Genomic DNA, 144179 nt, shown 5'->3' with positions numbered 1-144179 from the left:
TTTAAGACGAATATTGCATTTTAGTATGGTCCACAAAATTCCCATGCTCTTGGAGTATCCTCTAATGTCTTGTTTCTTTTTTGACATAATGTAAGATGTTTTAATGTTTTAGTCATACGAACATCATAGTAGCTGTGCAAGCACGGCGACGGTCTGGTAACTACTGAAGCGAATCTATTTCTAACAGGCCGCGGGAAAATATTCTGAATGGTTGTTTGAGAAGCATTACTTTCAAAGTTAATTTCCTTTTACGCAAGATGAACGCTGTGCACGAATGTCCGATGAATTACTTGAATCACAGAGAGTTTGACTCTCATTCTAAAATCAAATCTTTGAGGACGACCATTTAGAATATTTTCGAGCCCAGAAGATCAGACATTTATGTCGCTGTTAAAAATTTTACTGGCTCATTTGTGTGATGTATCTTGAAGCGTAACACGCGCAAAAAATATCGACATTATGTGTAAAAGCGTAGCTTCTCTTTGCAGCTTATTAATCTTACAGACCAATATTATACATCTACATGGTTACTCTGCAATTCACACGTAAGTGCCAGGCAGAGGCAACACTATGTATATTAAGTTAAACCATGACCTTTTCCTATTTGTGTGTTCGCACTACTTAACAGTGATGTTGCTATTGGCTGACTACATCAAGTGTCCTATGCTGTGAATATCCTCTGTCATCGGCTGGCGAGATCGCGTGACATGAGCTGCAACTGGCTTAAAAAAACGCATCGTAATCTCGAATTCGAATTTATACTTTCGTTACACGAAAATATGCAATGTACATGTTGCTGCACATCAAACTTTTCAAAACGTGTTTCTTCCCCCGAGTTTTCTAAAGTGCAGGGAAATTCAACGCCGGTATATAAAACCACAACCATTGAAAGAATTAATAAGTTTTACAGTTCCGAGGAAGAGTATAGTGTTACTTAACATGGAAAAAGTGTATTTTCATTCGGGAGAAAGTGCATTTTTAACCTGGAAATCCTCGAAAAATCCGGGATTTTTTTTTTCCTCGTCCACGTATACACCCTGAAAAAGGCATTGCTCTTGTCCTCAATAAACTCAACCAATTGGAAATTAAAAATCCCACAAAATCTATATTACATGTAAGTAAAGCTTCAGGCAAACCCAAGGTAATTAAAGGACCTTTAAATTAAACAGGAAATGGTCTTGCCGCAGTGGCTACACCGGTTCCTGTGAAATCACCAAAGTTAAGTGCTGTCGGGCGTGGTCGGCACTTGGACGGGTGACCATCCTGGCCGCCATGCGCTGTTGCCATTTTTCAGGGTGCACTCAGCCTCGTGATGCTAATTGAGGAGCTACTCTTCCAAATAGTAACGGCTTCGGTCAAGCATACCATCATAATGACCGGGAGAGCGGTGTACTGACCCCACGACCCTCCTATCCGCATCTTCCACTGAGGATGACATGGCGGTCAGATAATCCCGGTAGGCCAGTCCTGGCCTGATGACGGAGTGCTTTTTAAATTAAACATATTATGTAATGTAGGTATTAAAATATTTATTTATGACAAAAGTAACAAAGCTAAAACTGCAGATATTTATATATTATTAAATTATGTAATTAATTATATTATTAATACAATATTCTTATATTACTACATTATTCTTTGTTTATATTTATTTTTGTGATGCTATGGGATTTAGCAATAACTTTAGGTCATAAGTTAGTGTAATTTAATAAATGTGACCCTAACATAAAGAATTACATTTAGCCTTCTATGCCTTACGTGATGTCCATTAATTACATGAGGCACTTTTTTTGAAAATTCGAACCTCCCCCCTCCCCCCTTGTTGGGATCTGGTGAGATGTGGAGGGAGTGACACCCTCCCCCCCCCCTTCTTCTCCCAATCATGTCTTGTTTATGCTATAATTGGTAAATAATTAACTTTATTTGATATGTTCTTTTTTTGCTTCAGACTACTAAAAATACCTATTATGTTCCTCGGAATTAATTTTATAAAGCAACAAGTTATTTGTTATTGTAATGGATACTCTTGTGGCATTTGACAGCATTCAAGACAGTTTATTTATTTATTTCATGGTCCGTAGTGCTCGTATTGTGATCACGTCACATGAGATGTGGAACGAGTCAAACATACAAAACAACAGACATACAAAAAGATAGAAAATAGTCTTCATTAAATATATAAAAAATGTTCTACATAACTGCATATAGTTAATACAAAGTTTAGAGGAATTCCAGATATTGTACACATAACAGCAGATTTCTTTGAGTGTTTATGTTAGAACTTTTAGTTTAACAAGTATATTTAGAAACGACACAACACATATATGTCACAGAGTAAGTTGACATGTGAACACGTTAGCGTTCAGATAAGCACTGAGTCTCAGTCTAGCGGCCGCTGCTCGGCTGGCCGCTTAGGTGGCGCCGCTGCTGCATGGCTGGCAGGCAGACAGCGCCGCACGTAGAGGACGTGCGTAATTGCGCGGCGGCACTTTAAATGATTGGCGAGTCACAACACTTTTCCCCCCTTTGAAATTGTTGCACTGGTCTTGATGGATGTGTCCTGGAGATGGCTGACGTCCATAGGCGTTGTGTGACTCGACGTAAAGTCTCGAGGAGGAGGCTTCCCGTACGGACGGAAGTGTCCCCGATGATAACGGGTCGAGATGACTAGAGACGTAGGTGTCGAATCTGCTGGGGCCCCACGCACCAATCTGCCCGTTGCGGCAAGTCCAGTTGATATGACAGGAGACATGGGCGATGCGTCAGCGTCTGTTGGAGGAGGAGGCGAGTAGATGTACTCTGCCACTGGTTGGTCCTCCGGTTCCCGCATGGGCACGTCGTCTGGTGGCATCCATTCTGGTGCTGGCATCGCGATGACGGGTAGAGGGCGGCGTTGTGAGTATGGAGATGTGCCAAGATCCCGAGCATCAGGGAGAGTCAAGGGTGGTGTGGCGGCATTCGGAACAGGTGTTGCTGGCACCCGAGGCCGAAGCTGGTCCGAATGACGCACTGCCACACCTGTGTCCGTCTGGATTTCATACAGGCGTCTGCCACGGTGTCTTAAGATGCGGCCCGGGCTCCATTTTGGCCGCCTGCCATATCCCCGTACCCAGACGAGGTCGTCGGCGGTGAACCGGCCAAGTGACGGCACCCGCGGCCGGGAGGTGGGAGGCCGCAGAAGATGAAGTAGAGTGCGGGGCTGTCGGCCATGTAAGAGCTCAGCCGGGCTGTGATCACCCATGGGGGTGAAACGGTAAGACGCCAGGAACTGGAGAAGCGCCTCATCAGCAGCAGAAGAAGTCAGAAGTTTCCGCATTTGAGCCTTAAACGTGCAGACCAGTCGTTCAGCCTCACTGTTGGATTGTGGATGGAACGGCGGGGCCGTGACATGCATAACACCGTGACGAGCACAAAAATCCGCAAAGTCAGAAGAGGCAAATTGCGGACCATTATCAGTAACAAGTGTAGAGGGGAGGCCTTCCAAAGAAAAAATGCGGGCAAGAGCACTGGTGGTGGCCGCGGTGGTGGGTGACGTGCAACGGACAATGAAAGGAAAGTTAGAGTAGGCGTCAATTACGAGGAGCCAATAAGTACCTAAAAAAGGTCCCGCAAAATCAGCATGAATGCGCTCCCAGGGCTTCTCAGGCGAAGGCCACGGTGACAAAGATGACTTCGGGGCAGCGGCCTATGACGCACAAGGGCCGCAGGCAGCGACCATGTGTACGATTTCAGAGTCGATGCCAGGCCAGTACACATGACGGCGCGCCAGAGATTTGGTGCGCGACACGCCCCAGTGCCCCTGGTGAAGGAGGCGCAAGACCGAAGCACGCAAAGATGCGGGGACCACAACACACGGCGAAACATTGTCAGTGGAGAGGAGGATAACACCGTCCCTAGCCGTGAGGCGGTAGCGCAAAGGGTAGTAGTTTCGCAACGGATCAGAAGTCTTAGTGGACGGGCGATCAGGCCAACCCGTCTGAATACAGCGTAAAACCCGGGAGAGGGTAGGGTCAGAACCCGTAGCAGCCGCCAGCCTGTCCCCAGTGATGGGGAACCCGTCCACAACCCGCTGCTCGGCAACATCCAGGTGGAAACACAAAAGTTCGTCCCTATCGAATGCCTGATCAGGGCCCATGGGGAGGGGAGACAAAGCATCAGCATTCGCATGTTGAGCCGTTGGCCGGAAATGAATCTCATAGTTGAAACGGGACAAGTAAAGAGCCCAACGCTGGAGGCGGTGTGCAGCCTTGTCGGGAAGTGACGTTGATGGGTGAAACAAGGAAACAAGTGGTTTGTGATCCGTAACAAGATGAAATTTTGTGCCATAGAGAAAAACACCAAACTTATGAAGAGCATAAATGATGGCCAAAGCTTCTTTCTCAATCTGAGAATACTTTTGTTGGGCATCCGTGAGCGTTTTGGAGGCATAAGCAATGGGTTGTTCCGAACCGTCAGAAAAACGGTGCGCAAGGACTGCCCCAACCCCATATTGAGAGGCGTCTGTAGCAAGGACAAGATGTTGGCCAGGTCGATAAGTAGCTAGGCACGGGGCCTGTATCAGCATAGTCTTCAATTTCTGGAAAGCCGCGTCACATGACGCGGACCAGTGAAAAGGCACGTTTTTATGCAACAGGCGATGCAACGGCAGAGCCACCGACGCTGCAGACGGTAAAAACTTGTGATAGTAGGCGATTTTCCCCAAGAAGGCCTGCAGTTCCTTAACAGACTTAGGGCGAGGAAGGGCATCGATCGCAGCGACAGTTTGTTGAAGTGGACGAATACCATCCCTAGAGAGTTGAAACCCCAAGTACGTGATAGATGCCTGAAAAAATTGTGATTTCTGAAGATTACACTTAAGACCTGCAGTCTGTAAGACATTAAAAAGTGTGTGGAGATTTTGAAGATGTTCGTCAGTGGTGGAGCCCGTGACAACAATGTCGTCCATGTAGTTGATACACCCAGGAACAGGGAGCAATAATTGTTCCAAGAATCGCTGAAAGAGAGCAGGGGCGCTAGCAACCCCGAATGGCAAACGTTGGTATTGATAGAGGCCGAAAGGCGTGTTAAGAACCAGAAACTGCCGGGAAGCAGCGTCGAGAGGAAGTTGATGATAAGCTTCTGACAGGTCAATTTTAGAAAAATACTGCCCTCCAGCGAGTTTAGTGAACAGTTCTTCAGGACGGGGCATAGGGTAAGTGTCGATGAGGCATTGAGCATTTACCGTGGCTTTGAAGTCGCCACAGAGACGAATAGAACCATTGGGCTTGGCAACTACAACGACAGGAGAGGACCACTCACTGGAAGTGACAGGAAGCAAGACCCCTGAAGTAGTGAGACGATCCAACTCCTGTTTGACCCGATCACGAAGGGCCACAGGAATGGGCCGAGCCCGAAAAAACTTAGGCCGAGCAGTGGGTTTGAGCGTGATATGAGCTTCAAAGTCGTGTGCACGGCCTAACCCAGGAGAAAAAATGGACGAAAAGGTCGTCGACAAGGAATCCAGTTGAGCATAGGGAATAGCGTCAGAGACAATATTGACAGAGTCATCTATGGAGAACCCAAAAACGCGGAAGGCATCGAAACCAAAAAGATTTTCTGCGTTGCCCTGGTCGACCACAAATATGGGAACAGTGCGAACGACGGATTTGTAAGATACCTCCGCATTAAACTGTCCCAAGAGAGAAATCTTCTGTTTATTGTACATCCGTAATTGCCGAGTGACAGGGGACAGGAGTGGAGAACCCAGCTGAAGATACGTCTGAGAATTAATTATAGTGGCGGCAGAACCGGTATCCACTTGCATGCGAATATCTCGACCAAGGATTTGGACAGTGAGGAATAACTTCCCGGAAAGGGAAGAAGTGCAATTGACAGACAACACAGAATCAGAATCAGCGTCATGTTCCTGAACATCCTGTATGCGGTCGGACTTGCAAACGGAAGACACATGACCTTTCTTTTTGCAGTTGTGACACACAGCCCAACGTTGTGGACAATCCTCGCGTGAATGTTTCGTAAAACACCTTGGACATGAAGGAAGTTGCCGGGGATTTTGCTGCAGTTTCTTAGGGGTTTGTTTACGGCTTGGCCGAGGCTGCGCGTGGGAGCGCACTGCGGCCACGTCGGCCGGCGGGGACGCGCCGCGCGCGTCGTCAACAGTGCACAGAGGTTGTATTTCCCCGACGTCACCCCACGCTTCTATTTGTGCCCCAGCGGCGCGAGAAATTTCAAAAGACTGCGCAATGGAGAGAACTTTATCTAAAGTCGGATTCGCCAACTGAAGGGCACGTTGCCGAACTTCTTTGTCGGGCGCCGACCGGATAATAGCATCCCGTACCATGGAATCGGCATAAGATTCTTTGTGAACATCAGTAACAAAGTGACACTTTCGACTGAGGCCGTGAAGTTCAGCAGCCCAAGCGCGATAGGATTGATTGGGTTGTTTGTGACAACGATAAAAGGCAACACGAGAGGCTACCACATGCGTCTGCTTTTGAAAATAGACCGACAGAAGGGAACACATTTCAGCAAAGGACAAAGACGCAGGATCCTTCAAAGGGGCCAATTGCGACAACAACCGATACATTTGAGGCGAAATCCAGGAAAGGAACAGAGACTTACATGCTTGTTCGTCCGAGACATAAAATGCCAAGAAGTGCTGTCGAAGACGTTTTTCATAATCCGACCAGTCTTCTGCCGTCTCGTCGTAAGGAGGAAAAGGCGGTACAGCCAACGACGAGAAACGGCCCGCATTTGACGCCGCGACGAAATCGCGAATCGCCGCCGTTAGAAGCGTTTGCTGTTCAAGGAGATTTTGCAAGAGTTGCTCGACAGTAGCCATGGAACCCTGTGAGTCAACGGTGAAAAGGAAAAATCCCATCCTCGTCGCCAATTGTTAGAACTTCTAGTTTAACAAGTATATTTAGAAACGACACAACACATATATGTCACAGAGTAAGTTGACATGTGAACACGTTAGCGTTCAGATAAGCACTGAGTCTCAGTCTAGCGGCCGCTGCTCGGCTGGCCGCTTAGGTGGCGCCGCTGCTGCATGGCTGGCAGGCAGACAGCGCCGCACGTAGAGGACGTGCGTAATTGCGCGGCGGCACTTTAAATGATCGGCGAGTCACAACAGTTTATACAAAATTTCATGTTTTAATTTGGAGAAAAATTGCAAGCACATTTCTTTATTAACAAGATGGATAATTCTATCTAAATGCTATTTCCCTTTTTGCATCATAAAACTCTTCTAATGTATAAACAGACATATTTAACAAATATTCCTTTAGTTTTGCTTTAAAAAGAGATTAATTTTGTCTTAAACATTTTATCTGGTCAGGGAGATGGTTAAAAATTTTTGTTCCTGACCATTTGACACCTCTCTAAGCAACTGTCAGGTTCTTAAGTTCACAATGAGGATTTTCTTTCCCTCTTGTTTTATATTTGTGATAGTTCTTATTTGATGGAAATTGTGCAGGGTTCTTAATTACAAAACACATCAGCGAATATATGTACTGGGATACAGTGGTCATTATTTGCAGATTTTAGAAAAGGTTACGGCATGATGTCCTAGGGGGTATTCCGCACATAATTCTAATAGCCCTTTTCTGGACCACAAAAATTTTCTTTGCCCAAGGTAAATTTCCCCAGAAGATAATTCCGTAACACATAACGGACTGAAGATACCCATAGTGGTTAAATCTCCAATGGAAGACATCATTCTGATAGCATACAAAGCTGAGCTCAATTTTTTAGGGTCTGTTGTATATGGAAGGACCAGTTCATTTTGCTATCAATATGTACTCCAAGAAATTTAGACACATCCATTCTTTCTGTTGGTTGATTCCCACATGTTACATTCATTTCTCTCACTTCTTTTGTTTTTGTATGGAACTGGATAAAATTTGTCTTACTTGAGTTTAGAGAGAGACCATTAATAGTAAACCAGTTAATCACTTCAGAGAGTATGTTGTTAACTGACTCCTCGAAATTAACATCAGATTTTCCACTCATGAAGATGGTGGTATCGTCAGCAAAAAGAGTAAATTTGCAAGGCAGGCTTGCACACAATGGTAAATCATTTATAAACATAAAAAACAACAGTGGCCCCAGAATTGAGCCTTTAGGCACACCACAACTAATAGAAGTCCATTCAGATGGAGCGGCGGTATCCCTTGACTCATCTGAGCTGTTTAAAATTACTTTCTGTTTTCTTTCCTGAAGATAAGATTACAGCCAGTTACCTACGACACCCCTTATTCCAAGTAGTTTGGCTTCCTGCATGAGAATGTGGTGATCTACACAATCAAATGCCTTTGATAAGTCACAGAAAACACCAATTCCTATCATTTTTTGATTTAGACATTCAAGTACTTCATTTGTAAGTGCATACACTGCATCCTCAGTTGAACAGCCCCTCTGAAAGCCAAACTGGCTCTTGTTGATAAGTCTGTTCATTATGAGGTGTTCAGTAATTTTATTGTGCATTAATTTTTCTAGAATTTTAGAGAAGGCTGTTAACAGTGAAATTGTGCTAGTGAGCTCACCTCTATCACCCTTCTTGTATAGGGGCTTCACAATGGCATACTTGAGTCTTTCAGGAAAAATGCCTTGTTGAAATGAAGCATCAAAACTATGGCACAGAATATCACTAATCCATATACATGAAAATTTCAATAAATTATTGGATACATTATCTACTCCTGCAGAGTTCTTACACTTTAAAGACCAGATGACTGTTCGAATTTCCTCTACAGTGATAGGATTAATGTACAATTTCTGGTATTATGTTGGAGTATGCATCCTGACATAAAGTCATAGCTTCCTCAACAGAGGGCCTACAGCCAATTTGTTGGGTTACTGACAGGAAATGTTTGTTAAAAATTTCAGCCACACTTTTTTGATTTTCTATTGAGTTACCCCCATGCCTGATTTTTAGGTCATTTGTGTCGCTTGTTTTTGTCTTTGTCTCACTTTTTATAATGTTCCAAATTGTTTTCATTTTATTATTAGATTTATCTATTTTCTCCTTATAGAAAAGGGCTTTTGACTTCTGTATTACTTTCTTTAAAATTTTGCAGTACAATCTATAATGATTCCATTTTTGTGTATCATTAGTAGTTCTGATTTTAGCATAAATTTCTCTCTTAGTTCTGCGTGACTGTTTAATACCTTCTGTGATCCGAGGCTTACTTACGGAATTTGGATTAATATTTTTGACCCATTTCTTTGGAAAAGATTCTTCGAAAAGGGCAGAAAAATCATTCATAAAATAGTTAAATTTGTCATTAGCATTATCAATGTTGTAAATAAAGGACCAGTCCATTAGCTGCAACTTACAGTTGAAGGACTCTCTTGCCTCTTTGTTCGTTATTCTTATACATTTCCACTGGGCAGATAGTTTAACAAGAGGGTTAACACTGTAAAGAGTGATTAATTGACCATCATGGTCTGTGAGACCATTTATAACCTGGTTTACATTAATGTTCTGGTATCTACTTACATTTAAAAATACATTGTCTATCATAGTTTGGGAATCTGGTGTGATTCTAGTGGGAAAATTGAATACATCACATTCTGGAAATTACTTCTATTGTTATTATCAGTCAGACAGTCTACATTAAAATCACCTAAGGCTACAATATCCTTTGTTTTTGAAAATAAAATTGACAATACCTGGTCCACGAGACTAAAAAATATTTTTATATTTCCTGATGGTGCCCTGTAAACAGCCAGGACTATTAATGAATTGAGATTAGTTTTTATTTCAGCAGCACATGCTTCAAAATGTTGGTCCATACAGTATTTTGTAATTTCAATTACTTTGTAGTCAAAATTTTCCTTAACATATATTGCCACTCCCCCCCACTTCTTTATTTACTCTACAGTATTGGGTTGCTAAGTTGTAACTTGGTAAAAAGGGCATGATGCAGTTGCTAGTAACATGGTGCTCAGTGAAGCACAATATCTGGGCATTATTTATACAGCCTTTCTCATTAATGTTGATAAGCAATTGGTCTATTTTGTTAGGGAGGCTTCTCACATTTTTATGAAAAATTGATAACCGTACCTTCTTTATTTTGTCAGTGCTGTTATTTCTTGACAGATTCCACAGGAGTCTGCCTAAAGTCAGTTAACTTAATTAAACTCTTGGTTCATTTTAAATGTAGCCATCATTTTCACTTCTAATTCCACAGAAAAACGTAGTACCTATGTTTAGAAAGTGAAGTACACAGTGTTTTTAACATGTGATTAAAAACACTTTATTTTAAACATGCCAATCCTGAGTACTGTAATATTTGGAAGGACAGACAGACAGAGACAGACAGATGGATGAAAAGGCTCCGCGAATGTGGTACTAACCTTTTTGGCAAATCCCCAAAAAGATGACCGTTTATTGATGTAGTATATACGTTAAAGGTCACTGAACCTGTAATTACTTTGTAGGTTAAATACAAAATTATTTGTACCTTCCTTTGAAGCATATGACTACATAGCTTGATTTATGTATCACCAAGAGAATGCCTGCTGATGAACTTAAGCTTAGCTTTCTTTCACAAGCATTCCTTCACAAGCAATTAATTTCCTGCTGGCACATTTGTTTCAACTTGTCAGCATGCTGCTAAACATATGCATATAGAAGTTTTGATACAAATTCATTTTGAGCAAAATAACATCAGTTTCAGGGGTCTCAGTGGACACAGTGTGTGACTAAAATGATAAGAAGCTTTTATTTTTATCAAAGGAAAAAGCTATTCATCACATTGTTCAACAGTGTTTATCACAGTGACAGGTTTTTGCCCTGCAGATGTCCAATGATTGTGTCATATCTCATATTCACTCAGAAATTCTGTTCTTGTGTTTTCATCTAGAAATATTTGTGCTATCTTTGTATGATTTGCCTTTGTCTGGAATCATTACGAGTTTTGTCAGGCAGAAACATGGGAATTTCCTTGATCATTTCTTCATGCTGCTTAAAACAAGTATCAAGTTTTATAATCACATGTTTAATAAAAGGAAATTTATGCTTCAGTGGTAATCAGATTACCTTCCATTAGGAATGTGGAGGCACTCAACAACTGTGATATAAATTTTAAAATGATGGAGCACAGCAGTTGTCCTTTACTTGCAGGTTTTATTAAGCAAATCTAGATTTCAGCTAGTGCCTAGCCATTATCAATGCATTATTTTATAGTATCAATGCATGTCCGTCTGTTACAGTTCGTTCAAGAGTCTTGAATGAAATATAATGACAATTTTATTTGTGATAGCAATAATAATGATAGGAATTTCAATAGATAATGGGGAAATACCGTATTTACTTGAATCTAAGCCGCACCTGAAAAACGAGACTCGAAATCAAGGACAAAAAAAAAATTTCCCGAATCAAAGCCGCACCTGAAATTTGAGACTCGAAATTCCAGGGGAGAGAAAAGTTTTAGGCCGCACCTCCAAATCGAAACAAAGGTGGTCCATTGTAATATGAGACACAATTTAGGTCGAATGAATGACGATACACCTACAGTAGTTTGCTTCATGTCATAAGGTTAGCAGTAAAGCTTTACCAGGTAGCCATTGCTATGCGTCAGATGCTCCGTCTGTATTTATACGTTGTTGTTGTTGTTGTTGTTGTGGTGGTCTTCAGTCCTGAGACTGGTTTGATGCAGCTCTCCATGCTAACCTATCCTGTGCAAGCTTCTTCATCTCGAAGTACTTACTGCAACCCACATCCTTCTGAATCTGCTTAGTGTATTCATCTCTTGGTCTCTCTCTACAATTTTTACCCTCCACGCTGCCCTCCAATGCTAAATTTGTGATCCCTTGATGCCTCAGAACATGTCCTACTAACTGGTCCCTCCTTTTTGTCAAGTTGTGCCACATACTCCTCTTCTCCCCAATTCTATCCAATACTTCATCATTAGTTATGTGATCTACCCATCTAATCTTCAGCATTCTTCTGTAGCACCACATTTTGAAAGCTACTATTCTCTTCTTGTCCAAACAATTTATTGTCCACGTTTCACTTCCATACATGGCTACACTCCATATAAATATTTTCAGAAACGACTTCCTGAAACTTAAATCTATACTCGATGTTAACAAATTTCTCTTCTTCAGAAACGCTTTCCTTGCCATTGCCAGTCTACAATTTATATCCTCTCTATTTCGACCATCATCAGTTATTTTGCTCCCCAAATAGCAAAACTCCTTTACTACTTTAAGTGTCTCATTTCCTAATGTAATTCCCTCAGCATCACCTGACTTAATTTGACTACATTCCATTATCCTCGGTTTGCTTTTGTTGATGTTCATCTTATATCCTCCTTTCAAGACACTGTCCATTCCATTCAACTGCTCTTCCAAGTCCTTTGCTGTCTCTGACAGAATTACAATGTCATCGGCGAACCTCAAAGTTTTTATTTATTCTCCATGGATTTTAATACCTACTCCAAATTTTTCTTTTGTTTCCTTTACTGCTTGCTCAATATACAGATTGAATAACATCGGGGAGAGGCTACAACCCTGTCTCACTCCCTTCCCAACCACTGCTTCCCTTTCATGCCCCTCGACTCTTATAACTGCCATCTGGTTTCTGTACAAATTGTAAATAGCCTTTCGCTCCCTGTATTTTACCCCTACCACCTTTAGAATTTGAAAGAGAATACTCCAGTCAACACTGCCAAAAGCTTTTTCTAAGTCTACAAATGCTAGAAACGTAGGTTTGCCTTTCCTTAATCTTTCTTCTAAGATAAGTCGTAAGGTCAGTATTGCCTCACGTGTTCCAATATTTCTACGGAATCCAAACTGATATTCCCCGAGGTCCGCTTCTACCAGTTTTTCCATTCGTCTGTAAAGAATTCGCATTAGTATTTTGCAGCTGTGACTTATTAAACTGATAGTTCGGTAATTTTCACATCTGTCAACACCTGCTTTCTTTGGGATTGGAATTATTATATTCTTCTTGAAGCCTGAGGGTATTTCGCCTGTCTCATACATCTTGCTCACCAGATGGTAGAGTTTTGTCAGGACTGGCTCTCCTAAGGCCATCAGTAGTTCTAATGGAATGTTGTCTACTCCCGGGGTCTTATTTCGACTCAGGTCTTTCAGTACTCTGTCAAACTCTTCACGCAGTATCGTATCTCCCATTTCATCTTCATCTGCATCCTCTTCCATTTCCATAATATTGTCCTCAAGTACTTGCCCTTGTATAGACCCTCTATATACTCCTTCCACCTTTCTACTTTCCCTTCTTTGCTTAGGACTGGGTTTCCATCTGAGCTCTTGATATGCATGCAAGTGGTTTTCCTTTCTCCAAAGGTCTCTCTAATTTTCCTGTAGGCAGTATCTATTGTACCCCTAATGAGATAAGCCTCTACATCCTTATATTTGTCCTCTAGCCATCCCTGCTTAGCCATTTTGCACTTCCTGTCGATCTCATTTTTGAGACGTTTGTATTCCTTTTTGCCTGCTTCATTTACTGCATTTTTATATTTTCTCCTTTCATCAATTAAGTTCCATATTTCATCTGTTACCCAAAGAGTTCTACTAGCCCTCGTCTTTTTACCTACTTGATCCTCTGCTGCCTTCACTACTTCATCCCTCAGAGCTACCCATTCTTCTTCTACTGTATTTCTTTCCCCCATTCCTGTCAATTGTTCCCTTATGCTCTCCCTGAAACTCTGTACAACCTCTGCTTCTTTCAGTTTATCCAGTTCCTATCTCCTTAAATTCCCACCTTTTTGCAGTTTCTTCAGTTTTAATCCACAGTTAATAACCAATAGACTGTAGTCCGAGTCCACATCTGACCTTGGAAATGTCTTACAATTTAAAACCTGGTTCCTAAATCTCTGTCTTACCATTATATAATCTATCTGAAACCTGTCAGTATCTCCAGGCTTCTTCCATGTATACAACCTTCTTTTATGATTCTTGAACCAAGTGTTAGCTATGATTAAGTTATGCTCTGTGCAAAACTCTACCAGGCGGCTTCCTCTTTCATTTCTTAGCCCCAATCCATATTCGCTACTATGTTTCCTTCTCTCCCTTTTCCTACTCTCGAATTCCAGTCACCCATGACTATCAAATTTTCGTCTCCCTTCACTACCTGAATAATTTCTTTTATCTCATCATACATTTCTTCAATTTCTTCATCATCTGCAGATTTAGTTGGCATATAAACTTGTACTACTGTAGTAGGCGTGGGCTTCGTGTCTATCTTGGCCACAATAATGCGTTCACTATGCTGTTTGTAGTAGCTTACCCGCACTCCTATTTTTTTATTCATTATTAAACCTACTCCTGCATTACCCCTATTTGATTTTGTATTTATAACCCTGTACTCACCTGACCAAAAGTCTTGTTCCTCCTGCCACCGAACTTCACTAATTCCCACTATATCTAACTTTAACCTATCCATTTCCCTTTTTAAATTTTCTAATCTACCTGCCCGGTTAAGGGATCCGACATTCCACGCTCCGATCCGTAGAACGCCAGTTTTCTTTTTCCTGATAACGACGTCCTCTTGAGTAGTCCCCGCCCGGAGATCCGAATGGGGGACTATTTTACCTCCGGAATATTTTACCCAAGAGGACGCCATCATCATTTAACCATACAGTAAAGCTGCATGCCCTCGGGAAAAATTACGGCCGTAGTTTCCCCTTGCTTTCTGCCATTCGCAGTACCAGCACAGCAAGGCCGTTTTGGTTAATGTTGCAAGGCCAGGTCAGTCAATCATCCAGACTGTTGTTGCCCCTGCAACTACTGAAAAGGCTGCTGCCCCTCTTCAGGAACCACACGTTTGTCTGGCCTCTTTATACGTACCCTTCCTTTTTCACGTGCTTTGTCTGGTTTGAATTGATTGCGTAGTTTTCTTTGATCTGATAGTGCCGTTCTCTTTGTTACAGGTGTTTACGGCACTCTAAGCTAAAAATCTAAAAATGCATTATTGTACTGCATCACGCATTGTTTGTCGCATTCTGATAATATGTGTTTACGACCTTGCGCCGCTCGCGGCATGGCTTGCTTTTGTGCGCGCTATCGCCGCTTAACAATAAAAAAAAGAGGAATTGTCTCATTTGCGAAACAATGGCAAGAGACTGCTATTTGTTGTTACTTACACTGCTGCTTTCTTTGATAATGATCAACAAGAACCAAATAATAGACTGCGTATGATAGAAGATGTTCTGAATGAGAGTTTAGCTAAAATTTTTCTCCGTTTGAAGTTCTTTGCAGACGCCTCTTTTGTACATTACAATCTGCACAGAAATTAGAGTCATCTTAGATTTAAAAATCTAGTCAAATGCCGTGCTTCATTTCTGACTGTATCACTATTAGGCATAAGAATACTACGAATATAAACATGACATTATATGTATATTCTTCCGCGTTTTCTATTGTCTCACACTAGTATCGTAGTTTATTCGGCTGACGGATGTAAATGAGACAGTAGCAAACACGAAAAAATACATGGCAAAATGTTTATATTCATATTATTCTTATGGTGAAGAGAATACAGCATGTGATTCACAATTCATAAAACTTCCTATTAGCATCCATCTCTTCTCACAGGTAGGAAAAAATTCAGAACTTAAAGCTGGCCATATTGACAAACATCCCAAACAGTCTTGCCAGTCGGATTTTCATAGTACATTGGAATGCTGCTACATTCGAAGATGAACAAAACAGAATTTGTATTTACTTCGTTGGATAATGTATGAAAATGCAGTGGTCGAAACTCGGGGCGGAGAAAAAAAGCTCGTTTTCCACATTTTTTTAAATTTATTTACTGACTCAGAGGTTTTGGCGCCAGTATTTATCTTTGTGCCTGCAAAGCAAGCCTGTGTAGCGCTACATATATTCGTCGGCTGAAGTTAGTTGTGGCGGCACCTACCCACATTTTTCAGAATTTCCACTTACTTTGCACTCGATTCTAAGCCGCAGGCGGTTTTTTGGATTACAAAAACCGGAAAAAAGTACGGCTTAGATTTGAGTAAATACAGTGATAATTCTGATTCTTTGCAGGCATCTACTGCTGCTGTTGAGACCGAATAGCGTTTGCAGATACAGAATCATGATAATAGTAGGAATAATTTTAACAATTCACAATCTGTAAAAGGTACAGCTAGATTGTAGCCACAACAGCCTAATCACAGTGCAAAAACTATCAAAGTTACTGACGAGTCACAACGTGGACTTTCCACTTCATCAAACTAGAGATGGCCAATCCGTCTTCTGAGGCTGGTTACAGGGAAGGAGGAAGCAATGTGGAAATCCATGTTTGTATGTTACAGTATAATGATGGAGTAAAGTTGCAAGATGAGCTCAGTACAGAATCAGGAAAGTGCAAGACAGCAAGTAATAAGTCGATACAATCTACAGGGTGAGTCGTGTAAGACGTAACATCCCCTTTATTCCGGGGGTGATTGCACGTATCGCCAAGCGGTTTTTGGCAAACCATAGCGGACTATGGGGCACATACGTTGATAGATGCACAATAATCACAACGTTTATATTGACTGAGATAATGAGGCAAGTACATGTTTCTTAAATGGGACGCTATACTTTTTTTACCATAGTTCGAACGCTCAGGAAAAGACGCGTATAGTAATGTACCACATGTTGCTATTGTGATTCAAACTTTGCTTAAAAGACGCTGGGAAATATTGTACAATTGAAGGTCAAGGTGGTCGGAAGTGGCTGCAGACTGTAAACACACCTCATGTGACCCAGAAAGCAGGCCGCGTCATACAACTAGTAGATCATGTGACGTTGAACCAGTAGGACGTGCATCTCCTATCCAGATGTAGTTGCTGCTGGAACATTACATCCAGGTATGTACACAAATCAGGAGAAGTTAGACATATTACTTCTGTATGGCGAATGTCGTAGGAATGCTGTCGAAACTGTAAGGCGGTACAGGGATATGTATCCTGATCTTCGGTGTCCTACTCGCCAGGCCATTGCAAGAATGGTTAGTAAACTAGTGCGAACAGGCAGCTTTAACAGCAAAAAACAGAGGAGGAAGAAGACTGCGACTAACAGAGACGACGAAGAGGCTGTTCTGGCCATGACGTTTATCGATCCTCATTGTGGCACGAGACATATTGCCGCGGAATGTGGGGTCATCCAGATGAGTGTCATGTTCATTCTGCACTGGTATAAGTTCCACCCGTATCACCTTTCACTCCATCAGGCACTCGAAGGGTGCAATTTCGAACATTGTATAGAATTTTGTTGGTTTGCTCTGCGATGCCTGCGGGATGATAATACATTCTTCAAACGTATGCTCTTCACCGACAAAGCAACATTCACTAATCATGGGAATGTAAATTTATGTAACATGCGCTACTGGGCTGCTGAGAACTCACATTGGCTGCGTCAGGTACAGCACCAAAGGCCATGGCGCGACAACGTGTGGTGCGGCATTGTAGGACCATCGTAGGACCTTATTTCATTACAGGAGTATTAAATGGAAATAGGTATGGAGACTTTCTTAGGAACATTCTACCTGTTCTGCTAGAGGAGATACCACTCAATGAGCGCCTGTGTATGTGGTTCCAACATGACGGTTGCCCAGCTCACTCCTCACGTGTTGCAAGTCAAATATTGAACGAGACATTTCCTGACTGCTGGATTGAATGGAATGCTGCAGTACAATGGCCTGCCAGGTCCTCGCGATTTTACTCCACTTGATTTCTTTTTGTGGGGAACACTGAAAGATGTGGTATACCGTGGAGCCGCAACAATGCCAGATGACATGCGCTGCTGAATCGTCACAGCCTGCTCCGCCATATCATCCACCTTTCATCTGTTACCAGTTCTCTTGAATGTCGATTACAAATGTGTCTTGCAGTCGAGGGTAAACCGTTTGAGTACATGCTTAAGTAAAGTACAACGCCATGTTTTGTTAAGAACACTGTGAATTGTGAAGGTTATCAGTAGGTACCAATATATTATTAAACAATATGTGTAAATGACCAGTAACATCCTTGAAGAATAAATGTAACATGTGTCGACAATGTGTATACCATGTAGGTTGTCCTTCTGTCGTATTGTTTGGTGGGAGGCGGTCAGCATATGAATGTGAATAAAATGATTATCTTATCAAATGTGTATTCTCTCTAATTACAATGTCCAATACTATATGTGGAAACAGTAGTTTCACAGCGGACACTTTATTACCCCACAGACACACTCAGGCATCACCCGGTGAAGAGTTTCCCATGACGCATCCATCAATAACATTATCAGCAGCTTACTGTGTGTCAGGTGTGACATGTTAACAGGAAGGGGACAAAGCTTAAATGAGAAACAGCATGACAAAGCGGTTGCTATGTTCACACAATATCTATTCATTTCAGCCTGGGAATGTCCACGCATTTGGCATACTTCTCATAATCCCCTTTTGCTATGTGATTAGCTAGCATGTGCCACAGTTGAATACAAAATGCGACTTGCCACCCTTCTACCTATAGTGTATCATGAAGAGGGCAAATGAGGATTTACCTACGTAGCGTAGGCCATGTATGCTGCATAGAGCACGGAAACTCGGCCTGCAGGTTGTGCGAGGCATGTTTACAGTCTGCAGCCGCTTATGACCACCTCAACCTTCAATCGTACAATATTTCCCATCGTCTTTTAAACAAAGTTTGAATCACAATAGCAACATGTGTATTTTCCAGAGCGTGCAAACGATGGTAAAAAAAGTATAGCATCCCATTTAAAAAAACATGTACTTGCCTCATTATCTCGGTCAATATAAACATTGTGATTATTGTGTGTGTACCAAATTATTAGCCCCATAGTCGGCGATGATTCGTTAAACACCGCTTGTCGATATGTGCAATCGCCCCCGGAATAATGGGGGGGGTTACGTCTTATGCGACTCACCCTGTATAATTAAGGTGTTGCTCCATGGAGTACCTGTTGATATAATTATTGACACTGGTGCTACAGCTTCAGCCATGAGTATGAATTTATACAAAAAAATCAGTGTAGGTCATAAGATTCCGGTTTTCCCAGTGCAGAGTTGTAATGTCACTGCAGCTTTTGGGCTAAAGTGAGTGACTTTCAAGATGCACCCTCTCGTTTTACTCATGTACACCTTGATGTTGTGGGACTGCTTCCTCTGTTGAATGGCCAGTGATATCTCCTTAGAGCGATTGACCGATTTACTTGCTGGCCCGAGGCAACGCTTGTGGAAAACATCACTGTGGAAACCGTAGCCTGTGCCTTCATGTCAACTTGGCTAGCTAGGTTTGGCTTCCAGCTCCACATAACTACCAATCGAGGCAGGCAGTCTGAATTGGTATTTTTCACTCAGCTGGCTAGATTCTGTGGGTATGTATATCATGAAATTACTAGTTACCAGCCTGCCAGTAACGGCATGCTTGAGAAATAGTACCATTCTCTGAAGGCAGTCCTCATGTGCTATGGTACATCCTGGACTTCTACTGTTCTGATAATTCCCCTGGGTTGAAGAATGATGTATAACCAATATTTGGACTCCTCGGCTGTGGAATTAGTCTATGTAGAACATTTGCTTCTTCCTGGGAGTTCGTTGAGGCCAGCTCACTATAGTTACCAATTCAAAATCAGTCAGAATTCCTTCAACAATTAAGAGCCATGTCACATGCATACAACCCCCGCAGTCTCCAGACCTGGTACACCAATGACTTAATTGCCTTGCAGCTTGGAAAGCTGCATGCATGTGATGCTTTGAATAGACAACGTTAAGCTTCCACTGAAATTGCCTTACACTGGCCCTTACTGTGTCCTGTGACAAAGCATGCAGACTTTAGACATTGTGGTAAGCAGCAAGAGTACAGCTATTTGCATCAAAGATGTCTACAGCCTCAAAGAACAGCACTGAGACTACAGCAGACTTCAGTACCGGCATCACAATTCCTACCGCAGGAGCAACGACTGAGCAATATCGACCAATGAGAGAAACACATGACTCGTTTCGGCCACCAAGTACATTTTCCAGCCTGGTCCCGTAACGACACTCCAATTCAGCTGTGGGGGCTGATGCAACAACTGCTACAAAGTTTGTGCCAACCAGTGATGTTATTGTGTTCAGTGGTGCAGTGTTGTGGGTCGCAGCTGTCAAACAGCTTCCGTGTGAAATGTCAGGTGTGCTGTGTTTGATAAAACATTTTTAAGTTGTCTTGTATTGTTTATTCTTTGGCATGTAAATTTTTATATGACTTTATATGTTCTGTGGTTTCATGTTCTATGATTGTATCTGTCAACAATTGGTTTTGTGACTCGCTTCTTCCTTAGTTATTCACACGTTCAGAACTTTGCACCTGTGAGTTAAACATTTGGATTCATACTTAGGGAGTAGTCGCTTGTCTAATCTGTTCACTGTCTCTAATGACTTCTTTGTCCTCCTCCAATCTGTTCAGCAGACACTGTTGCCACAATAAAGAATTTTGTTCCACTGAAACCTCCAGGCTCAGCAAAGGCCAGTTAGCTCAAGCTGTGCCAGTTAGCCCAAGCTGACAGTACTAATTTCACTCATAATACTGAATGGTGGTCACACACTTCTATGAAAGCAGTCACTGGTGTATGCTGTTAGTACAAATTCACCTGCTTTCCTATTTTCTTGTTTATTATGAGATCCACTCCTTTATAAACCTTACTGACAAATTTGTAATCACCTGATCAGAAATCCTGTCCCATTAGTCACCATACTACATCCTATCTATTTCTCTTTTCAAGTTTTCTAACCTAATAATATTATTAAAGAATTTTATGTTCCACATTCTTCCTTGCAGTAAATCAGACATGGTTTTTTCTTTGGCCAGCATCACACGGCTTACTGCTGGAGGATACCATCATCATTAAACCATGCAGTAGAGCTGTTTGTAACTACCACAATAGGAATGAATTTAGTATTGGCAATGTTGTAACTGAATACTAATTCTAATTCAGCCCAAACACACATAGCAGCAGTAAAATGGTTTTCATGTTATAGTTATTTAGAGGTGGCAGACTGCACAGTATATGTGTCAACTTAAACACTGACTTGACAGGGCAGTACTAGAACAGAAATGCGGCAACATAATAAGAAATAACCAATAACATTTATTAAGAGTAGGTTACACAATGGTACTTAACTTCGGCACAATTTTATGCATGCCACTCGATGTTCAGTACTTAATACGATGATATCTAAATAACTTTGATAGCTCTTGGCAGTCTATGATCGTATCACAATGACTGAATATAATTATGCAGACACTCTTGATTGTCTTCTTACTCCATAAACAGTCACTTCTAAGATGGAAAGTTGTTTTCTCAATAGTGTGCTACTTATCATAACTGTGGGAGCTATTGGAGCTTGTTGCAGGCATTGAACTGTGTCATTTTATAGCAGGGTATGAACTGTGTCTGTGTCCACAGCACACTGTGTTTTGTGCCTGTGGGCAGAAGAATTTCCTTCTCTGCCAGCACAAGGCAGAAGAAATGTAGTCTGTGATTGACAGTGCTCTCTCTGGTGGTTGCATCATTACTGGCTAATGAGACCACGCTCAGATGGACATGGTGCAGTTGTTCAAAGCTGTCAGTGCCATCTGGAGCTGCTGCTCGGAAGTGAGGGGCACCAGGTGAGTGGTTATGCCTGTGTGGTGATGGCCTCACATGGTATTTGTTGTGTGCCCTTAATCCCAGTACATGAAATCTATGTACATAGTGTAAGTTTTGTTTGATGGTATCTAACACTGAAATTTTTATCAAACCAAGATACTAGAATCCGTGAGCAGTAAACTGGATGTTCCATTGGAAAGTTACAAAATAAATGTTATGTTGAAGCAACTTTAGTGCTATGAATATAACAGAGGGAAACATTCCACGTGGAAAAATATATCTAAAAAGAAAGATGATGAGACTTACCAAACAAAAGCGCTGGCAGGTCGATAGACACACAAACAAACACAAATATACACACAAAATTCAAGCTTTCGCAACAAACTGTTGCCTCATCAGGAAAGAGGGAAGGAGAGGGAATATGTCTGCTTGTGTCTGTATGTGTGGATTGATATGTGTGTGTGTGCGAGTGTATACTTACCTTTTTTTCCCCCTAAGGTAAGTCTTTCCGCTCCTGGGATTGGAATGACTCCTTATCCTCTCCCTAAAACCCACATCCTTTCATCTTTCCCTCTCCTTCCCTCTTTCCTGATGAGGCAACAGTTTGTTGCGAAAGCTTGAATTTTGTGTGTATATTTGTGTTTGTTTGTGTGTCTATCGACCTGCCAGCGCTTTTGTTTGGTAAGTCTCATCATCTTTCTTTTTAGATATACAACTTTAGTGTTAGTGTGATTTTGTTTTTGAATAGGTTCCACTTAGAGCAAACATGTTTCTTTTCTTCTTTTTACACTGTCACGTTTGCTGACGTTACAGAATCATCAATATAAGGTACACAGAAGAATGCTACAAAGTTAACAACCATCATCCTACAGTCACAGAACACCTTATGGATATGGAACAGAGACCACCAGACATGAATACTGACCTAAAAATTCTCAAATGTTGCAACAACTCCCAACAAACTAATACTGAAGAAAACTTCTGAATACAGAAAGCCACAATAAAAGGAAAAGAAATAATAAACAAATACATATCTCTCTACAAAGTAACACTGTTCTCTGTCCTCAAAGAACTGTGTGACAATTCATAACCCCCCCCCCACACACACACCCTCTCTCTACACATTCACTCTGATACAATCTTTGTTTTCATATCTTCTAAATTGTGGGCGTGGAGTTTCACAATGAAGACAATGTGGAAACCTGTAAAAGTAATATTCTAACATTCCCAGTACTAAATTTTCAACGTAAGTAAGTTTTCTATGTTAAGTTCTCTACAGTGCAAATGTTAAACTGCAAAAGAAGTATGGTTACAGCACCTAGTACAGAAAGCCATAGACACCAAATATGTTAAGAAGGTAACCATATGTAATCTTTTTGTGCTTTCAGATTTGTGAACAATTTACTTAAAAAGTATAATTTGATATGTGCAGACAGTAAAAAGCTATTTTTTATGTTATATGATAGAAAGAAAATAAAAAACTCACTGATGATACTGTAACTTCTACGAAACATGTCTGGGAAGACAAGAAGAAAAATTGTGTTTGCTCATAGTAGAACCTAACCAAAAGCAAATTTATTTGTAAGCAAACATTGACACGAGTGAATTTCAACCTCAAACTGTTAGTGTGTTTAGATAATGTGCAATATTGAGTTTCTTCATATAATTCTGTTCTGCTTATGTCTGGTGTTTTATAAATATATACATTAATTAAGGGGTAACTGACTTTCTACAAACACTCCAAGTGTCTTAAATAAACACTAGTAAGACATAACTGTGCTTTTGAAAGAAATAATGAGAATTTTTTCTGGAAAGTACACAATGAAATAAGAACTTATTTTTGAAGTTATTGTGTTCAAACTTTGAATTTCTAATATTAACTACTATAAAAAATTATCAAACTATTTCCGGCTGCTACAGAATGTATTGTTATCGTTTTTGTCATCTGCAGATAATGCAGAATTACTATATTACTGAAGAAAGCAAATGAATTTTCATACAGTGTTAACTGCACTGTCCTTAAATCAATTGAGATGTATTATAAAGTTACAAAGCAACCATTTTCTACTAGGAGTATAATGCTATAACAATTTCCTGTTCATTGTGAAGAGTTATCTGCTTAAGTGCTTACGTATCCATGTACATGCAAGATGGCCACGAGTGTGGAAGTCGGAAATTTTAACACGAGAAATAGTTATAGTTATGTAGTTAAAAAGAAAACCTGCAAAAATTGTAAAGCTGAAATTACAACCCTATATGAACGAATTTCAAGCCCACAATTCATAGTCAATAATTTAAAAAGGGAAATAGCTGCACTGAAGAAAGAAATAGGCGAAGTATAAACAGTGGAAAATTCATGTGAAGTGAAACATGATACACGTGAGAAATCATCCAAGTGTATAGCAGTGTCGCAAAAAGTTCGGTCTCAAATCACGAACTGTTAAAAGTGTTACTTTCTTAGATAAAAACAAATATGATGTCTTGTGTCATAACGAGTGTACAACTGATCGTGACATTGTAAAAACCTGTAATTCGGACACCAACAGTAAACTTGGAAACAGTGGTAAGGGCAACCACGTATCATTAAGGAAAAAGTGTGGTATTCTCTTGCTTGCCGACAGCCACGGCAGAAATCTATCAAGCATGCTCCAAGAGAAAAATCGAGAAACGGCAGTGACTAGCATAGTGAAACCTGGAGCGGGAACACACCAAGTCGTAGACACTGATCTTAGTGGGTTCGAATGACATAGCTAAAAATGAAGCCGATGCCTGCATTAAAACTCTACAGAACTTTCTAGAAGTGAATAAATATAGGAACACAATAGTAGCCACTGTGCCTCATACACACGACCTAATTTACAGATCGTGTGTTAATGTAGAAATTAGGAAAACTAACATCAAAATTAAGAAATTGTGTGCAGAATATGCAAAGTGGGATGTACTGGACATAAGTAAACTGCATCGAAACCTGCACACCAGACACGGAATGCACCTTAATTACGACGGAAAAAGTGTTATGTGCGATCACATCAGTGAAATAATTAAAGAAAGACTATTACAAAATAAATCTGTCTATCAGCTTCCTGAACAACTTACAGGCAAAAATGAGGTAAGCAAATTCAACAAGAACGAAGAAAGCAGGAAAGAGGAGACATCAGAAGATCCACAAAGGACTGTAAGTGTTAATTTAAGATCAAGTGGGAATATACCCAAGGAGGAGGATTTTTTCCATACCCCTCTGAGAAAAGAAAAAAACTTAGCATCACCAAACAAGTTAAAGATAGCATCATCAAACAAGTTAAAGATACACCATAAAACTTGCAAAGGACTCCATCAGCAAATTGTAGTATATAAGGTAAAGTCTGAACCTCCTCACCAATGTATAAAAAAAATTAAACAAAAAAATTCTTGATCTAAAAGTATACATCCATAATGTACAAGGGCTCAAAACCAAACTTAATGAATTAGAAATTTTGTTCTCAAGTGCAAGTGAACTGTCAGATACACAGATATTATGTATTAATGAACATTTCATGAGGTCTTTTGAAATAGAAAATGTTGTGATACCAAATTTTAAACTTGTAGGTCACTTCTCAAGAACATCTTACAAAGGTGGAGGTAGTTGTATATTTGTAAAAGACAACAACATTACTGCTACACCTCTTGATATTTGCAATTCGTATAGTATTGAAAAAGATATAGAAGTGTCAGGTGTAGAGCTTACAGATCTAAATGTTTATACAATAGCACTTTACAGGTCACCCTCTGGTGGACTTTCTACAAAAATCTAGCACCAGTAATAGAAAATCTAAGTAAAAGAAAATCATATAGTGTTCTAATATGTGGTGACTATAATACAGATTTTGTCTCAGAAAACTCTAGCCATCTAAGCATTAAAAATTTTATGAACAGCTACAACCTGGACCTAATGGTCAACACTCCAACCAGGATAACAAATCACAGTACCACTTGTCTGGATCAAGTAGCAAGCAATATAAATTGTACTGTACCCTCCGTCAAACTAGGATTTTCAGACAACGATGCATTAATTATGCAGGTCTGGTTGCAAAATAACAGTCACGAACACAATAAAATCACTGTACAGAGGAGAATCGTCAATAAAATTCACATGCATACTTTCCTCTTTGATATACAAAATGAAAACTGGCAAAATGTATATGAGGCTCAAACAGCAGACAGCAAATATGAAGCATTCTTGGATATTTTCTGTTATTATTTTAATTGCCACTTTCCCTTACAAACAAAATATATCAACAAAGATAGAAAACTCTCCAGCAGGATCACCCTAGGAATCATTAGATCATCACAAAGAAAAAGAGAACTTTTTTACATCAGCAAATCCAAACTAGGCAGTAGTGAAGCATTTAAGTCATACTTTACTCTATATAAAAAGATATTAAGGAACGTAGTAAATGCAGCCAAAAAGCTACAGAATGAGAACTACCACAATTTGTCATCAAATAAGAGCAAAAGCATGTGGCAACTTGTTAATATGAATAGAGGAAAACAACTACGAAGTGATATTACCTTAAAAATAAATGGAAAATTAGTCTCCAGTGGGAAAGAAACAGCAGAGGAATTCAATAACTACTTTACAGAAACAGTAGAAAACCTGGCTAACTATCTTAAAAATAGCTGTCCCTTACAACTAGAACCAAACTTATGCTCTGAAACTCTATATTTAAGGCCTACATCTGAAATTGAAATAGAAAAGACATTTAACAAAATTTAAAAAAATCATCTGCTGGACAAGATCAAATTCCATGCTTCCTCCTTCATAACTGCAGTAACTTTATCAGTAAACCCCTAGCCCACATAATAAACTTCTCATTCCTGAATGGTGCATTTTCTGGTATGCTCAAAATTGCAAAAATTATACCTGTTCACAAAAAAGGAAGCAAAGAATCCCAGTAATTATCGACCCATTGCACTGCTTTAAACTTTTACTAAAGTATTTGAATATATAATGGCCACCAGAATCATGTCCTTTCTAGACAAAGAAAATATCCTGTCACCTGCTCAGTTCGGCTTCCAAAGTAAGAAAGCTACAACTGATGCAATACAAAAATTTCTAGATCATGCACTGGAGCTTGTGGACAAAAAACTCCCAGACATGGGTATCTTCCTAGATCTAACAAAGGTCTTCAAATGGTTAATCATAGTATACTTTTGCAAAATATGCATTCCTATGGAATAAGAGGAATGCCTATGACTGGTTTAAAAGCTATCTGGAAGATCGACAGCAGTATGTCGAATTAAATGAAACTAAGCTCTCAGGTACAGCTAGCACTGCACATTCCTCCATACATACCATAAAGCAAGGCGTTCCCCAAGGCTCCGTCCTGGGCGCCTTGCTGTTCTTACTTTACACAAATGACCTTCCTCACAGCCTACCCGACACAAAAACACTTTTGTTTGCTGATGACACCTCCGTACTCATATCTGCACCCGAACAAATTCTCCAATCTAATATAGATAGGACCACAGATCAAATAAGTCGATGGCTTCAAAGTAACAGGCTGCTTCTTAATGCAAAAAAGACAATTGGAATAACATTTCACACTGCCCAAAACAGAAATCCATTACTACCAACTATATCACTGGAAAAAATAATGTTAAACTTGAAAATGAAATAAAATTTTTGGGGGTCACTATTACCGATACACTCACATAGAAAAGGCACATCGATGTTACCAGCACACAACTTAGTAAAGTATGCTTCATGATTAGATCAATAAGGAACGTCACTAACACAAGTACCCTAACCACTATGTACCATGCACTCTTTCACTCTGTACTTAACTACGGAATCATCTTCTGGGGCCAAAATTCTGAATCAATTAAGATATTCAAACTGCAAAAGAAGATAGAACAATTATGTTCAAAAAACAAAGAGACACTTGTAAACCATTATTTAAGAAACTAAATATTTTGCCCCTCCCATGCCAATACATACTAGAATTATTATTCTTTACCAAAAAAAGTATCAACAAAATTAGCAAAAATATGGGTTACCACGATTATGACACAAGATCAAAAACCTCTCTAAGAATACTTACCACTCAACAAAATTGTACAGTGATGGTGTCAAGTGCATGGGAATAAAATTATATAACCATCTTCCAACTTTTATACAAGAAATCCAAGAAATAAATAAATTCAAATCTCTTTTAATAAAAGACTGCTTTTATACCATCCAGGAATATTTTGAATCAAAATTGTCTTAGTGCATGATAATGAATCAAAGCTGAATGTTATTAAGTCAATTTTGTCACATCATGTAACACTTCTCTGTAAAGCTGTAAGTAACATAATTTGTAGGTAATGTAAAATAATCAATCTTCTGTGTTCTTGTTTACTGTTTTAGACTCCTGTAAACTGTATATTTGTATTGACTTATCCCATATCAGTTGTACAAGCCATTGTACTGATTTGATCTACGGGACAAATAAATAATAAATAAATAAATAAATAGTCATAATATCTCCAGCTGAGAGATGAACAGTCTATTTTATATAACAATGTTGGTTGCATTTATTATTTGATGATGATTGTTTCATGACATATCTAACGAGAAAAGGAAATTAAATATTTTTCTCAAACAGTTGGCTGATTCATATTGTGAATTTTATCCTGCCAGGTGGTGTTTGAGATGTTGTGGAAGATCAATGTACATGTGTGCAACATGTCATTTAATCACTCTTGTTTAATTTTTGTCAGTGGTACTAACAACTTGCCTTCATGGTAATAAACAGAAAATAATTAACAGTACACAAGCTTGTTAACTTGGAAACATTGTGTATTATCTACCGAATCATCAAAGAAGATATTTTTAATATATTGATGCAAGAAACAGAAGAAAACGTCAAAGAATTAAGACCTTCAAGTGGGCATTATCATGTACTTTCTCTCTCTTTCTCAGCCACACTGCCAATTTTCCACTTTGAATTTTGTTTGTTCATGGAGGAGTGTAATCCAAATACATTTGCTGGATGTGTGTAAGTTTTTCTTTGTTTCTTTTAGAAGAACATGATGAAATACATCTAATCTACTGAATCTTTTGTGCTTTGGAACAATGAAACAACTGATATTTTTACAATTTTTACTTATCCCGTGAACCATGGACCTTGCCGTCGGTGGGGAGGCTTGCGTGCCTCAGCGATACAGATAGCCGTACCGTAGGTGCAACCACAACAGAGGGGTATCTGTTGAGAGGCCAGACAAACTTGTGGTTCCTGAAGGGGGTCAGCAGCCTTTTCAGTAGTTGCAGGGACAACAGTCTGGATGATTGACTGATCTGGCCTTGTAACACTAACCAAAACAGCCTTGCTGAAAGCAAGGGGAAACTTCGGCCGTAATTTTTCCCGAGGGCATGCAGCTTTACTGTATGGTTAAATGATGATGGCGTCCTCTTGGGTAAAATATTCCTGAGGTAAAATAGTCCCCCATTCAGATCTCCAGGCGGGGACTACTCAGGAGGACGTCGTTATCAAGAGAAAGAAAACTGGTGTTCTGCGGATTGGAGCATGGAATGTCAGATCCCTTAATCGGGCAGGTAGGTTAGAAAATTTAAAAAGGGAAATGGATAGGTTAAAGTTAGATATAGTGGGAATTAGTGAAGTTCGGTGGCAGGAGGAACAAGACTTTTGGTCAGGCGAATACAGGATTATAAATACAAAATCAAATAGGGGTAATGCAGGAGTAGGTTTAATAATGAATAAAAAAATAGGAGTGCGGGTAAGCTATACGAACAGCATAGTGAACGCATTATTGTGGCCAAGATAGACATGAAGCCCGTGCCTACCACAGTAGTACAAGTTTATATGCCAACTAGCTCTGCAGATGACGAAGAAATTGAAGAAATGTATGATGAAATAAAATAAATTATTCAGATAGTGAAGGGAGATGAAAATTTAATAGTCATGCGTGACTGGAATTCGGTAGTAGGAAAAGGGAGAGAAGGAAACGTAGTAGGTGAATATGGATTGGGGTAAGAAATGAAAGAGGAAGCCGCCTCGTAGAATTTTGCACAGAGCACAACTTAATCATAGCTAACACTTGGTTCAAGAATCATAAAAGAAGGTTGTATACATGGAAGAAGCCTGGAGATACTGACAGGTTTCAGATAGATTATATAATGATAAGACAGAGATTTAGGAACCAGGTTTTAAATTGTAAGACATTTCCAGGGGCAGATGTGGACTCTGACCACAATCTATTGGTTATGAACTGTAGATTAAAACTGAAGAAACTGCAAAAAGGTGGGAATTTAAGGAGATAGGAACTGGATAAACTGAAAGAACCAGAGGTTGTACAGAGTTACAAGGAGAGCATAAGGGAACAATTGACAGGAATGGGGGAAAGAAATACAGTAGAAGAAGAATGGGTAGCTCTGAGGGATGAAGTAGTGAAGGCAGCAGAGGATCAAGTAGGTAAAAAGACGAGGGCTAGTAGAAATCCTTGGGTAACAGAAGAAATATTGAATTTAATTGATGAAAGGAGAAAATATAAAAATGCAGTAAATGAAGCAGGCAAAAAGGAATACAAACGTCTCAAAAATGAGATCGACTGGAAGTGCAAAATGGCTAAGCAGGGATGGCTAGAGGACAAATGTAAGGATGTAGAGGCTTGTCTCACTAGGGGTAAGATAGAAACTGCCTACAGGAAAATTAAGGAGACCTTTGGAGAGAAGAGAACCACTTGTATGAACATCAAGAGCTCAGATGGCAACCCAGTTCTAAGCAAAGAAGGGAAGGCAGAAAGGTGGAACGAGTATATAGAGGGTTTATACAAGGGCGATGTACTTGAGGACAATATTATGGAAATGGAAGAGGATGTAGATGAAGATGAAATGGGAGATAAGATACTGCGTAAAGAGTTTGACAGAGCACTGAATGACCTGAGTCGAAACAAGGCCCCGGGAGTAGACAACATTCCATTAGAACTACTGATGGCCTTGGGAGAACCAGTCATGACAAAACTCTACCATCTGGTGAGCAAGATGTATGAGACAGGCGAAATACCCACAGACTTCAAGAAGAATATAATAATTCCAATCCCAAAGAAAGCAGGTGTTGACAGATGTGAAAATTACCGAACTATCAGTTTAATAAGTCACAGCTGCAAAATACTGACGCGAATTCTTGACTGACGAATGGAAAAAGTAGTAGAAGCTGAACTCGGGGAAGATCAGTTTGGATTCTGTAGAAATATTGAAACACATGAAGCAATACTGACCCTACGACTTATCTTAGAAGCTAGATTAAGGAAAGGCAAACCTACGTTTCTAGCATTTGTAGACTTACAGAAAGCTTTTGACAATGTTGACAGGAATAATCTCTTTCAAATTCTGAAGGTGGCAGGGGTAAAATACAGGGAGCGAAAGGCTATTTATAATTTGTACAGAAACCAGATGGCAGTTATAAGAGTCGAGGGACATGAAAGGGAAGCAGTGGTTGGGAAAGGAGTGAGACAGGGTTGTAGCCTTTCCCCGGTGCTATTCAATCTGTATATTGAGCAAGCAGTGAAGGAAACAAAAGAAAAATTTGGAGTAGGAATTAAAATCCATGGAGAAGAAATAAAAGCTTTGAGGTTCGCCGATGACATTGTAATTCTGTCAGAGACAGCAAAGGACTTGGAAGAGCAGTTGAACGGAATGGACAGTGTCTTGAAAGGAGGATATAAGATGAACATCAACAAAAGCAAACCGAGGATAATGGAATGTAGTCAAATTAAGTCGGGCGATGCTGAGGGAATTAGATTAGGAAATGAGACACTTAAAGTAGTAAAGGAGTTTTGCTATTTGGGGAGCAAAATAACTGATGATGGTCGAAGTAGAGAGGATATAAAATGTAGACTGGCAATGGCAAGGAAATCGTTTCTGAAGAAGAGAAATTTGTTAAAATCGAGTATAGATTTAAGTGCCATGAAGTTGTTTCTGAAAGTATTTGTATGAAGTGTAGCCATGTATGGAAGTGAAACATGGGCGATAAATAGCTTGGACAAGAAGAGAATAGAAGCCTTTGAAATGTGGTGCTACAGAAGAATGCTGAAGATTAGATGGGTAGATCACGTAACTAATGAGGAGGTATTGAATAGGATTGCGGAGAAGAGAAATTTGTGGCACAACGTAACTAGAAGAAGGGATGGGTTGGTAGGACATGTTCTGAGGCATCAAGGGATCACCAACTTAGTATTGGAGGGCAGCGTGGAGGGTAAAAATCATAGAGGGAGACCAAGAGATGAATACGCTAAATAGATTCAGAAGGATGTAGGTTGCAGTAGTTATTTGGAGATGAAGAAGCTTGCACAGGATAGAGTAGCATGGAGAGCTGCATCAAACCAGTCTCAGGATTGAAGACCACAACAACAACAACAACCATTATTATGTTTACAGATGTGTGATTATAGCAATCTACCAATTTAGTTTAGAGAACTATGGTATCTTAAGTAACAAATGTTATCATAGGCAATAATTTTATGATTGTATGCGTTAAAATATACTGCCAGAACTGCAGTTTGTCTCTAGAGTACCATCAAATGATGTGCATTGAACACACGTAACGTGTATCCACAGGACATGTGGCCTGTAATTGAAGAAGTGTCATGATGATCTCTCCATTGCCAAAAGATTCCAGAGTAGTCCCCCATTCGGATCTCCAGGTTGTTCTAATCAGGATTGACAGCAGACAATTAGAAATAGATTGAATAATCAACGGAAGGATAACATTCTACGAGTCGGGGCGTGGAATGTCAGAAGCTTGAACGTGGTAGGGAAACTAGAAAATCTGAAAAGGGAAATGCAAAGGCTCAGTCTAGATATAGTAGGGGTCAGTGAAGTGAAGTGGAAGGAAGACAAGGATTTCTGGTCAGATGAGTATCGGGTAATATCAACATCAGCAGAAAATGGTATAACAGGTGTAGGATTCGTTATGAATAGGAAGTTAGGGCAGAGGGTGTGTTACTGTGAACAGTTCAGTGACCGGGTTGTTCTAATCAGGATCGACAGCAGACCAACACTGACAACGATAGTTCAGGTATACATGCCGACGTTGCAATCTGAAGATGAACAGATAGAGAAAGTGTATGAGGATATTGAAGGGGTAATGCAGTATGTAAAGGGGGACGAAAATCTAATAGTCATGGGCGACTGGAACGCAGTTGTAGGGGAAGGAGTAGAAGAAAAGGTTACAGGAGAATATGGGCTTGGGACAAGGAATGAAAGAGGAGAAAGACTAATTGAGTTCTGTAACAAGTTTCAGCCAGTAATAGCGAATACCCTGTTCAAGAATCACAACAGGAGGAGGTATACTTAGAAAAGGCCGGGAGATACGGCAAGATTTCAATTAGATTACATCATGGTCAGACAGAGATTCCGAAATCAGATACTGGATTGTAAGGCATACCCAGCAGCAGATATAGACTCAGATCACAATATAGTAGTGATGAAGAGTAGGCTGAAGTTCAAGACATTAGTCAGGAAGAATCAATACGCAAAGAAGTGGGATAAGGAAGTACTAAGGAATGACGAGATACGTTTGAAGTTCTCTAACGCTATCGATACAGCAATAAGGAATAGCGCAGTAGGCAGTACAGTTGAAGAGGAATGGACATCTCTAAAAAGGACCATCACAGAAGTTGGGAAGGAAAACATAGGTACAAAGAAGGTAGCTGCGAAGAAACCATGGGTAACAGAAGAAATACTTTAGTTGATTGAAGAAAGGAGGAATACAAACATGTTCCGGGAAAATCAGGAATACAGAAATACAAGTCGCTGAGGAATGATATAAATAGGAAGGGCAGGGAAGCTAAGACGAAATGGCTGCAGGAAAAATGTGAAGACATCGAGAAAGATATGATTGTCGGAAGGACAGACTCAGCATACAGGAAAGTCAAAACAACCTTTGGTGACATTAAAAGCAATGGTGGTAACATTAAGAGTGCAACGGGAATTCCACTGTTAAATGCAGAGGAGAGAGCAGATAGGTGGAAAGAATACATTGAAAGCCTCTATGAGGGTGAAGATTTGTCTGATGTGATAGAAGAAGAAACAGGAGTCGATTTAGAAGAGATAGGGGATCCAGTATTAGAATCAGAATTTAAAAGAGCTTTGGAGGACTTATGGTCAAATAAGGCAGAAGGGATAGATAACATTCCATCAGAATTTCTAAAATCATTGGGGGAAGTGGCAACAAAACGACTATTCACGTTGGTGTGTAGAATAAATGAGTCTGGCGATATACCATCTGACTTTCGGAAAAGCATCATCCACACAATTCCAAAGATGGCAAGAGCTGACAAGTGCGAGAATTATCGCACAATCAGCTTAACAGCTCATGCATCGAAGCTGCTTACAAGAATAATATACAGAAGAATGGAAAAGAAAATTGAGAATGCGCTAGGTGACGATCAGTTTGGCTTTAGGAAAAGTAAAGGGACAAGAGAGGCAATTCTGACGTTACGGCTAATAATGGAAGCAAGGCTGAAGAAAAATCAAGACACTTTCATAGGATTTGTTGACCTGGAGAAAGCGTTCGACAATATAAAATGGTGCAAGCTGTTCGAGATTCTGAAAAAAGTAGGGGTAAGCTATAGGGAGAGACGGGTCATATACAATATGTACAACAACCAAGAGGGAATAATAAGAGTGGACGATCAAGAACGAAGTGCTCGTATTGAGAAGGGTGTAAGACAAGGCTGTAACCTTTCACCCCTACTCTTCAATCTGTACATCGAGGAAGCAATGATGGAAATAAAAGAAAGGTTCAGGAGTGGAATTAAAATGCAAGGTGAAAGGATATCAATGATACGATTCGCTGATGACATTGCTATCCTGAGTGAAAGTGAAGAAGAATTAAATGATCTGCTGAACGGAATGAACAGTCTGATGAGTACACAGTATGGTTTGAGAGTAAATCGGAGAAAGACAAAGGTAATGAGAAGTAGTATAAATGAGAACAGCGAGAAACTTAACATTAGGATTGATGGCCACGAAGTCAATGAAGTTAAGGAATTCTGCTACCTAGGCAGTAAAATAACCAATGATGGACGGAGCAAGGAGGACATCAAAAGCAGACTTGCTATGGCAAAAAAGGCATTTCTGGCCATGAGGAGTCTACTAATATCAAATACCGGCCTTAATTTGAGGAAGAAATTTCTGAGGATGTACGTCTGGAGTACAGCATTGTATGGTAGTGAAACATGGACTGTGGGAAAACCGGAACAGAAGAGAATCGAAGCATTTGAGATGTGGTGCTATAGACGAATGTTGAAAATTAGGTGGACTGATAAGGTAAGGAATGAGGAGGTTCTACGCAGAATCGGAGAGGAAAGGAACATGTGGAAAACACTGATAAGGAGAAGGGACAGGATGATAGGAAATCTGCTAAGACATGAGGGAATGACTTCCATGGTACTAGAGGGAGCTGTAGAGGGCAAAAACTGTAGAGGAAGACTGAGATTGGAATACGTCAAGCAAATAACTGAGGACGTAGGTTGCAAGTGCTACTCTGAGATGAAGAGGTTAGCACAGGAAAGGAATTCGTGGCGGGCCGCATCAAACCAGTCAGTAGACTGATGACATAAAAAAAAAAAAATGAATTAGGTCATGTGACTCTGCTGTGCCATTCTTACATCAGCCAACAGCACATCTAGCGAGCATTTTGTCGCACAGTGTAGCTGTTTTACTAATGGCATGGCAGAGTCACAGGATCTAATTGATTTCCACTTCAGCTAAAGGTCAGTCAATGTCAATCCTACCATTAGTTACTGTTTTATTTTTAAATGCTGTGTCAGTAGTGGTGCATTCTAAGACAATTTGACAATAATTTTCAGCACCTAAATGCAGATTGAAGTTATCCAAACAATTCATGTGTTTTTCTTGCTATCCAACCTTTCTTACCTGTAAGAAGAAAACTGCTAATATACATGTAAGCAAAGTTTTCAAACAATTTGATATAGTAGCTTCCAGATACCTCAAACATGAACAAAACAAAGACTAACTGGTCATTGCTTAGAGCTTCTGAACAGAATTCATCAGATTTAAGGTCAGTATTAAAAATGAAAATAACGTTACTAAAATAGCAAAATAATCTGAAATTTTTTAAAAATTATGATTCTCATGAAAGCATAATAAATATTAATAAAATAACAAAAGAGGAGCTATAACTGAAATATGTTCATGTGATATATGTTTAACAATTAATTCTAGACTTATTAATTGATATTGTCCAATTTTAATTATTTCAGTTTACCTTAGAAAACATCTGCGTATTAAAATCAGTTAACACGATGTTGTTAAGTGCATTTATTTTCACAGACCATGTTACAGACATAAATGGGAATTATGGTTAGTGACACAGAAAATAGAATATTTTAGGTATAGAGATAAGTTTATAAATTTCTTATAACTTTGTATGGAAGACAAAATGTAAAACCTTTATTATTTGTTTAGTACACCATTTAACAACAATATAAAAATAGGAAGTGTGAAACTGGAAAAAAAAGCATTTCATCCACAGTAATTATCATTTTGTAACATATATTACAGTGTATCTTTTGTGTGTAATACACCAAAAATATACTAAACAATATTCAAATAGAAAATACGTATTCTCTGTGGAACACATGAATGAGGCTTTCTTGTGACAAGTGATTGTGGTTGAGACCGTCAATGAACTGTATCTTCAATGCCTTTAGCTTCACTGTGTGTTTCATTTACAGTATGGAGAATATTGTTTAGTGGCAGTCTGATGTACGATTTTGACAGCAGATTGTGTAGAAAACTCTGCAGTCATACCCTAGGCACAAATACAATTTATAAGACCTGATTTTTACTGATTGACACTGATCTATCTTTTAAATACATTTCAGTGTTAAACTCACTAACTGATGTTAGAATGGGCAGTTCCCAACTTATTCTGCTTGCTTGAGATTGTTCCAAGTAACTTACCTTTTAGTTTTGTTTTCATTGTTTATTCACAATCCTTGTACAGTCATTCTGTGTACCTGTTCTCAACAAGTTACCTCATAGTGTTATGCTGCTGTGATGCCATATTTGCTAATGCAGGACTCTGTGGGAGAGGTCTGTAAAACTCTGATTCCCTTTTCTGGTCTCTGAGATTGAAAGCATTTTACTACCCATATCAAACCAGAAGGAAAGCAGACTGTATACAGTATGAACAAGTGTGTAAGCATTGTGGATTAAGTACTGATTATTTAGTTTCGAGTTTCCACTCTCACATTTCAGTGAGTAATATTATGTAAGTGTCCCCTCCTTCACTTTGTGTGTCAATTACATTTTCATTTTAATTATAAGTGGAAAAATCGTTCTACTTCATATGCATTCATCATCTGCAATTGTATCTTACCATGAAACTTCAAACAACAGAAAGAAATATGCACACTGAGAAGCACATGCACTGACACTTATACACAGCTCAGTACATTTGTATATTGTTTATTGTTTTCCCATCAAGGTGTAATATTGTTGCCATACCATTTAGAGAGGTTGGTGATGGTTGTATCCCAGCAAATCTAAATGAAGTACAGGCTTATGGAACGATCCACTGACATGACTGTAGATTGCAGAGGAAATATTACAGTGGAAGTGAGACTGTGTCTGTGTTATACCAAGAAAACCCAGAACACAGTATAATAGTATCATTCATTCATTGGTAGCTATGCTCGTTAGACAGGTGCTTATTGGATCTTAATGAGTGGAAGTCACTTGCCTAGTGCAGTCCAGTTTTGATGCAAATGACTGTAGAAATGTATGTCAGAATAATGAGGGTTATTTTCCATATCGAGAATAGGTCTATGTACACTTGTCAGAAATATGGTACAACATTTCATTGGCATGTTGTTCACAAATCACACAGGTGCCTCAGTCTTTTTTAGAAACAGAGGTAACCCATTTTCATGATTACAATGTACCTAACCATTGCCAACAAAGAAAATACTGCTGATATTCGTTACACTTATAGTCCATACAATGGTTTTGACCTCTGGGCTAGGATGCAAAGTAGATAGCTGTGCAGCTAGCCAATCAGTGCAGCTAGCCAATCAGTGCAGCTAGCCAATCCGTGCTAATTCAGTTTCTGCGTTCTGTACTGTGCGAATGTCCATCACATTTGAGCATTCTATCATGTTTTACATGTGCAAAACTATGATTGATTGATTTCTGTGTACTCTGTGAGTTTTTTTTTTTTTTTTTTATAATAGCTGAAACACTTAGAAGGTGCTAAGAGTTACACAGACAGGCAAGGGACCTTATATTTGAAGTGTACTCGTTCTTCAAATGTGAGGCAGAATCAGTCGAGTCGGTCTGTGAGGTTGCCAAACTGCAGGAACACACTGCAGTGGCTTGTGGCGATACTGGTGCATTTTCAGCTGAGTTGACAATGGAGCATTTCTCGGGAGCTGTGTGGCCAGTGGCCATTAACGCTGCCACCGACTATAGAAGCTGAACATTGATGAGATTAAATGGAACAAAATGTGGAGTTGCACAGTATGCCTCACATATACAGGGTGACAATCATTGAATTATATGAATCTATATATGACGGTAGTATCTGTTCCCGAAAGCACACATACCGTGGATGACCATGCAGGTTTGCTAGAAATGAAATGATAATTAAATAGACACCCTAGCTGCAAGCAGGCATTGATATACTTCACTGGGGACATGTTGAAAATGTGTGCCCCGACCGGGACTCGAACCCGGGATCTCCTGCTTACATGGCAGACGCTCTATCCATCTGAGCCACCGAGGACACAGAGGATAGTGCGTCTGCAGGGACTTATCCCTTGCACGCTCCCCGTGAGATCCACATTCCCAACATGTCCACACCACTACATTCGTAGTGCGCCTAATAGATGTTTGCGCATCATACTCATTACTTGTGGCAGATTAATCTACCAAGTCCCATACGAGTTCGGGCATAGCGTGTGCGTTCACACAAGAAGGTCAATGGCCGGGAAGCCATATTTTAACTATATATGACGGTAGTATCTGTTCCCGAAAGAACACATACCGTGGATGACGATGCAGCTTTGCTAGAAATGAAATGATAATTAAATAGACACCCTAGCTGCAAGCAGGCGTAGATTAATCTGCCTCGAGTAATGAGTATGATGGGCAAACATCTATTAGACGCACTATGAATGTAGTGGTGTGGACATGTTGGGAATGTGGATCTCACGGGGAGCGTGCAAGGGATAAGTCCCTGCAGACGCACTATCCTCTGTGCCCTCGGTGGCTCAGATGCTCAGATGGATAGAGCGTCTGCCATGTAAGCAGGAGATCCCGGGTTCGAGTCCCGGTCGTGGCACACATTTTCAACATGTCCCCAGTGAAGTATATCAACGCCTGCTTGCAGCTAGGGTGTCTATTTAATTATCATTTCATTTCTAGCAAAGCTGCATCGTCATCCACGGTATGTGTTCTTTCGGGAACAGATACTACCGTCATATGTAGTTAAAATATGGCTTCCCGGCCATTGACCTTCTTGTGTGAACGCACACACTATGCCCGAACTTCTACGGGACTTGGTAGATTAATCTGCCACAAGTAATGAGTATGATGCGCAAACATCTATTAGGCGCACTACGAATGTAGTGGTGTGGACATGTTGGGAATGTGGATCTCACGGGGAGCGTGCAAGGGATAAGTCCCTGCAGACGCACTATCCTCTGTGCCCTCGGTGGCTCAGATGCTCAGATGGATAGAGCGTCTGCCATGTAAGCAGGAGATCCCGGGTTCGAGTCCCGGTCGGGGCACACATTTTCAACATGTCCCCAGTGAAGTATATCAACGCCTGCTTGCAGATAGGGTGTCTATTTAATTATCATTTCACTATATGAATCGTTATAACTTCTGAATGGTTTGCATTAGGACGTTCAAATTGCACAGTTGGCCACTGGGCACAATGGGGATTAGTTTGTGCATGCGCATTTGGTTTAGTGACAAAGCCTACTCACATTTGGATGGGTTTGTCAATAAGCAAAGTTGGCGCATTTGGGAGATTGAGAAACCGTATTTCATGATCGAGATGTCTCTTCACCTTTAACGGGTGGCTGTGTGGTGTGCAGCATCCAGTCATGGAACAATCGATGCAATATTCCTTGATAACTTGGTGATCACCGAATGGTAAGTGAAGGTTTTGGAAGATGATTTCATCCCCATTATCCAAAATGACCCTGATGTCGAAAAGATGTGGTTCATGCAGGATGGAGGTCGACCCCGTCTAAACGGGACAGTGTTAGATGTCCTAGAGGAGTACTTTTGGGACTGCATTCTGGTTCTGGGGTACCCAGAGGCCACTGGCATGGGCCTCGATTGGCCACCATATTCTCCAGATCTGAACACATACAACTCCTTTTTGTGGGGCTACATTAAAGACAAGGTGTGCAGAAGTATCCCAAAACCATTGCTGAGATAAAAACAGCCATTCAGGAGGTCGTCAACAGCATCGATGTTCTGACACTCCGTGGATCTTGCAGAATTTTGCTATTTGTCTGTTCCGCATCATCACCAGTGATGGCAGGCATATCGTACATGTCATAACCTAAATTAGAATATGTGTAGTGACGTTTATGTATTGAATAAAGTGTGTGGACGCCATAATTTTTTTTTCATATACTTCAATAATTGTCACCCTCTACATATCGCTAGTCAAGACAGTTGGTGTATCAGCAGTTGCCTGCTGTGCAGAATATTGCGGAGCCATAGTGTTTTCATGAGCCCTCAGTGTGCATATTCCCATAAAAACACCATAAAATGGAGGCGTGAATTTCTAACAGTTTCTTCTTCTAGTTGTCGTACCGTAGTAACAAGTAAGGTGTGCAATCCAGAGCGAACGATGGATCTCCAGCAGCACAAACACAAATGCAGTATTGTTTGCTATGGTATGAAAGATGTCCCTGTGGCACTGCAGACTGTAAATCGTAAGGTCATAATACGCATTTCGGATTGACATCTCTGAGGTCGCCGACTAACCTGAAACGTCAAAAAAAAAATACATGATTTCAACCACTGATGGCTTTTCACACAAACTGTTCACAACTTTGCAAAAGCGATAATGTGTTACTCACTCGGCAGCGTTCGTCGCATACACCCATCGGAAGTCCTTAGTTAGTGGCTATACAGGATGAAGTGGGGGGGGGGGGGTCCCTACAGAATGGTCCTGTCCCTGTTATAACAGGCCCGAAGCCAAGGCTAAATGGTCAACATCACGATTGGAGCCTTTTACAATTGTTATAATGTGGCGATGGTAGACTTAGCAAAAGCTGTTAAATTAGGAAATAGCAGTGCCTTTGTTATAAAGAAGTACGATACAATGTTCCTCTGGACACGAACGAAGGGATATTACACAGGCACTGCTATTTCACCAGTATCAGGCCCTCGACTCTCAATAAATATGTCTTCCCAAACAGGAATACACGCAACGTACGAGTGCAGGTTGTGACACACGTAACACGACATGTCGAAGTTTGGGTCTGGCTGCGATTTGTGCTCAGGTAGCTGAAGCAGTTAAGGTGACCAATCCTATAAAATGGGAAATCAGGGATCGAGTCCCAGCATGGCACAAATTTTCGTTATCGTCATTCCAATTTACAGCCAATGGTGGTTTATATTCACAACTACGAATGCTTTCCTTACTCCAGTTATTCAAATTGCTTGTACATATTCCTCTCAGTCCTTTAGTCTCCAGATCCCACACGGTCGTTCCACTCACGGGAAATCTTTTGGACGGTACCCACGTCTATCACAGAGTTCGCTAGTACACGTCTTTGTGGTAACGCTCGAGTCGGAGGAGATAGCTTGTTTGAATCCTGAAGCAGTCAAGGTGACCACTCCTGTAAAATGGAAAATCAGGGATCGAGTCCCAGAAATTTTCGTTATCGTCACTCCAATTTACACCCAATGGTGGTTTATATTCACAACTACGAATGCATTCTGTACTCCAGTTATTCAAATTGCTTGTACATATTACCCTCAGTCCATTAATCTCCAGATCCCACACGGTCGTTCCACTCACGGGAAATCTTTTGGACGGTACCCACGTCTATCACAGAGTTCGCTAGTACACGTCTTTGTGGTAACGCTCGAGTCGGAGGAGATAGCTTGTTTGAATCCTGAAGCAGTCAAGGTGACCACTCCTGTAAAATGGAAAATCAGGGATCGAGTCCCAGAAATTTTCGTTATCGTCACTCCAATTTACACCCAATGGTGGTTTATATTCACAACTACGAATGCATTCTGTACTCCAGTTATTCAAATTGCTTGTACATATTACCCTCAGTCCTTTAATCTCCAGATCCCACACGGTCGTTCCACTCACGGGAAATCTTTTGGACGGTACCCACGTCTATCACAGAGTTCGCTAGTACACGTCTTTGTGGTAACGCTCGAGTCGGAGGAGATAGCTTGTTTGAATCCTGAAGCAGTCAAGGTGACCACTCCTGTAAAATGGAAAATCAGGGATCGAGTCCCAGTATGGCAGAAATTTTCGTTATCGTCACTCCAATTTACACCCAATGGTGGTTTATATTCACAACTACGACTGTAATCTGTATCGCACTTATTCAAATTGCTTGTACATATTACCCTCAGCCCATTAATCTCCAGATCCTACACGGTCGTTCCAATCACGGGAAATCTTTTGGACGGTACCCACCTCTATCACAGAGTTTGCTAGTACACGTCTTTGTGGGAACGCTCGCGTCGGAGGAGATAGCTTGCTTGAATCCTGATGTGGGAAGGAATTTTCGAATCGAGTATATGCCCGACAAGTAAATTTCCTGAACGCCACGCTTAGTGCCACCTCTATGTACTGTCTCGGGAAATAAGGAAATGTGACATTAAGCATTACGTTCCCATCGGTGCTCTTCGAAAGGAATGGGTTATGTACTGATACTGTTTTTGTGTGGTATTTCTTTTATGAATGAAGACCAAATACGTGATGACACACTATAAATACAGCCACTACACGTACACTGAAGACAAAACTCTCAGTTCGCGGGGAGAAGGACTGTCGTGCGCCGAGGAAGCAGACACTTCGGTATTAGGCGTCCGAACCTACACCTTGCGGTTTCGCAGTCGAAAATGCCGTACGACGCACTCCGTTTGAATGAAAAGCAGTTTTCAGTCGGTGAGAAGTAAGTTGCTGAAATTAAAGACGTCTTTTTTGAGTCTGCAAGCGGAACTGTGCGAAGTCCCCACATCTGCACACGACGTAGTAAGCGGAGGAGCAGGGAGGCGGTGCGCCGGCAAGCCGCGGCTAGACGGAGGCGCGCTTGGTGGCGGAGGTGTGCGGGGGCGGCTGCAGCGGCTGGTCGGGCCGGCAGGGCTGGTAGCAGCCCGCGGGGGCGGCGCCGGAGGCGGAGGCGGCTGCGCAGGACGAGGGCCCGAGGCAGGTGCACGAGCACACCGACACCTGGTCGGCGTCGGGCGCGTCGCCGGCGCCGGAGTGCGCGTGCCCCGCCAGCAGCTTGCCGTTCATGGCCAGCACCTCGCCGTCCAGCGTCAGCACGTGCTGCGACGCCGGCTGCAGCTCCGTGTCCTCGCGGCGCACGTCCTCCGCGTTCCTGCGAAAACGCGACGACACTCCTCAGCCGACAGCGTGCACACTTCCCACAATCGTTCTAGAGTCTCTCATCTCTGGAGTGAGCATTCACATGCGCAGAACAGATTTTGTGTTGTCAACATACACTGCAGGCCTGGTCACGTGTTCTCGGGACGTCGTGTGTTTGTCTGTATAGCGCCCTGTATATTTCGAATGTCACTACATCCCTAGTACATCTACATCTACATTTATACTCCGCAAGCCACCCAACGGTGTGTGGCGGAGGGCACTTTACGTGCCACTGTCATTACCTCCCTTTCCGGTTCCAGTCGCGTATGGTTCGCGGGAAGAACGACTGCCGGAAAGCCTCCGTGCGCGCTCAGATCTCTCTAATTTTACATTGGTGGTCTCCTCGGGAGGTATAAGTAGGGGGAAGCAATGTATTCGATACCTCATCCAGAAACGCACCCTCTCGAAACTTGGACAGCAAGCTACACCGCGATGCAGAGCGCCTCTCTCGCAGAGTCTGCCACTTGAGTTTGCTAAACATCTCCGTAACACTATCACGGTTACCAAAGAACCCTGTGACGAAACGCGCCGCTCTTCTTTGGATCTTCTGTATCTCCTCTGTCAACCCTACCTGGTACGGATCCCACACTGATGAGCAATACTCAAGTATAGGTCGAACGAGTGTTTTGTAAGCCACCTCCTTTGTTGATGGACTACATTTTCTAAGGACTCTCCCAATGAATCTCAACCCGGCACCCCCCTTACCAATAATTAATTTTATATGATCATTCCACTTCAAATTGTTCCGCACACATACTCCCAGATATTTTACGGAAGTAACTGCTACCAGTGTTTGTTCCGCTATCATATAATCATACAATAAAGGATCCTTCTTTCTATGTATTCGCAATACGTTACATTTGTCTATGTTAAGGGTCAGTTGCCACTCCCTGCACCAAGTGCCTGTCCGCTGCAGATCTTCCTGCATTTCGCTACAATTCTCTAATGCTGCAACTTCTCTGTATACTACAGCATCATCCGCGAAAAGCCGCATGGAACTTCCGACACTATCTATTAGGTCATTTACATATATTGTGACGGATTCTTTTCGTACTTGTCGTGGATTATTTATATATGTTATGCAGACATTTTAACAGTATCCCTTTGAGACAGGGAATAAACCAGCTACGTAACTTTTAAGGGCAAGTGATATTGCATTCTGCTTCTTTGCGATATGTGTCACAATTCAGATGCACTCGATTTTTGATAGTTTCCGGTATGATACGGCACTTTATAGTATTACAGAGCCTGATGTACATTTTTGCAGTGATAGTCATGCAAAACGACTTGACAGTACGCTAGTACTTTTGCAATTGTCCGAAAAACACCGAATTTGCCACACATTAGCGATTATATCCCTGCTAATTCGTCCTTTTTTCTGCTATTTTCGCGTATTTATCTTCTCGTTTTTGCGACCTAAAGCACAATTTTTCTTACTGGTGACACTTTGAAGAGTTTATTTAACGCATTTTACCTACTTGCTCCCAGTTTATTAAATAAATAGTAGACTGAGTAAGAAGGGGGGAAAAGGCGATCGGAGAATAAATGTACTGTAAAGCAAATACAGTTGGTCATGTAACAGTCAACCCATATAACACCATTAAGGGAAGTGGAAAGTGACACTAATGAAAGAGTTTGGGGACATGTTTATTAATATTTTACACTTCTTAATCAAATGGCGAAGAAAATAAACTGAAGGCAAAATACACCAAAGAAGATGAATGTGTACTTTGATTAGCTACACTGCAGAAAATGTATTTAAGCTGAATGCAGAAATTGGTAGTAGGTGCTGTGGAAAATTGTAAATAGTCGGTATAGCATCTACCTCCCTCCACACACGTCCAAATTTTTCTCTGTCTAAACGTTCCTCTTCCTAGTGTTTTGAACATACTTTGCAATATTTTGTGGGGACAAAATTACTCCTCCTTATTTTCTGCAGCCACATCTTTACTCGTTGTTCATCCTTCGTGAAACTAAAATATAAATCACACATAATCATTCTCCATGTCCTAGACACACTTAACAAGGTCTCCTACTGTAACTTTATAGTAAACAAAAAGGTTTGGATACACACATTATACGAAGACAATTACAGACTCCAGCTCTATTGAATTTATCTGTCTCCCGGCTTTCAAATCTGTATACATAATCCACAAGTCACTCATAAATGCATGGAGGATAGTATTTGCTGAAACAGCTAACCATTCCCTTTCCTGTTCCACTAGCAAATTTACGAGAGGAAATGATTGGTTCAATGGCTCTGAGCACTATGGGACTTAACATCTTAGGTCATCAGTCCCCTAGAACTTAGAACTACTTAAACCTAACTAACCTAAGGACATCACACACATCCATGCCCGAGGCAGGATTCGAACCTGCGACCGTAGCAGTCCCGCGGGTCCGGACTGCAGCGCCTAGAACCGCAAGACCACCGCGGCCGGCCGAAGAAATGATTGTTTGTAAGCTTTTGTACGAGCCGTACCTTATATAGTCATAAAATCGTAGAAAAATAGGTCTACAGAATCAAGCCGTAATTATAATGCGTCTCGAAATTTTTAAACATAGTACCCATGAAAAGTTACTATCCCTCCTTTCACATATTTTTCTTTGCATCCGTAGCGACAACAGTAATTCACCATCGCTATTACACTATGAACAAACGGTGAAAACACAACAAAAACTCTTGATATTATAAACTTCAAACTCTGCAGAAAGCACACACGCACAGCGAACTCCCGAAAACACCTGACAATCCTGGTTTAATGTAGACAGCTTGCGCAGAACGCAATGCTCACTCCAGAGATATTTACTCCATGCTGTACCCTCCTGTTCGGTACATGGAGGTGAAAAAGAGAGGAGTTGTCATGACGTCACAAGCTTGAAGCCAACCCAAGTGAAGATCCGCCATGTTAGCTACCCCAAAACCTTCCCATCTGGTGGTTTGATTCCGTGTAGTTGTGAAGTGTTTTGATAAAAAATGCCGGCTTGCGTTGCTTACGGGTGTACTAATCGTTCTGATTGTAGTCTAAAGTTTAAACAAATCACATTTCATTCGTAAGTGGAGTTATTTAAGCGCTATTTCCTTATGTTGTTGTTGTTGTGGTCTTCAGTCCTGAGACTGGTTTGATGCAGCTCTCCATGCTACTCTATCCTGTGCAAGCTGCTTCATCTCCCAGTAACTACTGCAACCTAAATCCTTCTGAATCTGCTTAGTGTATTCATCTCTTGGTCTCCCTCTACGATTTTTACCCTCCACGCTGCCCTCCAATACTAAATTGGTGATCCCTTGATGCCTCAGAACATGTCCTACCAACTGATCCCTTCTACTAGTCAGGTTGTGCCACAAATCTCCCCAATCCTATTCAATACCTCCTCATTAGTTATGTGATCTACCCATCTAATCTTCAGCATTCTTCTGTAGCACCACATTTCAAAGGCTTCTATTCTCTTCTTGTCCAAACTATTTATCGTCCATGTTTCACTTCCATACATGGCTACACTCCATACAAATATTTTCAGAAACGACTTCCTGACATTTAAATCTATACTCGATGTTAACAAATTTCTCTTCTTCAGAAACGCTTTCCTTGCCATTGCCAGTCTACATTTTATATCCTCTCTACTTCGACCATCATCAGTTATTTTGCTCCCCAAATAGCAAAACTCCTTTACAACTTTAAGTGTCTCATTTCCTAATCTAATTCCCTCAGCATCACCCGACTTAATTCGACTACATTCCATTATCCTCATTATGCTTTTGTTGATGTTCATTTTATATCCTCCTTTTAAGATACTGTCCATTCCCTTCTACTGCTCTTCCAAGTCCTTTGCTGTCTCTGACAGAATTACAATGTCATCGGCAAACCTCAAAGTTTTTATTTCTTCTCCATGGATTTTAATACCTACTCCGAATTTTTCTGTTGATTCCTTCACTGCTTGCTCAATATACAGATTGAATAACATCGGGGAGAGGCTATAACCTTGTCTCACTCCCATCCCAATCACTGCTTCCCTTTCATGTCCCTCGACTCTTATAACTGCCACCTGATTTCTGTACAAATTGTAAATAGCCTTTCGCTCCCTGTATTTTACCACTGCCACCTTCAGAATTCGAAAGAGAGCATTCCAGTCAACATTGTCAAAAGCTTTCTCTAAGTCTACAAATGCTAGAAACGTAGTTTTGCCTTTCCTTAATCTAGCTTCTAAGATAAGTCGTAGGGTCAGTATTGCCTCACGTGTTCCTATATTTCTACGGAATCCAAACTGGTCTCCCCCGAGGTCGGCTTCTACTAGTTTTTCGATTCGTCTGTAAAGAATTCGCGTTAGTATTTTGCAGTCGTGACTTATTAAACTGATAGTTCGGTAATTTTCACATCTGTCAACACCTGATTTCTTTGGGATTGGAATTATTATATTCTTCTTGAAGTCTGAGGGTATTTCGCCTGTCTCATATATCTTGCTCACCAGATGGTAGAGTTTTGTCAGGACTGGCTCTCCCAAGGCTGTCAATATTTCTAATGGAATGTTGTCTACTCCCGGGGCCTTGTTTCGACTCAGGTCTTTCAGTGCTGTGTCAAACTCTTCACGCAGTATCGTATCTCCCATTGCATCTTCATCTACATCCTCTTCCATTTCCGTAATATTGTCCTCAAGTACATCGCCCTTGTAGAGACCCTCTATATACTCCTTCCACCTTTCTGCTTTCCCTTCTTTGCTTAGAACTGGGTTTCCATTTGAGCTCTTGATATTCATACAAGTGGTTCTCTTTTCTCCAAAGGTCTCTTTAATTTTCCTGTAGGCAGTATCTATCTTACCCCTGGTGAGACAAGCCTCTACACCCTTACATTTGTCCTCTAGCCATCCCTGCTTAGCCATTTTGCACTTCCTGTCGATCTCATTTTTGAGACGTTTGTATTCCTTTTTGCCTGCTTCATTTACTACATTTTTATATTTTCTCCTTTGATCAATTAAGTTCAATATTTCTTCTGTTACCCAAGGATTTCTACTAGCCCTCGTCTTTTTACCTACTTGATCCTCTGCTGCCTTCACTACTTCATCCCTCAAAGCTAGCCATTCTTCTTCTACTGTATTTCTTTCCCCCAGTCCTGTCAATTGATCCGTTATGCTCTCCTTGAAACTCTGTACAACCTCTGGTTCTTTCAGTTTATCCTGGGCCCATCTCGTTAAATTCCCACCTTTTTGCAGTTTCTTCAGTTTTAATCTACAGTTCATAACCAATAGATTATGGTCAGAGTCCACATCTGCCCCTGGAAATGTCTTACAATTTAAAACCTGGTTCCTAAATCTCTGTCTTACCATTATATAATCTATCTGAAACCTGTCAGTATCTCCAGGCTTCTTCCATGTAAACAACCTTCTTTTATGATTCTTGAACCAAGTGTTAGCAATCATTAAGTTGTGCTCTGTGCAAAATTCTACCAGACGCCGGCCGAAGTGGCCGCGCAATTCTGGCGCTGCAGTCTGGAACCGCGAGACCGCTGCGGTCGCAGGTTCGAATCCTGCCTCGGGCATGGATGTGTGTGATGTCCTTAGGTTAGTTAGGTTTAACTAGTTCTAAGTTCTAGGGGACTAATGACCTCAGCAGCTGAGTCCCATAGTGCTCAGAACCATTCTACCAGACGGCTCCCTCTTTCATTTCTTCCCCCCAATCCATATTCACCTACTACGTTTCCTTCTCTTCCTTTTCCTACTACCGAATTCCAGTCACCCATGACTATTAAATTTTCGTCTCCCTTCACTATCTGAATAATTTCTTTTATTTCATCATACATTTCTTGAATTTCTTCGTCATCTGCAGAGGCGTGGTAGGCGTGGGCTTCGTGTCTATCTTGGCCACAATAATGCGTTCACTATGCTGTTTGTAGTAGCTTACCCGCACTCCTATTTTTTTATTCATTATTAAACCTACTCCTGCATTCCCCCGTTTTGATTTTGTATTTATAACCCTGTATTCACCTGACCAAAAGTCTTGTTCCTCCTGCCACCGAACTTCACTAATTCCCACTATATCTAACTTTAACCTATCCATTTCCCTTTTTAAATTTTCTAACCTACCTGCCCTATTAAGGGATCTGACATTCCACGCTCCGATCCGCAGAACGCCAGTTTTCTTTCTCCTGCCTTATATATACTTGAAATTCTGATACACTGTAAAGTTTTACAGTATGGTTTTATTTCTGTGATTTGACTTCAGATTCCCTATCAATCCAACACGAAGAGCTCTCTGGAGGTGAGCAATACACTTGGATTTCAGTGTTTGGTTATTCCCAAGTAACTGAAAAGTTCTGGCAAGAAATATCCTGGAAATGGGGACTAATGTTTTAAAATGCGATAATTTAATATAAAAGTAATGTAACTACGTGTAGTTAGTTAAATCTTGATTAAAATGTGTGGAACACCTGTTACAGTGGTACTTAAAGGGTTACGTATTTGTTAAAGCGAAGTTCCCTATCTAAGTCCAGGCTATTTAGATCATTACATTAATCACTGTGCTGTCGTGTTACCCTGCAAATTGCTGTTATTTGCCACACTGAATGTCACTTGGTAGGTACAATTTATGAACAAAGCAGATGTGTATACTACAATGGGCCTGACAATCTCAAATTCCGTTGTTTTCCTTCGTAATTTGACGAATCTTTCAGTTTGTTGACCGAGCGAGGTGGCGCAGTGGTTAGACACTGGACTCGCATTCGGGAGGACGACGGTTCAATCCCGCGTCCGGCCATCCTGATTTAGGTTTTCCGTGATTTCCCTAAATCACTCCAGGCAAATGCTGGGATGGTTCCTCTGAAAGGGCACGGCCGACTTCCTTCCCCATACTTCGCTAATCCGATGAGACCGATGACCACGCTGTCTAGTATCCTTCCGCAAACCAAGCAACAATCAGTTTGTTGACATGACAGCTGTCTTGTTCATATCATCCCTCCATACATCTATGGGACACCAAAGGAAATAAGGTAAGTTTCTTGCAAACTTGAACATTTAAAATTTGCATTTGACTTGAAAATGTAACGAATACAAATCGGTGCCTCTAAACTACCAATCATTGCTTTTGGAGTTCTGCTTTATCAATTATCGACACAAACACAATGAAAGCGAATAGAAATGGATTAAGAAAGCACGCTTTTCATAGCACATACTTATCATCCCGGTTATTCGAAGTGTATAAACAAAAAGGAATTACAGTACTGAGGGCAGAAGCGTCATATTTTCGTGTCTTATTACTGTATCGAGTACGCATTTAAGACCAGAAAAACGTTTGAAGTTGCGTTCCTTATGCTGTGTTGTTCACTAAAACAGTGTAACATTTACTATATAAAATAAATATCACGTGCACAAGACAGAAATAACGAACAAGAAGCAATTGTAAACACTCGTCTGCTAATGTTTTGGGGGATCCAAGATGGCGTCAGGCCCCGCCCACTGGCATCAAAACAACTTACAGCGTAAGTCTATGGCGCCATCTCCCCTTATTCAACCTCCATGGTTCGGTATCATCTCATTTCAAAGAAAGATCACACTTCAGAAGAAAGAGGAGGGATTGGAGTGGTTCCCAGCAAATACACTATCTGAGCAGAGGTTTCTGTACACCCCTGTGCAATGTGGAATTGATCGGAAGTTGTCACGAAAGACGGACTTGCCAATATAAAAGGAGGCAGGAAGTGTCGTGTTGCCGGCAGAGAAGCTGCAACAGAAGAATGGGCCCACCCGAAGGGCTCATTGGCTTCGAACGTGAGATGTCACCAGAGTAAATGTCAATCAGGGACGTTTAAACTTTTTTTAAGGATGCAGTGATAGTGAAGCGTCGTGGCACGATTGGAGCAGGGCGGTGCGGCGAGCGAAACAGCGACGGCGAAACAAACGACGGCCGCGGAGTGCACGTGTTTACAGTGGCGCTGCTAACAGGGCGGAGTGGAGCAGGCGGCACACAGCTGCGCTGAGCGAAACTAGAATGATTATTTCTGACAAGGGAAACTCTCCACCGCACCCCTTCAGATTTAGTGATAAGACGGCACAGTGGATAGCCCGCCAAAAACTGAACACAGATCGAGCACGACCTTTGCAGCCATCATATTCGGCTACAAGATCTTCTTACAAGGGAACCTCCCCATCGCACCCCCCTCAGATTTAGTTATAAATTGACACAGTGGATAGGCCTTGAAAAACTGAACACAGATCAATCGAGAAAACAGGAAGAAGTTGTGTGGAACTATCCCTCAGGTGAAAAGTTAATTTTCGCAAAGTTATGATCTGTCCGTTCGTTCATTGACGCCTCTGTTCACTGTAATAAGTTTAGTGTCTGTGTTTTGCGACCGCACCGCAAAACCGTGCGATTAGTAGACGAAATGACGTGCCTTTTTTTTTGTTCGTTTTCGTTCGTTGTATCTGCTCGGTGTGGACGTCGCAAGACACCCGTTTCAGTTCGTAGTTGATCCATTATCTCATTTTTTTTTTTATTACAGAGGGCAACTAACCCTCTGACAGAACACGCTGAGATACCGTGCCGGCGTCTCTCCAATGGGCACCGAAAACATTTGATCACAAGGTCATAGGTCAACCGATTCCCACAGGAAAACACGTCTGATATATTGTATACGACACTGGTGACGGCATGTGCATCACATGACAGGAATATGTTGCCGACCCACCTAACTTGTACACTTGGCGAATGGGTAAAGATTCTTTTACCTTGCCCGATTTAGGTTTTCTTGTGGATGTGACAATTGTCTGAAAATAAAAAAAAAAAAAAAAAAAAAAAAAAAAAACTTAACTTTTCACTCGAGGGGTGGAACGAACCAAGGACCTCTCGTTCCGCAGCTGCTCACGCTAACCACGGGACCACGGTGCTCCTGATTTCATTTAACCCTTGATGTTGCATATCTTGCGCATGGACTACTCAGTTTGTACATTTTGCTTATTTTTTTCACAGTTCCACACAACTTCTACCTGTTTTCTCGATTGATCTGTGTTCAGTTTTTCCAGGCCTATTCACTGTGCCAACTTATAAATAAATCTGAGGGGGGGTGCGATGGGGAGGTTCCCTTGCTAGAGCAGTCGAGAAGGCAGAAGTGGCAAGATAACGTAATGTGGCGTGATATAACGATGACAGATGGTTTGTTCGGTACGGGTATCGTGAGAAAGACCGCCTAAATTGTGGGCCTTCTCTGCGATTGGCTGCTGCGTTCGGAAGTTCCGTGACAAAATGATAATCTTCTATTATTAACATTAGACAAACTAAACAGCGTATTTACTTGCATTTCAAATTATAGCCTCTCTGAATAGCGTGCTATCATTCCATTATTTCACAAGTATTAGTAACCTTAGAATGGTAAACGACTGCTAAACAAGAAGGCAGAACCACTTCGGAGATCTTTGGATCGCACCTAACTTGGATGGCGGTCGAAGTGGTTCGGCTGTAACATCATAGCTGGTTCGGCAGCATTGAACGACAGACATGCTGGCTGCCACGGTCGGTGTGAGTTAAGACTTTATTAGTAATTTATGTTTTTTAATTATCAGATATAGTTCGGCAGTTTCGGAGGATAGACATTTTGTCTGCCGCGGTCGGTGTCACTTAAGACTTTATTTACAAGGTCTAGTTTGTAAAGGATCGGTAGTCTCGGAGGACAGACATGTTGTCTATCGTTGTCAGTGGCAGGACATTATTAGCAATGTATGGTTATTTGGACATATACTTGAGAACAATGTGACAGTAATTACAAAAATATGCAGTTCATTGTTTTGTTGAAGAATGGAAATTCTTTGTGACTCTAAAGTAGAATGTAATGTGCAGTTTCTGGTTGTCCTGCTAATAAAAACTGGGTGTCAGCCCGTGTAAACAAACTGATTGGGAATTTAATAATTTCTAAAAGAACAGTTCCCCGCTAAGAGTTTCTTACAGCCTCAAGGTAACGGATTCGCGACCTACGTGCCGTTTTCTGCGCAGGGGACAACTATAGAAGACTGCAGGTTGGTGAACATTTATTAGAAATTCTGCATTCCAATCTGGGCGGTGGTAGCAAATAGGCACCTCGCATGTACCAGAGCCTTAGTACAAATGAGATCAGTGACACATCATCTGTGGTAACACAGAGGAGGTATGAAGGAGAGAAATATTTTTGAGGTAAGGGGTTTATCATACGCGCATATAGCCAGCTCCCTCCCTCCCTCCCTCCCTCTCTCTCTCTCTCTCTCTTTCTCTCTCTCTCTCTCTCTCTCTCTCTCTCTCTCTCTCTCACACACACACACACACACACACACACACACTCTTTTTCAACTTGTAAGGTGTACTGAACTGTGGAAAAAGAAGTGAACTGACCAAACTCAAGATGTGTAACATCCAGAGAATTTCAGTAGCCGCGGCGTCATGGTTGTGTGGTGCTGTATTTTTTTTTTTTTCAAAATTATGAACTGTCCATCCGGTCTGTTCGCCGTATTCAAATTTGTATCTGCGTCGCGGTGCAAAGTCCGTATGCAACAGCGAGGTGTACGGAAGGGGCCTCCAAACGTACGTACCTCCTATTTGTTGTACACAAGTGCCACATGTTATGGCTATTGTGTTCCGTTTTGGAAGTTTTGACTCTTGAATTTCTTTGTTGTAACATAGTTCACATCCGTTTACTTGTTGTTTTCGTTTCTGTGGGATGTCTATGCGGGATCTCGCCTGCTTTCACTATTCATCATATTTACTTGCATCAGTAACATATTTGCATCACATGTCTCAATGTATAGTATGACAATTGACAAAACTACAGAAGGACAAGAGACACAGCAATGACCAGACGAAAACTTCATAATTTTGCGAAAAAAAAAGAATGTTTATGAGGGAGATTTGATCATGGATCTCCTGCTTTGTGGTGCAACACCGTGACCACACAACCACGATGACGTGGTTCTTGTGCTTTGCTACATGTTCCATATCTTAAGCTCAGAACGTTCACTCTTTCTGCTATAACCTGACGCTGTATTCTGTCGTAGCCTATGCGCGCTCTGCGAATGAATGACCGAAGCGGAACTAGAATGAGTCAGTGAGAATGACTGGGTTAGTGACTGAGCTAGTGACTGTGGCCCTCCGGTGAGCGGTGGCGATCTAAATACTTGCTGTCGAGCTTGCGAGTCTTGTCTTTGGCCTCTCGTGATAGGCGCGCTTGATCGACCTCGCGCTACATGGCTCTGAGCACTATGGGACTTAACATCTGTGGTCATCAGTCCCCTAGAACTTAGAACTACTTAAACCTAACTAACCTAAGGACATCACACACATCCATGCCCGAGGCAGGATTCGAACCTGCGACCGTAGCAGTCGCGCGGTTCCGGACCGAGTGCCTTAACCGCGAGACCACCGTGGCCGGCTCGCGCTACATCTTTGCCGCCCAGTGTAACAGCATGATAACGTAAAAAGCTTCCACAGAGTGTTTGCGGATGATGCTGATGTATATAGAGAAGTTGCAATGCTAGAAAGTTGTTGTGCAATCCCGGAAAATCTGATAAGATCGACGCCTGGTGCAGGCAGTGGCAATAAGCCGTCAACGTAAACGAGTGTAACATATTGCGCATAGATAAACGGTAATTTCCATTACTGAGTGATTACACGATTGCCAAACAATCACTGGAAGCACTCACATCCACAAAATGTTTGGGAGTGTGCGTGCGGTGAGGTTTAAAGTGGAACGACTACATAAGACTAACCGTAGGAAATGCAGATACCAAACAGATTCATTGGAAGAATTCTCAGGAACTGTAGTCCAATCACGCAGGCGGTAGCTTTTCCACCGATACTTGGATTGTGTTCGTCAGACTGTGACGTTATGAGACAGGGCTGAAAGAGGAAACAATGAAGATTCAAAGAAGAGCAGTGCGATCCGTCACGGAGATGCTCACCCATATGCTGTGGCAGATGGTACGAGAGAGGCACTGTGCATCGTGGTGTGGTTTACTGTTAAAACCTCGAAGAGTCAACAAATATTGTTTTCTCCTACATACGTTTCACGAAAAGACCCGAAGGTAAAATTACAGGTATCTAATCCCACACAGATGCCTACCAACAACCTGTCTTCCTGTACACCATTCGCGACTGTAAGGGGGGAAGTAACAATGGTATACAAACAAGTCGCCCCCTCCCAACACACATCATAAGACGGATTGCGGATTATAGATGTGCATGTGGGTCAATGAAATCGATCACCCATGCAAGGCCCCATCGATGGAAGGATGTGGTGCTCACCAGGTTGCGAATAGGACACTGTCCATTGACACAGTTTCCTGCTCCAGCAGGATGATTCATCAATATGTGAAACTTGTGGAATGTCATTTTCGGTATAACATATTCTAACTACGTGTATTTCATATGCCGACGTAAGGGCAACCCTCAGCTTGACTACAGATCTGTCTACCATCCCAGCTGATAATTTAATCAGTGTAACAGGCATTTCAGAACTTCGGATGTGTCGGGCTTCCCACCTAAAGTGCTGGGAAGAGGAAGTTTATGAGCCCTGAATGAATGTTTCGGCCACTGTTTCTTATTAAGCGACTAGCCACTCATATACAGGGAGAATCAAGAGGGAACGTATATTCTTTGAGGGGTCATAACGTAAGTTAGTTAGCACCTCACATTCGATGAGAACAAAACTACATGTTCATTTTACTATCATATACACTATTACGTAATTTACTGGTAAAATTAACTCAAAATGGCTCAAATGGGTCTGTGCACTATGGGACTTAACATCTGAGGTCATCAGTCGCCTAGAACTTAGAACTACTTAAACCTAACTAACCTAAGGACATCACGCACATCCATGCCCGAGGCAGGATTCGAACCTGCGACCGTAGCGGTCGCGCGGTTCCAGACTGAAGCGCCTAGAACCGCTCGGCCACTCCGGCCGGCAGTAAAATTAACTATTTGAAATTTAAAGGACGCTTATATAATTTCAGTAAGAGTTTTATAGAATTCTTTTGGACGATTTTCTCGAGTCCTGCGTTTTTGATTTGTGTCATTGTTATTGTCGGGGTGCGATATATTGTAAACAAGTCTCTGTAAAGCCATCGTTATACAGGACGGTTGAGGGACGTCAGATTTTCAATATAAAACGTCAAATGAAAAAATACCTGCAGCTGTCTACATTTCAAATTTTATTTTACTTATGCGAACAGTTTCGGCGTTTCTCCACGCCATCTTCAGGCCCCCCTTACCGACATGTGGGCAGAATCCAGCCTCGTATGCAATAGAAGTAGGGGCCAACATTCAGTAACTGATATCCGTGGACTACATATTTAACAAAAAAAAAAAAAAAAACAATGGTTCAAATGGCTCTGAGCACTATGGGACTTAACATCTATGGTCATCAGTCCCCTAGAACTTAGAACTACTTAAACCTAACTAACCTAAGGACATCACACAACACCCAGCCATATTTAACAACGCGACCCCTTCGTTCATCAGTCACAGACCAATTGTAATTGATGAACGAAGGGATTGCGTTGTTAAAAAAGTAGTCTTCGAATAGCAATTACTGATTCTGGCCCCTATTTCGATTGCACATGGAGTAGGATTCTTCCTATATGTCGGTTAGGGGGCCTTAAGACGGCATAGCGAAACGCTGAAACTTGTCGCATAAGTAAAATAAAATTTGAAATATAGCCTTCTAAAGACGTTTCTGATTTGACGTTTTATATCTCTCTGGGTACAGTTGTTCAAAAATGGTTCAAATGGCTCTAAGCACTATGGGACTTAACATCTGAGGTCATCTGTCCCCTAGACTTAGAACTACTTAAACCTAACTGGCCTAAGGACATCACACACATCCACGCCCGAGGCAGGATTCGAATGTGCGACCGTTGTAGCAGCGCGGTTCAGGACAGAAGCGCCTAGAACCGCACAGCCACAGCGGCCGGCTGGTACAGTTGTATTCCGTTACCGAACGAGCAGTCATCTCCTGAGGAGGTAACGGCCGTCACACACAGGTGGGCGACTCACATGGTCATGAAGCGCAGCACCAGCAGGTTGATGCTGGCCGCGACGACTGCCAGCCCGAACAGGATGAAGACCAGGCTCAGCGCCACGTAGCCCGGCTTCTCGCTCAGCGCCTGGTCGTTCTGCAACACGAGACACACGAACGCAGACACAGCTGACGTGAAGCCCGTGTCACAAGAGCGGCTTAAGGCAACACCGACTCAAAGGAAGGCCTCGGCGCTTGTTCGTGACGTCACGTCAGATAGGCACGCCGAACGCCAGGTCTGTTGCAGGCAGAAACGCCTGGGCGTGCTTATCATTATAAATCTCTTATTTTTGGACAAAATTTTTGGTATTGTTTTGGATTCTGCACTTTTATTTAGATGAAAGATTTTCTTACTATCGTAAAGCTACAAATGAAGATCATAGTTCTGTATTACTGAATCCTGTCGAAACAAACGTAGATCAACATTAGAAGATGCTTTGCCCCATTGTAAGCTTCGGAAATTTTACATTCAAGTAACTATATTTACTTGATCCATTTTGTTATCGATACTTACCCCAGCCCCCTTACAATTAACTCGTTTCTTTTATTTATTTATTTATTTTCGTTTGACATCGTCACTGGAAATGTGAACTAATTTACATGTGTAAATGTCCAACTGTTGCCAGTCATTAGATTACAGTCGTTTTCAACGAAAGGAATTCTAAACAGGAAACAAAATAGCTTCATACATCGAAAATATTGCTGAGCTTAAACTTTTTTAAACATGCACATTAGAAAAGATAAATATTCCCCTCTTGCAACTGAAAGGAGAAACTTTATAAGATAAAAAAATTTTATGTGATAAAACAAGTATCTCTTTTGCCTCTTCTTCTGTCCTCCACCCCCTCCCCCAACGTGTGCAATCGCAAGATCTTTCATTAACATTCAGTGCTCCTCACCCCATAGTTAACCAAGATACCTAAACAACAGCACCAATATGTTCACAGTTTCTTGTAAAAGCAACCCAGTACAAACGTAACTTCCTCAGATTTACAAATAAGGTAAAGGAGCACGAATTCTGTTGCTGCTGGACCATGAAGTTGCTTTTGTATGTCAATCCTTAAAACAGGTGGAAATTTAAGTTCAGGAGTACACTATTTGTTAAGAAGTGTAATGAATTGCACAATTAATTGATTGCAGAATTCTCTCATAACAATGTGTGTTGGTCAACTACCGCCAATAGTTACACATTTTCCCGTGACAGAGAGGGAGACACCACCATTATGAGTATGCCTGCAACAGACCTGGCGTTCGCCGTGCCTAGCTGACGTGACGTCACGAACAAGCGCCGAGGCCTTCCTTTGAGTCGGTGTAGCTTTGAGTCGGTGTTGCTTAAAGTAGAAATTGACTGCTCCAAGTGCGTGCGGCTCCCGTGCCTGCCTGTGACACAGCTGCCAACCACGTCGCGAGAGCATCTATGACGTCGACGACGTATAGATTGAGCCGAGTGTGGAGTTCTAAATTTTCGAGTGCGCTACACAATGTGCACGCGCAGAAACAACGGACTGTGGTGGCGGCTGCACAATTGGAACTTAACCTACTATGGGCGAGTTCACTGGAGTTATAGAAATTGATTTAGTGCTTTCGTGCCTTATCAATCTCCATTATGTTGTTTCCTTTCTTTTCGTGTCACACTGGAAAGACTGCATGAGGTCCTGGCATTTTTCCTATTAGCGTTCTGCTACAGTAGAGACGAAATATCTGAAAGCAGAAAGATATTTACGTTTCACGCAGAGAAAACTTACACTATGCGCATATACATAGATAAATACACTACTGGCCATTAAAATTGCTACACCAAGAAGAAATGCAGACGATAAACGGGTATTCATTGGACAAATATATTATACTATAACTGACATGTGACAACATTTTCACACAATTTGGGTGCAAAGATCCTGAGAAATCAGTACCCAGAACAACCACCTCTAGCCGTAATAACGGCCTTGATACGCCTGGGCATTGAGTCAGACAGATCTTGGATGGCGTGTACAGGTACAGCTGCCCATGCAGTCTCAACACGATACTACAGTTCATAGAGAGTAGTGACTGGCGTATTGTGACGAGCCAGTTGCTCGGCCATCATTGACCAGACGTATTCAATTGTTGAGAGATCTGGAGAATGTGCTGGCCAGGACAGCAGTGGAACATTTTCTGTATCCAGAAAGGCCCGTACAGGACCTGCAACATACGGTCGTGCATTATCCTGCTGAAATGTAGGTTTTCTCAGGGATTGAATGAAGGGTAGAGCCACGGGTCGTAACACATCTGAAATGTAACGCCCACTGTTCAAAGTGCCGTCAATGCGAACAAGAGGTGACCGAGACGTGTAACCAATGGCACCCCATACCATCAGGCCGGTTGATACGCCAGTATGGCGATGAGGAATACATGCTTCCAACGTGCGTTCACCGCGATGTCGCCAAACACGGATGCGACCATCATGATGTTGTAAACAGATCCTGGATTCATCCGAAAAAATGACGTTTTGCCATTCGTGCACCAAGGTTCGTCGTTGAGTACACCATCGCAGGCGCTCCTGTCTTTGATGCAGCGTCAAGGGTAACTGCAGCCGTGGTCTGCGAGCTGATAGTCCATGCTGCTGGAAACGTCGTCGAACTGTTCGTGCAGATGGTTGTTGTCTTGCAAACGTCCCCATCTGTTGACTCACGGATCGAGACGTGGCTGCACGATCCGTTACAGCCATGCAATTAAGATGCCTGTCATCTCGACTGCTATTGATACGAGGCCGTTGGGATCCAGCACGGCGTTCGGTATTACCCTCCTGAACCCACCGATTCCATATTCTGCTAACAGTCATTGGATCTGGACCAAGCGCGAGCGGCAATGTCGCGGTACGATAAAGCGCAATCGCGATAGGCTACAATCCGACCTTTATCAAAGTCGGAAACATGATGGTACGCATTTCTCCTCCTTACACGAGGCATCACAACAACGTTTCACCAGGCAAGGCCGGTCAACTGCTGTTTGTGTATGAGAAATCGGTTGGAAACTTTCCTCATGTCAGCACGTTGTAGGTGTCGCCACCGGCGCCAACCTTGTGTGAATGCTCTGAAAAGCTAATCATTTGCATATCACAACATCTTCTTCCTGTCGGTTAAATTTCGCGTCTGTGGCACGTCATCTTCGTGGTGTAGCAATTTTAGTGGCCAGTAGTATAGATAAATATCTTTCATGAAAATTGTTTCAGCACTGAAAGAGTCAGAATTATTTGGTGAACTAAATAATTTTCGATGTTATTTGCCACTTTGCAAGAAATCAAGGTACAAAGGGTAAAGGAAAAAGGAACTATTTATTGCGTTCTACACTGAGCTCACGGAATTCGTGGAATACCGATATGCACATGTACGGATAGCGGTAGTATCAAATACAGAAGGTATAAAAGGGCAGTTCATTGGTGGAGCTCTCATTAGCACTCGGGTGATCCGTGTGAAAAGGATTCCGACGTGATTGTGGCTGCACGATGAAAATTAACAGACGTTGGAGCTAGACGCACGTGAAATTCCATTTCGGAAATCATTGGGAATTCAAAACTCCGCATCCACAGTGTCAAGAGTGTGCCGAGAAAGCCACATTTCAGGCATTACCCCTCACTACTGACAACGCAGTGGCCGACGGTCTTCACTTAACGACCGCGAACATCGAAGTTTGTGTAGAGTTGTCACTGGTAGCGGACAAGCAATACTGCGTGAAATAACTGCAGAAATCAATGTGGAACGTACGAATGTAAGATATCCGTTAGGGCGGTGCTGCAGTATCTGGCGTTAACGGCTATGGCAGCAGACGACCGAAGCGTTTGTCTTTCCCAACGGCTCGACGTCGGCTGCAGCATCTGTCCTGGGCTCGTGACCAAATCGGTTGCACCCCAGACGGCTGGAAAACCGTGGTCTGGCCAGATGAGTTACGATTTCAGTCGGTAAGAGCTGGTGGTGGGGTTCGAGTGTGGCGCAGATCCCACGAAGCCATGGAACCAAGTTCAGTAGAACGAAAAACCAGTTCAAGTTGCAAATTTTAACTTTTTATTCACTCGATGGCTAGTTTCGGACCGAGAAGACCCATTTTCAGATCATCATAAAATAGTCGAAAATGGCATTTCCGAAGATGCCATTTTCGACTATGTTATGATGACTTGACAATCGGGCTCGGTCCGAAATTAGTCATTGAACGAATAAAAGAAATTGCAACTTAGACTGGTGTTTCGTTGTACTGATTAACGTAAGTTGCTGACCCAAACTACTCCAGCATGGTGCAAGTTCGTAAATGAACCCAAGTTCTCAACAAGGCACTGTGCAAGCTGGTGATGGCTCCATAATGAAGTAGGCTGTGTTTACACGGTACGGACTGGGTCCTCTAGATGTTCGGCTACTTGGAGACAATTTGCAGCTATTCAGGGACGTCATGTTCCCAAACAATGTCGGAAATTTTATGGATGACAATGCGCCATGTTATCGCGTCACAGTTGTTCGCGACTGATTTGAAGAACATTCTAGATAATTCGAGCAAACGGTTTGGTCGCCCACATTGCCCGACATGAATCTCATCGACCGTTTATGAGACACAACCGAGAGGTCAGTTCGTGCACAAAATCCTGCTCCGGCAACACTTTCGCAATTATGGACGGCTGTTGAGGCAGCATGGTTTCAAAATTTCTGCAGGGGACGTCCAACGATTTGTTGAATCCATACCTCGACGAGTTGTTGCACTAACCAGGATTAAAGGAGATCCGACACAATATTAAAAGGTAGCCCCTGACTTTTGGAGCAACGGCCTTGCCACAGTGGATACACCGGTTCCCGTCAGATCACCGAAGTTAAGCGCTGTCGGGCGTGGCCGGCACTTGCTTGGGTGACCATCCAGGCCGCCATGAGCTGTTGCCATTTTTCCGGGTCCACTCAGCCTCGTGATGCCAACTGCGGAGCTATTCGCCCCAACAGTAGCGGCTCCGTTCAAAGAAAACCATCATAACATCATAACGACAGGGACAGCGGTGTGCTGACCACACGCCTCTCCTATCCACATCCTCAGCTGACGATGACACGGCGGTCGGATGGTCCCGATGGGCCACTTGACGCCTGAAGACGGAGTGCTTTCCCACGACTTTTCTCATACTGTTTGGAAATTATTTGATGTGTTTGCAAGTAAATATTTTGTCGACAAAATAAATGTAAATGTTCTGAAATGTTTGCACAGCCAATTTTCTTATTTTTTCAACACTCAGAAGTTTTTGCAATAACTTTCGCTATAAATTTTGCTTTGGTCATTAATAAATTCTATTGTCATTGCTTCGTCCTTATTTGTTAATGTGTCTCGATTTTTTTCTTAAAAAGGGTAGTGTCTCATAAGCTCACTTCACCGTTCAGATGTCAAACTGCGCAATGGACAAGCTCTTGCAACCAGTGGCGGATACAGAAAAACCTCAAGGAGGGGGCGTTAAAGATATCTAGAGTTAACTTTACTTTTACTGTGATAAAAAATAATCAAGTCACGTGCAAAGTTTAAGAAAGTTTTATTTAAACTGATCATACACATATACGAGGTGCATTCAAGTTCTCAGGCCTCCGATTTTTTTTCTAATTAACTACTCACCCGAAATCGATGAAACTGGCGTTACTTCTTGACGTAATCGCCCTGCAGACGTACACATTTTTCACAACGCTGACGCCATGATTCCATGGCAGCGGCGAAGGCTTCTTTAGGAGTCTGTTTGCTCTTCAAAACATTTTCGTAGGATGCAACTGTTACCGTAGTGCCCTTTGGAACGCAATGGGTAAGGATTACGCCCTCGCTGTCCCAGAACATGGACACCATCATTTTTTCAGCACTGGCGGTTACCCGAAATTTTTTTGGTGGCGGTGAATCTGTGTGCTTCTATTGAGCTGACTGGCACTTTGTTTCTGGATTGAAAAATGGCATCCACGTCTCAACCATTGTCACAACCGACGAAAAGAAAGTCCCATTCATGCTGTCATTGCGCGTCAACATTGCTCGGCAACATGCCACACGGGCAGCCGTGTGGTCGTCCGTCAGTATTTGTGGCACCCACCTGGATGACACTTTTCGCATTTTCAGGTCGTCATGCAGGATTGTGAGCACAGAACCCACAGAAATGCCAACTCTGGAGGCGATCTGTTCAACAGTAATTCGGCGATCCCCCAAAACAATTCTCTCCACTTTCTCGACCGTGTCGTCAGACCGGCTTGTGCGAACCCGAGGTTGTTTCGGTTTGTTGTCACACGATGTTCTGCCTTCATTAAAGTGTCGCACCCACGAACGCACTTTCGACACATCCATAACTCCATCACCACATGTCTCCTTCAACTGTCGATGAATTTCAATTGGTTTCACACCACGCAAATTCAGAAAACGAATGACTGCACACTGTTCAAGTAAGGAAAACGACGCCATTTTAAGTATTTAAAACAGTTCTCATTCTCGCCGCTGGCGGTAAAATTCCATCTGCCATACGGTGCTGCCATCTCTGGGACGTATTGACAATGAACACGGCCTCATTTTAAAACAATGCGCATGTTTCTATCTCTTTCCAGTCTGGAGAAAAAAAATCGGAGGCCTTAGAACTTGAATGCACCTCGTACAAGACAATGCCACCTTGTAATAAAAAAGTTACAATTGTGGTTCTCTTCCTTAAATGATGAATTCTATGTGCCTATTCGTCTGGCAAATTGGTCAATTACATCGTCAATAGGACTATCAATGTCAGGATGAGTGTTCAACAGAACTAAGCCATTAAGTCGATCCTCCTTCAACGTCGACCTCAGCCATGTCTTTGTACGCCGCAATGTTGAAAAACTTCTTTCTACTATTGCAACAGATGCAGGTAGACAAGCAAATATTTTGTACAGCGTGTCCAAAGTAGGATAGTCAGATCTAGGACAAACAGATAGCGCTTGCATAACAGAATCACGATCATTAAGGGCGTTTATGCTCGTTTGCTTGTATTGAAGGATCTCTCCCATTAGTCTCTTTTTAATTGTAGAGTGTGATTCTTCTTCAAAGAACGGTAGTTCACTTAAGCACTTATTCAATTTGTGTGCCACGTCATTACCGTCATGTTTCAGTACTTTCTACTTATCCATTCTTCAGTCTTAATATTTCTACTTCTGAATGTAAAGTAGCTTCCTATTCGGCGAATAGTCTGTATTTATAACGCTACGTATCGAAGGTTCTTTGTACAAGAAAGCAGTAGAATATTGGCGACTTTTCTCCAATGAACGTCAGGCAGAATAACGTATCGAAATCTCTAGTATGGCTGCGACTTTTCTCGTAGGTATGTGTTAGTTATCTGTGTGCCAGAGAGAAACGTATAAAATACGATGACGTGGACGTGCATGCTACATAGGTAAGCAAAAATAGCTGATAACTCGATTGAGTCGGGTCGACTGTCGAAAGAAACGAACGAATAGCCTGCGGAATGACTAGCGGGGGCAGCGCAGGTGGAAATGCGGTCAGCCCCGCGCAAGGGAGGGGGGGGGAGCAGGCGCCCCCCCCCCCCCCCTATGTCTGCACTCCGCCTTCAGGCCACAAGTGGCCCATCGGGAACATCCGACCGCCGTGTCATCCTCAGTGAATGTAGCGGATAGGAGGGGCGTGTGGTGAGCACACCGCTCTCCCGGTCGTTATGATGGTTTTCTTTGGCCGGAGCCGCTACTATTAGGTCGAGTAGCTCCTCAGTTGGCATCACGAGGCTGAGTGCACCCCAAAAAATGGCAACAGCACATGGTGGCCCAAATGGTCACCCATCCAAGTACCGGCCACGCCCGACAGCGCTTAACTTCGGTGATCTGACGAGAACCGGTGTATCCACTGCGGCAAGGCCGTTGCCTTGCCACTGTCTGCAACATACGCGATTTTAGTACTGTCTTACGAACGAAAATAACCAATCGAGACAGACCAGAGTCAGTACAGGAATAAAACGCCAGGTGCGCTGCAGTAGACTCCCTTGTCCTAGCAGTCGATTGAGACAAGAAAGTCGATCATATGAAAGGGGCTTAATGGTGAAGTCTGTAGCGCAACCCCGTGACTGGGCTATTGGCTTGGCTGTAGAAGAGCGTCACTAGGAGGGAGCGTTGGGCTGCCCAGTGCCCTGACTGTCTTTTATCCCCAGCAAAGGTCCCCGGTGCTCATTTGATAACAGGCTGAATAGACATGGGGCTATAGTGAGGAACTGTAACTTCCAAGGCCGGAATGTAGTGTCATACCCGTTAGAACACCACGACAACATAACCACAGGTGCGTTCGAACAAACAAAGTGTCGTATGGCATTGTTGGCTGGGAACCCTCAGGGAGTGTTCATCCACCTCGGCATGTTCCTCATGGCCTGTAACGATTCTGCCAGGAGGACAGATGGCTGCCTAGATTTTAATCGGTTCATTTGGAGTGCAGGAACGTCAGAGTGCATTGGAAGCTCGGGGATTTTGAGTAATTTTTGGTATTCCTTGAGGAGGGCGTCCTGTCTTCGGAGGTCTGGTGGCGCAATGTTGCTTAGAGGTGGTAACCAGTACAGAGGAGTAGATTTGATGCAGCCTGTTATTGTCCTCATTGCTGCATTTAGGTCCACGTCAATTTTTCTCAAATGTGTGCTATTGAGCCACACTGGGGCACAGTATTCAGCAACAGAATAGACCAGCCCTAAGGCAGCGCATCGCAGTGTCGTTGCTCTTGCGTCCTATGAAGTACCACTCAGTTTCTGTATGATGTTCCTGCGTCATCTCAGGTTTGCTGTGGTGTTTTCTATGCGCTTCCTGTAAGGGAGGGTTCTATCAGGAGTCACTCCTAGATATTTTGGAGGGTCTTGGTGACCATTAAAGATGATGTTCAACTTCTCATTGGCCATTATGTTGTTAAGATGAAAGCAGCTGACTTCAGTCTTCGTTCGAAGTATTGAACCACCCCGCTACACCTCATAACGATGAAATTACTTTAGCATCTGTCTGCTAGTGCTGATATTGATAACTGCTTCAATGTTTGTGATGCCTTTTTTGATACCTTGACTATCTGATTGTTAACTAGAAAAAGTTGGAAGATTTTGGGCTAATTGTTTTATGTGCCCAGCCACAGCTTACCTTAGTAATTTGCAAGTAACAGTATTGCGTATGCACTTGGATTGCTTATTTCTTCCGTAATCAAGGATGAAACAATTTTTGATCGACCGAAGGCACCATTACCGAGTCATCGTTATGAGAAAAATCTTACTGTTAACTTGTAGACGTTCGGTACAGCGCACACACTGCGTGGCGAGTGTGAAACAGGCATCCTTCTCTGAGCCGTTTGTCTTCCATTCCTTACCCAGTGACAGTCGCTGTGGTGGGCTGAGACTGCTTTGTCCTCTCCTCCTCAACCCCCGTTTTCTGGCAACCGAGAATGATGGTGTAACAATACATGGGTCGGATAAAAAGTAGTGGCAACTCTGTTATAACTCATACCAATCTTTATTGACAGACGTTCACCATATTACATGTCGTTAATACAACCGCCCCGCCTCTCAATTACCTTGCCCCACAAAGATGGACGTTGTCGTATACCATCATCGCGTCGATCATTGTCGATATCTCGCAAGGATACCCTATGGCAAGGAAGATGTTGTAGCGCTTGCCATGCAGAAGTCCCTTCGTTTTGGCGAACAGCTCATAATCGCACGGGCTCATATCGAGCGAATATGGTGGATGTTCAGTATTTCCCATCCCACGTACGCAGGAGCTCCTGCAATGGGTTCACCGTGTGGCGTCGTGCACTGTCATGAAGGATGATGGGACGCAGTGCCAAAAGGCGCCGTCGCGCTCTTCTCAGTCCGAGACGAAGGTGATGTCGCAAGAAACTGCAGTAGTAGGCTGCAGTGACCGTCTGTTAGGCCGCTTCAACTGGCCTCCCACACTTTCAGACAGTACACACTGCAACTGACTCAAACACAGCCGCGCGGGATTAGCCGAGCGGTCTGAGGCGCTGCAGTCATGGACTGTGCGGCTGGTCCCGGCGGAGGTTCAAGTCCTCCCTCGGGCATGGGTGTGTGTGTTTGTCTTTAGGATAATTTTGGTTAAGTAGTGTGTAATCTTAGGGACTGATGACGTTAGCAGTTAAGTCCCATAAGATTTCACACACATTTGAACATCTGACTCAACACAACTGTCGCTGCTCGCTGCACTACTACAGTTGATGTTCTGCTGTCAGCTGTAGACAGCGCGCATGTCATTTGACACACATCCTTAATGTTATGACGGTATTGCCACTACTTTTTATCCAACCGTCGTACAAATTCAGACATGTAACTCATTGAGAATCAATACTGTGTGCAGTGCTCTACACAAACTCTCTTTGTAAGTGATTAAGTTTTCTAAAGCAACTTTTGCAGTGGACACAACTACCAAATATTCCTTTTCTATTGTAATTTTGCAGTAACAGTTGCTAAAATCTGTCTTTGCTCATCAGTAAAAGTGCACTAAATTAACTCTCTCCGCGCTTTCTGTACAAGTGTGAATAAATACAACTATGTAGCAAACTATATGCAAAAATGTAATTCTAAGTCTCTCTTCTATACAGTGATTTTTTTTTTTTTTGCGACTGAAGTTTAAACTCAGCATTGCCGATTTGTTTCGCCTCACCTCAGAAAGCTTTTGATAGATAAAATCTGCATTCTTCATTACGTGGCTCGAAATCAGAGCGTGTCAGGGTAACGAGTCAAACTAACTTACGAAAACTACTGATACGAACTATCGGCTAGACTTGTCGCGCTAGCAACTCCTAGAGCGTGACGGATAATGTCACAAGCCCTGTGGGTTGTGTAACCTAATTTTCTCAGACTGCTTTTGGTGTAAACCGTACCTAATATTTAACTAGCATCTTGTTTTGTGACAACGATCTAATGTGAGAGATGTGTCCAAGGTAACTCGAGGATAGCGCTACCTGAAGTAAATTTTTAGCTGGAGGACAAAAGACAGGGCACTAGTGCACTATGCAGCCGCTGAACTCACATGTGGAGGACACAAGAACGTGGGTAAATACGCATACAGAAACAGAATATCACAACTCCCGTGCCACCAGGCCAGATCCCTGGTGCAGACTGCCAATATGGGCTTCCGTGAAGGTGAAAGAAGCAACTGGAGCAACCGCGCCGATTTCAACAGTACGTTTTGTAGTAGTTTTTCGTCATTGTGTTAACTTTTTCGCAAGAACAACAATTCAATGAAATTTGAGTGACGTAAATTTCAGTAAACCGATTCAAACTGTCCCTCTGTTATAGGTATTACCTGTCTGCTCCTTGCATGTAATATGTGTCATTATTTTTTACGTCAGTTTTGTGGCAGTTGAAATGCAAAGTTCGTTTCGTATGAGTTCTTGAAATAAATGACTTTATTAGTAACTAGCGGGGAAGAGATAGGGGATCCAGTACTACGATCTCATTTTAGACAGCTTTGGAAGACTAAAGAGTAAGTAAGGTAGAACGGATAGATAAAATTCCATCAGAGTTTCTAAAATCATTGGGGGGAAGTGGCAAAAAAAATGATTGTTCATGTTGGTGTGTAAAATGTTTGAGACTGGTGACATACCATCGGACTTCCGGAAAAACGTGGCCACACAGTTCCGAAGATTACAAGAGCAGGCAAGTGCGTGGATTATCGCACAATTAGCTTAGCAGCTCATGCAATCAGCTTCCTGATAAGAATAATTTACAGAAGAATGGAAAATAAAATTGAGGACATGGTAGATGACGATCAGTCTGGTTTTAGGAAAGGTAAAAGCACCAGAGAGGCAGTTCTGACGTTGCGGTTAATACTGGAAGCAAGACTGAAGAAAAATCAAGATACGTTCATACGATTTGTCGATCTGGAAAAACACTTCGACAATCTAAAATGGTGCAAGATGTTCAAAATTCTGAGAAAAATAGGGGTAAGCTACGAGGAACGACGGATAATATAAAATAAGTACAAAAAGCAGGAGGGAACACTAAGACTGGAAGACCTAGATGGAAAGACTCGGATAAGAAAGAGTGTAAAACAGGGGTTCAGTCTTTCACCTCTACTGTTCAATCTATAAATGAAAGAAGCAATAATGGAAATAAAAGGAAAGTTCAAGAGTGTGATTAAAATTCAGGATGAAAGGATATCAGTGATAAGATTCGCTGATGACATTGCTATCCTGAGTGAAATGAAGAAGAATGACATGCTGTGTTGAATGGAATTGTCTAATGAGTACAGAATATGGACTGAGAATAAATCGAAGAAGGCGAAAGTAATGAGAAGTAGCGGAAATGGGAACAGCGAGAAACTTAACACCAGACTTGGGGATCATGAGGCAGACGAAGTCAAGGATTTCTGCTACCTAGACAGAAAAATAACCTATGATGGAAGGAACAAGGAGCAGATAAAAAGCTGACTAACAATGGCAAAGAGGGTATTCTGGGCCAAGAGACGTCTGCCAGTATCAAACATAGGTCTTAATTTGAGCAAGAGATTTCTGAGAATGTGCGTTTGAACCACAGCTTTTATGGTAGTGAAAGACGCACTTGAACAGAGGAAGTCGATTTAAGATGTCGTGCTACGGAAGAATGTTAAAAGTTAGGTGGAGTGATAAGGTAAGGAATGAGAAAGAATCGGCGAGGAAAGGAATATGTGGAAAACACTGACACGAAGAAGGGGCAGGATGACATGACATCTGTTGAGACAGCTGTAGAGGGCAAAAACAGATTAAAATCCATTTATTTTGACTGTTTCTACAATCAGGGTAACTATTTCGAAGAAGTGTCAAATTATAGATTCTTAGATGTGCCATATTGGTGTCCTCTACACTACTGGCCATTAAAATTGCTACACCAAGAAGAAATGCAGATGATAAACGGGTATTTATTGGACAAATATATTATACTAGAACTGGCAAGTGATTACATTTTTCCGGCCGAAATGGCCGCGCGGTTCTGGCGCTGCAGTCTGGAACCGCGAGACCGCTGCGGTCGCAGGTTCGAATCCTGCCTGGGGCATGGATGTGGGTGATGTCCTTAGGTTAGTTAGGTTTAACTAGTTCTAAGTTCTAGGGGACTAATGACCTCAGCAGTTGAGTCCCATAGTGCTCAGAGCCATTTGATTACATTTTCACGCAATATGGGTGCATAGATCCTGAGAAATCAGTACCCAGAACAATCCCCTCCGGTCGTAATAACGGCCTTGATACGCCTGGGCATTGAGTCAAACAGAGCTTGGATGGCGAGTACAGGTACAATTGCCCATGCAGTATTATGACGAGACAGTTGCTCAGCCACCATTGACCAGCCGTTTTCAATTGGTGAGAGATCTGGAGAATGTGCTGGCCAGGGCAGTAGTCGAACATTTTCTGTATCCAGAAAGGCCTGTACAGGACCTGCAACATGCGGTCGTGCATTATCCTGCTGAGATGTAGGGTTTCGCAGGGAACGAGTGAAGGGTAGAGCCACGGGTCGAAACACATTTGAAATGTAACGTCCACTGTTCAAAGTGCCGACAGTGCAAACTAGAATTGACCGAGACGTGTAACCATTGGCACCCCATACCATCACGCCGGGTGATACGCCAGTATGGCGATGACGAATACACGCTTCCAATGTGTGTTCACCGCGATGTCGCCAAACACGGATGCGACCATCATGATGCTGTAAACAGATCCTGGATTCATCCGAAAAAATGACGTTTTGCCATTCGTGCACCAAGGTTCGTCGTTGAGTACACCATCGCAGGCGCTCCTGTCTTTGATGCAGCGTCAAGGGTAACCGCAGCCATGGTCTTCGAGCTGATAGTCCATGCTGCTGCAAACGTCGTCGAACTGTTCGTGCAGATGGTTGTTGTCTTGCAAACGTCCCCATCTGTTGACTCAGGGATCGAGACGTGGCTGCACGATCCGTTACAGCCATGCGGATAAGATGTCTGTCATCTCGACTGCTAGTGATACGAGGCCGTTGGGATTTAGCACGGCATTCTGTATTATGCTCCTGAACCTACCGATTCCATATTCTGCTAACACTCATTGGATCTCGACCAACGAGAGCAGCAATGTCGCGATAAGATAAACCGCAACCGCGATACGGTACAGTCCGACCTTTATCAAAGTCGAAAACGTGATGGTGCGCATTTCTCCTTCTGACACGAGGCATCAGAACAACGTTTCACCAGGCAAGGCCGGTCAACTGCTGTTTGTGTATGAGAAATCGGTTGGAAACTTTCCTCATGTCAGTACGTTGTAGGTGTCGCCACCGGCGCCAACCTTGTGTGAATGCTCTGAATAGCTAATCATTTGCATAACGCATCTTCTTCCTGACGGTTCAATTTCGCGTCTGTGGCACGTCATCTTCGTGGTGTAGCAGTTTTAATGGCCAGTAGTGAAAAACGTGATTTACTTGACATCTGAAATTGTTTTTGGGTAGATTTGTATCTAGAGAAGTTGCTGCTATTGGCAGAATCGGAGAACAACGAGTAGATGAGCATTCAGATAACCGACAACAATTGCTCACACTTGCGGTAAGGATTTTTTCTTTTTTTACAATTAACTAATTGTGGCAAAGTTGGTTGGGGAAAGCCATATTGTCACACAACTTCTTGAGGCAGCGGCGCCACAGCGGAGGGTGAAGTGGACGCACCTGCAGGGCGACGTAGTCGCCGAAGCCGATGGTGGTGAGCGTGACGAAGCAGTAGTAGAAGGAGTCGAAGTAGCTCCAGCCCTCGTAGCGCGAGAAGACGGCGGCGCCGGTGGTGATGATGGCCGAGCTGAGCAGTCCCGTGGCGAGCATCAGGTTCATCTCGGTCGCCTCGACGCGCGAGCACCGCATGTACGTCTTGGCGCGCCGGATCACCACCGAGGCGAACTTGTTGAGGCGCTCGCCGATGCTCTGGAACATCACCAGCCCCAGCGGGATGCCCACCATGGCGTACGCCATGCAGAACGCCTTCCCACCGATCGTCACCGGCGTCGAGTGGCCGTACCCTGCCGAGCAGAAGCAAAGGGGATAACTCGGTACAGCGGTGTCACTGAAGGTAACGAAAATCCTTGTGCGACTCTGGCGCATGTTCGAAACGAGTAATGCTAACAGTTTGCACAGAATCGTAAGAGTTTTGTGCAGTAGTGCAAGTGGCATAATTCGCTAATCAATTTCATAGTGGTATTAAAATATTGAAACGCGAGAACATGATGATATGGTTATGTACCAATCCTGTATCAGGTAGCTGGCCGCAGAAGTTCATAACTGCGAGACCTCCTTTACTTTGTGTTCCTTACGGGAATGTCAAGAAGCACGAAACGAAACGGCAGCGGTTTATCACGTTAGCAGGTAAGGTGGAAAGCAGGACATCAGCACTTTGCACGAACTGGATAGCTAGCATCAGCAGAAGCTTAGTAAAGCAATACGACTGAGATTTATCATGTCATCTTGTTATGTGAAATAAGAAGCCGCATCGCTAACGCAAGAAGGCATATTGAATATTGTTACGAACCTATCTTGGATTAGTGAGGAAGTAAGACTGTGTAGAATATGTGCAATAATAGAGCGAGTTGTGAAAGGAAGCGTGCGAAAACAGCTGGTAATTACACCGAAGAATCAATATCTTTCCGCTAGTCAATAAGACGATAAAGGAATTTGACATTTCGGAAGTTCAATGGGCATTTTGGAAATAATGTTTTGACAATTAACACAGATTACAAACACCAGTTGCTACTGGTCGTTTAGGGCAGTCCTTAGCTATATGAGAACAGGTAGGATGTTAATGACCATCACTGGAATCAACCAGAGAGGTGTGCGTTCCCACGCTCTGGAGTAAGGAGACGTAATGCGCGGCCTGTAGTCAGGAGTCGTAATCGAATCACCAGCGTGTGAGCTCCCAAGATGTTGTTAAAATGTTACTACACTGCGTTTTGATGATGGTTTAACGTCCCGTCGAAAACGAGGTTATTAGAAACATTCTGACGAGAATGAATGCGAACAGTCAGACGTGGGCATGTTTATGATACCCGATTTTGATGGCAGTTATAAGAGGTGTTTTGAAAAAGTGAAACACGTCTTTCCTACTAAATGTCGTAATTCTTCGTGGCATATTATGCAATAGTCGTTGAGTAAGTCACGGACTGTGTGGTAATTTCGGTGAGCATAACAACAAATTTAACCTCTACTGAAATGAAGATTGTTTATCAGCTGACTCTACCGAGAATCAGACAAAATGTAGTGAATTCGATGTAACAGTAGGAATGTTACATGTGAAATTACAGGTGAGCTGTAAATAGAATTTCTTGAACAATGCACCAGAGACTTGTCATTAGGGTACAGACTTGGAAGCGGTTTTATGAGTTGACTGTTCTGAGAATATACTTAATCTGTTCTTAAAGCACTAATGAAATATTCGATAATCTAATTCCGAAAAGTATAACGAAGTTTCAGCTACTTAAAAAATGTTACAGTCTGCTGATACAAGCAATGCTGTCATAGCTTTCACAGATTTTCTTGGCTGAGTGAGTGTTATCCATGGTGAGAGAGCGGAATGAGTGGAGTTCATAGAGGTAAGTGAAACCATCTGCTGAAGTACTGCAGATGCACGTAGTCACAACAGCTGTGCCGCCACAAGGGGAAATGCGCTCCCTATTAGTTTTTGAATAATATACAGGGTGTTAAGAAATTCTCACTACAACCTTCTAGGGCTTGTAGAGGGATATGAGTACATAATATTTTGAATAGGAACCCATGTCCGTAAACGTCGTTCAAGGAAGCTACAGACCGTTAAATTTATAGGCGCCCACGCCTGTAAATTTATGTACATAGAGGGTGATTTCGTGATGATGTTACAGACTTTCAAGAATGACCGAGAATGACAAATGTATCAGTTCGAGCTTAGGTTCCCTGTACCGGAAACGAACGAGTCGAAAGTTATAAGCGAAAATCATTCTGATACCTCTGACCGAAGCAAGAAAAAAGTCTAGTAGACATGGTCTTTAAAATGCATACCTTAATAGCTATAATCACTTGTTTTTCTTGTTTTGGTCCATACAACCACGTCTGAAAGTTGCATACCCTGCATTATTAGCAACAGCAGTACCGGTACATGTATTCCACTCTCAGACGCATCAGAATCATTTTCGCTTGCAACTTTCGACTCATTCGTTTGCAAACTAGGGACCCTTACCTCAAGTTGACACATTTATCCCTGTCCAGCATCCCTGAAAGTTTGTAACGTCATCACGGATCGAAACTGAAGAACCAAAGGAACACCTGCCTAATACAGTATGTGATCCAAAGTATCCGGACACCCTCAAAAACATACGTTTTTCATATTTGGTGCATTGTGCTGCCACCTACTTCCAGATACTCCATATCAGCGACCTCAGTAGTTATTAGATATCGCGAGAGAGCAGAATGGGGCGCTCCGCGGAACTCACGGACATCCAATCACCTGACCAGGTGATTGGATGTCACTTGTGTCATACGTCTGTAAGCGAGATTTCCACACTCCTAAACATCCCTAGGTCCACTGTTCCTGATGTGGTAGTGAAGTGGAAACGTGAAGGGACATGTACAGCACAAAAGCGTACAGGCCGACCTCGTCTGTTGGTTGAGAGAGACCGCCACTGTTGAAGAGGGTCGTAATGTGTAATAGGCAGACATCTATCCAGACCATCACACAGGGAATTCCAAACTGCATCAGTATCCACTGTAAGTAATATGACAGTTAGGCGGGAGGTGAGAAAACTTGGATTTCATGGTCGAGCGTCTGCTCATAAGCCACACATCACGCCGGTAAATGCCAAACGACGCCTAGCTTGGTGTAAGGAGCGTAAACATTGGACGATTGAACAGTTGTGTGCAGTGACGAATCACGGTACACAGTGTGGCGATCCGATGGCAGGGTGTGGGTTTGTGACTGGCCGGTGAACGTCATCTATCAGCCTGTGTAGTGCCAACAGTAAAATTCGGAGGCGGTGGTGTTATGTTGGGGCCGTGTTTTTCAAAAAATGGTTCAAATGGCTCTGAGCACTATGGGACTCAACTGCTGAGGTCATTAGTCCCCTAGAACTTAGAACTAGTTAAACCTAACTAACCTAAGGACATCACAAACGTCCATGCCCGAGGCAGGATTCGAACCTGCGACCGTAGCGGTCTTGCGGTTCCAGACTGCAGCGCCTTTAACCGCACGGCCACTTCGGCCGGCTCCGTGTTTTTCATGGAGGGGGCTTGCACCCCTTGTTTGCATGGCACTATCATAGCGCAGGCCTTCGTTGATGTTTTAGGCACCTTCTTGCTTCCCACTGTTGAAAAGCAATTCTGGGATGGCGATTGCATGCTTCAACACGATCGATCACCTGTTCATAAAACACGGCGTGTGGCGGAGTAGTTACACGACAATAACATCCCTGTAATGGACTGGCCTGTACAGTCCTGACCTGAATCCTATAGAACACCTCTGAGATGTTTTGGAGCGCCGACTTCGTGCTAGGCCTCACCGACCGACATCGATACCTGTCCTCAGTGCAGCACTCCGTGAAGAATGCGATGCCATTCCGCAAGAAACCTTTCGGCGCCAGATTGAACGTATGCCTGTGAGAATGGAAGGTGTCATCAAGGCTAATGGTGGGCCAACACCATACTAAATTCGAATATTACCGATGGAGGGCGCCACGAACTTGTAAGGCATTTTGAACCAGGTGTCCGGATACTTTTGATCACTTAGTGTATCGTGTAGGGTCCTTGCGAGCACGTAGAAGTGCCGCAACACGACGGGGCATGGACTCGACTAATGTCTGAAGTAGTGCTGGAGGGAACTGACACCATGAATGTCGCAGGACTGTCCTTAAATCCGTAAGAGTACGAGAGGGTGGAGATATCATCTGAACAGCACGTTACAACGCATCCCAGATATCCTCAATAATATTCATGTCTGGGGATTTTGGTTACCAGCGGAAGTGTTCACAACTCAGAAGAGTTTTCCTGGAGCCACTCTGTAGCAACTCTGGATGTTGAGGGTCTCGCATTGTCCTGCTGGAAGTGCCCAAATCCGTCGGAATGCAAAATGGGCATGAATGGATGCAGGTGATCAGACAGGATTTTTACGTACGTGTCAGAGTCGTATCTAGACATATCTGGGGTCCGATATTATTGTGTCTCACTGTTTAGAGGCACAAAACGCGTGGGTGTTTTCAGCTCGTTACTAAATGCAAATAAGTAGGAGGCCGAGTTGATAGGAGCTGAAGGAGTCCAGGTTGCAATAATATGCGGTACGGCACACTGTTAGAGAGAAGGGTTATTATTCAAGAGACACATAGTACAATGAAAATTACTTATCTTCAGTAGTCTGGAGGACTGCAGCTACGGCTATAACTAACACAACATATTCTCAGGGACTAAGCCTGACGGGCCCTCCTCAGAGAATCCATGCAAACAGAACTGGCTGAGGGCCGATTATGAAAGTGCGTCTGCCTAGGTTGAAATCTAGCTAAGAAGTGGACGAGGCACACTCCAGTTCCGCCGAGCTGCACAGCCCGCTAGAGTGCGCTGTGCTCGGCAGACGACGGGCTGCCAACCTTGCGTTGGCGCGGCGTTGTAGTAGTATCTGTGGCAACGATACTACAGATATCACTCAACCGCATACGCCCCACACTATTAAAGAGCCTCCACCCGATTGAACAGTCCGCTGTTGACATGCAGGGTCCATGGATTCATAAGGTTGTCTCCACAGCCGTGCATGTCCATCCGTTCGATGGAATTTAAAACGAGACTCGTCCGAGGAGGCAACATGTTTCCAGTCATCAACAGTCCAATATCGGTGTTGACGAGCCCAGGCGAAGCGTAAAGCTTTGTGTCGTGCAGTCATGAGGGGTACACAAGTGGGCCTTCGGCTCCGAAAGCGCATATCGATGCCCTTTCGTTGAATGGTTTGAACGCTGACACTTGTTGATGGCCGAGCACTGTAATCTGCGGAAATTTGCGGAAGGGTTGTACTTCTGTCATGTTGAACGATTCTCTTCATCGTCGTTGGTCCCGTTCTCTGAGGATCTTTTTCTAGGTGCAGCGATGTCGGAGATTTGATGTTTTACCGGATTCCTCATATTCACGGTACACTCGTGAAATAGTCGTAAGGGAAAATCCCCACTTCATTGCTACCTCGGCGATGCTGTGTCGCATCGCTCGTGCGCCGACTGTAATACCACGTTCAAACTCACTTAAATCGTGAATGAGATTTTCACTCTGCAGTGGAGTGTGCGCTGATATGAAACTTCCTGGCAGATTAAAACTGTGTGCTGGACTGAGACTCGAGATGGGGAATTTTCCTTTTCGCGGGCAAGTGCTCTACCAACTGAGCTACCCAAGCACGACTCACGCCCCGTCCTCACAGCTTTACTTCTTCCAGTACCTCGTCTCCTACCTAAGGTCCCGAGTTCGAGTCGCGGTCTAGCACACAGCTTTAATCTGCCAGGAAGTTTCATATCAGCGCACACTCCGCTGCAGAGTGAAAATCTCATTCTGGAAACATCCCCCAGGCTGTGGTTAAGCCATGTCTCTGCATTATCCTTTCTTTCAGAAGTGCTAGTTCAGAAGGTTAGCAGGAGAGCTTCTGTAAAGTTTGGAAGCTAGGAGACGAGGTACTGGCAGAAGTAAAGCTTTGGGGACGGGGCGTCAGTCGTGCTTGGGTAGCTCAGTTGGTAGAGCACTTGCCCGCGAAAGACAAAGGACAAGATTTCGAGTCTCGGTGCAGCACACAGTTTTAATCTGCCAGGAAGTTTCACTTAAATTTTGATAACCTGTCATTGTAGCAGCAGTAACCCGTCTAACAACTACGCCAAGCACTTGTTGTCTTATGCAGGCGTTGCCGACCGCAGCGCCGTATTCTGCCTGTTTACGTATCTCTGTATTTGAATGCGGATGCCTATACCAGTTTCTTTGGCGCGTCAGTGTACATACATCTACATTCGCCGGCGCCTATAAATTTGACGCTCTGTAGCCTTTCCGGACATGGGCTCCTATTCATAATACTATGTACTCACTCCCCTCTACAAGTACTAGAAGCATGTAACGAGAATTTCCGAACAGCTAGTATAGTACATGGCAAGTGACGCAGAGCTGTGCAGCTGACGGCAAGTGATGGTGGACAGAGTGCAGGACCAGGCGGCGTCATCGTGGCGCACTCACCTATCATGGCGAGCACGACGGTCGCGAAGTAGAAGGCGCCCGCGAACTTCCACTGCGGTCCCGCCTTGTGCGGCTTGTTCTCGATGATGACCACCTCGATGACGCGGTAGTCCTCCGCCGTGATGTTGTACTTCTTCACCAGCTGCTCCCTCAGATCTGCACAACGTACACACACACGTGTAAGCAACGTGGCTTCTTACACTCCTGGAAATTGAAATAAGAACACCGTGAATTCATTGTCCCAGGAAGGGGAAACTTTATTGACACATTCCTGGGGTCAGATACATCACATGATCACACTGACAGAACCACAGGCACATAGACACAGGCAACAGAGCATGCACAATGTCGGCACTAGTACAGTGTATATCCACCTTTCGCAGCAATGCAGGCTGCTATTCTCCCATGGAGACGATCGTAGAGATGCTGGATGTAGTCCTGTGGAACGGCTTGCCATGCCATTTCCACCTGGCGCCTCAGATGGACCAGCGTTCGTGCTGGACGTGCAGACCGCGTGAGACGACGCTTCATCCAGTCCCAAACATGCTCAATGGGGGACAGATCCGGAGATCTTGCTGGCCAGGGTAGTTGACTTACACCTTCTAGAGCACGTTGGGTGGCACGGGATACATGCTGACGTGCATTGTCCTGTTGGAACAGCAAGTTCCCTTGCCGGTCTAGGAATGGTAGAACGATGGGTTCGATGACGGTTTGGATGTACCGTGCACTATTCAGTGTCCCCTCGACGATCACCAGTGGTGTACGGCCAGTGTAGGAGATCGCTCCCCACCCCATGATGCCGGGTGTTGGCCCTGTGTGCCTCGGTCGTATGCAGTCCTGATTGTGGCGCTCACCTGCACGGCGCCAAACACGCATACGACCATCATTGGCACCAAGGCAGAAGCGACTCTCATCGCTGAAGACGACACGTCTCCATTCGTCCCTCCATTCACGCCTGTCGCGACACCACTGGAGGCGGGCTGCACGATGTTGGGGCGTGAGCGGAAGACGGCCTAACGGTGTGCGGGACCGTAGCCCAGCTTCATGGAGACGGTTCCGAATGGTCTCGCCGATACCCCAGGAGCAACAGTGTCCCTAATTTGCTGGGAAGTGGCGGTGCGGTCCCCTACGGCACTGCGTAGGATCCTACGGTCTTGGCGTGCATCCGTGCGTCGCTGCGGTCCGGTCGCAGGTCGACGGGCACGTACACCTTCCGCCGACCACTGGCGACAACATCGATGTACTGTGGAGACCTCACGCCCCACGTGTTGAGCAATTCGGCGGTACGTCCACCCGGCCTCCCGCATGCCCACTATACGCCCTCGCTCAAAGTCCGTCAACTGCACATACGGTTCACGTCCACGCTGTCGCGGCATGCTACCAGTGTTAAAGACTGCGATGGAGCTCCGTATGCCACGGCAAACTGGCTGACACTGACGGCGGCGGTGCACAAATGCTGCGCAGCTAGCGCCATTCGACGGCCAACACCGCGGTTCCTGGTGTGTCCGCTGTGCCGTGCGTGTGATCATTGCTTGTACAGCCCTCTCGCAGCGTCCGGAGCAAGTATGGTGGGTCTGACACACCGGTGTCAATGTGTTCTTTTTTCCATTTCCAGGAGTGTATTTAGCAACATCCGTACAGACCGACTGGTGAAAAAAAAGGAAAGCAGACAGAACGAGAAGAGCAAACGAAGTGAAACTTCACGCACTGAGACGGTATGTGATTCTCTTTCGGTGCTTACAATATCGAGTCAAATCTAACGAGAACATGACAAATGCACCAACTTATCAGTATGACGTTTCACCTCCTCTGATCTGCATGCGTGCACTGATTTGGTTTGGAACGGTGTCATACAGCCACTGTATCCCCTCCCGAATCAAACTGACCCACAATTACTGTAATTGGTCCTTACACACAAGTGACAGAAGTCATGGAACAGCGATATGCACGTATACAGGTAGCGGTAGTATCACGTACACAAGGAATAAAGGGGCAGTGCATTTACAGAGCTGCCAGTTGCAAGGTGCGTAATGTGAAAAAGTTTATGGCTGCACAACGGGAATTAAGAGACTTTGAACGCGGAATTGTAATTACAGATAGAAATATGGGACATTCCATTTTGGAAATTGTGAGGGAATCCAGTATTTCGAAATCGACAGTGTCAACAGTGTGTCGAGAATACCAAATTTCTGGTATTACCTCTCACCGAGGAGAATGCAGTGGCCGATGGCATTCCCTTAACGACCGAGTATAGCGGCGTTTCTAACAGACAAACAACACTGCGTGAAATAACAGCAGAGACAATGTAGGTCGTACGACGAACTTATTCTTTAAGGGGCTCCGGAACGCCCTATACTTGCAATGTTAAAATAACGCTTATAAATTACATCTTTCCTCACAAAGTATTTGAGGTAGGAAGTTGAACTTTTTACAGATTATTTATTGGAATGTGGGCTACAACTTAACACAGGGATTTTACAAAATTTTAGTTCAGCTATTAAAGATGATTTTTTTCCAATTGTAATGAAATATCACAACATTTTTTTGCAATTTTTTATTTATATATTCAAAAATATACAGTTTTTTGGAAAAAGGCTGTGTTAAATTATGCAGAAGGTACTGTGTAACATTTACTGAAAGTTTGAAACAAATATGTTTGGAAGATCCTTAGAAAACATGTAATTAGTATGAGAAAATAAAAGTTTTGGGAATCGAGCGACAAAGATTGGATTAACTTTTTAGTGCATTCCAGGTCCTTAGGATGGATTATCTTCATCCTCTGCAAACTCCTCCTCCAGCTTCCTCTTGTTCCTCCTCCTGTTTACTCTTGCTTGTATTTCTAGACTCTTTACAGCCCTATCTGCAGCCCGAAGGCGTTCCTTGTCTAAAGCAAGCATCGCTCGTACCATGTTAGAACCTATCTTGATTCCCATATTTCTAAATACCTTGCACCTTACAATGTTGCCATCACTGAAAGTCGCAACAGCATCATACACACCAAAGTGAAGTGTTTCTATTCCAACAAATACAGTCTTGGGGATTCTCGACCATATAACACTATTTACACTTTCATTGGGGTTTTGAGTTTTTCCGTGAATACACTTTTTCAACAGTTCAGATGCTGCTAAGTCTCTGAAAATAGGTTTTATCACCTCCATTATTGCATGAGGCAGACTATGCTTATGAGTGTACACTTCACCAGTTAGCAATCCTTTGTTATATTTACACCAACTGTCTTCTTCTTTGGGACACAAGCTACGTTGGGGATTTTCATCGTCTTTATTGTTTACAGTAATAACACATACCTTTGGCTTTCCAACATTACTCCTTTTCTTAAAAGCCTTCAGAGGATTTCTAATAACTTTACTTTTACTCATTATTATACTTCAACAAAACAGAGACTCAAGAAACAGAATTAATTACGAATATTTTCGAGATAACGACAGAGTAAATAAACATGAAACAATCGACAATCACACCAGCGATATATATATTGAACCATCACAGGTTAGCCACAACACATACTTTATCTCACATCACTAAAATGTACCTGATGAACGCGGACGTTAATAATAACACCATTTGACAGCAGTTTAACAGCGCCACAGTGGGTCACGCCCATGTAGAACACATTTCAAAAAAAATTTAAAAATAGCTGTAGTCTTCGGAATTGAATAAATTATATATCTATTAAAAGGTAATAGTCTGCAGATTCAGAAAACGCAAAAAAGTAAAAATTGAACTTTCGTGATTTTGAGCCTTTCAGGAGCCCCTTAAGACAGTGCGGCGAAATTTTGCGTTAATGGACTACAGCAGTGCCTTCGCTAACAGCACGATATCGGCTGCAGCGCCTTTCCTGGGCCCATGGTCATATCGACTGGAAAACCGCGGCCTGGTTAGATGAGTCCCGATTTCAGATGGTAAGAGTTGATGGTAGGGTTCGAGTGTGGCGCAGATACTACGCCAAGTTGGCGACAACACTCTGTGGCCGGCCGCTGCGGCCGAGCTGTCCTAGGCGCCTCAGTCTGGAATCGCGCAACGACTCCGGTCGCAGGTTCGAATCCTGCCTCGGGCATGCAAGTGTGTGATGTCCTTAGGTTAGTTAGGTTTAAGTCGTTCTAAGTGACTGATAACCTCGGATGTTAAGTCCCATAGTGCATAGAACCATTTGAACCAACAAATTGTGCAAAGTGGCGGTAGCTCCTTGGTAGCGTGGACTAGGTTTACATGGAATGGATTGGCTCATTGATTACAAATGGTTATGTTCGGCTACCTGCAGACCATTTTCAGCCATTCATGTACTTCGAGTGAATGATTTGGGCACCCAGATCGCCCGACGTGAATAACATCGGACAATGATGGTAGATAATCGAGAGATCAGTTCGTGCACAAAATCCTGAATCGCAAACACTTTTGCAATTATTGACGGTTATAGAGACAGCATGGCTCAATATTTCTACAGGGGACTTCCATAAACTTGTTGAGTGCATGTTCAAAATGGTTCAAATGGCTCTGAGCACTATGGGACTTAACATCTGAGCTCATCAGTCCTCTAGAACTTAGAATTACTTAAGCCTAACTAACCTAAGGATATCACACACATCCATGCCCGAGGTAGGATTCGAACCTGCGACCGTAGCGGTCACGCGGTCCCGGACTGAAGCGCCTAGAAGCGCTCGGTCACCACGGCCGGCTCAATCATAATACGTCGTAATTAATGTAGTATGAACGAATCGAAAAGAAAATATGAGCAATTAGCAGTGAAGACATAGAACCAGTCAATTTGTGTGTTTAGGGCCGTTGTGATAACTAGTGGATGGTGTATACTGTAGTGCGGCAAGATATTGGAGCTTACACACTGCGGGACTCCCTGCCTAAGCGATTGCAAGTGAGAAGTATGTGCAGTATATGTTAAAGAGATTTTATGCGAATTTAACGCATTGAGTGCGGAGCCAATTTCACTGGTTTTTCCGTTGAGGCTGCAGTCCCGCGTGCCGGCAAGTATTTGACGGCCGCATAATGGTGCGGCTGCACGCACGCAACCCATTTGTCAGCCGCGCCGTACCTGCCACATACAACAAAGGCGTTACCGCGGAAAAAATTGGCTTGGCAACTGCCGCCGAGCAGCGTACGTAAACAAAATGTTACGTGCACCATTTGGCGGTTGTTGAGTTGGCGTATAAATGAGCGCCAAATGAAATTTTAAGGTTCCATAGACATTTTCAAGTCTCAAACATCTGTGATGTATTCACGCAGATGGTAGCGAGAAATGAAAATTTGCTAGAAGGACAGGATTCGAACCCAGATATCCTGCTAACTAGGCGGATGAACTAAATGCTACGCCATTGATGAAGAATATTTTGATCGTGTCGAAATACTATGTATCGACGAGTCTCTAATACCACTCCGAGAACCAATTACGTTCAGGTAATATTTAAAACATAAGAGACACAGGTATGACATCAAAATGATTCAACTGCGTTGCGATAATGAATACTGCTAGAATTTTCGAATTTACGCTGCCAAAGTACTTGATAAGGAAAATACCACGCCAACAAATGATGTGATGAATTTTTGTTAAGATTTATTCAATAAAGGCCATGCATTAAGTACCGCAACGTTAATAAATATACCACTGTAGATTTGGCAAGCAGACTTATAACGTAGAATACGCATTTGATTTGTACCGTTCGATTAAATCGCTAAGGAATTACCAAAGAAATTGTAACGACCAAATTCAAACGTTTGGAACTGAGTGCCAACGAGAAAAGTAAAGGAATTACTGTCTTGAAATGGAAAGACAAAAAAAATTCATTTTGGTTCTTTTTACTAAACATTCGAGTGAAACGGAAAACGTGACAACTAAAAGAGGGGTTTACTGAAAACCGAAGATTGTTACTAAATGTAATAAGTGAAAAACTGATTTGGCCTTTCCGATCAAATGCGTACATACAGCATTCTATTGAGAAAGACAGTAAATGGTATCTAATGTCAGCACTTCGATCTTTTCTTGAACACCGCAGCTGCTTTATATGTATTTCAAGATGTGACGGGACGCCAAATGTCAATCACAAAATTTCGAAAACCGTTGGCAGATGCCCTTTTTACGGCGTCCGCATAAAGGAACTGTAGTCAGTGTTAATACAAGAAGACGCAAACAAAGGTAGGAAAAATGCATGAAGTGTGTAGATATTATTATGAATGTTAGAAGACAAACACGAAAACACTCTAGCGCAATGCAGCTAGAAAATTAACTAAACAGGTAGTTACTTTTTGTAACACGTGCAAATCTAAACCCCATCTTTGAACTGAAAGTTTAAACAAACTTAATTAAAATTCATTTTTTGTTAAACTTTTTACTGCCGCTCCCATGCAATGAGGTCATCCACGGGAGTGACGGTGCGGTTAACATGTTAAATGATTTTACGTGTGTATTACACTGATGAGCCAAAGAAACTGATATACCTGCCTAATATCGTGTAGGGCCCCCGCGAGCATGCTCTAGTCCAGCAACACGACATGGTATGGACTAAACTAATGTCTGAAATAGTGTGTATGTGTTCAAATGTGTGTGAATTCCTAAGGGGACCAAACTGCTGAGGTCATCGGTCACTAGACTTACACACTACTTAAACTCACTTATGCTAAGAACAACACACACACCCACACGGGAGGGAGGACTCGAACCTACGGCCGGAGGGGCCGGGCAGTCCATGACATGGCGCCTCAAACCGCGCTGGGCATTCCGCACGGCTCTGAAGTAGTGCTGGAGGGAATGGACACCACGAATCCTGCAAGGCTGTCCATAAATCCGTAAGAGTACGAGAGGGTGGAGGTCTCTTCTGAACAGCACGTTGCAAGATATCCAAGATATACTCAATAATGTTCACGTCTGGGAACTCTGGTGGCCAGCGGAAGTGTTTAAAGTTAGAAGAGTGTTAGTGGAGCCACACTGTAGCAGTTCTGGACTTGTGGTGTTTCGTTTTGTCCTGCTGGAACTGCCCAAGTCCGTCAGAATGCACAATGGCCAAGAATGGATGTAGGTGATCAGACAGAATGCTTACGTACGTTCAAATGGTTCAAATGGCTCTGAGCACTATGGGACTCAACGTCTTAGGTCATAAGTCCCCTAGAACTTAGAACTACTTAAACCTAACTAACCTAAGGACATCACACACACCCATGCCCCAGGCAGGATTCGAACCTGCGACCGTAGCAGTCCCGCGGTTCCGGACTGCAGCGCCAGAACCGCTAGACCACCGCGGCCGGCATTTACGTACGTGTCATCTGTTAGAGTCGTATGTAGAAGTATTAGGGGTTCCATATCACTCCAGCTGCACACGACCCATACCATTACAGAACCTCCACCAGCTTTAACAGTCCGCTGCTGACATGCAGGGTCCATGGATTCATGAGGTTGTCTCCATACCCGTACACGTTCATCCGTTCGATACAATTTAAAACGAGACTCGTCCGAGGAGGCAACACGTTTCCAGTCATCAACAGTCCAATATCGGTGTTGACGTACCTAGGCGAAACGTAAAGCTTTGTGTCGTGCAATCATCAGGGGTACACGAATGGGCCTTCGCCTCCGAAAGTCCAAATCGATGATGTTTCGTTGAGTGGTTGAAAATGGCTCCGAGCACTATGCGACTTAACTTCTGAGGTCATCAGTCGCCTAGAACTTAGAACTAATTAAACCTAACTAACCTAAGGACATCACGCACATCCATGCCCGAGGCAGGATTCGAACCTGCGACCGTAGCGGTCGCTCGGTACCAGACTGTAGCGACTAGAACCGCACGGCCACCGTTGAGTGGTTGACAGGCTGACACTTGTTGATGGCCCAGCACTGAAATCTGCAGAAATATGCGGAAGGGTTGCACTTCTGTCGCGCTGAACGATTCTCTTCAGTCGTTGTTGGTCCCGTTCTTTGAGGATCTTTTTCCGGCTGCAGCGATGTCGGGAGATCTCATGTTTTACCGGATTCCTCATATTCACGGTACATTCGTAAAATGGTCGTGCTTTTCAGAAGAGATGCTGTGTCCCATCGTTCGTGCGCCGACTATAAAACCACGTTCAAATTCCCTTAAATCTAGATAACCTCTCATTGTAGCAGCAGTAACCGATCTACCAAACTACGCCACACACTTATACAGGAGTTGTCGAGCGCAGTGCTCTATTCTGCCCGTTTACGTATCTCTGTATTTGAATATGCATGCCTATACCAGTTTCTTTGACGCTACGGTGTATAATACTGTGGGAAACATATATTTCATAAACATCTTTATTTTTAATGTTTTATATAGAGAGCGCGAGAAACGCAACACTCCGACAGCAAAATCTTAATTCCAGCGGCGATAGACGCCGCCACAGCTTACGCAACAGTCAGCGATCGGAAGAACTCCCCGCCGTTCATTGTTGCAATCCTCTGACTCCACTTTTACTTAGAAATATCCATTGCAAAACTAAAATAACTGAAAGACTATTACGCTTACACAATGCAATTGTAATGTTTCAGTTCTAGTTGAGTCCTGATCCAGTTAACACTGTTACTAAGTGCTGCAGAATATACACGGCCCAGCTGTTATTGTAATGCGGAAACTTATCGATTTATCTGACGTACAGAAGGTCATGATCATTGGCTTTCTGGCCAAGGCTGAGTGATTCCGAAACGACTAAGTTTGTAATCTCTTTGGTGTCGCCGAGGTTAAAATATACAATGTACGGCAGAATGGCGCTATTCGAAGCCGACAATGGTGCAACTGTGGTGCACCACGGGCCACAGATGAGAGGGTGAAGGATAAATGAGGAGATTGTGTACGGGCAGATAGACGTGCAGCTCTTGAGCAACTGATCGTCCAGATGATACAAGGGGCTACCAACGGGGTCTCCTCTACGATCATTCAGCGAAAATTGATGCGCATGGACCTCCGCAGCAGGCTCCTGGTTCGTGCTCCCATGCTGACTGCTATTTATCGGTGACGAAGGCGGGAATTAGCACGCCAGTACCACAAATGGGCTTCCACTGAGCGGTGACTGGTGTCATTTTCAGGTGAATCTCATTTTACGCTCTCCAGGCCCGAGGAGAGAGTGTTATGATCTGAGGAATATTTCATGGCATTCCTTGGACGATCTCGTCCTCCTGGAAGGCACAGTAGATCATCAAAAGTACGCACCTATCCTTGTGGACAACGTCCACCCCCACATCCACTTTATTTTCTCCTTTGTTCGATGGCATCTACCAGCTGGACAATGCAACATGTCACAGAGCTCGCACCGTACGTGAGTGGCTCGAAGAGCACCAGGAGAAGTTTACTATACTCCCCTTGCCACCAAAGTCCCCGGATTAAAACCCAATCGAGAATCTGTGCGACTGCCTCGGTTGGACTGTTCGTGCCGTGGATCCTCAACGGAGAAACCTGGCGCAGCTGGCCACACACTGGAACTGGAATGGCTCCACATCACATTCGGTACGTATCAGAACCTGAGTGACTCTGTTCCTGCACGTCTGCGCTACAAAAGGTGGTTATTCTAGCTTTCGACAGATGGTCACATTAATGTGAAGGTACCATGTTTATGCGTCTGAATCTGTGACGACAGTAAATTATATTGCACTGGGAGAGTTTTTTTATGCATTGATGATTTACTCTATGAAAACGACGTGCTTTATGCAGACTGGTCAGAAGTTTGTAAGGGTGTTGCAGGGTACACTGTGCAGAGAAATAATTCTTGAGAAAAAAATTCGATAAGTTGCTCCGTTTGCGAATTGATTAGCGTGGACAGTATAAATGAGTTTCTCTTCATGTGCAGTACGTAGGTTTCTGTGGCGCTCTTTACATATCATAATATAATTTGTCGGACGAAGCCAAAATTGCTAATGATTTTCACTGCAGCATCCCAGCTAATGGTGTGATATGTGTCATGCGACAGGTTTGTAATCAGGTCTGAAGATGGTCTTTATAGACCGAAATTAATAAACAATAAAAATTTTGACCCTATACTGGAATTACAATAAAGTAATTAGCATTGAAGTTAGCAAATAAGGTCACTGTGCGCACAAATTCAAGCGGTCCGCCAGAGATGGTTCAAATGGTTCAAATGGCTCTGAGCACTATGGGACTTAACATCTGAGGTCATCAGTCCCCTAGAACTTAGAACTACTTAAACCTAAGTAACCTAAGGACATCACACACATCCGTGCCCGAGGCAGGATTCGAACCTGCGACCGTAGTGGTCACGCGGTTCCGGACTGAAGCGCCTAGAACCGCACGACCACACCGGCCGGCGGTCCGCCAGAGATAGTGTTGCCGAACGCGCTCTTCGTTTGGTTTCCTAAAACGAACAGGAGAGTTGTTTTGACATAACGAAACTACAATCGTCGAATATAACTATGGGTTCTTTGACTGCTCTGTGCGATGGCGAGTGGAGCAACAAAGTATGAAATATTAGTTCACTTTTTTACAATAATGATAAAGAGATTTAATTAACTTTGTTCAATCAATTGTCATAGGAATGGGCTGAATATTTACAACTGTCTTTGAATATTAAAGCGTTACTTGACGCTCAGATTTACTAATCTCAGCTTTTGAAGTTCACACAGTTCAGAATGACGGTTCAATGTGTCGGGTCTAGACGATGCAGTTTGCTTGATCGGAGCTCACGACCTGGTCTGACACCCAAACTTCCAGATGTCAGACATTCATTCGGTACCGAACGTTGTATATCGATTGATTATCAACCAAAACACAGAGCCGGCCGGTGTGGTCGAGCGGTTCTAGGCGCTTCAGTCTGGAACCGCGCGACCGCTACGATCGCAGGTTCGAATCCTGCCTCGGGCATGGATGTGTGTGATGTCCTTAGGTTAGTTAGGCTTAAGTAGTTCTAGGGGACTGATGACCTCCGATGTTAAGTCTCACAGTGCTCAGAGCCAAAACACAGATATAGTTCGTGCTGTGTGCTGTCGTCCAGCAGAACATGCGTAAACGTTAATTACAAGTATCACCAGAGCTACGGAGCAAAGGAAAAGTATCAGAGCGGTTGAATTGGAGATGTCGGTTGGATGAGAAGATAGAGCGTTCAAACCCCACTGATGACAATTTTTTTTAAGCGTTTACGCGTGAAACTGTTATATGAGAGAAAATTTTCCTGACATGCAAAAGGACGTTTAGGAGTCTGTCGCAATGTTCTATTGGCAGTCTGCTTTCGCTTCGTTAGTTGAACATTATGTACTTACTGATATTATTTTGTTTAGTATTAATTATTATTATTACTGTTACTTCCGCACGTGTGATACAATTGTTTATTTTTATATTCTGATTGCATAAAATGTGAAACTACAAATCCACTCTACAGGTTTACTTTTTTCAAAGAAATGAAGCGGAAGCAGACTGTCAGGAGAAAATTTCTGTAAAATCCAAACAGCCGTTTTACATATCATGAACTCTAGTCCCATATAACACTTTCATGCATAATACAGTAAAGAAAACGAATTGCTCACGATTAAAAGCTCTACCAACTGCCCCACAGAAGTAACATGTTTAAGTTACTCATAGTTATGCTTTTGATGTGATCTGTAGTTCTGGTGTTACTTTCAATTAACGTTTACGTCCGTCCTGCTGGACGACAGCACAAAGTAGCAACTAAATCGGAGTTCTGGTCGGTATTCTGTCGACATACAACGTTTGGTACCGATCTGAGTGTCTGACATCTAGAGGTTTGGGTGTGAGCCTTCGAGTGCTCGGCTGTATATCGACCTCCTTGCGGTGGGGCTGCAGCGCTGTGAGAGAGGGCGTGGCTTCGCCAGCGTCTCACATTCGTCGTTGCGGAATGCAGTGAGATATCGGTGGCTCACGTGGTATCATTGCGAGATGCCGACTTCGTTACGGCACCGCGATCTTTGGGTGATACCACAGGAGCGAAACAAAAATTAGACATGGGACTGTAGTAAGGATCGAACCCGAGCCGAACGCTATACCGTGAGAGCAACTGATACAATTTTATCTGGTGGGCCGCTTGAATTTGTGCGCGCAATGGCCTGATTGGATCACTTCACTGCTAATTAGCTCGGAAAAGGCGCAACGTATCGATTTTTTCTTAACAACTAGTTTTCATCACAACCTGCACTGCAACACCCTTAGAAGTTTTTCAGACTGTTTCTGGCCACCCTGTATATGTGGAATATTAATATCCCACTAAGCATACTCACATAAATTAAATACTTAAAAAATAAACAGAAAAGGAAATAATTTTTAATGATGCGTATAACAATAAACTGTCATCTGCACAAAACATACAACGAAAAAAGTGAATCTACTTTACTCTTACTGCGATAAATGAATCTGGAGCAAGAACAAATTTATGCACTACATTCCAACGCGTGAGAATTAAAGTGGTCTACGCACTGGTGGCAGTTATTCTTCCGAGCACGGTCGGGAGCCGGATGTAACACCACAGTGGACAGCAAAAGAAATAAACAGAAGAACAAAAATGAAATTGAATACATTGTAAAAGGACCAAGGTAGTTCTTTAGTCGATTGCAAGAGATGAGAAAACACCAAGAGGAAGGTATCTGTTGTTGTGGTCTTCAGTCCTGAGACTGGTTAGATGCAGCTCTCCATGCTACTCTATCTTGTGCAAGCTTCTTCATCTCCCAGTACCTACTGCAACCTACATCCTTCTGAATCTGCTTAGTGTATTCATTTCTTGGTCTCCCTCTACTATTCTTTCCCTCCACGCCGCCCTCCAATACTAAATTGGTGATCCCATGGTGCCTCAGAACATGTCCTTGCTAAGTAATCTGGTCAAGTTGTGCCACAAATTTCTCTTCTCTCCAATTCTATTCAATACCTCCTCATTAGTTATGTGATCTACCCATCTAATCTTCAGCATTCTTCTGTAACGCCACATTTCGAAAGCTTATATTCTCTTTTTGTCCAAACTATTTATCGTCCAAGTTTCACTTCCATACATGGCTACACTCCATACAAATACTTTCAGAAATGACTTCCTGACACTTAAATCTATAATCGATGTTAACAAATTTCTCTTCTTCAGAAACGCTTTCGTTGCCGTTGACAGCCTACATGTAATATCCTCTCTACTTCGACCATCATCAGTTATTTTGCTCCCCAAATAGCTAAACTCCTTACGACTTTAAGTGTCTCATTTCCTAATCTAATTCCCTCAGCATCACCCGTCTTAATTCGACTACATTCCATTATCCTCATTTTGCTCTTGTTGATGATCATCTTATATCCTCCTTTCAAGACACTGTCCATTTCGTTCAACTGCTCTTCCAAGTCTTTTGCTGTCTCTGACAGAATTACAATGTCATCGACGAACCTCAAAGTTTTTATTTCTTCTCCATGGATTTTAATACCTACTCCGAACTTTTCTTTTGTTTCCTTTACTGCTTTCTCAATATACAGACTGAATAACATCGGGGAGAGGCTACAACCCTGTCTCACTCCCTTCCCAACCACTGCTTCCCTTCATGTCCCTCCACTCTTATAACTGCCATCTGGTTTCTGTACAAATTGTAAATAGCATTTCGCTCCCTGTATTTTACCCCTGCCACCTTCAGAATTTTAAAGAGAGTATTCCAGTCAACATTGTCAAAAGCTTTCTCTAAATCTAAAAATGCTAGAAACGGAGGTTTGCCTTTCCTTAATCTTCTAAGATAAGTCGTAAGGCCAGTGTTGCCTCACGTGTTCCAACATTTCTGCGGAATCCAAACTGATCTTCCCTGAGGTCCGCTTCTACCATTGTTTCCATTCATCTATACAGAATTCGCGTCAGTATATTGCAGCCGTGATTTATTACACTGATAGTTTGGTAATTTTCACATCCGTCAGCACCTGCTTTCTTTGGGATTGGAATTATTATATTCTTCTTCAAGTCTGAGGGCATTTCGCCTGTCTCATACATCTTGCTCACCAGATGGTAGAGCTTTGTCTGGGCTGGTTCTCCCAAGGCTGTCAGTAGTTCTAATGGAATGTTGTCTACTCTCGAGGCCTTGTTTCGACTTAGGTCTTTCAGTGCTCTGTTAAACTCTTCTCGCAGTATCACATCTCCCATTTCGTCTTCATCTACATCCTCTTCCATTTCCATAATATTGTCCTCAAGTATATCGCCCTTGTATAGAGCCTCTATATACTCCTTCCACTTTTCTGCTTTCCCTTCTTTGCTTAGATCTGGGTTTCTATCTGAGGTCTTGACATTCATATAAGTGGTTCTCTTTCCTACAAAGCTCTCTTTAATTTTCCTGTAGGCAATATCTATCTTACCCCTAGTGAGATAAGCCTCTATATCCTTACATTTGTCCTCTAGCCACCCCTGCTTAGCCATTTTTCACTTCCTGTCGATCTCATTTTTGAGACGTTTGTATTCCTTTTTGCCTGCTTCATTTACTGCATTTTTATATTTTCTCCTTTCATCAATTAAATTTAATATTTCTTCTGTTACCCAAGGATTTCTAGCAACCCTAGTATTTTTACCTAGTTTATTCTCTGCTGCCTTCACTACTTCATCCCTCAAAGCTACCCATTCTTCTTCTACTGTATTTCTTTCCCCCATTCCTGTCAATTGTTCCCTTATGCTCTCCTTGTAACTCTGTACAACCTATGGTTCTTTCAGTTTATCCAGGTCCCATCTCCTTAAATTCCCACCTTTTTGCAGTTTCTTCAGTTTTAATCTACAGGTCATAACCAATAGATTGTGGTCAGAGTCCACATCTGCCCCTGGAAATGTCTTACAATTTAAAACCTGGTTCCTAAATCTCTGTCTTACCATTATATAATCTATCTGAAACCTGTCAGTATCTCCAGGCTTCTTCCATGTATACAACCGTCTTTTATGATTCTTGAACCAAGTGTTAGCTATGATTAAGTTGCGCTCTGTGCAAAATTCTACCAGGCGGCTTCCTCTTTCATTTCTTACCCCCAATCCATATTCACCTACTACGTTTCCTTCCCTCCCTTTTCCTACTGACGAATTCCAGTCACCCATGACTATTAAATGCTCGTCTCCCTTCACTACCTGAATAATTTCTTTTATTTCATCATACATTTCTTCAATTTCTTCGTCATCTGCAGAACTTGTTGACATGTAAACTTGTACTACTGTGGTAGGCTATAGTTTCGTATCGATCTTGGCCACAATAATGCGTTCACTACGCTGTATGTAGTAGCTTGACCCGCATTCCTATTTTGCTATTCATTATTAAACCTGCTCCTGCATTACCCCAATTTGATTTTGTATTTATAATTTTGTATTCACCTAACCAGAAGTCTTGTTCCTCCTGCCACCGAACTTCACTAATTCACACTATATCTAACTTTAACCTATCCATTTCCCTTTTTAAATTTTCTAACCTACCTGTCCGATTAAGGGATCTGACATTCCACTCTCCGATCCGTAGAACGCCAGTTTTCTTTCTCCTGATAACGACGTCCTCTTGAGTAGTCCCCTCCCGGAGATCCGAATAGGAGACTATTTTACCCCGGGAATATTTTACCCAAGAGGACGCCATCATCATGTAACCATACAATAAAGCTTCATGTTCTCGGGAAAAATTAAGGCTGTAGTTTCCCCTCGCTTTCAGCCGTTCGCAATACCAGCACAGCAAGGCCGTTTAGGCTAGTGTTACAAGGCCAGATCAGTCAATCATCCAGACTGTTGCCCCTGCAACTACTGAAAAGGCTGCTGCCCCTCTTCAGGAACCACACGTTTGTCTGGCCTCTCAACAGATACCCCTCCGTTGTGGTTGCACCTACAGTACGGCTATCTGTATCGCTGAAGCACGCAAGCCTCCCCGCCAATGGCAAGGTCCATGGTTCGTGGGGAGGGGGGGGGGAGGTACCTAACATTAGAAAAGCTGTGACATGTATGTACGTAGCTGACGACCATACTGCGTGGAAAATTCTATTGTGAGCCTTCATCTATCAGTGGATGGTAATGGTCGATGCTGATGACGATGCGGTAGAGTAAAAATATAGAGAGGTATAAGTGCAGATATTTTTATTGGTGGCTGAGGAGAGTGTACTGGACAACAATACATTAGAATTTACTTCGTTTGCAGATTAATTATTGTAGCTGTTAGGTGTGGTATGTTTTTAGATTAGTTAGTTTCTCCAAGTACATGAGGCAAGAGCAAGCTATTCATGTTTATTTTCTCCTGGGTGGCAGGCCAGGCGTTGAAGTGTGGACTCGTGGTCACAAAATGGTTAATATCTGCTTCGAAGCGTAGTCCACTTAATGGTGCAGTTGAGACCATGCAGAAAACACCAGGTAGTAAATTATGTGACATCTTTACGGGAAGACTGTTAGACGCGGAGAAAAAGCAAGTAACACACGGATGTGGGTGCACATTAAGGCACCAGTGATCACAGTTTATGCACTTACACCGTGTATAAGCAGATATGGATATCGCAAGCTTTTGATCTTCCAGGTACGGATTATGGGGCTCGCAGATTATCCGTGCTTACTTCGTCGATTTCCGAAAAATATAAAAAACGAAATCTGAAGTATCGTTATAACTGGAACGAATACTTTCATTTAGAATACAGATTTATTGTTGTACGGGTATAGATGACAAAAATAAATGCGTGTGGTTAAATAAGATGTCTATGAACTGGGATCAGAGCAGCTAAGTGGGGCGGATATAGTGAAAGAAGTGCGTTAGGCAGGGGAAGAGAACGAAGACGGAGCCGCTTTCACGCACACCGAGGCACTGAAATACGTTCTCAGAAATGCAGCACAAAATTCGTTTGGCTGTATCGATGTTTTTATTCTCTGAAGAATGAGAACCGTGGTGAAGAAAAAGTAAATAAAAAAGAAAGCAGAAAAAATTGGACAATTATTTCCAGAAAGTGAACTGAAAGCAGGTGATACGAAATACAGTGTGGTGCAAGTGTTATTTTCTAAATAATTTGCCAGTTTCAGGCGATTAACGTGTAAGTAACGCAGTGCTCTCTCAAATGTGGCATGTAACATAGCCTGTAAATACAGTAATCAGCAGTTTTGAGTAATAAAATGTGTTTTTTGAATTACCAGAGCTCTGCGTTTATAGTGTAGTCTGAGGTCTGCATTAACCCGAATAGTCGGAAGCTTGAGTAATTTTCCTTCTGTGGCGAGTATCGTATTATTCTACGTGGTATCACTCTCAGCTGAAAGATGGGAAATACACTAATGGCCATTAAAATTGCTACACCACGAAGATGACGTGCTACAGACTCGAAATTTAACCGACAGGAAGAAGATGCTGTGATATGCAAATGATTAGCCTTTTAAAGCATTCATACAAGGTTGGCGACGGTGGCGACACCTACAACGTGCTGACATGAGAAAAGTTTCCAATCGATTTCTCATACACAAACAGCAGTTGACCGGCGTTGCCTGGTGAAACGTTGTTGTGATGCCTCGTGTAAGGAGGAGAAATTCGTACCATCACGTTTCCGACTTTGATAAAGGTCCGATTGTAGCCTATCACGATTGCGTTTTATCGGATCGTGACATTGCTGCTCGCGTTGGTCGAGATCCAATGACTGTTAGCAGCCACCGCCGCCGCCTGTTCTCCCGCCGGCGACGCCCGCAGTCGACGCGTCGCTGCAACCGCTGGGCGCCTCCCTGGGTCACGCGCCGCCGATCGCTTCCTGTGACCAGTTGTCCTCCGACATGGAACTCTTGCCCGCTCCGGACCATATGTCGTCTTCGCCCGTCGGGTGCCCCGGCCCGAAGGAGGTCGACCCTTCGGCCCCTCCTGTCTCTCTACGGGCGCATACAACGCATGTTGGCGTGCACCCTGGAGCAGGTTTTCAGACGTTTCCTAGCTCCCCTCGGTCCGAATGGCAGGGTGCGGGTGGCACAGCCTCGCCTGTTGTTAGGCTCCCCACCTCGTCGCATACGCCAACATGGGGTCCTCTCCACGGCGGGCGGAAGCCTTATACCACACCCGTCCGTCGATTTGCGGGGGAGGAATGTGGTGTCACCGCCAGACACCACACTTGCTAGGTGGTAGCCTTTAAATCGGCCGCGGTCCGTTTGTATACGTCGGACCCGCGTGTCGCCACTATCAGTGATTGCAGACCGAGCGCCGCCACACGGCAGGTCTAGAGAGACTTCCTAGCACTCGCCCAGTTGTACAGCCGACTTTGGTAGCGATGGTTCACTGACAAATTACGCTCTCATTTGCCGAGACGATAGTTAGCATAGCCTTCAGCTACGTCATTTGCTACGACCTAGCAAGGCGCCATTACCAGTTACTATTGATGCTGTAAAACATGTACCGTCACGAGCGATGTTCACCAATTGTGGATTAAAGTTAAGTATTCCAGCAGCTACGTACGTTATTGGCTATATTAATTACCTTGTCCTGTTCCAGACCTCACGCCAGCCTGTGTGAGCTTAAACGCATGCCTTTCGGCTTCCTCATAGTGGCTTGGCTGTCTTGCCAAGCCACAACATATACTGTACATGATAAGATACTGTCATCCCCCTTCCCTTCTGTGTGAGAGGATGAATGAGCAAATGTATTTCTAGTTGCATGGTTGATGGTAGCAGACAAGCCTGTCTGCTAGACAACAGTAGGACCAACGTCGGAACAGGTAGCTACGCTTTCTAAAAGCTGAGAGGTTTCTATTCTTAGTATGGTCCTGTCCGTCCCTTGTCATGTTGGTATAGGAAGCTGCCTCTCTGGTCACTTCCGTTTGTATCTGTTAAGCACGCTCGGTAGGGGCCCAGGTCAGTCTGTCCGCGGCGAGCGTCTGAAGTGGTAAGATCTCCGGCTAAGCGCATGTCTGCTATGTCCGTAGGACAATGGATTTCTTAAGTTCAGCCTAACTGAAAATTTAATCACCTTTATTTCAGGTTTTGCTCTCAAATATCTAATGTTATCTTAAATTGCAACGCAGTGTAATTCGAGTGTGAAGTTCAGAATATATTTCGGTAGTTGCTTTGTCACTACTTTGTGAGTAAAGTGGAACCATGTGTTCATCAGTAACTCTAAGATCATCAATCTTAAATGCGAATGTGCGTGAGATTATAACGTCTCGTCTTGACAATATTTTTCAATATAGCAACTTTTCTTTATGTTCAACCCACTACCACGTGCTTATACAATTGTTTGACCCATCAGGTTAATAGTAAGACGATAGCGACCAGTTCGAGGTTTTTCTTTTGTAAATTGCGTTTCGATGTAATTTATTTTAACTATCAAAATTATTGTGGAGGTACACTCTATGTGTAAACCAAGTTGACCACGTGAAGCATGTGGTGTAAGGATCAAAGTAGCCCTCAGCTATTCTTTTCGGGAAGATTTCACAGAGAGTTAGTATAAATTTAGTATACCAATGTGTGGTAATTTCATGACGGACAGGATTGCGCTACGAACGTAACTTCTTTGGGTGAAAATTGAATCGGTTGGTTGTGGTTGATTTCCTCTTGGATATGTTTCAACGTTCTTCGTGTGTTATTTTATGAATGCAGTGTTGTATGTAGACTCCCAATCTTGGCTCCCTATTTGATGTGTTCCGTAAGATTACAAACTCACATTTACACAATCCTAAATAAGGCACCAGTTTAGTTATGAATCAAGTTTGATATGCTGAAATTTTAACGGAACAATGATCAATGTTAAAATAAATGTCCAAATATAAACTGATTTATTTCTTTTTATTTAAATTGTCTTTATATATATATATATATATATATATTTATATATATATATATATATATATATATATATATATATATATATATATATATATATCACCGGTTATCGTAAGATGAGACTAAAAGATTATAATTAATGTTAGTCTGGTTGGGAATTTGGTAAGCTAGACTGGATACCTGGTGAAACAGTTGCGCAGTAATGCAAGGTTAACTTCCTCAGATAGCTCACAGCTTTTAACCCACTTTTATGGTCTTGAATATCAGCACCGTTCTCAGAACAAATTAATGGAGCAACATTACAACGTTTGCAGTAGCATGGACTATCAGCTGGCTGCGGTTACCCTTGACGCTACATCACAGACAGGAGCGCCTGCGATGGTGTACTCAACGAACCTGGGTGCACGAATGGTAAAACGTCATTTTTTCGAATGATTCCAGGTTCTGTTTACAGCATCATGATGGTCGCATCCGTGTTAGGCGACATCGCGATGAACGCACATTGGAAGCGTGTATTCGTCATCGCCATACTGGCGTATCACCTGGCGTGATGGTATGGGTTACACGTCTCTGTCACCTCCATACTGGCGTATCACCCGGCCTGATGGTATGGGGTGCCATTGGTTACACGTCTCGGTCACCTCTTGTTCGCATTGACGGCACTTTGAACAGTGGACGTTACATTTCTGATGTGTTACGACCCGTGGCTCTACCCTTCATTCGATCCCTGCGAAACCCTACATTTTAACAGGATAATGCACGACCGTATGCTGCAGGTCCTGTACAGGCCTTTCTGGATAAAGAAAATGTTCGACTGCTGCCCTGGGCAGCACATTCTCCAGATCTGTCACCAACTGAAAACGCCTGGTCAATGGTGGCCGAGCAACTGGCTCGTCACAATACGCCAGTCACTACTCTTGATGAACTGTGATATCGTGTTAAAGCTGCATGGGCAGCTGTTCCTGTACACGCCATCCAAGATCTGTTTGACTCAATGCCCAGGCATATCAAGGCTGTTATTACGGCCAGAGGTGGTTGTTCTAGGTACTGATTTCTCAGGGTCTATGCACCCAAATTGCGTGAAAATGTAATCGGATGTCAGTTCTAGTATAACATATTTGTCCAATCAATACCCGTTTATCATCTGCATTTCTTCTTGGTGTAGCAATTTTAATGGCCAGTAGTGTATATAACTGGGACAAATTCAGAACCGTCATTCAAGGTATTCTAATTTATAATCACGTTAACACTAGCAGGTGGGAGGGCTCGGCTTAAATTCCCTGGACTTGGCAATGTTGTTTGTTAAACATGCCATTACGCTTGTGTATCTTGAGAGCAAAGTCGCCAAACTGCAGTTCTAGTGTAATTCATAAAGCGCTGGGACACTTGCGCTGTGAACGGACACGGCTGCCGTCCGCCGGGAAGGAACACCGATGGCCGGTCGCGCAGGCGGTCTATTTTCAGAACGCCACAAAGTCCTTACACGCCAGCGCTCTTCAAGTGACCTGCCGCTTTGAGGCAAAACCAGGTACCTGACTCTCTGGGCGCACGTAAGTCTTTGCTTAGCGAACGTATGATTTTCTTTAAATACGTGTCCTGCTGTCCTTTGATAAATGGAAAATGAAGAACTTCTTTAGTGTTTTAGTTCCAGCCGCTTTTTAGCAGCACTATCCTTGTGGTGATAGCTATTGACTGTCATGGCAGGTAATCATTAACTTTTCTTTGTGCGTTACCACTGATGGTGCCACCGGCTGACGCAGATAGGGTGAGATAGAGAAGGCTCTTGCTACGAAGGTAAGAGTATTTTCTATTTTATTCTTACTCTCAGCCACGTTTCAGGCATAAAGGAACTCCGCATGTTGTGCACGATGGGAGCATAACTTATTTCACATTAAACTAACACGTTCGAGAGTTGATGATCTGTTTCCACCTTGAAGAATACTTGTACAGGGTGGTCCATTGACAGTGACCAGGCCAAATATCTCACGATATAAGCTTCAAATGATAAAACTACAAAGAACGAAACTTGTCTAGCTTGAAGGGGGAAACCAGATGGCGCTATGGTTGCCCCGCTAGATGGCGCTGCCATAGGTCAAATGGCTATCAACTGCGTTTTTTTTAAAATAGGAACCCACATTTTTTATTACATATTTGTGTAGTACGGAAAGAAATATGAATGTTTTAGTTGGACCACTTTTTTCGCTTTGTGACAGATGGCGCTATAATCGTCACAAACGTATAAGTACGTGGTGTCACGTAACATTTCGCCAGTGCGGACTGTATTTGCTTCGTGATACATTACCCGTGTTAAAATGGACCGTTTACCAATTGCGGAAAAAGTCGATATCGTGTTGATGTATGGCTATTGTGATCAAAATGCCCAACGGGCGTATGCTATGTATGCTGCTCGGTATCCTGGACGACATCATCCAAGTGTCCGGACCGTTCGCCGGATAGTTACGTTATTAAAGGAAACAGGCAGTATTCAGCCACATGTGAAACGTCAACCACAACCTGTAACAAATGACAATGCCCAAGTAGGTGTTTTAGCTGCTGTCGCGGCTAATCCGCACATCAGTAGCAGACAAATTGCGCGAGAATCCGGAATCTCAAAAACGTTGGTGTTGAGAATGCTAAATCAACATCGTTTGCACCCGTACCATATTTCTACGCACCAGGAATTGCATGGCCACGACTTTGAACGTCGTTTATACTTCTGCCACTGGGCACAAGAAAAATTACGGGACGAAGGCAGATTTTTTGCACGCGTTCTATTTAGCGACGAAGCGTCATTCACCAACAGCGGTAACGTAAACTGGCATAATATGCTGTATTGGGCAACGGAAAATCCACGATGGCTGCTACAAGTGGAACATCAGCAACCTTGGCGGGTTAATGTATGGTGCGGCATTATGGGAGGAAGGATAATTGGCTCCCATTTTATCGATGGCAATCTAAATGGCGCAATGTATGCTGATTTCCTACGTAATGCTCTACCGATGTTACTACAAGATGTTTCACTGCAGGACAGAATGGCGATGTATTTCCAACATGATGGACGTCCGGCACATAGCTCGCGTGCGGTTGAAGCGGTATTGAATAGCATATTTCATGACAGGGATTGGTCGTCGAAGCACCGTAGCATGGCCCGCACGTTCACCGGATCTGACGTCCCCGGATTTCTTTCTGTGGGGAAAGTTGAAGGATATTTGCTATCGTGATCCACCGACAACGCCTGACAACATGCGTCAGCGCATTTTCAATGCATGTGTGAACATTACGGAAGGCGAACTACTCGCAGTTGAGAGGAATGTCGTTACACGTATTGCCAAATGCACTGAGTTTGCCGGACATCATTTTGAGCATTTATTGCATTAATGTGGTGTTTATAGGTAATCACGCTGTAACAGCATGCGTTCTCCGAAATGATAAGTTCACAAAGGTACATGTATCACATTGGAACAACCGAAATAAAATGTTCAAACGTACCTACTTTCTGTATTTTAATTTAAAGAACCTACCTGTTACCAACTATTTGTCTAAAATTGTGAGCCATATGTCTGTGACTATTACAGCGCCATCTATCACAAAGCGAAAAAAGTGGTCCAACTAAAACATTCATATTTCTTTACGTACTACACGAGTATGTAATAAAAAATGGGGGTTCCTATTTAAAAAAACGCAGTTGATATCCGTTTGACCTATGGCAGCGCATCATGCGGGCCAACCATAGCACTATCTGGTTTCCCTCTTCAATCTAGACAAGTTTCGTTCTTTGTAGTTTTTTCGTTTGAAGCTTCTATCGTGAGATATTTGGCCCGGTCACGATCAATGGACCACGCTGTATGAGATGACAAGTTACGTGTTTCGACGGAGAGAAATCGACGTACCTAGAGACCTGTGCTCTAACAGCGCAGCGAGGCAATGTCGTGGCAAGAGCGCGTGCTCTGTACGTGGTGTAACATGATTCACAGTGCAAACTAACACGGGTGAGAAAGTATACGACACTGAGAGCAAAAACGTTCCTATAAACATGGGCCCGTAAATGAGCAATTTGCGAGATAGTTGCGAATTTGTGGTTATAAGCAGCCGCTTACTTCAGTATCAAATACTATCATATACGATATTCCAGTGCCTGTGTTGCTAAGGAGAACGGTGCAATGTTCCTTGAGACATGCATGCACTGCATTTTTCTTCTTAACAACACAGGTACTGCAATACAGTAAAAAACCTTCGATAGCAGGCAGCGACTTTCAGTCAAAATGTCCTCTCCTGTATGGAATTCCATAATGTGTGTACGAGTACAGGTTTTGACGTAGGAACAACGACATACAGAACTTTGGATCTGCGGGTGGGTCATGCACAGGTAGCCAAAGCGGCTACGGAGGCACAAATCTACGTTGTCGTCATTCCATTTTACGAGGGTTATTCGAAAAGTAAGGAACGATCGGTCGCAAAATGGAAACCACAGTGAAAGTCCGATGAAGTGTTGCACAGGTGTGTTGGACAGTGTCTCTAGTACGCCCGTCGATCGCGTTACGTCGTTCTTTTTAGTTCTGAGCACACAGGGAGCACATAAAGATACCTAGAACAATAGTGTCTCCCGCCAAGTACGAGGGCAGGGTGAGAAATTTCGCCTGAAGCTATGCAGCCAACGTTACATAACTGTCGTGCGTTTCTTCTTCAAGACAATTCTCAGCCGAATTCTGCAGGGGCAATGAAGATGCTCCTGCATCGTTTTCAATTGGAAATGTTTGATTACCCACAATACAGCCCGTAATTGTCTCCCTCTGGGTTTCATCTCTGCTCACACGAACCGCTGGCTATGAAGACAACATTTTGGCACAAACAACGAGCTGCAGGCCAGCGCAGAGAATTGGTGGAAAGCACTGGCATCAGCCTTCTATATTGAGGGTATTGGAAAGTTGGTACACCGCTACGACAAACGTCTAAATCGGATCAGCAGCTAAGGAGATAAGTGGCTGGAAGTTGTAGCTAACTGTTGCAAAAAGAAAAGAGTTTTGCTTTTCACTGCGGTTTCCACTTCGCGACCTATCGTTCCTTACTTTCCGAATAGCCCTCGTACATCTGATCGCTGTCCGTATTCGCGACTGCGAATACATTTCGTGTATAAATACTTTCCTAGTAGTACAAATGTATTTCAAACATAAACTTTTCGGTTATGTCGCCATCTAATTAGGTTCAAATTTCTCCCAAGGCACAAATCAAAATTTTTTGCATCATCCCTTTATTTTTAAAATCGTGGAACAGAAAACAAAAATTGAAACTGACGCAAGCGTATATATTCATTTGCGATGTATTCAGATGACCAGATCAAGAAAGCAAACATCTGTGTGTGTGTGTGTGTGTGTGTGTGTGTGTGTGAAAAATCTTATGGGACTTAACTGCTAAGGTCATCAGTCCCTAAGCTTACACACTACTCAACCTAAATTATCCTAAGGACAAACACATACACCCATGACCGAGGGAGGACTCGAACCTCCGCCGGGATCAGCCGCACAGTCCATGACTGCAGCGCCTGAGACCGCTCAGCTAATCCCCCGCGGCTGCAAACATCTGTGCAACGACAAAATCACCCGTTTTCCCTGAGTATTTCTCACAGCAATCCTGAGCGACGTCAGTACGTGGTGGAACGTTCCCTTGCTAGGATGTAGGCTTGAATCCGTCGTCGCATACGATCTATGAGATCATCAAACCAACCCTCTTCTAAATTGTCCCACTGTTCAAGGACGAGTACGCACAGTATGCTGTCTTTGTCGACATCCAAAATCAATCGATCGCTCGAATTTTCGATTGGTTTCATGTCCGAGGAACAGGCAGGACACTCCATTCTGGTGATCCTAGAATGCTGAAGGATTGTGTGACGAAATTGTCACCACAATGGTGGCTATATGGTTGCACTATTGGTTGCAGAATATCGCCCCTGTGCCGTAGAGCGTGGAATGTCAGAATCTTGAACGTGGTAGGGTAGCTAGAAAGCCGGCCGGGGTGGCCGAGTGGTTTTAGGAGCTACAGTCTGGAACTGTGCGACCGCTACGGTCGCAGGTTCGAATCCTGCCTCGGGCATGGATGTGTGTGATGTCCTTAGGTTAGTTAGGTTTAAGTAGTTCTAAGTTCTAGGGGAGTGATGACCTCAGAAGTTAAGTCCCATAATGCTCAGAGCCATTTGAACCATTTGAAGCCAGAAAATCTGAAAAGGGCAAATGCAGAGGCACAGTCTAGATATAGTAGGAATCAGTGAAGTGAAATGGAAAGAGGACAAGGATTTCTGGTCAGATCAGTATAGCGTGACATCAACAGGAGCGTAAAATGGTATAAAGGGAATAGGATTCGTTATAACTAGGGCAGAGTGTGTGTTACTGTGAACAGTTCAGTGACACGGCTGTTCTTATCAGAATCGGCAGCAAACCAACACCGATAACGATTGTTCAGGTATACATGCCGACGTCGCAAGCTGAAGATGAAGAGATAGAGAAAGTGTATGAGGATACTGGAAGGGTAATACAATACGTAAAGGGAAATGAAAATGTAACAGTCCTGGGGGATTGGAATGCAGTTGTAGGGGAACGAGTAGAAGAAAAGGTTACAGGAGAATATGGGCTTGGGACAAGGATGAGAGAGGAGAACGACTAATTAAGTTTTGTAATTAATTTCAGCTAATAATAGCGAATACTATGTTCAAGAATGACAAGAGGACGAGGTATACTTGGAAAAGGCCAGGCGATACGGGAAGATTTCAGTTAGATTACATCATGTTCAGACAGAGATTCTGAAATCAGATACTCGATTGTAAGGCTTACTCAGGAATAGATATAGACTCAGATCACAATGTAGTAGTGATGAAGGGCAGGCTGAAATTTAAGAGATTAGTCAGGAAGAATCAATACGCAAAGAAATGAGATACGGAAGTACTAGGGAATGACGAGAAACACTTGAAGTTCTCTAAGGCTGTAGATACAGCAATAAAGAATAGTCCAGTAGTTAGTGCAGTTGAAGAGGAATAGATATCACTAAAAAGGACGATCACAGAAGTTGGAAAGAAAAACATACGTATAAAGAACATAACTGAGAAGACGCCATGGGTAACAGAAGAAATACTTCAGTTGATCGATGAAAGAAGAAAGTACAAAACTGTTCAACGAAATGTAGGAAAACAGAAATACAAGTCGCTGAGGAATGAAATAAATAGGAAGTGCAGCGAAGCTAGTACGAAATGGCTGCATGAAAAATGTGAAGAAATCGAAGGAGAAATGACTGTTGGAAGGACTGACTCAGCATATAGGAAAGTCAAAACAACCTTCGGTAAAATTAAAAGCATGGGTGATAAAATTCAGAATGCAACGGGAATTCCACTATGAGGGGAAAGATTTGTCTGATGTGATAGAAGAAGAAACAGGAGTCGATATAGAAGAGGTAGGGGACCCAGTATTAGAATCAAAATTTAAGAAAGCTTTGGGTGGCTTAAGACCAAATAAGGCAGAAGTAATAGAAAACATCCCATCCGAATTTCTAAAATCATCGGAGGAAGTAGCAACAATACGACTATCCACATTGGTTTGTAGAATGTATGAGTCTGGCGGCATACCATCTGTCTTTCTGAAAAATATCCTCACAATTCCGCAGACTGTAACAGCCGACAAGTGCGAGAATTATCGCACAATCACATTAACAGCTCATGAATCCAAGTTGCTTGCAAGAATAATACATAGAAAAATGGTAAAGAAAATTGATGGTGCGTTAGATGATTATCAGTTTGGTTTTAGAAAAGGTAAAGGCACCAAAGACGCAATTCTCACGTTGCGGTCGATAATGGAAGCAAGACCAAAGAAAAATCAAGATACGTTCATATGATGTGTCGAGCTGGAAAAAGCCTTCGAAAATGTAAAATGGTGCAAGATGTTCGAAATTCTGAGAAAAATAGGGCTGAGGTACAGGGAGAGCCGGATAATATACACTATATACAGGAGTAAAGAGGGAATAATGGGAGTGGACGATCAAGAACGATGTGCCCGGATTGAAAAGGGTGTAAGACAGGGTGTAGTCTTTTGTCCCTATTGTTCAATCTGTACATCGAAGAAGTAATGATGGAAATAAAAGAAAGGTTCAGGAGTGGAATTAAAATTCAACTTGAAAGGATATCATTGATACGATTCGCTGATGACATTGCTGTCCTGAAAGTGAAGAAGAATTACATAATCTGCTGAATGTAATAAATAATGGGATACAGAATATGGGTTGAGAGTAAATCGAAGAAAGACGAAGGTAATGAGAAGTAGCAGAAATGGGAACAGCGAGAAATTTAACATCAGGATTGATCCTCACGAAGTAGATAAAGTTAAGGAATACTATTACCTAGGCAGCAAAATAACCAGTGACGGACGGAGTAAGAAGGACACCAGAAGCAGACTAGCACTGGCAAAAAGGGCATTCCTGGCCAAGAGAAGTCTACTAGTATCAAACATAGGCCTTAATTTGAAGAAGAAATTTCTGAGAATGTACGTTTGGAGCACAGCACTGTATGGTAGTGAAAGAGGGACTGTGGGAAAACCGAAACAGAAGAGAATTGAAGAATTTGAGATACGATGCTATACGCGAATGTTGAACATTAGGTGGACTGATAAGGTGAGGAATGAGGAGGTTCTGCGCAGAATCGGAGAGAAAGGGAATACGAAGAAAACACTAACAAGGAGAAGGGACAGGATGGTAGGGCATCTCTTAAGACGTGAGGGAATGACTTCCATCGCGTTAGAGGGAGTTGTAGAAGGCAAAAACTGTAGAGAACGGCAGGGACTGGAATACATACAGCAAGTAACTGAGGACGTACGTTGCAAGTGCTACTCTGGGATGAAGAGGTTGGCACAGGAGAGGAATTCATGGTGGGTCGCATCAAACCTGTCAGTGGCCTGATGACTCAAACAAAGAAGAAGAAAACAACGGTAGAGCAGAGGGATTGCCTTCCACTACCGCGAGAGATACACTATGATCTCATGTAACACCACTCCAGAACATGACTTCACCACGACCTTACTGCTCATGTGAGAGACAGTTCGATATCACGGATCTTGGAGGCTAAAGTAGAAGCCCTGCTCGACTTATCCATCTTGACGCCTCAGCAGTCATCTCAAGCACAGAAAAAAGGGATACAGAGTTACGTCCATAAACAATACCCGACGCCGATCTTGGAGCGTCCATTCTACATTATATCTTTCCCATCCATAATGGAGTCCATGATGTTCTGGTGTGCGACATGGTGCTCGCCATGGTCATCAGGGGTGGAGGTACAGTAGTGCCCTAACAATTTGATGCGATACATGACGTCCTGTAGCCTCTGCGAATGCCTTATGGAGCACTCAGCCCACGGTTCCATTGACTCTATCATCCCCTGCACCTACCGGACGTGGACGACCCGTTCGTTGTAAGTCCTCAACACTACCTGTCAACTGGAACCGATTCCATGCCCGAACCACATCATTTTGTCTCCAGTGCACAAATCGAGCAACTTCTCTGGTTGAAAAGCCTTCTGCACGTAACGCGATGTTGTGGACCCAATAATCGTTAGCGATTGTCCTTTGTGGCCTGATGGATGTCCACTCTACTGTTCCACAGAAGTTCTAGTGAGTCCCTACTGCTGCTTTACTTTCAGCGGAGTTGCTGCAATCCATTTGCTTGCGGCATTCTACCATGACTGACTGTCATGCGGGGTCCAGGGTTCAATTCCCAGCCATATCGGAGATTTTATCCAATAGGGGACTGGGTGTTGTGTTGTTATAATTGCACCATCTTCGACGTGCCTGTCGTAGAATTAGCGTCAAATAAAAGACTTGCAATAGGCTGTTGAACAATCCCAGATGGGGTCACCTGGAAAAAAAAGGTCAGAGATGACCTCCCCATCGGTACACGAGCAGTCACAATAGCAACACACTTGCATGACATCTCGGGATGATGCATAGCTTTTGTTGTTGTATTTCAGCACGTTACATGTTTCAGTTAACTGTTCACTCGCATCTATCCAAAGAGTTGCACCACATATCGTTCTTCGTTTGGATGCAATACTGCAGTCCTTCTGCTGTGAGTTAGGAATTCTTTCAAACGTCCCCGCCTCATGTCGCGAATCTTGACGAAGCTGTACGAGTCGCTCCCACAGTACTTCAACTATGTCGACAGGAATGTTGTACACTTTTGAGATGACCCAGACAGAAAAGTCAAGAGGAATCAGTCAGGTGATATTGGAGGATAAGGTGCAAGCCCTGCTCGACCTGTCCATTTCAGCGCGTTAGAATTCGTCTCACGTCAGCAGTAAAATGTGAGAGTGTTTTATCATGCATCTATTTCATCCCCTAACCATGGGCCACTGGTGAATTTTGGGCCGATTTAGATGGGAACTTCATCGAAAATTATAAGTTTCAAATACATTTGCGCTCATTAGGATAGCATTTCATACTGAAGTCAGTAGCGCCTTATAACCAAACATATGCAATTATCCCACAAACGCCTGGTTTGCGGATCGACTTGTACTGAAACTTCTTACTTCTGTTGTTGTGTACTTTCAGCCGCGTCAGTTATCGCTATTAACACTGATTCATTTAACGCTTATTCAGCTTGTATCCAGGATTTCCATAAAAAGTGCGTGATTATTACAGGCGATAGCACTCGTCAGAACTAGAAAAAAATTAGTCACCATATCTTCTGAGAGATTAGCTGTCACCTCACATTTTCATTAACGTGCAGCTAACTTAAATTATTTATACGTATATGAATATTTAAATTCGCTTCTGAAAGCAGTACCTACTTTGAGGAAGCTGATTATAAAACTGCAGTGAAAGAAAAGAAATCGTCCAGAAGCGCATTACGACTGTCGGACAGCCGCGTGAAAGGCGCATGTTTTGTTGCTTTTCTGCCGCCAGTCCCTACTGACTGATCATGTGATTACGCCGTGAAGTGCAGGTGGAGAAACCTAAGGAAAGCAAAGCCAACTCATTGTGGCTTGGACGGTAGCAACGAACGGATCGACGACGTCGCAGACAATTGGAAACGAGGTTAAACAATGGTTGTGTGTATTGCTCCTTCCTTGTTTATTATCTTTGGACAGATCATTAAATGGAAGAAGAGGCCAACTATCACTCATTTTAACCCTCCTAGTACCACTGGCGTCAATATGACCCTATAGCCACATGAAAATGTATATCTCCCCTGTTTTCAGTACTATTGTTTTCATAATACGTGACTTCCTCACTTTGAGTCACGTGTGTCCAAACACTGGGGCCAATTTAGCCCAAATCACTTTTTTTGCTTGTCCAGAATAGAATGATGACTGTTGCGTTGAACAGCATTTATACAAAAAGCTGCAACAATGAAAGTATTATTTCCCATTTATTTTTGTACCCATCGTTAGGGCTTCTTTGCCTCAGCTGCTTTGTACCGCTGGGATCAATATGACACTATAAGTACCTCAGAAGTACACTGGGTGATTTTTTGACCATGTACAAATGAGATGAGAGATACGGAAGAAGAATGAACTCATGTCCGGAAAAGCATGGTTTCCATGTTAGAGACCATTTATTCAATAATACTTTGTTACAGAGCCTGCGTTTTAATACGCGCTGAACCATGCAGGCACAGTTTCAGTATGCATGGTTTCCTCCTAGAAGGTGGTACTGTTTCTCATCCGTCATGCCCTAGCGAACCGTTCTGGCATAGTCATTGGTAATTTTGTGTCCGATTCACTTCTCTTGCTGACTCACCTTGTAGTGGATGTAATACGGCGTTGTACGCAATGGTTCCATATTCGAATCGAGAGCTTGCCGACATGGTGTTTACTTACTGAAAGGCAAATGGAAACGGACGGCTGACAGCAAGGTTGTATCAGCGGACCTATCTCATCCGACAACAACCACAGCAGTCAATGTTTGCAATAGTGTTCCGCCGTTTGTCTGAGACAAGGTCCTTTCAGGAACAGGAATTCATGAAGTACGTACCAGAAATGTTCGGACACCAGATTTGGAGCAAAATGTGGTTAACACTGTGGAAGGTGACCATGTCAGTACCAGGCAGTTGAGTCGCTAGTACAGGGTAAGCCAGACGACAGTGTGGAACATTCTCCATGACAACTGTCACTACCCTTATGACTTACAGCGTGTGCAGGTCTTACTAGCTACAGACTTTCCACATCGGGAGCAGTTTTATCATTCGTTTCTTCACCAGGCATCCACGATTCCGGCGATTACGGGATTTGTGTCATCCATCCTATTCACAGATGAGGCCACCGTTACGCGGAGTGGTATCTTCACCTCTCATAACAGTCATCTGTGGGATAGGATGCAGAGCCTCCGTGGTAAGGTGATAGCGAATCATCACCATCGGTGCAGCCGGAATATGTGGGTCGGAATGATTGGCAACCGTATTTTGGGATCAGTCTAACAGGCCGGAAATTTCGGTATTTCTTGCGGATGACTTTGACTACCTTGCTGGAAGAAGTGCCATTCATGTTTCGAAGGGTTGTATGGCTGCTAGATGATGGAGCTCCAGCACACTTCGACATTAACGTCCGGACGCATCTCAACCGTTCTTCCCTGCTCGATGTACTGGACGAAGGGCTCCAGTTGCATGACCTGCTCCAGTTGCATGGCCTGCTCGTTCACCGGATCTCAAACCGTGCGATTTGTGGTTACGGGGCCATCTCAAAAGTATCGAGTATGCAGAGCCCATTCCAGATGTGGAACACTGGAGCAGCGTACTCATGCTGTCTTTGACACTGTTCGGGTGCAACCTGGCCGATGTGAACGTGTGATACAGAACATGCTACGGCATGCACACGCGTGCGTCGATGCACAAGGAAACAACTGTCAGCACATAATGTAAATGTGGCTGCGTGGTACAGCGCGTATTAGACCACATTCTCTGTAACAATGTACGATTGAATAAATGGCCTCTAGATTGGAAACAGTGCATTTCCGGGCATAAATTCATTGAACCTTTTTTATTCCGTATCCTCTCATCGCATAATTCCTAGAGTATGTACACAGTGGAGAAAATCATCCTGTTAATCTCCCTTGTTTTCAAAGCTACTATTTTCAGAATACAAGGTGAAGAAAAAATGCGAAACTTGAAGGTCGGCATGCGTTTCCGCATCCAGATTCAAGATAAAAGTTTATATAGCAAAATCAGATCAGGTGCATTTCGAAAAATGTATGAAAACAAGGCGCTGACGACAATGTCACTTTTCGCAGAGCATAGAAATGTACAGAGGAACGTGTGTCAGCCTGCACCATGTTGCGAACCGTCGTAGCTCACTGAGTAGACTGCTAGAACGTCAAACCCACATCCATTATGGAGCTATGGTCAGAGGTCTTATCAGGTTCCTTTTTTATTTTTTTCATGTTCATTCACTAGTTCTCGTCGTTTATGAGCAAGACATTATTTTGTCACATGACAACAGCCTATCACATGACAGTGGTTGCACGTGTTACTAATTGCGCAGTCACAGCTATAATTGGTGCTGTCAAATTTATATAGGCGGCTTCCCGATGGAGTAAACAAACGGTGAACACGTCGATATGCTGTTGGTGCTGGGTGCATCCGATAACCAAGCCGCTGCTACTGCTCTTGTGTATATTGCCGGTACTCGCAAGGGGGCCATCATGATGAGAGCGTTTTTCGTCAACTGGAGCAACACCGTCAGGAAACCGGCAATCTGTACCCTCAAGTAATGAAGAGTGGTCGTCCGAGGACTAGACATACACCACAAACAGAGGACGTGATTCATGAAAACGTTCAGCAATCACTTCCGGAATACCTGTGCTAGTACAAGGCAGTTACAGATGTCTCAAAGATTATTCATTGAAGTACGAGGTGCATTCAAGTTCTAAGGCCTCCGATTATTTTTCTCCGGACTGGAAACAGATAGAAACATGCGCATTGTTTTAAAATGTGGCCGCGTTCATTGTCAATACGTCCCAGAGATGGCAGCACCGTATGGCAGATGGAATTTTACCGCCAGCGGTGAGAATGAGAACTGTTTTAAATGCTTAAAATGGCGACGTTTTCCTTACTTGAACAGCGTGCAATCATTCGTTTTCTGAATTTGCGTGGTGTGAAACCAATTGAAATTGATCGACAGTTGAAGGAGACATGTGGTGATGGAGTTATGGATGTGTCGAAAATGCGTTCGTGGGTGCGACACTTTAATGAAGGCAGAACATCGTGTGACAACAAACTGAAACAACCTCGGGCTAGCACAAGCCGGTCTGACGACATGATCGAGAAAGTGGAGAGAATTGTTTTGGGGGATCGCCGAATGACTGTTGAACAGATCGCCTCCAGAGTTGGCATTTCTGTGGGTTCTGTGCTCACAATCCTGCATGACGACCCGAAAATGCGAAAAGTGTCATCCAGGTGGGTGCCACGAATGCTGACGGACGACCACACGGCTGCCCGTGTGGCATGTTGCCAAGCAATGTTGACGCACAACGACAGCATGAATGGGACTTTCTTTTCGTCGGTTGTGACAATGGATGAGACGTGGATGTCATTTTTCAATCCAGAAACAAAGCGCCAGTCAGCTCAATGGAAGCACACAGATTCACCGCCACCAAAAAAATTTCGGGTAACCGAGGGTGCTGAAAAAATGATGGTGTCCATGTTCTGGGACAGCGAGGGCGTATTCCTTACCCATTGCGTTCCAAAGGGCACTACGGTAACAGATGCATCCTACGAAAATGTTTTGAAGAACAAATTCCTTCCTGCATTGCAACAAAAACGTCCGGGAAGGGCTGCGCGTGTGCTGTTTCACCAAGACAACGCACCCGCACATCGAGCTAACGTTACGCAACAGTTTCTTCGTGATAACAACTTTGAAGTGATTCCTCATGCTCCCTACTCACCTGACCTGGCTCCTAGTGACTTTTGGCTTTTTCCAACAATGAAAGACACTCTCCATGGCCGCACATTCACCAGCCGTGCTGCTATTGCGTCAGCGATTTTCCAGTGGTCAAAACAGACTCCTAAAGAAGTCTTCGCCACTGCTGCCATGGAATCATGGCGTCAGCGTTGTGAAAAATGTGTACGTCTCCAGGGCGATTAAGTCGAGAAGTAATGCCAGTTTCATCGATTTTGGGTGAATAGTTAATTAGAAAGAAAATCGGAGGCCTTAGAACTTGAATGCACCTCGTATTGCACGATGAACAACTACACCCATAGCATTACACATTAACTCAAGAAGGCTGCATTCCATGAGTTCAGTTTTCGACTGCGTTTTGCACCAAGTGGATGATTTTGAACATTTAATAAATAACGTGATATGGACTGCTGAAGCTAGCTTCATTTTTGATGGTATTTTCAACCTCCACTACAGCCGTTGTTGGTCGGAACACAACCCACATGTCACTCATGAACGTGGCTTTCAGGTTCACTTCGGCATAAACTTGTGGTCTGGAAACGTGGAAGAAGTGCCTTTGGGCCCTTATTTATTTCCGGACAAGTTGAATGCTCCCCTGTGTCGTACGTTTCTTTATAATATGTTCCCTTCCGCATTAGAAAACGTTCCACTTGGCATTCAGCGACACTTATAGTTTCAACATGATGGTGCACCGCCACATTTTAGAATGAATGTGCATAACTATTTAAACGAAGCGTTTTCAGGGAAATGGATCGGTTGTAGAGGGCCACTGTTCTTGTCTCCACGTTTCAGGGACGTCAGTCCATTAGATTTTTCTTTGTGGGGACTGTTCCGGCGTAACGACAAACGCCGGCGCGACGATGAAGAACGGAAGTTGAGTATTGTCAATTTATCTTGCTGTAATAAACGCCATTAATACGAGTTGCTTGAATTGTTGTCTAGCGATCTGAGAAAACAGCTTCCTAGGCACCCTACAATAGATGAGTGGGCAGGATACTACAAGGACACTTGGATACAAATTGATACTTTAACTGAAAAACAAACTTTTGCTACGAACGCGACTCGAACATTGGCAAGTCGGTGTATTTTTTCCCCACGGCATTGCCTCATCTCATTGAGCTAGTGGGACAGCCCCAGCTCTGTGTAGAGTTCGTGTCTAACATTCTGCGTGGTGTCTGTTTGTTCTATATCGTGTCTCCCTACCACTTTCGCGCAACGACACTCTGAGCGTGTTTTTTAGGGAATTGACTAGTTTGAACCTGGGACCTGTTGCTGGTAAGGAGACGTCAGACCACACATGATATGTAGAGTTCAGAAGAGTTCAGTGAGACTAGCGATGATATAACCAAATACTTAATGATTTCAGTGTCAGCTCCACTGCACTCCCTGTAAAAGAATCTTAATACTAACTAAATTTAGTGGAAGGGGTTCAAGGCTTTCCTATTTTTAGTTAGCTGGTAAAATAACGTCGAAAAAGCAGTCACGTTTACCATCGGAAATTTTATTCTACTCACAAAACATTGTTTATAAATTGCACTATTGATAAAAGGAAATGTTTTAATACAGGATGGTAAAAACCGACTGCGTTCAACAAAAATGTGAACGAATATTCCCTGAATGGGTTTCCAAGTTCTACAATGGATCGAAGGATGACCTATGCCATATCACATCTATAATCTAGGTTTAAATTAAGTTTCACAAAAGAGAAAATTATCAAAATGGTCTACAGTGACCCTCAGTTATCTTTAATTACTTATCTAACTTGTCGTAAATTACAGTGGCTGATGTGGCTTCTCAATAACTATATTACAGAAAAATCATCGCGTTTCAGATTTTTACTTCAAGTGGCAAATGTGAACACCATGAGCTTTAATTGACGATCGACACTAGTATTACGCAAAAAGGGGGTGTAACAGATGAGACTTCTGCAGTTCTGAGTGAAGCTTTATGCGCTGTTATGCGGCATCACGTGCGTTCATTACCTTGTCGGTGTTCGTCAGGGGGCAGCGGGCAGCACAGCTCCGCTCACCTCGCCGTCTCGGAAGCAACTCTCTCCTAACTTCTCCTTACTACAATTTACCGAAGTTGGTTTAAAAAAACTGTCTGGCTGTGTTTTCATCTGACCAATCAGGGTCTCAATGTTAACCTTAAGCTCTGCCTACAAAAATTCTGTCTATCCAACGAGAAACGTTATACTTTTCGTGGTGGGGCAATATTTTTAAAGTTTGAAATGTAACAGAGACGCGAAAAAGTCTCACGTTAAAACTTGCAGCTGGTGTGGTCCTTTTAGTGTTATCGTAAGATCTATACTGTTCTTCTGGAGGGCTCTATCTTTTAACATGGGCTGGGGGGTGGTCCTGACGTAACAGAGACGCGAAAAAGTCTCACGCTAAAACTTACGGCTGGGGTGGCCCTTTTAGTGTTATCGTAAGATCTATACTGTTCTTCTGGAGGGCTCTAGCTTTTAACATGGGCTGGGGGGTGGTCCTAGCGGTTATCTGGCAACGTGGGTGTCCGTCCCTTATCGTAGGGCCTTCTAGCTTAACACGGTTCTGTTCTCGGCTTCTCATTTCTCCCCTCGGAACTGCGTCTGTCTCACGGTGGGAGGCTATGACATGCATTTAGGCATTCTTGTGTTAGTCTGTGGTATTCCATTTGCTCACTCGTTACTCGTATTACTTTGGTTAATTTAATGTCACGATTTATTCGGAGCAATGTGACATACTACTGGATTTGCTTATCATGTCAGGGTTTGCATGGAAGGTGATGGATTTGCCTGACACCTTACACGTGCTACCTGTTCTTGGCCACGCTGCAAGCAGTTACAGTATTGCTAGAGCCTCGTTTTTTATTCACATTCCTATTAAACCTGTTGGCGGGACTAGGTTTTGCTATGCTGTCCTCCAAGTACGGCGTTTTTTCTCCACCCTGTGTATGACCTTCTCCTCCTGAGTCAATAATATCCAATGATGTTTTGTTCAGCTGTATATTTAGAAAACATTAGGATTTATTTACAGTTTTTGCAACGAGTATCAAATGGCTCTAAGCACTACGGGACTTAACGTATGAGGTCATCAGTCCCCTAGACTTAGAACTACGTGAAACATCCCTTAACAAAAATTTAGGAATTACTGTGCTGGTAAACCTCTTACGTTATTTGATTTTCAAAGAGCTGAGCAAAACTGAACGAACCCAGACATTTCTCTCTTTACTTATTCTGATCATCACTAAACTGACACACAATATTTTTAGCGCAACGCAATCTGACTTTCAATAATCCCTACAAAAGAATGGCCGTGACTAACAGTAACCAATACCTTTCATGAATCACTTACCTCACACAAACCTTCGTTACTCGAACTACTGCAATACAGGGAGCGCCAATACTGCCAGCTAAATAAAAGATTCTAACTACTGAAGGCACTAACTACTGATAGGCATAGTTAGCAAATGAAACATTTTGATAGAGAACATCCAATGTATTTACCTTAATAGTGTTCAAAAGTCATTATATATATATATATATCAGTTCATGACATCCGGTCTTATAAATTTCGTTTTTCTGACGGACACAGTCCAGATCGTCCGCTCTCAAAACTCTGCCATCTCTCTCCCCTCATCCACCACTGCTGGCGGCTCACCTACTGCGCAACGCTACGCTCTGTTCACATCCAACTGCCCAACTACAATAGCAAATATTTCAACAATGCCAACCAGCCACAGACTGCACACATAACAGTCATTGATGTTCACACAGAGCGCTACGTGGCGTTAGAAACATAAAAACCTAAACAGCCTACTTACATAGCCCCTATGCTCCCCACATTCACCAGTGCTGGCGGCTCACCTCCAACTGCACAACGCTACGCGCTGTTCACATCCAGCTGCCCAACACTACAATAGCGGATATTGCAACAATGCCAACCAGCCACAGACTGCACACAGCACAGTCAGTGATTTTCACACAGAGCGCTACTCGGCGTTACCAACATAAAATCCTAAACAGCCTACTTACATACGTAAAACTAACTAACCTAAGGACATCACACACATCCATGCCCGAAGCAGGATTCGAACCTGCGATCGTAGCAGCTGCGTGGTTCCGGACTGAAGCGCCGAGAACCGCACGGCCACAGCGGCCGGCGCAGCGAGTATCACTAGAGTCATATGACCCCAATCTAAATCTTTTACTTTTGTTTTATTTCTTGAAGTAACGTTTGAGAAAACAAAATGAAGACTATTACTTTGAACAGCTGTAATGTATGTTTTTCTGTTATTTCTTTAAAATACTGCCAATATATCCCATGTAAATTTCTTGGGGTCATTATGGCCTAAGTGGCTCACAGTGAAACAAAAAAAAAAAAAAAAAAATCCTGGTAGTAGGAAGTTTAAGTTGTAGACTGTTATTTTCACATTGTCCGTCGGCATCAACTGTTAATATACAAAACTACTTCCTTTTCCACAAAACTGATTAATCATGTTCGACACTTAATCGAACAAAACGAGTTACACCATTTTACTTACAGTATTCACATCTTTCTTACACCCTCGATATTCCATGCCAGATGTTAATTTTATCTGCCTTATTATCACGGGAGAACAGTGTGCTGACCTCATGCCTCTCCGTATCGTATCTGCGTGACGCCACACGGCAGATAACGACACGACAGCGGTCGACACTGCGTCCTCTTCAGACCCTGATTGTGTTTGGTAGTTCAGTATAAAATATGGCTGGAGAACATTTTGAGTCTAATGAAGAGATAACTGATGCTGAAAATGAAACTTCCTGGCAGATTAAAACTGTGTGCCGGACCGAGGCTCGAATTCGGGACCTTCGCCTTTCGCGGGCAAGTGCTCTACCAACTGAGCTACCCAAGCAGCGGACATGCCATGTCTCCGCAATATCCTTTCTTTCAGGAGTGCTGGTTCTGCAAGGTTCGCAGGAGAGCTTCTGTAAAGTTTGGAAGGTAGGAGGCGAGGTATTGGCAGAAGTAAAGCTGTGAGGACGGGGCGTGAGTCCTGCTTGGGTAGCTCAGTTGGTAGAGCACTTGCCCGCGAAAGGCAAAGGTCCCGAGTTAGAGTCTCGGCCCGGCACACAGTTTTAATCTGCCAGGAAGTTTCATATCAGCGCACACTCCGCTGCAGAGTGAAAATCTCATTCTGGATGTTGAAAATGTTTTTTGTAGGATTCCGAGAAATTCAGTTTAGGGATGGTATCCAATCAGTGAAAAACCAGTGGACAATGTCCATTGACGTAAGAGGGGCTGCGATATAATATAGAGACAGCTGAAGTGCTCCTACCTGACAGCACCTCCCAGCGCTTGCTCTCCGTGTCGGACTCGAGGGCGTCGAAGACGGCGGCGCCGACGAGCAGGTAGGTGAACGTGCACACCACCAGCGACAGGGTGCGGACGTTCTGCCTCTTCATGGTCGCCGGCGCCGCCTCCGCTGCCGCTCCAACGAGGCCTCACCGCACTGCGCCGTGAAAAGAGACAGGTTTCAAAATGTGGGATGGTACCTATGCAGTAACACCGAGCAAGTTAGAGGCTATGGACCTCGTTTATAAGGAACTGGAATTCTATTACAATACTTGCTACACAGCTAAATACATGACTCTTTGTCGTTAGAGCTCACTTTTTGTCCGTGTATGCTGTCAAGTATAAAAATTATGGATATAGGATTCTGCCTTGAAGAAACATAGTTTTCTTCATTAACACCGATACATGTTTCTGTGAAGTCACCATCATGTTTGGTTTCATTTTTTTAGTCTAATCACAGATAAAACTTGTGGTGTCACCGCCAGACACGACACTTGCTAGGTGGTAGCCTTTAAATCGGCCGCGGTCCGTTAGTATACGCCGGACCCGCTTGTCGCCGCTATCAGGGATTGCAGACCGAGCGCCGCCACACGACAGGTCTAGTCTAGAGAAACTCCCTAGCACTCGCCTCAGTTGTACAGCCGGCTTTGCTAGCGATGGTTCACTGTCTACAGACGCTCTCAATTGCAGACGACAGTTTAGCATAGCCTTCAGCTACGTCATTTGCTACGAACTAGCAAGGCGCCGTATTCAGTTACTATAATCTGAACAGATAATATTGTGAATCATGTACCGTCAAGAGCGACGTTCATCTTTAATGGATTAAAGTTATCAAACTAATTTCGTCCGCTTTCTGAATTCTCATTCCTTGTCATGTTCCAGACCTCACGTCAGTATAGTTCTTCCCTCTTCACGGCAGCCTGCGTGAGCTAAAACGCGTGCATTTCGGCCTCCTCTAGTAACACGGTGTTGGCTCTTCAGCCAACACAACAAAACTTTCGCGTGATAATATACAGGGTGGTCCATTGATAGTGACCAAGCCAAATATCTCACGAAATAAGCATCAAACGAAAAAACTTCAAAGAACGAAATTCGTCTAGCGTGAGGGGGGCTATGGCGAGATGGTTGGCCCCTAGATGGCGCTGCCATAGGTCAACTGCGTTTTTTTAAATAGGAACCCCCATTTTTATTACATATTCGTGTAGTACGTAAGGAAATATGAATGTTTTAGTTGGACCACTTTTTTCGCTTTGCGAGAGATGGCGCTGCAATAGTCACAAACGAATAAGTACGTGTATCACGTAACATTCCGCCAGTGCGGACGGTATTTGCTTCGTCATACATTACCTGTGTTAAAATGGACCGTTTACCAATTGCGGAAAAGGTCGACATTGTTTTGATGTATGGCTATTGTGGTCAAAATGCCCAACTGCCGCGAAGCCCTGACAAGTATGAGGGTCTCGGCGGTGGCCGCAGAAGGGTGTGGGCGTGAGCCTCCCTGGAGCCGCCGTCGGTGCAGATCTTGGTGGTAGTAGCAAATACTCCAGCGAGGCCCTAGAGGGCTGACGCGGAGAAGGGTTCCGTGCGAACAGCCGTTGCACACGAGTCAGTCGATTCTAAGCCCTAGGAGATATCCGATGTTGATGGGGGCCGTCAAATTAGTAGATAGCGTCGGAAGTTCCATGCGGCATTTCGCGGATGATGCTGTAGTATACAGAGAAGTTGCAGCATTAGAAAACTGCAGCGAAATGCAGGAAGATCTGCAGCGGATAGGCAGTTGGTGCAGGGAGTGGCAACTGACCCTGAACATAGACAAATGTAATGTATTGCAAATACATAAAAAGAAGGATCCTTTATTGTATGATTATATGATAGCGGAACAAACACTGGTAGCAGTTACTTGTGTAAAATATCTGGTAGTATGCGTGTGGAACGATTTGAAGTGGAATGATCATATAAAATTAATTGTTGGTAAGGCGGGTGCCAGGTTGAGATTCACTGGGAGAGTCCTTAGAAAATGCAGACCATCAACAAAGGAGGTGACTTACAAAACACTCGTTCGACCTATACTTGAGTATTGCTCGTCAGTGTGGGATCCGTACCAGGTCGGGTTGACAGAGGAGATAGAGAAGATCCAAAGAAGAGCGGTGTGTTTCGCCACAGGGTTATTTGGTAAGCGCGATAGCGTTACGGAGATGTTCAGCAAACTCAAGCGGCAGACTCTGCAAGAGAGGCGCTCTGCATCGCGGTGTAGCTTGCTGTCCAGGTTTCGAGAGGGTGCGTTTCTGGATGAGGTATCGAATATATTGCTTCCCCCTACTTATACCTCCCGAGGAGATCACGAATGTAAAATTAGAGAGATTCGAGCGCGCACGGAGGCTCTCCGACAGTCGTTCTTCCCGCGAACCACACGCGAGTGGAACAGGAAAGGGAGGTAATGACAGTGGCACGTAAAGTGCCCTCCGCCACCACCGTCGGGTGGCTTGCGGAGTATAAATGTAGATGTAAATGTAGATCTTTTTCTTTATTTCGCTCTACGATTGTGTACAGCGTGTTCTGTGGTACGCTTAGGTTCACGTTACTATACGACGTTTTATATGCCACTATTACCGTAACAATTCGGAACGACTTGTCATAGACATTTTGTCAGCTGTTGCTTTTTTCCGAGTTTCATGTACTATCAAGTGCATTTTCTCCGAAGTTGTTCTCTGCAATATAAGGAAAACTTTCTTTGTTATACTTACATATACATTATAATGCGACGGCTAATATACACGTTGACTGTTGCCTACATTTACAAATATACTTCGGAGCCGTCAGTTGTGCCCGTGTACTGTGGCAGCTACTGCAGCCTCTCAGTCGCAATATAGGCAACTACAAGCGAGCTGTCAAGGGACGTGTTTCAGGGCCCCGGATATAGAAGCTATCACAGAGGTGACAGCACGGCTGAGCTGCACCACTCCCCCCCCGCCCACTCCCCCTCCCCCAACCACGTCTCCAGCGCACACCGTGACGCAAGCCTCTCCCGCTGCCCATTGATTGCCAGCGGAGGCGGCTACCCGCAACCCGCTACACGCGACCGCTACGCGCCTTGGCTTGCCGCACGCTGTATACGTGGTTGGACGTTCGTAAGCTTTGTATATTTACACAGAGAAGTCCAAAAATGTATCCACTATTTAAAAGTCTATAACTGGCAAACTAATTGACGGAGTTGTATCGTCTTTGGTAGTGTAATACTCGTAGTTTGCAGTTCCGGCAATCGCCACACAAACGCTGTATCGCGTTGTTTTGTTTTGTCAGATGACAGTCGCCAGATAGTCAGTGTTTTGTTCATAGTTGCACCTAGTCACTCGAGTAAACTTGGCTGGCGCAAGGCTTACATTCGATGAAAGGAAGTCAGTTTTGAAGCGGTATTTTAAGCACGAAAACATTAATGAGGTTCAACGGCAATGGTGAAATGAGTATCAAACAGATCCACCGACACGTTTAACGATTCGTCGCATTCGAGACAAATTTGAAGACGAAGGCTTTGTTAAAGACGTATACAAACAACGATCTGGACGACCTGTAACAGTAACAAGTCCAGCTAACTCCCGTCGTGTGTTACAATTCACTCGCTCGCCACAGAAGTCAGTGAGGCAGTGTGCCCGTAAAACTGGAGTGAGTCGCTCAAGTGTTCGGCGAATTTTGAAGACAGCAAAGTGGAAGTGCTACATCCCACGATTGCTACACGCAATGAACGAGGACGACCCAGATCGTAGAATGGAATACTGCGAGTGGTTTACTAACATGGTACGCAACAATGAAGAGTTTGCTGAGATGATTGTGTGGTCTGATGAGGCACAGTTCAAACTCAATGGCACAGTAAATCGCCACAATTGCATCTACTGGGCCGCCGAAAATCCGAACGCCGTGGATTTGTCAGGAGTAAATGTGTGGTGTGGGTTGTCTTACCGAAGCTTGATTGGGCCATTCTTCTTTGACGGCACAGTTACCAGTGAGGTGTACCTTCAGAAGCTTCAGACATTCATTTTACCTGCCACCCGAGACTTGTATGGAGACGGAAGAGTTTACTTTCAACAAGATGGTGCCCCAGCCCACTACCAAAATCGTGTTAGGGCGTATCTCGACGAAAACCTACCAAGAAGATGGACAGGCCGTAGAGGTGCTGTGGAGTATCCACCACGTTCCCCAGACCTAACTCCTCTGGAATTTTACCTGTGGGGAACACTAAAGGACGTCGTTTATCGACAAAAGCCACGCACATTGGATGAACTTCGAGAATCCATCGTACATTCATGTGCAAATATCACACATTGCAGTCGTATCATCGTGCTGCAGTTCGGCGGCATCGTTTGTGTGTGGATGTTAATGGTGACCATTTTGAACACCTACAGTGATATCTTTAAGTTGGACTTTAAGCTACACTTTCACCAAAAATGAGACAACTCCGTCAATTAGTTTGCAAGTTATGGACTTTTAAATAGTAGATACATTTTTTTTTAGCCCTCTGTATGTGGTAGTTATCTGTCCGCTTTGTCATCACTCTTCTGGCTGGTCCGAATACTTCCTCCCCTCTGCCAATCTCTTCATCTCAGCGTAGCACTTGAACCCATCTTCCTCGATTATTTGTTGGATATGTTGTTCCCCTGAAGTTCCCTTGAGTGTCGTCAGGTGCCGTGAATATTCTTTAATGTCTGAACGCCTGTCCTATCATCCTGCTCCTTCTTCTTGTCAGTCTTTTCTACTTGGCCCTCCCGTCGCCTCTCTTCATTTCTTTCACACCAGTCCACCTAATTTTGAAAATCCTTCTGCCACACTTCTAATGCTTCGATTCTTTTCTTTTCTATTTTTCCCGCAGTCCACGATTATTTTCATAGAATTCTGTGGCTCTGAGCACTATGGGACTTAACAGCTATGGTCATCAGTCCCCTAGAACTTAGAACTACTTAAACCTAACTAACCTAAGGACATCACACAACACCCAGCCATCACGATGCAGAGAAAATCCCTGACCCCGCCGGGAATCGAACCCGGGAACCCGGGCGTGGGAATAGAATTCTGTGTTCCAAACGTACATTCTCAGTAATTTCTTCCTCAAAACATGACCAATGTTTGGTACTACTATACTTCTTTCGGCCAGGAACGCCTTCTTTGCTTGTGTAAATCTGCTTTCTACATCCTCTTTGTTTCGTGCATCATGATATCAGAATCCTTCATTTCATCTCCTCCGTGGTCACCAGTTCTGCCGTTAAGTTTATATTGCTGGCCACACTTTTGCTGCTCCTCATTACCTCCGTCTTTTTTCGATTTGCTCTCAATCCATAGTGTGCGCTCATTAGACTATTCATTAAATTCAACACTATCATACTACGGTATGAAATAGGGGTTGAAAATTATTACGAAAAAATAAATAAATGTAAATGTCGTGTGACTAGGGCCTCCCGTCGGGTAGACCGTTCGCCGGGTGCAAGTCTTCCGATTTGACGCCACTTCGGCGACTTGCGTGTCGATGGGGATGAAGTGATGATTAGGACAACACAACACCCAGTACTTGAGCGGAGAAAATCTCCGACCCAGCCGGGAATAGAAATTGGGCCCTCGGGATTGACGTTCTGTCGCGCTGACCACTCAGCTAGCGGGGGCAGACTGTTACGAAAAAATTTCGTTACATCAAAACATTTTTAACGCAAAATCTGTGAATACTGACATTTGACTTCTCGGCCAGAGGATGAAAATTCCTGTGGAGATATCACCACAAGAACACAAAAGGCAGGATTAACAATAACCTCCGACTCCATCTGCCGTACTGGCTTTTTTCATTAGGAGTAATTTCTGGAAAGGCCATGCTTCTATGGCCTTAATTATCGTGAAAACTTTAGAAGGTTTAGCAATTTATGAACTAAATCTAAAACAGCTCTTTAACAGTCATGTCGATAAATCGATTTCGTCAGAATTACATATAACAAGAAACGATTCTTTAATACATTAACTTTCAGTAATCTTATATATATTTATAAAATTATTTCTGTTGTAATTACTAAGCAAGCGTGAGCCAAGCAGTGGTCGCTGAGCTGGTTGTTGACATCACTTTTGTTTTCCTTGTTACGTAGTGCATATATCAACACACTCCACCGGTATTTTCTCAGTTTGCTAAATGCTCTGGATGATCAATATACACTCCTGGAAATTGAAATAAGAACACCGTGAATTCATTGTCCCAGGAAGGGGAAACTTTATTGACACATTCCTGGGGTCAGATACATCACATGATCACACTGACAGAACCACAGGCACATAGACACAGGCAACAGAGCATGCACAATGTCGGCACTAGTACAGTGTATATCCACCTTTCGCAGCAATGCAGGCTGCTATTCTCCCATGGAGACGATCGTAGAGATGCTGGATGTAGTCCTGTGGAACGGCTTGCCATGCCATTTCCACCTGGCGCCTCAGTTGGACCAGCGTTCGTGCTGGACGTGCAGACCGCGTGAGACGACGCTTCATCGAGTCCCAAACATGCTCAATGGGGGACAGATCCGGAGATCTTGCTGGCCAGGGTAGTTGACTTACACCTTCTAGAGCACGTTGGGTGGCACGGGATACATGCGGACGTGCATTGTCCTGTTGGAACAGCAAGTTCCCTTGCCGGTCTAGGAATGGTAGAACGATGGGTTCGATGACGGTTTGGATGTACCGTGCACTATTCAGTGTCCCCTCGACGATCACCAGTGGTGTACGGCCAGTGTAGGAGATCGCTCCCCACACCATGATGCCGGGTGTTGGCCCTGTGTGCCTCGGTCGTATGCAGTCCTGATTGTGGCGCTCACCTGCACGGCGCCAAACACGCATACGACCATCATTGGCACCAAGGCAGAAGCGACTCTCATCGCTGAAGACGACACGTCTCCATTCGTCCCTCCATTCACGCCTGTCGCGACACCACTGGAGGCGGGCTGCACGATGTTGGGGCGTGAGCGGAAGACGGCCTAACGGTGTGCGGGACCGTAGCCCAGCTTCATGGAGACGGTTGCGAATGGTCCTCGCCGATACCCCAGGAGCAACAGTGTCCCTAATTTGCTGGGAAGTGGCGGTGCGGTCCCCTACGGCACTGCGTAGGATCCTACGGTCTTGGCGTGCATCCGTGCGTCGCTGCGGTCCGGTCCCAGGTCGACGGGCACGTGCACCTTCCGCCGACCACTGGCGACAACATCGATGTACTGTGGAGACCTCACGCCCCACGTGTTGAGCAATTCGGCGGTACGTCCACCCGGCCTCCCGCATGCCCACTATACGCCCTCGCTCAAAGTCCGTCAACTGCACGTACGGTTCACGTCCACGCTGTCGCGGCATGCTACCAGTGTTAAAGACTGCGATGGAGCTCCGTATGCCTCGGCAAACTGGCTGACACTGACGGCGGCGGTGCACAAATGCTGCGCAGCTAGCGCCATTCGACGGCCAACACCGCGGTTCCTGGTGTGTCCGCTGTGCCGTGCGTGTGATCATTGCTTGTACAGCCCTCTCGCAGTGTCCGGAGCAAGTATGGTGGGTCTGACACACCGGTGTCAATGTGTTCTTTTTTCCATTTCCAGGAGTGTAACTTCGGGCCAACTGATTTCAGCATGTCTGCAACAATTCCATCTTCACCACATACTTTGTTATCTTTTAATTTGTCCAGCAATTTTCACTTTATTTCATGATTGTGAATCTGGATTGGATTTTTGAGAATTTCGAGTGGAAATATTTCTATAGACTCTGGGCGGTTTAGGAGTTTTTCAAATATTTTCAAAATTCTCTGCAGATTTCTTGGTTGTCAAATGTCAGTTGTCTATTTTCCTTTTTAAAGCAGAGCTTTTGGGGCTGGCACTTAGATTCTTTTTAAATGGTGTCTTTTTTGACTGTCCCCACATTGCCTTTTTGTTTGCCTTATTAATTTTGAGGTTTCTTTTCCAGTTGCAAGGAACGCGTCGCGTGCATTTTCTGATTTGTTACCGAAAGCCTTTTTTCTGGCTTTGGCTTTGTAAAGGAATTTGGTTTCCGACAGTTTTGGTTTACACTCTTAAGACCCCACAAAAAAAGGAAAAAAAAACGGCTCGCCACCAAGTAATTATCCGAATGGGACGGAAATAGGTAGATGTGAAGTACATGTACAGATAAACTGATGATATAATTTCAGACAAATTTGGTAATTTATTCAAAACAAAGACCTTCACAAATTGCGCAAGTTAATAACGCGTTGGTTCATCTCTGGCCCTTATGCAAGCAGTTATCTGGCTTGTCTTTGAGTGTTGGAGGCACTGTATGTCTTCCTGAAGGATATCATGCCCAATTCTGTCCAATTGGTGCGTTAGATCGTTAAAATCCCAAGCTGATTGGATTGCCTGCCCATAATGCTCCAAACGTTCTCAGTTGGGAGACCTTGCTGGTCAAGGTGGGGTTTGGCAAGCACCAAGGCAAGCAGCACAAACTCTCCACGTGTGCAGACCTGTGTTATCTTGCTGAAATGTAAGTCCAGGATGGGTTGCGGGATATGTACGTAGATGTAGAAGAGGTGCGTTTGCATCACGGAGAGGACCACCGTTGAACTTTCGAGAACATATATTACAACAAGAGTCTGGCAACAAATTATTTTCTCCCATGTACGTCCTATGAAATGACCACAACCCGACTATTTCAGAAATTAGACTTAAAACGGAGGTCTCACGCGCCATTAGCGAATTGATCAGGGAAGGGAGGAAAATGTAGTAGGGCCAGAATTTGCTATCAAGTGTAACGATTCAGTTCACGACACCCAGAGATTTATGGCTCTATATGGCATTTTTGTTTGGAGAGATGCATATGGGGCTGAAGACGGAATAATGAAATGCTGAAACTGGTAGCCTTCAAAAAAAAAAAGATAATAATAATAATACACGGCTTTTGGTGAATTTCGTTGACATTGACAATTACTTAACCAGTCGATGTCCCTGTCCGTGATGGACCAACAGAGATTTCTTCAACTGTTGTGACTGTTTCGTCTTTTTTCTACTGTTTTATTTATTTTTTTGGGTCATCAGTCTTGTGACTGATCTGATGCGAATAACCATGAAATCGTCATTTGTCCCCATCCCCTTCGTCTCAGAGTAGCGCCTGCACCCTACATCCTCAAGTAATTGTTGGATGTAGTGCAAAAAAAAAAAAATGGTTCAAATGGCTCTGAGCACTATGGGACTTAACTTCTGAGGTCATCAGCCCCCTAGAACTTAGAACTACTTAAACCTAACTAACCTAAGGACAGCACACACATCCATGCCCGAGGCAGGATTCGAACCTACGACCGTAGCGGTCGCGCGGTTCCAGACTGTAGTGCCTAGAACCGCTCGGCCACCCTGGCCGGCGGATGTAGTGCAATCTCTGTCTTCTCCTACACGTTTTACCCTCTAGAGCTCCTCCCATGACCGCAGAAGTTATTTCCTAATGTGTTAACATATATGCTGTTATGGAGTCACTTCTTCTTGTCTGTGTTTGCCGTATATTCCTATCTTCGCCGACTCTGCGGAGAAACTTCTCATCCTTTATCTTATTAGTCCACATCAGTCAACAAAGATTCTTCTACAGCGACATGTGTCAAATGCTTCAGTTCTCTTCTTTTTTAGTTTATCCTTAATGAATGATTCACAAGCATTCAGTCCCGTGCTCCAAAGGTACATTTTCCGACATTTTGTTCTAGAATTAAGCACTATGTTCTGTAGTACTCCAGGAATGCCCTCCTTCACTTGTGCTAGTCTGCTGTTCCTGTTAGCTTCGTCCGTCATCTTCAAAGGTAGCAGAAATACTTCCTTTATTTCATGGTTACCAATTTTGATATTTTGTTAATCGATAATCTCATTTCTTCTTCGATAATCTCTTTCTTCGATTTACTCTCAATCTATATTCAGTACGCATTACTTTGTTCATTTCAGTCAACAGGTCCTGTAATTCTATTACATTTTCACTGAAGACAGCGATATCATTAGCGAATATCATCGTTGACATCCTATCATCCAGATTTCTAGCCCCCCCCCCCCCTCTTGAACCTTTATCTTATTACCATCATTGTTTTCTCGCATAGATAGAAGAATAGGGGCGAAACGCTACATCTCTGTCTCTCCGTCCGAACAGGCCTCCGAAGACCCAACGGTACCGACAGACCGCCACGCCATCCTCATCTGATAGGCGTCACTGGATGTGGATATGGAGGAGCATGTTGTCAGAACACTACCCTCCCAGCCGTTGTAAGTTTTTGTGATCGGAGCTCCTACTTTTCAGTTAAGTGACTTCTCAATTGACCTCACAAGGTCTGAGTGCACACTGCTTACCAACAGCACTCAGCAGCTCGGACGGTCACTCTTCGAAGTGTTACCCAAGCCCAAGAGCTTTTATCTTCGGTGATCTGATAGGAAGGGTGTTAACGTTGCGGCAAGGCCGTTGGCACATCCGTGTCTTATACCCTTTTTAATTCGAGCTCTTCAATGGCTCTGAGCACTACGGGACTCAACTGCTGTGGTCATCAGTCCCCTAGAACTTAGAACTACTTAAACATAACTAACCTAAGGACATCACACACACCCATGCCCGAGGCAGGATTCGAACCTGCGACCGTAACAGCAGCGCGGCTCCGGACTGGAGCGCCTAGAACCGCACGGCCACCGCGGCCGGCTTCGAGCTCTTCGTTCTTTGTCTTCCATTCCTTATTGCTCCCTCTTTATTCCGGTAGATCTTTGGTCCTTCCGTATTAATAAGTTCTATTATCTTGTAAATAATAGATTTCAGCCATCAGTCGTCCTTTTGAAATTTTATTGGCAGTTCTAGATTTCAGCTATAAACTAGCCATCCTCAATGCATTATCATTTTTGACCAATGCGTGTAATGCCTGTTGGTTAGGCTTCATCCACAGTTAATTGAATAATAGATTTCAGCTATCAGTCGTCCTTTTGAAATTTTATTGGCAGTTCTAGATTTCAGCTATAAACTAGCCATCCTCAATGCATTATCATTTTTGACCAATGCGTGTAATGCCTGTTGGTTGGGCTTCATCCACAGTTAATTGAATAATAGATTTCAGCTATCAGTCGTCCTTTTGAAATTTTATTGGCAGTTCTAGATTTCAGCTATAAACTAGCCATCCTCAATGCATTATCATTTTTGACCAATGCGTGTAATGCCTGTTGGTTAGGCTTCATCCACAGTTAATTGAATAATAGATTTCAGCTATCAGTCGTCCTTTTGAAATTTTATTGGCAGTTCTAGATTTCAGCTATAAACTAGCCATCCTCAGTGCATTATCATTTTTGACCAATGCATGTAATGCCTGTTGGTTGGGCTTCATCCACAGTTAATTGAATAATAGATTTCAGCTATCAGTCGTCCTTTTGAAATTTTATTGGCAGTTCTAGATTTCAGCTATAAACTAGCCATCCTCAGTGCATTATCATTTTTGACCAACGCATGTCATGCCTGTTGGTCGGGCTTCATCCACAGTTCATTGAATACTCATTCAATGAACTGTGGATGCAGCCCGACCAACAGGCATTACATGCATTGGTCAAAAATGATAATGCACTGAGGATGGCTAGTTTATAGCTGATAGCTGAAATCTATTATTTACAAGTCAATGTAACAGTCGCTGAGTGCAACAGCCTCTGAATGGAGGGTAACCTGATGAAGTTCTATTATTCTCAGAATTTCAGTCTTGCACCATTTAGCGTTGTCGAATGCTTTGTCTAGTTGGACAGATCTTATAAACGTGTTTTGATTTTTCTTCAGTCTTACTTCCATTATCGTCAACGGCCTTGCAGTGGTAACATCGGTTCCCGTCAGATCACCGAAGTTAAGCTCTGTCGGGTTGGGCTAGCACTTGGATGGGTGACCATTCGGTCTGCCGAGCGCTGTTGGCAAGCGGGGTGCACTCAGCCCTTGTGAGGCAAACTGAGGAGCTACTTGATTGACAAGTAGCTGCTCCGGTCTCGGAAACTGACATACGGCCGGGAGAGCGGTGTGCTGACCACATGTCCCTCCATACCCGCATCCAGTGACACCTGTGGGCTGAGGATGACACGGCGGCCGGTCGGTACCTTTGGGCCTTCATGGCTCGTTCTGGAGGAGTTGAGTTGAGTTGCTTCCATTATCAATCGTAACGTCAGACCTGCTCCTATGGGGCCTCCACCTTTCTGAAAGTGAAACTAATCGTCATCTAACAAATCGCGCTTGCCAGCAACTTCGGTGCGTCGGATATAAGCTGACTGTGCGATAGCTCTCGAACATATCTGCCGTTGTTAACTTAGGGTTCCACGGATGACATTTCTCCAGTCACTTAGATTCGAGCCGGCCGCTATGACCGAGCGGTTCTAGGCGCTTAAGTTCGGAACCGCGCTGCTGCTGCGGTCGCAGGTTCGAATCCTGCCTCGGGCATGGATGTGTGTGATGTTCTTAAGTTAATTAGGTTTAAGTAATTCTAAGTCTAGGGGGCTGATGACCTCAGATGTTAAGTCCTATAGTGCTTAGAGCCATTTGAACCATCTGAATCTTAGATTTTACACGCCAACTTGAATAGACGTTTAATTGCCACTTCCTTCAATGATTTTAGAAATTCCGAAGAAATTGTACCCTCCACCTTGTAAGATAACAAATCTTCCATACGTCTGTCAAGCTCTGGCGGCGATAGCGGACCCCTTCTGCCTTCTAAATCAAATTCCATTCCATCTTCTATCGATTCAGCACACAGCTCCTCCGCTTCGTAGGCGCCTCCAATGTATTTTTTCCGGCTGTACGCTCAATCTTCTGCTTTTAAGAGCGCAATTCCTCCTGCCTGTCAATGATGACACCTTTGCTTTTAATTTGACCGAAGATTGCTTTCACTTTTGGATATGCTTAATCTACCTTTCTGGTGAACATTTTGATTTGTTCATATTTTCCTCAGGCATTTCCCCTAGCTTCCCTGCTCTTCCCGTTTATTTAATTTCTGACTGAGATGTATTTGTTTTAATCTTTTTTTTCAGGTGTGTGTTTGTACATCCTTCCTTCGTGTATCAACTGAAGTATCTCTTCTGTTACCCTCAGGTTTCTTCGCAGTTGGCTTTCTTCTACCTGTATTTGACTGTTCAACTTTTGTGATTGCCCTTTTTAGAACTATTCATTCCTTGTCAAATGTACTGCCTATTGGTGTATTCTTTACCGCAGTATCTCCAGACACAGGTAACTTCAAATACATATCATCATTCCCCAATATTTCGAAAACTTAGTTTTTTCCACGTTGATTCTTGCTCACTATTCTCTTAAAGTATAATCTACTCTGCCGGTCGGGGTGACCGAGCGGTTCTAGGCGCTACAGTCTGGAAGTCTGGAAGCGAGCGACCGCTACGGTCGCAGTTTCGAATCCTGCCTCGGGCAAGGATGTCTGTGATGTTCTTAGGTTAGTTAGGTTTAAGTAGTTCTAAGTTCTAGGGGACTGATGACCTCAGAAGTTAAGTCCCATAGTGCTCAGAGCCATTTTTTTTATAATCTACTCTTCATCTTTACTTAATTGTGGGCAGAGTATATATCTGCTCATGTGTAAGCCTTGCAGTCCAATATCTTACTTCTGAATCTCTATCTGACCATCTTGTCTCCACGTGATTTTCACGTATACCTCCTTCTCTTGTGATTTTTCAACAGTACGTTTGCTATCACTAGCTGAAATTTGTTGCAGAACTCTATTAATCTTCCTGTTTTCTCATTCGTATTACAGAACCCATATTCCCCGCTGATATCGTCTTCAATTACTTCCCCTGTCACAGCGTTCCAGTCCCCCATGATTATTTGATGATCACATTCTTTTGCATACGGTAATGAGTTAATCGCTCGGTGCCCTTATATATTTTGTCCCTCTCTCTCTCTCTTCACCTTCTGCTGGTGAAGTCGATATGTATACATGAATAATCGTTGTTGGCCTTGGTTATCTGCCGGTTTTGATGACAATGATCCTATCACCCACTTATTAAATGTAACTCACTCTTTGACATATCCTCCAATTCAGAACGATTCCTACTCCTGTAGTTCTGATGGTAGAGCACTTGCCCGCGAAAGACAAAGGTCCCGAGTTCGAGTCTCGGTCGGGCACACAGTTTTAATCTGCCAGAAAGTTTCATATCAGCGCACACTCCGCTGCAGAGCGAAAATCTCATTCTGGATTCCTACTCCTGTTGTACAATTTTCTGCTGTTTTTGATACTATCCACATTATTTTGAAAATAAATCCTTTTCTGTTTTCCATTCCACTTCTCTGAGCTCCAATATATCTAGATTGAGTCTTTGCATTTCCATTTCCAGGTTTTATAGCTTCTCTAGCACATCCAAATCTGTAATATTCTACGCTCCGATATGTATTTATTCTTCCGTCGGTTATCAACACTTTTCTCATAGTCACTCCACATCCCCTCTTCAAATGGGTCAAATGGCTCTGAGCACTATGGGACTTAACATCTGATGTCATCAGTGCCCTAGATCTTAGAACTACTTAAAACTAACTAACCTGAGGTTCAAATGGTTCAAATGGCTCTGAGCACTATGGGCCTTAACTTCTGAGGTCATGAGTCCCCTAGAACTTAGAACTACTTTAACCTAACTAACCTAAGGACATCACACACATCCATGCCCGAGGCAGGATTCGAACCTGCGACCGTAGCGGTCGCGCGGTTCCAGACTTAGCGGTTCCAGACTGAAGCGCCTAGAACCGCTCGGCCACAATGGCCGGCACTCCCCCCTTTCCCCCTCTTTGGCTGTCCCCTCCCGAAGATCCAAATGGGAGAATACCCTCATGGGGGAATGATCTGTTGGGGAATAATCTGATGGGGAATAATCTGGAATCTTTTTACAATGGAGACAGCATCATGACACTTTTTCACCCTCGGGTCACGTGTCCTGAGGACACACTTCATATATATTTAATCCAATGCTTTCCACTATCCTCATGTCATTGATCACTACTGATTCTTCCTCGTTTTAGGGACAGTTCCCATCCCAAGGGCAGGAGGGTGCCCTGAACCTCTTTCTGATCCTCCAACCTCCTTAACAAGGCCGTTGCCAGAACCCAGACGACTCCTTATGGCAGGAATCCTAGCGATATTGCTGGTAATTTTTATTTAAAATTTTAGCAGTGGCTGAGACCGAAAGCTGGTATATAATAAGAAACTCTACACCTAGATCACGGTGTGAGTGCCAGTAGCGAGAAGACAACTGAAAAATCGTCCGTTAAGTACTGAGCAGTTTAGTCGGCTCCTATCTGCGGGACGTATACTATTAATGACAGTAGCAAAAACGTTCGCCCCTGGTAACTGAGTGATCAGCGCGACAGAATGTCAATCCTAAGGGCCCGGGTTCGATTCCGGCTGGGTCAGAGATTTTGTCCGCTCAGGGACTGGGTGTTGTGTTGTCCTCATCATCATCATTTCATCCCCATCGACGCGCAAGTCGCCGAAGTGGCGTCAAATCGAAAGACTTGCACCGGGCGAACGGTCTACCCGACGGGAGGCCCTAGTCACACGACATTTCAGTAGCAAAAAGTCTTATATTTAAAATGGTGAACTGAGTGATCCTATTTACCTACTCAATGTGCTAGGCAGGGTTTTAGCAAACTGGTATCGAAAAAGAATAATGTGATAGGAAGGACTGTCCGATAGTCGTCCACGGAAGCCCCTTTGATGGAACTGTCCGATAATATTGTCTCCAAGGAGTGTCAACTTTATGACGAAAAATGTAGTTGATACACCTCCTCTACCGACACCGATAGCGGCTTAGGATCTGTAGGATACAGACAACTTCTGTGGTTTAAGGGGGAGGGGGAGACGAAAACTGCCTCTCTCATTCAGATTTTTCTTTCTGTGTCCTCTGATGTCTCTTTGAGACCATTCCTATCAACTGGGAGGCGTTCTGTTGTGTACAGTGCCTCTGGTCTTATGACTGGACAACAGTGTCTTAGCTTTTGGCTAAACTACACGAACTGCTTATCGCGGAAACCTTTAGTCTGGCATTACGTCACTTCCATCTTGTTCATCCTACATTTACAGGCTCAGCCGTTCCGTCCAGTCTTCTGAGTGAACATCCGTGCCCGCCTCATTTTTTTCCTCATGTACAACTACCTCTCTGGGTGTTGATAAGAAATTATTTATAAACTCTGTTTTCTCAAAGGAGGTTTGGAGGCAGGTATGCGTTACTTATTTATTTTACAAATTTAAAACAGTTCGTATTACATTTCTAACAATATTCATATGTCAGGATGTCCACAGTCAAACTCAATTTATACTTTCGTCCTGTCATAAGAATATGTTGCGTTGCAAGTCGTAATACGTTTTTATATTCTTTAATAGAGCTACATCTATACATACTCCTCGAAACCTACTGTAAAGTGTATGGCGGAGCATACATCGTACAGACATCATTTTTCAGTCCTGTTCCATTCGCGTATCGCGTCAGGGGAAGAGGACTGTCTGTGCGGCAATGTACGTGCGCTAATCATTGCAGTCATACATTCACGAGCCCTACGGGAGACATCATGGCGGCTGTAGAATGGTGTCTAAGTCTTTCTCGAATACACGCTCTCTATTTTTACCCAACACGATTCTGTGAGATCATCCATGATGCGACTTAACAGTTCAAATCTTCTGTGCCATTCTTCAGTTTTCAGCTGACACCACAATAAGCTGTACTACTATTACTGAGCCATCGACTGGAGAAAGTGCAGTTCAGGTGCTGCCTCATATGTATGGCAGAATGTGAAGGGTCTCCAAAAGGCTCTAATACACCACACTGCCAGACCCATAATATAGTGGTGTGCAAAACTTACGAACGGAAGTAACTTTTGCATGATGCGTCACTGCTAAGTAAGATAGCTCTATGAAACTTGGACCACACATACATGGTGAAACTTCCCCTTTGAAAATCAAGAATGAATGTGCTTCTAAACTTCTACGTTATTTGATTTTCAAACAGCTGAGCAAAACTGAACGTACTCAGAAATTTCTCTCTTTACTTATTCTGATCATCACTAAACTGACACAATATATTTTAGGGCAACGCAGTCTGACTTGCAATAATCCCTACAAAAGAATGGCCCTGACTAACAATAACCTATACCCTTCATGAATCACTTACCTCACAAAAATCTTCGTTATTCGGACTACTGCAATACAGCGAGCGCCAATACTGCCAGCTAAATGAAAGATTCTAACTACTGAAGGCACTAACTATTGATAGGCATAGTTAGCAAATGAAAGATTTTGATAGAGAACGAGCCAGCCGGAGTGGCCGTGCGGTTCTAGGCGCTACAGTCTGGAACCGCGAGACCGCTACGGTCGCAGGTTCGAATCCTGCCTCGGGCATGGATGTGTGTGATGTCCTTAGGTTAGTTAGGTTTCAGTAGTTCTAAGTTCTAGGGGACTGATGTACTGATGACCTCAGAAGTTGAGTCCCATAGTGCTCAGAGCCATTTGAACCATTTGATAGAGAACGAACGATGTGTTTACCTTAAAGTGTTCAAAAGTCATAATAATGGTTCAAAATTCTCTGAGCACTATGGGACTTAACATCTCAGGTCACCAGTGCCCTAGAACTTAGAACTACTTAAACCTAACTAACCTAAGGACATCACACACATCCATGCCTGAGGCAGGATTCGAACCTGCGACCGTAGCGGTCGCGCGGTTGCAGAGTTAAGCGCCTAGAACCGCTCGGCCATAACGGCCGTCAAGCAGTTAATTCCATAAATTATCTGGGAGTAGGCATTAGGAGTGATTTAAAATGGAATGACAATATAAAATTAATCGTCGGTAAAGCAGATGCCAGACTGAGATTCATTGGAAGAATTCTAAGGAAATGCAATCCGAAAACAAATGAAGTAGGTTACAGTACACTTGTTCGCCCACTTGAATACTGCTCACCGGTGTGGGATCCGTGCCAGATAGGGATGATAGAAGAGAGAGAGAAGATCCAACGGAGAGCAGCACACTTCGTTACAGGATCGTTTAATAACCGCGAATGAGTTACGGATTTGACAGATAAATTCCAGTGTAAGACTCCGCAAGACAGACGCTCAGTATCTGGGTACGGGCTTTTGTTGAAGTTTCGAGAACATACCTTCACTGAGGCGTCAAGCTGTATATTGCTCCCTCCCATGTATATCTCGCGAAGAGACAATGAGGATAAAATCAGAGAGATCAGAGCCCACATAGAGGCATACCGACAATGTTTCTTTCCATGAACAATACGAGACTGGAATAGAAGGGAGAACCGATAGAGGTACTCAAAGTACCCTCCGCCACACACCGTCAGGTGGCTTGCGGAGTATGGATGTAGATGTAGCAGTTCGTACCATGTATCATCCGTATTTCATCGAATAGTATTACTCGGCAATGAAACACCACGCGAAAGTTACTTCCGTTGTTATCTTTTGAACACCATTGTATTTAACGACTAAGCCTTACATAAATAATAATTCCAATTCTTGGATGTGGAAATATACGAGATCGTGACTCATTAACGTTTGATTCTTTATGCTGCACATTAATTAGTACGGAACCTACCAAGTCACATACTTTTTTTTTGTTATTTTAATTCAGTGGCTGAGGAAATCCTCAGCTACACGTTGCGAAATGATCTCCAAGGCATCTATTTCAGTAATACTTAACGAATGGAAATAGAAATTTTATGTTAGATCTTCAGAAACCGTAAGCGCAACCACCAAGTATGAAGTATAAATTGAACTGGATCTTTAGCTATGTATAATAGAACTGAATGAGACATTTTTTTACAGTAAATAACAAAAGCGTAGTAACGTCACACTCACCGGCGGCCTAGTGAGGACTGCCGTGCAGTGTCAGTCTGCCGGGGCGAGCGGCAGCAGCAGAGGCAGCCTGTCCCTGTCTTCGCCGCTGTCGCCGGTGCTCGAGTGTCAGTCCGGCCGCAGCCGCAGCCAGGGACTAGATATGAGCTGGCGCAAGTATCGATCCGGATGCTGGCACTCGGAGAGTGCGCACGCAGGCCCCGTGGCGCCGCGCGCGGCCGACTGACAAACTACTACCTGCAGGCTATACGGAAATATAAAAGCTGTATGGAAACGGAATCATATATTTTAAGCGTTATACTGTTCTCACCATTTATTATGTTATCGTCAACCAGTTATCAGTTTAGTTATGCCTACTCTACAGTTTATATTCATTCTTTGTCAGTATAAGTTAGATAGGAGCTGACGCAAGTATCGATCCGGATGCTGGCAGACGCAGGGTGCGGCCGCTAGACCCGTGGCGCCGCGCGCGGCCGACTGGCACACTACTACCTGCAGGCTATATGGAAATATAAAAGCTATATGGAATCGGAATCATATATTCTAAGTATTATACTGTTCTCACCAGTCATCAATTTAGTCATGCCTACTCTACAATTTACATTCATCCTTCGTCAGTATAAGTTAGATAGGAGGTGACGCAAGTATCGATCCGGATGCTGGCAGACGGAGGGTGCACACCCTACACCCGTCACGCCGCGTGCGGCCAACTGCCACACTACTACCTGCTGGCCCCCGGTTTGGCACCGGTTTCGAGATTTACCTGTAATTCCTCAGCAACCACTGATGTACACCCTAAATAAAAGCGGCATCTGCAAAAAGAAATTCATATGGAGTGATAAACGTATTTGCAACTGCAAGAATGCTTCAACAGCAACTATACCAACATGGGTTTTAAGGAAAATAAAAGCTATATGGAATCGGAATCATGTATTCTAAGCATTGTACTGTTCTCACCATTTACTATGTTATCGTCATCTAGTCATCAATTTAGTCATGCCTACTCTGCAGTTTACATTCAACCTTTGTCATTATAAGTCTATTTATTATGTTATGGTCATCCAGTCACCTATTTAGTCATGCCTACTCTACAGTTTAGCCGGCCGGAGTGGCCGTGCGGTTCTAGGCGCTACAGTCTGGAACCGTGAGACCGCTACGGTCGCAAGTTCGAATCCTGCCTTGGGCATGGATGTGTGTGATGTCCTTAGGTTAGTTAGGTTTAATTAGTTCTACGTTCTAGGTGACTGATGACCTCAGAGGTTAAGTCATATAGTGCTCAGATCCATTTGAACCATTTTTACAGTTTACATTCATCCTTTGTCAGTATAAGTTAGATAGGAGCTGACGCAAGTATCGATCCGGATGCTGGCAGACGGAGGGTGCGGCCGCTAGACCCGTGGCGCCGCGTGCAGGCGGTTGGCACACTACTACCTGGAGGCCCCCAGTTTGACGCCTGTTTCCAAATTTACCTGTAATTCCTCAGCAACCGCTGATGTGCGCCCTAAATAAAAGCGACATCTGCAAAAAGTTATTCATATGGAGTCAGAAACGTATTTGAAACTGCAATAATGCTTCCACAGCAACTATACCAACATGGATTTTAAGGAAAATAAAACCTATATGGAATCGGAATCATATATTCTAAGCATTACACTGGTTCTCACCATTTACTATGTTATCATCACCAGGTCATCAATTTATTCATGTCTACTCTACAGTTTACATTCGTCCTTTGTCATTATAAGTCAGTTTATTACGCTATCGTCATCCAGTCATCTATTTAGTCATGCCTACTCTACAGTTTAGCCAGCCGGAGTGGCCGTGCAGTTCTAGGCGCTATAGTCTGGAACCGAGCGACCGCTACGGTCGCAGGTGTGAATCCTGCCTTGGGTATGGATGTGTGTGATGTTCTTTGGTTAGTTAGGTTTAATTAGTTCTAAGTTCTAGATGACTGATGACCTCAGAAGTTAAGTTGCATAGTGCTCAGAGCCATTTTAACCATTTCTACAGTTTACATTCATCCTTTGTCACTATAAGTTAGATATGAGCTGACGCAAGTATCGATCCAGATGCTGGCAGACGGAGGGTGCCACGCTAGAAAGTGGCGCCACGGGCGGCCGACTGCCACACTACTACCTGGAGGCCCACGGTTTGTTGCCAGTTTCGAAATTTACCTGTAATTCCTCAGCAAACGCTGATGTACGCCCTAAATAAAAGCAGCATCTGCAAAAAGCAATTCATATGGAGTCAAAAACGTATTTCCAAGTGCAAGAATGCTTCCCCAGCAACTATACTAACACGGGTTTTAAGGAAAATAAAAGCTATATGGAATGGGAATCATATATTCTGAGCATTATACTGTTCTCAACATTTACTATGTTATCGTCATCCAGTTATCAATTTAGTCATGCCTACCCTACACTTTACATTCATCCTTTGTCATTATAAATCCAGTTATTATGTTATCGTAATCCAGTCATCCATTTAGTCATGCCTACTTTACAATTTACATTCATCCTAAGGTATAAGTTAGATATGAGCTGACGCAAGTATCGATCCGGACGCTAGCAGTCGGAGGGTGCGCACTCTAGAAAGTCACGCCACGGGCGGCCGACTGCCACACTACTACCTGCTGGCCCCCGGTTTGGCACCTGTTTCGAGATTTACCTGTAATTCCTAAGCAAACGCTGATGTACGCCCTAAATAAAAGCAGCATCTGCAAAAAGCAATTCATATGGAGTCAAAAACGTATTTCCAAGTGCAAGACTGCTTCCACAGCAACTATACCAAACCGGGTTTTAAGGAAAATGAAAGCTATATGGAATCACAATCATATATTCTGAGCATTATACTGTTCTCACCATTTACTATGTTATCGTCATCCAGTCATCTATTTAGTCATGCCTACTCTACAGTTTAGCCGGCCAGAGTGGCCGTGGAGATCTAGACGCTATAGTCTGGAACCGAGTGACTGCTACGGTTGCAGGTTCGAATCCTGACTCGGGCATGGATGTGTGTGATGTCCTTAGGTTAGTTAGGTTTTTTTGTTCTAAGTTCTAGGCGACTGATGACCTCAGAAGTTAAGTCGCATAGTGCTAAGAGCCATTTGAACCATTTCTACAGTTTACATCCATCCTTTGTCAGTATAAGTTAGATAGGAGCTGACGCAAGTATCGATCCGGACGCTAGCAGTCGGAGGGTGCGGCCGCTTGAAAGTGACGCCACGTGCGGCCGACTGCCATGCTACTACCTGCTGGCCCCCGGTTTGGCACCTGTTTCGAGATTTACAATTTCTCAGCAAACGCTGATGTACGCCCTAAATAAAAGCAGCATCTGCAAAAAGCAATTCATATGGAGTCAAAAACATATTTCCAAGTGCAAGAATGCTTCCACAGCAACTATACCAACATGGGTTTTAAGGAAAATAAAAGCTATACGGAATCGGAATCATATATTCTGAGCATTATACTGTTCTCACCATTTACAATGTTATCGTCATCTAGTCATCAATTTAGTCATGCCTACCCTACACTTTACATTCATCCTTTGTCATTATAAGTCCATTTATTATGTTATCGTCATCCAGTCATCTATTTAGTCATGCCTACTCTACAGTTTAGCCGGCCAGAGTGGCCATGGAGTTCTAGACGCTATAGTCTGGAACCGAGCGACTGCTACGGTTGCAGATTCGAATCCTGCCTCGGGCATGGATGTGTGTGATGTCCTTAGGTTAGTAGTTTTATTTATTCTAAGTTCTAGGCGACTGATGACCTCAGAAGTTAAGTCGCATAGTGCTCAGAGCCATTTGAACCATTTCTACAGTTTACATCCATCCTTTGTCACTATAAGTTAGATATGAGGTGACGCAAGTATTGATCCGGATGCTGGCAGATGGAGGGTGCACATGCTAGAACGTGGCGCCACGCGCGGCCGATTGCCACACTGCTACCTGCCGGCCCTCGGTTTCGCGCCTGTTTCGAAATTTACCTGTAATTAGTCAGCAACTGCTGATGTACGCCCTAAATTGAAGCGGCATCCGCAAAAAGCAATTCATATGGAGTCAAAAACGTATTTCCAAGTGCAAGAATGCTTCCACAGCAACTATACCAACATAGGTTTTAAGGAAAATAAAAGCTATATGGAATCGGAATAGCCCGCATCTCGTGGTCGTGCGGTAGCGTTCTCGCTTCCCACGCCCGGGTTCCCGGGTTCGATTCCCGGCGGGGTCAGGGATTTTCTCTGCCTCGTGATGGCTGGGTGTTGTGTGCTGTCCTTAGGTTAGTTAGGTTTAAGTAGTTCTAAGTTCTAGGGGACTTATGACCACAGCAGTTGAGTCCCATAGTGCTCAGAGCCATTTGAACCATTTTTTGAATCGGAATAATGTATTCTAAGCACTATATTGTTCTCAACATTTATTATGTTACCGTCATCCAGTCATCAATTGAGTCATGCCTACTCTACAGTTTACATTCATCCTTCGTCACTATAAGTCAATTTATTATGTTATCGTCATACAGTCATCAATTTAGTCCTGCCTACTCTATAGTTTACATTCGTCCTTCTTCACTATAAGTCAATTTATTATGTTTTCGTCACACAGTTATCAATTTAGTCATGCCTACTCTACAGTTTACATTCATCCTTCGTCACTGTAAGTCAATTTATTATGTTATTGTCATACAGTCATCAATTTAGTCATGCCTACTCTATAGTTTATGTTCATTCTTTGTCAGTATAAGTTAGAAAGGAGCTGACGCAAGTATCGATCCGGATGCTGGCAGACGGAGGGGCCACACCCTACACCCGTGGCGCCGTGTGCGGCCGACACCCACACTACTACCTGCTTGCCCTCGGTTTCGCGCCTGTTTCGAAATTTACCTCTAATTAGTCAGCAACTGCTGATGTACGCCCTAAATTAAAGCGGCATCTGCAAAAAGCAATTCATATGGAGTCAAAATCGTATTTCCAAGTGCAAGAATGCTTCCACAGCAACTATACCAACATGGGTTTTAAGGAAAATAAAAGCTATATGGAATCGGAATAATATATTCTAAGCATTATACAGTTCTCACCATTTACTATGTTATCGTCATCCAGTCATCAATTTAGTCGTGCCTACTCTACAGTTTACATTCATCCTTTCTCTCCATAAGTTAGTCCTCAACGGTTAGTTGCCTTTCTTAACGCCGTTTTAACATTTGGAAGCGTTGATTGCACTTTATTTGCAGAAAATTATTCATGTGACCACGGTGTTGGAAATATTCCGCGACCTTCAACGTCTTCTAATTGCCAAATCAGATATATGTTATTGTTGTTGTTGTCTTCACTTCAGACAGTGATCTGATACACCTCGCCACGCTAATCCATCCTGAAGCCGTCGTCACACGAACCGCACATTTGGACGTCACCCTTGAGCATGCCGGATACACCGAGCTGCTGGAAGCTAATATGATGTGCAGCGACCTGTCTTAATGTGACATACGCGAGTACAGTGTGCTCCAGCGGCAGTTCTCAACTCTACCTTTCTCACAAATCACACAGTTTGTTTACGAAATGGACAGGCGTAACATTCCTAAAAATGGTTCAAATAGCTCTAAGCACTGTGGGACTTAACATCTGAGGTCATCAGTCCCCTAGACATAGAACTACTTAAACCTAATTAACCTAAGGACCTCACAAACATCCATGTCCGGGACAGGATTCGAACCTGCGACCATAATGGCATCTCGGTTCTGGACTGAAGCGCCTAGAACCGCTCGGTCACAGCGGCCGGAGTAAAATTCCTACATCAGCCTTTTAAAATGCACATTGCCTCGCTTGTCTATTGGCTAGTCATGGTTTTCTGTTTGTAGAACACACGAATAAAAATGGCTCGGAGCACTATGGGACTCAACATCTTAGGTCAAAAGTCCCCTAGAACTTAGAACTACTTAAACCTAACTAATCTAAGGACATCACACACACCCATGCCCGAGGCAGGATTCGAACCTGCGACTGTAGCAGTCCCGCAGTTCCGGACTGCAGCCCCAGAACCACTAGACCACCGCGGCCGGCAGAACACACGAATAAAAACTTGAATACCCATGAGCAAGTTGTAAGACAAAAAGGAAAGTTTCACGTGCAATTAGTAAGGACATCAGCTTACAAAAGTGCCATTGAATATAAATTAGTCCGGTACAAATTAACAGTAGCCTTCCACATAGAGAAGAAATTTTTCAACAATGTCACATTTCAGTAAAACCCTAAAGTCTTTATTATTTGATCGCTACATCTATTCAGCAACAGAATCTTTGCGACATGTCAAACACAAGACAAAACGAGAAAGTGCAAAATATATTCCAGCAAGTAGTGCAAGCTCTCTTTCAGATAAAGCTAATGGAACAAATATATATTACTGAGAGAGAGTACAATCATACGTACATATTATCGAATATTATAAAATATACATATGTTGAATTAATAAGGAACTCTCAGAACCTATTAGAATGCGTGATGTAAGTAAAATAATAATAATAATACTCATAACAATTTGGATATAATGAGACGCGAACCTGCAACACAAAACGCATCAATTTACAACTCTGCATCTCTGACCATTACACTACACTGCACTTGCGCAACATGGGACCTTGTCACGTATCTTATGATCTTCTGAAGGCTTTAATCACAGATATGTTACTACCTGACGTTTAGTTATAACAAATAGTGCCAAGATAAAAGTATTTTTGATGATTCTTCAGTGTGCCTTCACCTTGAAACGACATTCTTTCATAACGTGTAAGTTACAATTCGAAGTCTTTAATCACCTATATGATGTTTCCCATCATTTTACCACAACAAATCATACTAATAAACGACCGGTTTTCGAGAGACCAGTTTGCTGGTACTCTGAAATGGAATATATTCGTAGGACGTAAGTTATAAAACTCACCAAATATGGCCTTTATCTCAAATCCAATATGGCGTCTGCATCTGAAAAGAGATGGCGTGCATGTGACGTAGGCGGTGATGTTCCATCTATTG

At 43.4% G+C, this 144179-nt stretch overlaps 1 protein-coding gene and 2 pseudogenes across 1 annotated transcript; 1 reads left to right on the top strand and 2 right to left on the bottom strand.

The window, feature by feature from the left end:
- Window positions 1-42757: 42757 nt before the first annotated feature.
- On the bottom strand, window positions 42758-137208 carry LOC126260306 (two pore potassium channel protein sup-9). The gene is made up of 7 exons (XM_049957630.1): window positions 137160-137208; window positions 118306-118479; window positions 78423-78578; window positions 71898-72241; window positions 57244-57362; window positions 43015-43200; window positions 42758-42779 (listed from the first exon to the last, which is right to left on the bottom strand). The coding sequence occupies exons 2-7, from the start codon at window positions 118430-118432 to the stop codon at window positions 42758-42760; spliced, it is 954 nt and encodes a 317-aa protein (XP_049813587.1). The 5' UTR covers window positions 118433-118479; window positions 137160-137208.
- On the top strand, window positions 62046-62163 carry LOC126261406 (5S ribosomal RNA; annotated as a pseudogene).
- LOC126261486 (5S ribosomal RNA) lies at window positions 65009-65126 on the bottom strand (annotated as a pseudogene).
- Window positions 137209-144179: the final 6971 nt, after the last annotated feature.

Source organism: Schistocerca nitens, chromosome 5 (assembly GCF_023898315.1).
Source record: "Schistocerca nitens isolate TAMUIC-IGC-003100 chromosome 5, iqSchNite1.1, whole genome shotgun sequence".
In the NCBI taxonomy this organism is placed as follows: domain Eukaryota; kingdom Metazoa; phylum Arthropoda; class Insecta; order Orthoptera; family Acrididae; genus Schistocerca; species Schistocerca nitens.
Note: the sequence above shows the minus strand (reverse complement) of the source record. Positions and strands in the feature narration are given on the sequence as shown.

What these genes read in the sequence shown, in the direction of transcription:
- LOC126260306 (XM_049957630.1), bottom strand. Translation starts at nt 118,432, where the DNA reads ATGAAGAGGCAGAACGTCCGCACCCTGTCGCTGGTGGTGTGCACGTTC. An exon ending in GCGCTGGGAGGTGCTGTCAG is followed by an intron (nt 78,579 to 118,305) that starts GTAGGAGCACTT and finishes TACGTTGTGCAG; the next exon opens with ATCTGAGGGAGCAGCTGGTG. An exon ending in GTGCTGCGCTTCATGACCAT is followed by an intron (nt 43,201 to 57,243) that starts GTGAGTCGCCCA and finishes GCGTTTTCGCAG; the next exon opens with GAACGCGGAGGACGTGCGCC.